The 144,179-nt window shown below is 34.0% G+C and overlaps 5 protein-coding genes across 11 annotated transcripts in view; 3 read left to right on the top strand and 2 right to left on the bottom strand.

Moving 5' to 3' along the window:
* Positions 1–8,463: 8,463 nt before the first annotated feature.
* On the bottom strand, positions 8,464–12,816 carry LOC109788026 (Core-2/I-branching beta-1,6-N-acetylglucosaminyltransferase family protein). The gene is made up of 4 exons (XM_020346656.3): positions 11,983–12,816; positions 11,670–11,745; positions 11,436–11,551; positions 8,464–9,487 (listed from the first exon to the last, which is right to left on the bottom strand). The coding sequence occupies exons 1-4, from the start codon at positions 12,572–12,574 to the stop codon at positions 8,973–8,975; spliced, it is 1,299 nt and encodes a 432-aa protein (XP_020202245.2). The 5' UTR covers positions 12,575–12,816; the 3' UTR covers positions 8,464–8,972.
* Positions 12,817–45,375: 32,559 nt separating this feature from the next.
* Positions 45,376–58,083, top strand: LOC109788031 (uncharacterized). Its single transcript, XM_020346666.3, has 3 exons — positions 45,376–46,064; positions 47,414–47,702; positions 57,789–58,083. The coding sequence occupies exons 1-3, from the start codon at positions 45,453–45,455 to the stop codon at positions 57,794–57,796; spliced, it is 909 nt and encodes a 302-aa protein (XP_020202255.1). The 5' UTR covers positions 45,376–45,452; the 3' UTR covers positions 57,797–58,083.
* Positions 58,084–66,766: 8,683 nt separating this feature from the next.
* LOC109788030 (exocyst complex component EXO70A1) lies at positions 66,767–80,220 on the bottom strand. Its single transcript, XM_020346664.3, has 11 exons — positions 79,897–80,220; positions 79,700–79,795; positions 78,560–78,765; positions 72,150–72,383; positions 71,887–72,025; positions 71,601–71,813; positions 70,975–71,180; positions 70,492–70,689; positions 70,302–70,401; positions 67,424–67,641; positions 66,767–67,119 (listed from the first exon to the last, which is right to left on the bottom strand). Exons 1-11 carry the CDS (start codon positions 80,053–80,055, stop codon positions 67,002–67,004), a joined length of 1,887 nt encoding a protein of 628 aa, XP_020202253.2. The 5' UTR covers positions 80,056–80,220; the 3' UTR covers positions 66,767–67,001.
* A 1,724-nt stretch (positions 80,221–81,944) lies between these two features.
* Positions 81,945–91,464, top strand: LOC109788024 (FAD/NAD(P)-binding oxidoreductase family protein). Of its 2 annotated transcripts, XM_020346652.3 has the most exons (16): positions 81,945–82,237; positions 83,301–83,426; positions 83,506–83,565; positions 83,966–84,079; positions 84,164–84,251; positions 85,037–85,182; positions 85,264–85,365; positions 87,722–87,793; positions 87,862–87,961; positions 88,211–88,293; positions 88,714–88,791; positions 88,880–88,978; positions 89,065–89,115; positions 89,204–89,260; positions 89,870–89,911; positions 91,165–91,464. In XM_020346652.3, exons 1-16 carry the CDS (start codon positions 82,061–82,063, stop codon positions 91,240–91,242), a joined length of 1,473 nt encoding a protein of 490 aa, XP_020202241.2. In that variant the 5' UTR covers positions 81,945–82,060; the 3' UTR covers positions 91,243–91,464. The 2 variants fall into 2 exon arrangements, with proteins under 2 accessions (XP_020202241.2, XP_020202242.2); XM_020346653.3 differs by lacking the exon at positions 89,204–89,260.
* A 6,852-nt stretch (positions 91,465–98,316) lies between these two features.
* The window catches only part of LOC109788027 (inositol hexakisphosphate and diphosphoinositol-pentakisphosphate kinase VIP1), a 47,839-nt gene continuing 1,976 nt past the window's right edge, over positions 98,317–144,179 (top strand). The window contains exons 1-26 of one of the 6 annotated variants that reach the window (XM_083067833.1): positions 98,317–98,690; positions 98,865–98,924; positions 99,906–99,952; positions 100,873–100,956; positions 101,941–102,004; positions 102,577–102,730; positions 103,985–104,055; positions 104,517–104,621; positions 104,742–104,834; positions 106,844–106,918; positions 107,489–107,574; positions 108,034–108,240; positions 108,321–108,420; positions 108,770–108,840; positions 120,049–120,130; positions 125,999–126,154; positions 126,302–126,344; positions 127,279–127,361; positions 127,519–127,581; positions 127,664–127,738; positions 133,939–134,064; positions 134,588–134,829; positions 135,310–135,383; positions 136,030–136,106; positions 138,085–138,156; positions 143,963–144,179. The exon at positions 143,963–144,179 is cut by the window's right edge and continues 1 nt beyond it. In XM_083067833.1, the coding sequence (XP_082923959.1) occupies positions 98,622–98,690; positions 98,865–98,924; positions 99,906–99,952; positions 100,873–100,956; positions 101,941–102,004; positions 102,577–102,730; positions 103,985–104,055; positions 104,517–104,621; positions 104,742–104,834; positions 106,844–106,918; positions 107,489–107,574; positions 108,034–108,240; positions 108,321–108,420; positions 108,770–108,840; positions 120,049–120,130; positions 125,999–126,154; positions 126,302–126,344; positions 127,279–127,361; positions 127,519–127,581; positions 127,664–127,738; positions 133,939–134,064; positions 134,588–134,829; positions 135,310–135,383; positions 136,030–136,106; positions 138,085–138,156; positions 143,963–144,179 (2,596 nt within the window). In that variant the 5' untranslated portion in view covers positions 98,317–98,621. Of the gene's footprint in view, positions 98,786–98,864; positions 98,925–99,905; positions 99,953–100,872; positions 100,957–101,940; positions 102,005–102,576; positions 102,731–103,984; positions 104,056–104,516; positions 104,622–104,741; positions 104,835–106,843; positions 106,919–107,488; positions 107,575–108,033; positions 108,241–108,320; positions 108,421–108,769; positions 108,841–120,048; positions 120,131–125,998; positions 126,155–126,301; positions 126,345–127,278; positions 127,362–127,518; positions 127,582–127,663; positions 127,739–133,938; positions 134,065–134,587; positions 134,830–135,309; positions 135,384–136,029; positions 136,107–138,084; positions 138,157–143,962 lie in introns of those variants that run through there. The other 5 variants (XM_083067834.1, XM_083067835.1, XM_083067836.1 and 2 more) reach the window with 5 other exon arrangements.

The following is a 144,179-nucleotide window of genomic DNA, read 5'->3' on the forward strand; positions in this document are numbered from 1 at the left end:
CACATTTTAAAAAAACAAGTTTAATATGATTTATTCACTTGTCTGTTTGTGATTAGAATATGTTTAATATTTTTATTATCGATTACGTTTAAAGAGTGATGAAAATGACGTCAATTTACGAGACACAAATTGATAATAAAATACGATGCTTAAATATGTTTTTAATTTCTCAAATTTAAAATAAATTTATTTTTAGTCTTTTAAATTTAAAATTATTGTTTTTAGTTCCAGTAATTTTTAAAATCTTATTTTAGTCCTTTATGTAGATTTTATGTAATAATATTTGATAAATTTCTTAACAAAATTTGAATATAAGAACTAAAATAAGATTTTTTAAAATTACAAGAACTAAAAATAACAATTTTAAATTTGAGGGACTATCTCAACCCGGTTGCAGCCCCTTTGACAAGTTCATAATCAAATCAGAAAATCATTCGAAAATCCATAAATATATTCGAATTAAAATCTTACACATGATTGTTTGTTATAAATTAATGCCTTCACCAAGTAGCACCGAACCCAAGTCAGTTTGTTTGCTCTTTTCTTTTGAGAGAAGAGGATAAAACAACCTAGATATAATATTAGTTATTTGTTACTGATAATGTTTCTTAATTAAATAAAATCAATATTTTATCTTAATAACTGTTACATGCATTTGTTTATATAACTTAAAAATAGTTTAATGGTTTTGACCTAGTGATTATATAGCATCTCCACTCTTCATATGTTGTAAGAACAATTAATTTAACAGAGAATTCACATTTAATTATCACATATGCGACAACTCATCAAATTAATAATACAATTGATAAGATTAGTCTCTAGATCAATGTACTTAAAAATATCTATTGTACGACCAAAAAATTAGTTTAATGATTCAATAAGTTCCGAGATACATATGGTAACACCAAAAAATAGTATTGACATCACTTTTAGCTATAGATTATCAAAAGTCTATAAATTTTTCATATATGATAATCAGTGACCAGTTGACATAATACAATCAATGCATAACTTATTTTCTCTTACTTGAATTAAATTAATGAAAGCTATCAAAATAAAATGTTGATTTTGATCATTAAATAAAAAATTATAATCCTATGTTTACATAAAGCCGACCCTAATTAGGCATCTCCTAGGAAACTCAAACACCCTTTTCCCCCTAGAAATATGGTCTTTCTCTTGAAGAAAGAAGGAGCTAGCAGAGAAAATGTGTATAGAAGAAACTTTTAGGGACTTCTGTCGTAGGAGAGATGACGCCTTCTGTTACATGTTTGCAATTAGCAGTAGTTGTCATCTATTCTCGGCTGAAGCCCCTCCACAGATTTCTCTACCATAATAATCCATGTCTGTATGAAGCTACAACCTCCTACTTTCTCAGTTATTACTTCCAAGGTACCAACCTCTTGCATTTTCCTTGTGTTTTTGTCTGTTGATGTTTTCCACACACTAAATTACAAGCAGGCCAGTTGGCTTAATTCATGTAACAAAAAAATGAAAATATGAACAGACATGCATGATCACATGCAAGTTGATTAATTTACCTAGTGCCATAATGGACCAGTCTAAAATTGTTCTAGTTTAATCAATGATTTCAATTTCAAATTCGAATTTTAAGTATGTTGTTGTGTTAAATATTTGCAAAAAGAGCTTTGTTTCCACTCGAATAAGACTATCTCCTGCTTGTAAAGATTATCTGTCTTTAAATTCATGAAACGCAAGTCCTACTCCACATCTATGGAAGCTTCTTTCTCTCTCCTTCATGTAGATAAAGGTCACACAGATCTATTTCCTAGTTCATGTTGATCTTCTCTCACTTTTTCTTTCACCATTTCAATAAGCGAAAGTTAGGATCTGCAGTGCATGTAATTGAACAAAGCTTCTCTCCATAAGGCTCAAGCTGTGTATAAATATTGTGATTAATTTTAGCCAATGGGAGGAGGAAATTTCTGATATATTGAATTAAAAGTAGTTAATTTTCTTTCTTCCGTATGTTTCGTGCATTCATTTTATATAAATAAAAAATAAAAAATAAATAAAATAAAAATATACCCCTTCTAAAGTTTAGATCTGGATAAGCATATATACTGAATTAATTAAGAATCTTCTGAGCTGTATGTTGCCTGTGGAGCAATGATCATTAGGGCTAGTTATATATCTTTATTATTATATTAATTTATATGTGTGAGTGTTTTTATATTATGAAGGTGGTGATTATTAATCAAGTAATATCTCTCCAGATATGAATGAAATGCTTGTGTCTCACGTGAATGCAAAACTAGTGGATAATGATCAATTTGATTAGATTCGTATAAGTGTTTGGTGATTTTGTTTTTGTTCATGTGTTAGGATACACACTTCAATTATCCTTGTTGTAGCGGGTCTGATCTTGGGTCTCGGTCTTCTCGTTCCTCTCCGAGCAGTCCGAAGTGAGGGGGTGCCTGCAAAGACACTCCAACGTTCAAGTAAGTGCTCGGCGTAATAAATGCGGTAGTTGAAAATCAATTACATACCTCGTTGGGGTCCTATTTATAGTGATTCTTATTGGGCCGCGATTAAGGACTGGGCACCAGGAAATTAGGGGGCTAATCCGGTGCATTACATAAATTAACATCTCCATAATTATCCTGGCGTAAATCCGTGACTTGGCCGAGCACACCGACACGTTCTGTTCAGATTATGAGTGGTCGGTGGGCTCGGGTATTCGACCTGGTCGTCCACGGATTCGGGTATTCGGCCTAGTCGGCCACGAACTCGGGTATTCGGCCTAGTCGGCCACGAACTCGGGTATTCATCCTAGTCGGCCACGAACTCGGGTATTCGGCCTAATCAGCCACGAACTCGGGTATTCGGCCTAGTCAGCCACCATACGGCATAGTTTTCATTTAGCTTCTAATTAATGAAGAGGTGCCATCATGAATAGTATGAACCAGACATGTTTTGAAATTGATATATTAAAGTTGGGATTGTACAGTGTGGTAGGTGAGAGAGAGGTACAAGGGAGGAAAAAAAGATTTTTATTCTTTTCTCTTTATCAAAAGATTTTTATTCTTAACATGTACATGCTTGCAATGAATGGTTTTATTTAAATCTCTTTTTCTAACACAATTAAGGTTTACACTTAATTTTGATATCATCAATTATTTGAATTTGATCCTCATTCAATTAAGTGTTATACTCAATTTTATATCGTAAAGTAGTAAAATAATCTAAAATAGAATTTGTTATGAGAGGGAGGGAGTAATAAAGGATTTGTAGTGAAGTCTATGACTCTGATTTGTATTGCATCTATGTTATGTCCGTTTGATCCCCTCTGGCCTCCATTATAGGTGCAGCTAAACAATGCTACCTGGAAAGTCAATGACATATATATGCGAAGTTTATGCTAACCTGTTATAACATTTAATTAGAACTCTATTATATATAACATTTAATTAGAAGTCTATGTGAACTTTTTTTTTTTTTTTTAACATGAAAGTTTAGAATAGAATAAGTTACGATATCCTATAAAATTAGAATCAATTATCAAGTTTTTTAAAGATTTTTAATGAGATTAAAGGATTGTTTATCCTATTTTAATGTAAATCTATATGAAAGGATATAAAACATATAAAAATTCTAATTTAAATTAGGTTTTAATTAATAAAAATAAAGAAACTTAATTAATTGTGTCATATTTGCATAACCTTGTGAAGTTTATGTTAAATCTTAATTTATGTTTTAATTTATCTTTAAAATATTTTAAGTCAATTAAAAAAAATAATAGGTTAGTCATTAGACCTATTGTAACTAGGCCAATTTAACCAGTTGATCTTATTCAATTTTTAAAACAATAATAGTGACCAAAAAGATAATCTGTGTATGAAATTAGATTTAGTTTCTAAATTCTCAATTAATTTATAAGATTCTAAGATTATACATCTAGTATAACCTGACATAGGAATATATATAAGATTTATACCGAGATTTAGAACACTAAAAAATAATAACATGAAGCATTCATGAATAGCTTGCGTCTTGACATTATTTACATCAGTTGATTTCACATAAGTGTGCATACATATACATTACTTCCTCTTGATCTCCCATCTAACACATATTAATCAAGTGGAGAATATGGAGATCCTATATTTCCTTAAATTGACAAAAAAAAAAAAAAAAAAAAAAACAAAAACATTATAAATATCAGGTCCATTGGGCTCTACACACTTGTCTATTTGAACTTCACTCTCAAACATAAATAAATATATTGGGCTTTTAGTTACACCTACATTAACTAATAATAAACCTCCCCTACTTTTTTTTTTCTTTATTCATTTCTAAATGCCCTTTTTCAAAAAGTATTTTTTTAAGAGAAAAATATATTTTTGGAAACTAATTTCCAAAAGAGTAAAAATATATTTTTAAAAAGTGTTTTATGGATGAGTAAAAATGTGTTTGTTTTTCTAAATATAAAATTATTTTTAAACAAATACTTTTAAAAAGTAATAAGTAATAAGTTCTTATTTTTAAAAAAAATATTTTTTTTAAGTTTAAATAAACAAACTCAATATTTTCTTCTAGAAAGTACTTTTTAGAACATTTTAAAAACTAAAAAGTATAATTTTAAAACAGTTATAATATATATATATCTATATATATATATATATATATATATATATATATATATATATATATATATCGTTTATAATCAATATTCATCATAAATCAATGAATCATACATTTAGAAATAACTTCAAAAAATTCGCAACATTATAACCAATGTATGCAATATCGAAGATATAGTGAAAAATTAGAATTTTAAAAAAGTTGAAGTTAAGAGTAAAAAAGAATTAAAAATAATAAAGATGGTATGAGGAGTGTGTTAACCACTAGAGAGAAAATATAAAATAATAATAATAATAATAATAATAATAATAATAATAATAATAAATAATAAACAAAAAGAAAGAAGTATGAATACTAGCTAAATAGGGATAGGGTAGCGGAAGGAAAATAATAGAAAAAGAAGAGGTGAACGAAGAAGATAATTTTTTAAAATAAAATTTATTTTAAAATGAAATAAATTTAAAAATTATTTAATTAAAAATATTTTTGAAAATAAAAAAAAAAACGGGACGTATTTATTAAAAATGAGGTGTATATAATATTTGCCAACACTTACATTGTTATTTTCAAAATCCAAATTAGACTACTTAATAAAATTAGATTCACATTAAAAAAATATATTAGGTTATATATCTAACCTATATTGTAATAAAACAAAAAACTCAAATAAGAAGAAAACTAAATAAAGAAAATTCTAACTAAAACTTGTAAACCTGTGAACTGTGCAGTGATGCATAAGTATACGCCGGTAGATGATCAAGAAGAAAATTTTTAGAGAAATAAGAAGAAAAAAATAATTAGATAGTAAGAATGTATTTGAATACCAATTAAAAATATTCTTAAATTTTTTTATTAAAATAAATAATATTTTTTTAAAAATTCTTAAAAATTCTTCTAAACTTATAAATTAACAAGCTCAAAATATATAATGGAACGATAATAAATGCATAAAATCTTTAGTTTTCTATAAGTGTGATTTCTGCCTTTCCATTCTTGAAAGTTGTTACTCACAAAATTTCTAAAAATATTAACATGTTGGTCCTTTTGTGAGTTGGTTTTCAAAACTATCCAAACCACACACGTAAAATGATATAAAGAAGAAACATATTAGAATTAGAAGTGGCAAAGTGAATTAACTAATCATGTCCCACTGTGACAAATTTGCCTCATTTTCATGATGGGTTGGCAGTTAATAGGCCAAAATAATGAAAAATAGAAAAAAAGACAAAGTAAATAAAATAAATGGAAAAAAAAAAAGTGGTGGGAATAGATGAGAGTATAAATGGGAGTAGGAATTCTCAAAAATGATGAAAATTGGATTAAAGTTAGAATCTTTCAAAACCAAAAAATAAAACAAAATAAAGATTGACTAAATGACTTTATGAAATTTTGCTACTTTCATGTGGTATGAATAATGTGGGAGACATCTTTACTTTATTTTTTATTTTTTCATAAAAAAAAAATATAAAATCAATATTAATAACTACTACATTTTACACGTATAAAACTAATATTAATATTTTATTATGCTGATACACCATAAGTAACCGCATGTTAAATACACTAAGTATATTCAACATTTTAAAAATACAATCATTCTCTAATTATTTTTTCTTCTTCTTTTTCTTTTACCATCATTTTAATATTCTTACTCAAATAAGTATTTTTCTTTGTGTTTTAGATTTTTGATTGAAATGCTTGCAACCTTTTTTTATATCTCTTTGCTATTGGATGTATTCTTCCATATTTTTTTTAATTTCATTGGGACACTTATAATAGGTGAAAATTATACTCCTCATTTTCTTTTAATTTGTTTTAATCTAATTTTTTTATTGGAGACCACACTTTTGATAGATATATAAATACTTTTGTAGTTAATCAGAGACATAATTTAATATATTTTTTTACCGATAATATACATGTTTTCCTATTTTTATTGTGTAAAAATGCTTTAAATTTGCAATGGATTTTTTTTTTCATTTCGTCCAATTGCCTTTCAAGGACTAGGTGATAAATTTTATGTACCGTACGAAAACTACAATTTAGGTTTTTTTTTATTCTTTGTATATAATTAAATTACGACCATCTAATCAAAATAATTTATTTATAAAAATATAAAGAGTTATACATTTTTCTTTTGCCAATTAAAAATAATTAGTATAACCTAACGGTGGTTACTTTTTGTATCACCTTTTTCTACCAAAATAGGACTGCCCTTTATTTTTTTTAATTATTATTCTAAAATTATCCCGATTTAAACAAGTTGAATATGTGTTCTTTTTTTAAAAAAAAATTAAAAAAAGTGTTTTTTCTTCCATAACCCCTATTTAAACAAGTTAATTATGTAGTTTTTACACTAAATTTTTAATTCCAGAAATAATTTGTTGCTCACTTTTGGAATTGAAATTCTAGAAGTAAATTTAACATATTATAGAATAAAATTTGCAGCAGTGACTTAAGCTTAGAGGGGTAGGCTTCGAATATTAAACTCGTCTTTAAGTTTGGAGAGGGATACAGAAAATAACTCGTCTTAGCTTTTCTGATTTGATGGATTTAGAAGGTTAAAAAGTAGTTTATATTTACAAAGATTTCTAGGGTGAACACTACATCTTCAACAAATATATTGCAAATTGAGCCGTTTAAAAGCTTGAAAATGGAAGACAATGCCACATTGACATTTGTACAATTGAAACAAATTGAATGTGTTTGGTTACCTGTTTAAAAGTATTGGAATGTCTGATTTTATTTTTCAAAGCTTAAAATGCAAAAGTAACAAGATTATTGTTTTGAAGTAAAAATAGGTTGAGTTGAATTCAACTTTTATCTAAACACACACATTATCCAACCAAGCCAACCCTGAGGTTAGTCCAAAGTTGATGAAAAATAAATAAATGTTTTATATTTTGCATGATATACTATTTCCCCCCCTTTTTCTTTTGTTTTTTAGTTCCATTTCTCTTTTCTTTTTCTTTGATTGGGTCGGAACTGGTTCCTGTGATTTTATCTTTATAATTACATGAGGTGCCATTAATCGTTTAAAGGTTGATGTATAGATTTTGTTTGGAAGGTATCTATTTCATGTTTGGCATTACATGAATTGTTTTTGCCTCGGATATTTTACTATAAAAGAAACTATTTTTAAGACCCACTGAGCCAGTACCCTCTTCTGTTGGGCCTTAAATTCATACAATAAATCATTAGAAAGTCCCCTCCCCACTTTCTTAATGGGGTAAGGTTTCTTCCCATCTCCATATGTAGTACTTTCTAAAATAGTTTTAATTCGTACTTCATGGTACCAATTTTCCCCAAACAGAGCATAAATGCACTTCACCATCTTATATTAGTCCTTCATTGCAATAAAGGTTTATGTGTGATTGAATGTAACAAGCCCCCACCATGCCTCCTATGATACCATTGGCCTAAGAATGAAAAAATATGCTACTTGTACAAGATGCATTTAGATTGGGAATTTTTCCCACTAACTTGGGCAAAATAATCCATAATAGACTAAATTTTTGAGTTGTGACTTTCTAGAACAGGTCAAAACTCAGAATTAATGGAGGGATAAATAAGACTTTACACAACATTACCATTGAATGAGGAATATTCAAGTCAGACACAGTCAAATAGTCATCTCTAACAAACCCATCCTCCACAATGACAAAGTCAAAACTCTAACTGCTATGACCATTGGCAAACGGGACTGTATATTATTGGTAGCTTGATAGACCCGTCAATGAAGGCTAAAATACCAAGTTAACGTGTTTTACAATTGTTGAAACCAATTTGAAAGCGATATGAAGAGTTGGGCCACTGCATTTATAGAACAAACCATTTGAAAATGATATCAGTAAGTTTGGTACCAAAGCATACGTGAAGATGCATTGACTAAAAGAAAGGAGAAGTTAGCCGTATAACAACATCAAAATGGAAAAGCAAATAAAAAATACATAAAAAGTTTTTCCATTCCATTTCACACGTTTTGTTCTTTTGTTCCCCACTCCAACCATGTCATCCACTTTATATCCATTTCTTTCTTGTTCCACGAATGGAGGGTAGAAAAGCTAGGGAAGCTTCAATGCTGGTCACACAAATTTGGCTGGTTGATGTCACAAGGGGGGAAGAGGTGACCAGGGACAACAGAGTCAACTGTCATATATACCATACTATTACAGTGTGCGATCCAACTCTCTATTGCTAGTCAATCACATTTCACCAGAATTGTCTCACTTTTTTTCTTCTCAATATCAGAGACTGTGTATATTTTCACTATTTCTTTTCCTACTGGAATGAAACTAATTTACTCATCCTTCTAACTAAACGTGCACATATAAACTAAAGCCAGTGGAAAAAATAACAACACCTCACACGCACTGTCTAGGCCGGAACTTTTCATTCGACAACAATGAGCTGATTAATTTTTCAAGCCTTTTGGAACCATTGCCAGGTCTCAGGACTGTAGTATCACCGATTTCAGAGCAAGGATCGGTGCCGTTCTTCCTGCTTCCTATGCACCAACCTCCCGGAACAGTCATTCCGGGGCCTCTGGATAATAGTTCCGCGTCGATTTTATCCAACACTGGATCTTCTCTGTGGAACTTTCTCGCAAAGGGAGCGTTGCTGCCAACCATGCTTCCCATGTCTTCAACGGTAAGGTAGTGAGGATGCTGCTTGGGAGGATTGTCCCAAGAAATGAAATGTAGATCACTGTTCACAGTCGTGTTCCGGAACTCTTGAGCATTGCAAATAACTGTGTGGAAGTATCCTTCAGGGGAAGATATGAAATTTGAATAGTACATGAGAACAGTGCGAGGTAGGTTGTCCCATCCCCATATGCAGTAATCAATGAAAGATTTTGACAGTGCCATCCAAGCGGAACCTAACAAGAGAGAAGTTTTAGGTAGTCATTTATGATAATATTCACTCTTAGGTACATACAAACCCCAAATTTCAATATATTTTCAATTTCTATGAAGTGTACTAGAAAGTAGAAACTAGAACTTATTTTTTTAAAAAGTACAAATCAATTAAGCTTAAACAATGCATGTTTTAAAAACAAGTGCAGTTTATTTCTGAATAAGAAGACTAATTAAACGCATTATTATAACGTTATATAGTCAAGCAGCACATAACTTGTCTAGTTCAAGGAGGAAAGCTGAGTCATGATGCATAACATTACCATACAAGATCAGTTCAAATACAACCCACCCGTCACATTCATGAAGGGAAGATGAGTCACAATGCATAACATTATCACACAAAATTAGTTCAACTAACAATCAACAAAAGACTCTCAAAGAACTACAATTGTATCTATGGTGCAATGTAGAACCAAAATGAATCGGCTGGATTTGGCTGTTGCTAGTGGATTTGATTCAATCTAGGACATTGAGAGGATCGTTGTACTACAACAGTTATACTCATGCCAATCACAGTTCAATATTTTATGCTAAGCAGAATATCATTATCCTACAGGATATACTCTCCCATCTAGTTCCCTTATTTTGGGAGAAACATGATGAGCGCTCCCAAAGGCCAGCATAAGCGGTATAATAGCATATGAACAAAAAAGCCATAACTAATAAACCCATCCAATATGTTGCTGCACTCAGTGCACTGTACCCATCTCACTGGCAGAAAACATCATCTTGCTATTAACAGAAAACCTAAAGTATCCTTCCAAAAAGTTGTCTTCTTCTATTAAAGTGGAAAAAATCTTCTTAAGTGAGAGCTTCCTTGAAGAGTATCTGTATCCACCATCAAATTTCAGTAGGTTAAGATCATGATGCACTCGAACACTAAAATAAATAATAAAAGGGTGGATACACCTTGCTCACTTTAGAGACAAGCTCGCCTTTGAGGATCCTTGTCCAAGATGAAAATTTAAATACCAAGAATATTAACACCTAGATGTCCTATGTTAAGTCAGCCAATGTAAGTCAGATGCTACATCCTTATTATTAGCCCAGATCCAAGAAATATTCCAAAGAGAGAAAAGCAGGTGATTGCCTCTTTTCAGAAAATCAGTGTTATTAGGAGATTCACTTTTACAATTACCTTGCACAGATTTTTACCCATAGAGACTAGATAAAGATCGTTTCCAGCTATGTCATGCATTAAATTAAGAATAAAAGGCATTACAATTGATATTGCCAGTTACTGAAATCACAAAACGCCCAGAAGCTGTCATTTATAAAAATGACATTTACCAATAATGTATCCATCCTGTTATTGCCACTCCTAATTGAAAGTTGAAACAAGAAAAACAATTATTTGATCTAGTCCAAAAGATAGAACATGGAAAAGTCTACAAAGGTTACCAAGACACCTAAATAAGCATATAAAATTATCTTATATTTCAAAAAGTGTTCAGTAATCTGACACAGATGAGTTGGACTAAACTTCTGAACCAATTTGTTTTAACTTCTAAACTTTTGATGCACGGAAATGCATCCAACAAATCACATAAAACAAGTTCCATTAACAAGTCCTGAGACATAACACAATCATCCCGCAGAAGGAGAACTGATTACTCACAAATCACAAGTGATGCTTTCTGCCATGCTTACAAACCCCAGAACATAACTGACACCACTACACAACATTTTTTTAACCTTCAAAACCTTAATTGCCTCGCAATTTCAAACAAAGCTTCCTTTTAATGTAAAAAGGTGCGACCAAGCTAGGGGTCATGCCTTCCCAAAATCAACAAAACCCCAGAGCCCGAGCAAACATGGAATATCTATCCACATAAAAAATAAACCATTTTTCCCATAAAAAGAAGGAAACTAAAAAGCAATATTAAGAGACAAGAAAAGGATCTTCACCGGTGAAAAGCTTGAAAGCCGTTGGTCTACTCCTCCTCTGCGTAACCCAAAACACATCCTGCTTCTTGTTCATATACAACCCCGGATCAACGATTATCGGCCTCGCACGCTGGTGACTGACAGAGCAAAAACCAATCACATAAATCCCCAAAACAAAACCAAAAAACCCCACACAACACAAACAATATCAACAAAAACAACATCATAAAAAAAAATTAAAATTAAACAACTCACTCTTTCCATCCAATGTCACTCGTATGATCAATGAAATTCAGATCCCGAGGCAAATACGAAAACGTGTGCAGCAGATCTAACCGTACCACAAAACAAAACAAAAAACACAAATAAGCAAAATTGACATAGTTGCATAGTGCATATACAAAAATTCGAGATCACTGAAGTTGAAACACCCATGTCTTGATTAAACTAAAAAACCAAGTAGGGGATGAATTGGAAAGCATTGATTAAACTGAAAAAGCTGGATGAGGCAAGGGAAAATTAAGAAAAAGTAAGTAAGTAAGAAAGCAAGTAAAGTAAGTAAAGTAACCATCTTGTGTGACAAGGGGGTAATCGGAGGCGCTGAGATTGATGAACCAGTCCCAATCACCGAGCTCCCTCAAGAGAATGGCGGCGGCGTGGAGGGTGTTGGCGACCATGGTGGGACCCCGGTAGGTGACGAGGTTGGCCTTCTTGATCACCCTAACGTTCCCGAACCTTCGGAAGATCGCGTTGCCCTCCACGAACCGCACCAGATCCGCGCGCTCCTCCGCCGAGGCCTCGCGGTCCAGGTGCACCACGTAGCGGTTCTCGGGGTGGTAGAGGGCGAGGAGGACGCGCCGTGCCGCCGCCCCGTCCCCGGCGGAGCCCGACACCAGGTAGGCGAGGCGCGGCGGCGGGGGGAGGGCCGGCACCGGGAGGGGGCGGAGGCGGGACTCGACGAAGACGGAGTAGGAGGCGGCCGTGAGGGAGCGGTAGAAGGGGAGGAGCGGGGTCCCCGCCGGCGAGGTTAGGGTGGCGACGAAGAGGAGGAAGAGGCTGAGGAGGGAGCCCACCGCCAGCGGGAACACCCACTTCCGCTCCCCGTGGTGGTGGTGCTGCTGGTGCCTCAGGTGCATGTAGTAGTTCTTCAGTTTCTTCATTCTCAATTCAATGTCAGATTCAAATCCAAATGAAATTCAAATGAAATGAGATGCAGTGGATCTCCCACCACTTTGAAAGGTGGGAGAGGGTTTTGTTTTGTGTTTTAAGAGTAATGGAGAAGATGGTGTCTTTGTTTCTTTGCTTAGTTACTTCTTCTTTTTAAGTGTGTGAGATGGGGGAAGAATGAAGATGGATTAAAATACTAAACTACAATACCAATTCTTTATTCCTTCTCAACACACTTTTCTATCTATACAAATTATAGAATAAATACTACTATATATCTCATATTTTCCTTAGACCATCTTGTGGGATCAAATAAATAATCTTGATTTTTTACATGGGATGAATTTATTAATTTTTAATATCTAGTCGATATGTACTTATAATAATGTATTGAAAATATAGTTAATAATAAATATTAGTATTTGAATACATAAATTATGTATTTGGAATTTTTAAGATTAATAAATAGGAGTGGATTAATTTTGAAGATTTAGTCAATAATTTATTGAATAATAAAAATGCATTAAAAGTAACGGATTAGACAATAATATGTGGTTAATTATGGTATGTTAATTATTGTTATTATTATTTAGTATTTTGTAGTGGCTCCGCAACTGAAGGGAAAATTAGGTGTGAAGGGTTTGAATAAATTTTGGTGCTTTTTTGTTTATCTTTGTGTTGGTCTGAATGGAGAGAGAGAAAGGAAGGAGGATGGTGATGGGTGACTAATTAAGATTGGACTTAGACAACGTTTGGGTCATGAAATGGGTAAATTGGATGCTTTTATTTTTCCTATAATATGTTGTCTTTGTTTGTGTTGGGCAATGGCAAACGTAATCTTTGATTAGAGGAAAAAAAACACGAGTTAGGCAAGTTAATGTTACTGTTACGGCTTATGTGTCCAAATATAAGCATTTAAAAGTTTGTCCCAAATAGAAAATATTACTCGCTTTGAACACATAATGAGTTGCGCGTTTAACGGTTTGGTAGGTAGTAACAGTTTGAAGTAGAAACTGCAAATTACGCGTTTGTAGTTTGTACAGTAATGTTATCCTATCTTTCTATTTTCTAAGCTCTTGCTGAAAATAATTTATTTTATACTATTTGTAGGGCAAAACGTACGGTAGATCATCATATATCATATTTTGTATGGGTCAATCAACAATAGTGTTTATATGATTTATTATATAATTTATCTGTGAAGAATTAAAGAATATCATTATATATATAAGTAATTAAATTCAACAATTCATATTTATTTAATGATAAATTTTTTATTAATATATTAGTTTTATTTTTTTATGATAAATAATTATTTTGTTCAAATAAAAAAAAATTCTAAATCTCACTCAACTATTTCAATCTTCCTTTTCACTTCTCCATTACCATTGTCATCGCTCCCTTCTGGTTTGATTTTGACTCCAATAATCGGATGGACATGCTCATCATTGTTGTCAACACTCTTATATGTGTTTCTTTTTGTTCATAATCCTTTCATTTCCAATCTATTTATGATCGGCGAATCCCAAAAATTACCTCCGACGAAAGAAGTGCAGTTCATTGTTGACCCTCTTCTCTCGCCAACTACCCAAGCTAAACCCAAACTCATAGAAAATTTAATAACCACCATCAAAGTTGAAGTTAAACTTAAAGAGAAACCAACAATTATCAAAGAAGTAAAGAAGGTTGATGAAGACAAGATTTTGAATTGGTTTTTTTCAAGGACGAGACTAACATGGTTGTCGACCTTCCCCACCCAGCCACAAGACCACTCTCCCCACTCCACCACCTGGACTCTCTTAGCCTCATTCCCAACAACTTTGCCTTCCCCTTCTTCCTCTCCTACGCCACCCTCGCCCTCCTCCACCATGCTCATGTCTGTCACGACTTCGTTTCAAAGCTTGGTCTATCCTTTGATTATCACACCACCCAGTCCCTCATCATTGTGTACTCATGCAGGACCACCCTCCCACTCCACCTCCGACACCACCACACACCCTTTTCACAACTACACCTCCCTTGTCAAAATCCAACCAAATCAAACCCTTGAAGTCCTTACGATGATCAGAACATGGCCATCCTTGATAAAGGGATCTACGACAAGTGCATCGTCATGAAATGAAGGGCAAGCAGTGGTTGTTGGTGTAACGACCTGGTTGGTCACTACACACTGCTCATCAAACCAGCACCACACAGAAAGAACAAGTATATATATAAACATCTAGAATATATACACAAGGTCCAAATCTGGGGCTTGAACAAAACAGAGTACCAATACAGCCCAAAGTAGCCAAACTAGTGCCAAAACATCAAAACATCAAAAAGAATCAGCTCTATCTGCCAGCTGCAGACCTGCCTCAACTCACCAGCCTAACCCTGCTCTACTCCCATACAATGTATGATCATTGCAGTCCAAACACATGGAAACAACAAAGGGTAAGCTAGTGAAAAGAATCAACATACATATATGAAAATACATGAATAGTAAACAGCTACAGCTATCAGCACATCATCAGCATACAACTCATCAACTATACAGCATAAACAACAATAAACACACAATGCGTCGTCACGCATATCAGCTCAGAGATCTCGTACAACAGCTCAGCCTTACGGCCTACAACAGCTCAACCTTACGGCCTACAACAACTCAGCCTTACGGCCTACAACAGCTCAGCCTTACGGCCTACAACAGGTTACATCAGCATACAGCACAACACAGCACAGCTTAACAGCAATATCAACTTACAACACAGCTAACTAATACACAGCACAACATAGACAACTCACAGCACAACAATATTCATCAATAATCGCTCAGCTCAACATTAACCAACATCTATCAGCAATTTCAGCAAATGATCAACATAAGACAACAAAAAGGCAACAACATATACGCGCCCGGCGCACTCATAGTCGCGCCCGGCGTGGCATAACCAGAGAGCACCAGAGGCCCAGCGCGCCCGGCACAATTCCTATTGCGCCCGACGTGATGGGAGACAGAGACCTCAAAAGGTCTCATAAGCCCGACGTGTTAATCCTGCGCTCGGCGTAAGAAAGCAGAGACCTCCCCAGGGTCTCACGCCCGGTGCAATATAAGTTGCGCCCGGCACCACCTCTAGCAGAGACTCCCAAGGAGTCTCTACGCCCGGCGAGACAAAGTCACGCCCGGCGCCAAACTAGAACCACAAAACATAAGTCACCCACTGATATCGCGCCCAGCGTTGTCCCACCACGCCCGGCGTGGGCCATCCAGAGGCTCACACTCTCAAGCTCGCCCGGCGCATACACCATTGCGCCCGGCGTGCTTGCCCAAATGGAGTCCTCTGATGGTCATGCACCCGGCGCGAAGAACTGCACCCGGCGTGATACCCAGTAGCAACTCACCAAGTTCAAAAATCTTTCCCAAAACCTGCAAAAATCCACATTTTCAATACATGCAAACCAGCCAAAATGCCACATTTTCATCAAACATCTCAAAAATACCTTTTTTTTTACACATGCAACCACAAATCGTTAAAAACCCAAATTTCACCCGAAACCCCGAAAACACGAAAACTAATTTCATCAATCTCGGCTAGTAGTCATCAAATCGTCAAACAACAATGAGCTTCTAGAACTCATTTTCAGCCAAAAATCTGCAAAAACCTAGTTTCCCTTTCCTCGGTGCAAGGATCCGAGCTTCCGGGAAGGAGAAACGAACGGGGGAAAGAGAGACAGAGAAGAAGAGAAGCTCCACGCCCACAGCTAGCTCCAAACACCACTAATTAGCACCTTGAAATCCAGAAAAGAGAGTGAATTCAGCAAGGAGAGAGTAAGAGAGGGAAGAAGAGAGTTTGAGAGTTGAGAGGGAGGGAAGTGAGGAAAACAACTACGAGTCTGATCAAATCCAAATAGCTTCTAAAAAAGGACTTTTTTTTTAGTAATCTTAAATAAAATAAATTAATAAAAATAGTTAGCGTTCACTTGTGCACCGATGGTAATATGATAAACTTGTCCACCATAGTCGATGCCTATTTATAGTTCAAATTCAGAGGAATATTTATTATACTAATAAGAGGTTGTTAGATGGAAAATATTTGTTTTTTAAAACAAAATATCAAATTAAAATCAAATAAAAATTAATTTTAAAAAATTGAATTAATTACACTAACATCTCTAAAAGAATTGGAATTTTTTGAAAGTTTTTTTAGAAAAAATTCTAAGAGGTAAAAATGAAAAGGAAAAAAACTTTACAATAAAGTAAAACTAGTTTATGTATAAATTAAATATAAATTTTTAGAAAAATTATATCAAAAATATTTTATAAATTAGTTTGTACATAAAATAATTTTAATTAATAAAAAAAATTATTTTATTTTTCATTTTTTTCTCTCTTAGAATTACTTATAAAAAAATTATCAAAAACAACCCTATTGTAAGTCTAAAATGTCAATATAATAATTTCTTAAAATAACTTAAAAGTAACCAATGTAGAAATAGAAAAGACAAAAAAAATGTTATTTGAAATACCATGAATCCCCGAATAGAATGATAAATTATGAAAAGAAAGATGGGAGAAGCAATGAAAAAAAAGTTAAATTATGCTTTGAAACATCCCTCAGGTATGACATTTTAGTGGCTCCACTTTATGACACTTCACATAGTGACACTTCACATAATTTCTCGGTGGTCAGAACCCTCTATGGGTAGCCATTTCTAAGATGTTTGTCCGCTTTTAGGATCAACGACTGACCCCATAAACTAATACAAGACTTTTCAATGTGTTTTGTCCTCACTCGTACACTTTTTGAGAAACTTCCTAAAAGGTCATCCATCCCTAAATTACTCTAAGTCAAGCATGCTTAACTATGGAGTTCTTACATAATAAGCTATCGAAAAGTAAATACATCTTGTTGGTATAGGTAATACAAATTAATTTCTTTTAAGTCATCATCAATTATACAATCTCATACTTGTACAATATTTGGATCCCTCTCATTCTAGTGTGTATGGGCTGTTACAAGCCCATCAGCTTCTGCTTGGTTCTTCCTCAAACCACACCATATTGGGAGAGAGGACCTACTCTGATACCATTTATAACACCCCTTAGATTTGACATTTTAGCGGCTTCACTCCACGACACTTTATATGATGACACTTTATGAAATTCCTCGTTGGTCAGAACCCTTTACCGATTAAAACCCTCCATGGATAGCCCTTTTCTGAGATGTTCGTCCACTTTTTAGGATCAGAACCCTCCGTGGGTAGTTCTTTTTGAGATATTCGTCTGCTTTTTAGGATCAACAATTGATCCCATAAATCAACACAAGACTTTTCAACGTGCTTTGTCCTCACTCGCACTTTCTTAGAAACTTCTTAGAAGGTCACTCATCCCTAAATTACTCTTAGTCAAGCACGCTTAACTATGGAATTCTTACGGAATAAGCTACCGAAAAACAAATGCATCTTGTTGGTATAGGTAGTACAAATTAATTTCTTTAAGTCATCCTCAACTACACAATCTCATACTTGTACAATCTCTGGATCCTTCTCATTTCGGCGTGTCTGGACTGTTACAAGCCCACCAACTTTCGCTTGGTTCGTCCCGGAACCACACCATACTAGGAGAGAGGACCTGCTCTGATACCATTTGTAACAGCCCTCAGATTTGACATCTCGGCTCCACTCCACGACACTGTAGATATATTTAATATATAATTTTGGTGTCTTTATTTTAAATCAGAGATATTTAATCCTCTAAATATGAAATTTTGATCATTATGATAAATTGACATTTATTAATCATTAAAATTTAATATTTATTTATATTTAAATGATGCGATGTTTAATAATATGACATTTTAAAAAAAATTAAAAATAATATAAATAGAATTTATTAATAAAATAAATATCAATTACTTGATAAAATAAATACGATAAAAATATTTTGTAAGTTATTTTTTAATTTTTATCTCTACATATCACATAAATAAATATTATGTCACTTAAGTAATGATAAATTATCAAATAATATTAATATTTAACTATTAGTTAACATTAAATTAATGATAATATTAAAATTTTGTATTTTTAAAAATAGATGACTAAATATCTGTATTTTTAAATTAAGTGACCAAATTTACAAATTAAACAAAATAGATGGACAAAAAATAATTTAGAAAAAAAATTGATAACAAATTTAAAAATATATGTATCGTTCTAGGTAAGTCAAGACTTTTGCAGTACTTGCTAAGTTGCTAGGAAATAACTAGTGCTATGTATAATTGTTTGAAGAAAGTAACATAACCGATCTGTTAGAAAAATACTTTATGTGTGTCATGCATTTGTGGAGAAGGTTCAAGGTAATTAACTTCATTGTGGAATATTGTCCTTATTTTGCATGTAAAGTTGACTGTCTTTAATTCATAATAAACATTATTTAAAGCAATATTATCATTAATAAATAGATATAATGTAGTTTCAAATATTGTATTTAACAATTTATAACATTTGTGTTAAACTAGATATTTAAAGTGTGTTTGATTTTACGTAATGTATGCTTAAAAAGTAAAACTAATAAAAAAGTGTTTTGTTTAATTTTTTCCGGGTGTAAATTAAATTTTATCTCAAGTTTATCTTGAAACTTAATTTAAAATTAAAAAAAAATATTTTTACAAAATAAAATTCATTCAAAAGTTAGGAGATTTTAATCTAAATGGAAAATATATACTTAATCCCAATAAGTGACACTCGATTAAGAATCAAACTTTGACACTCGATTAAGAATCAAACTTTTTATAGCCAACTAAAATTGAAGTTATTTAGAAACTAAAACTTAAAAAAAAAACACAACAACGAACAAGAAGAATTAATTAGTAATAATAGGAATATATAAGAATTAAAACTTCTTTATAATCACAGACACTCGTCCTAAATAAGTGTCACTTACTAAAACATGTTATTATAGAAGAATGTTTATATTTATTATAATATAACATTCTAAATTTTTTATTTAGTCTTGCCACAAGTACTTTTCAGTCCATTGAACCACAAGATATTCTCGTTTGTAATATTATGATTGTGACTTATAATTTGTTAAACAAAATACAGTAACTTAGGTAATTATTAATTAACTTTTGACAATATTTTATCACAATTATTAGTTAAGTTGATATTTTTTAAAAAAATATTACAAGCTAATCTAAGAGTTTTCCAAGTAATCTAAGAGTTTTCCAAGTACAGAAATATTACAAGCTTCTAATATTTTTGGATTGGATATCCTCTGAAATAAAAGAGTTTGAAATTTTAAAATCTTAAATTCCAGATATCTAATTCGAATCCAAATTAGAATGAAATATGAAAACTAAACGCCACCATATCCATTTTTTTGTCTTGGACCTCAATTAATTATATGTAGTTTAGTTTAGTAGTTAAGTTAGAGTTAAAATACAGGATCTTCGTTGACACTAATTTAGACTTCATTTGCTTGCATTGTTTACTAACTATAGATCTGTTATATATATATATTATAAACTACTCTTAACTCTCTTTATTTTATTTCCCCTAAAATTTTTTAGATGTAATGTAAAATTGATAATTAAAGTTGACTAAAATACTTTCGTTCTGGCAAGTAATCTTATTTTGTTTTTACTTAATGAAATCATTTGATAAATTTATTAGACTCGTCCAAGATACTCTTATATAACGCTTTACGTTTACATATTGATGACATGTAACGTTACCTTAGATGCTTAACCCCATTTTATATAATATATTTTATCAGTCGTCATGTTAGTTAAACTCCTATTTATAAAATATATATTAGTTAAATTCGTTAAGCACAACTCTTATGAATAAAAAATATTATTTAAATTTCTTAAACACATTATGATTAATACAAATAGTTGAAGATTTGATTTGAGTTTACCTCTGTTAAGGTCCTTTTGAAACCAACTGGAAAATAATTACACACGTATAGGTAACTTTCAAAATTACAATTATGTGTGAGACCACTACTTTAACAATTATTTAAGTAAGAGAAATGATGATTATACAACGGTTTTTTTTATAACTGAGAGAAAATTTTAAAATTAATAAGAATATGATGGATATTAATAAATATACAAAAAAAAAAGTAATATAATATAAATTGGTATGTGAATTATTGTTTATCTCATCTCAATAGTAATGCCTCTACTCTTCAAATAAGTATTAAAATTACTTATTTGGAAAATAAAGTTTTAATAAATTATAGATAGTTTTATCCGATCGTAATTACTTGGTTAGTCCATGGATGTTAATTAAATGATCTCCCTATATATGTTCAGTAGCTAATTAAATGGTTAAAATATAATTGTTTACCGTTTAGATTTAGACTTTAAACATGTACATTAATCATTTAAGTCTTTGCTAACAATTCTGGTACATCATTCAAATTTTGACTAGTAGTATTAGAGTATCTCTTTATTTTACCACTTTCACATAAGAATAAAATAAAAAAGCTTTTCTCTTTAGTTAATTTAATTGGTTAAATTATGGGAAATGATACGAGAGTGCATGGGATCTTCTCACTTTTTCTGGGGTTGATTTAAGAGAAAATTAGGAAGGAATGAGCTGATAAAGAAGTGATAACTTTCACTATTTGGTTGGAGATGAAATAGATGGAAAGTTAATTTTGTGGATTCACTGAAATTAATATCCCTCTTTTGATGACATGTTTTTTATTTGATTCTTGGGTTTTACATTTATAATTTTCTGTATATACCCTTCTTGTATTTCTTCATCTTTCTTTTTTATTTGATTAATGATTAACACTCACTTCATTTATGTAACTACCCGGCTGGTCACTACACACAGCACAGCACACTATAATACTGTACAGAAACGAACAAGTATGTATATATAGGATCTAGAATATATATATATACAAGGTCTAAATTCGTCTAGAATCAAAGTGTACAAAATTTAATACATCCAGCAAATGCTAACTAACTAGCTAAATACATCAAATGAATGAAACTCCATCTGATAGCTGCAGACTCTCCTCAGCAAAACACCAACCTAACCCTGCCCTGCTCCCATACATAGTATGATCATCGCAGTCCAAACCACATGGAAACAACAAAGGGTAAGCTAGTGAAAAGAAATCAACATACATATGTAAAATATGAATGATAAACAGCTACAACTATCAGCACATCAACCAGCTTAACAATATCAGCTTAAAGTATCACAACATTCAGCAATAACAGCACCGGTATAGAGGCTATAACAGCACCACAATAGTGGCTAATAATAGCACCGACATAGCGGCTATAACAACACTATAATAGTGGCTAATAACAGCACCGACATAGCGGCTATAACAACACCACAATAGTGACTAATAACAGCACCGACATAGCAGCTATAACAGCACCACAATAATGGCTAATAACAGCACCGACATAGCGGCTATAACAGCACCGACATAGCGGCTATAACAATACCGACATAGCGGCTATAACAACACCGACATAGCGGCTATAACAACATACATCTCAGCATAGCACAACAATATTAGCATCCAGCACAGCAATATACATCAAATACAGCTTTACATCTTAATGCAGCATAAAACATCTCACAGCACAGCAAAATCATCACTCAGCTCAATAGTATTTGTCATTAATAACTTAAATTAGCATAAACGACATTCGACACAGCTCAGCTCATCGTCTAACAACAATTATTAGCAAATTTCAGCACATAAGACATCATCTTATCCGCACCCGGCGCACTCATGATCGCGCCCGACGTGGAACAGCCAGAGAACACCAGGGGTCATCGCGCCGGCGCAATTTCTATTGCGCCCGGCGTGATAGGAGGCAGAGACCTCACAAGGCCTCATAAGCGTGGCATACAAACCCGCGCTCGGCGCAAGGTAAGTAAAGACCTCCCCAGGGTCTCATGCTCGGCGCAATATAAATTGTGCCTGGCGCCACCTTTGGCAGAGACTCCCAAGGAGTCTCTACGCCTGGCGAGACAAGGTCACGCCCGGCGCCACATAAGAAACCAAAAAGAGTGGGTCACTGACTGATAGCGCGCCCAGCGTGGTCCAACCACGCCCGGCGTGAGCCATCTAGGGGCATCCATTTTCAAGCTCGCCCGACGCACACAACCCTACGCCTGGCGTGCTTGACCAATGGAGCCCTCTAATGGTCACGCGCCTGGTGCCATTAACTGTGCCCGACGTGCTCTCAATCAGTAACTCTTCAACTTCGAAAGTTTGCTCAAACACCTGCAAAAATCAACAGAAATTCCACATGCAAACGGTCCAAAGTACCACATTTTTAACCAACAGCTCAAAAATACCAGCTTTTTCAACATGCATCCATCAATCATAAAAAACCCCAAATTTTTCATCAAACCCCGGAAAACCCGAAAGCCCCAATTTCTTCAATCTTAGCAAAAATCATCAAACATCAAACAACCAATGAGTTTCTAGAACTCATTTACAGCCAAGATCAACAAAAACCTAGCTTCTCTTACCTTAGTGCGAACATTCGAGCTTCCGGGAAGGAGACAAGCTTGAACGGGGAAGAAAGATGAACGGAGAGATGAGAAGAGAAGGAAGAACTTCAGCCAACTACGAAAACCCCTATCCAACACCTAAAATGCAACAGCCACAACAAAGAAAGGAAATGGGCAAGTGAGGAGAAGTGAGAGTAGTGTGAGGGTATGTGAAGGAGGAAGAAAAGGGAAAAAGGGGTCTCACAATTTGAGGTGGATTGGAACAAATATTGACAAAAAAAAATTACAGAAAGAGTGACAAATATAGTATGTATGTAATGTAATAAAAATTGAAAGAGAAATAGGGAAGAAAAAAAAAGTAGAAATGAGCTACAAGTATTTTTTTTTTTTGGGTACACGATGAATCATATATGTATATATGAAAAAGTTAATTAATATTATTTAAAATGTGTAAAACATAAAAATATTGAAAAAAAAATTGCAAACATAAAAAAATATTTTCTGTAAGATATAAATTTTGTTCCCTTTTTGTCCAACCAAATAATCTAAAAAACTCATTTTATTTTCTACTCCTTTTCATTATCCAAACACAATGCCAATGTGTTGTGTCATTTTTTTTTTCATAGAACTTGTAAGATTTATTGTGAATATCTTCTTAGATATAAAAAAAATAGTAATATAAAGTGAAGAAATATTTTCAACGAGCAATATTTGATCTACAACTACAAGTCTTCTCTTTCTTGCCCACCCCAATAATCTTGATGCAACTTTACGTGAAAAGAACTTCATAACGTGGAAACGATTAAAACCAAACAGTTTAGTTGGACTTTCAGGTATATTAATATGGTGCGAATAAGAGGACCCAACTTATACTCATGTCAATTGTCATATTATATAGTACCAATTTTCTTAAGGAAACAAAGTTGTCTTCCTTGTTAATGTTGTCATTGTACACGTATAAATGTTGCTTCTAAAATTAATAAATGATGTTATTTAGCATGAAACCTAATTCATACGGTCACCTTCATTCGTAAAATAAGTCTTAACCACTTGTGTTTTCTTTTCTCCTTTTTCGTTTATGGTACTACCTTTTACCTAAATGCAATGCATTTTATTTTATTTCACGTTTGGTGAACTATAGCCTTGCCAACCTCGAATTGTAAGAACATGTGCTTTTATTTTTTTTATTTATTTATTTTTAGGTGAAGTGGAGCTTGTTAATTTTGTTGAATGATATATGATTTTTTTTAATTATATTATTGATACGAATATTTACTAACTTTCTCAATAATTAATTGTTGAGAAATTTGACTGATCACTTTCAATAAAATTTTCACTTCTAATTTTTTTTTATACATAAAACTTGAACCCTATATCATGGTTAAGAGAATTTAATCAAATACTACTTGAACCAAAAAGTTATTAGTTGAATGATATATAGTTGACCTTTCATTTTTAGTTACGTTTTTTTTTATATACAAAATTTGAATCCTATATCATGTTTTTGAGAGAATCTAATCTAGTATTACTTAAAACAACAAATTATCAATTGAATGATATATAGTTAATCTAATTTAATTTGATGTATTTCTTAGTGGTTTACATATTGTAACTATTTTATATTGAAAAGTTGAAGAAAAAAAATATATGGTCCCAATTGATCAAGATAGGAAAAAGTCTCCTATCACTTAGAAAATTTACGTTTATCTTATCTATAAAAAAATGGGTGAAAGTTCATAAATCTATAATATGTGAGATGCGAGATTTTGTTTTGTTCCAACCTCTTAAAATTAGTTCATAATGTAACCGGTGTTTAAAGTATGAGATTAAATTTTCAAAATATGCCTAAGAAATGTAAGAGTGCCAATTGCAATTAAATCTAACTAATTTATTCAAATATAAGAATCAAATTTAATGGACCGAATGAATTGTATCGATAATTAATAGTTATTGAATGTTGGATAGACTATTCATATTTTCTAAACTAATATCTGAATATATTATATCAATAATAGTCATAAGAGCCAAAGTCTATTTTAGATTCTTCAAGAAATGATTTATAAAAAAAATAAAAAAAATACAATTTTTACGTTCATAAAACACAAGTAAAAAAATAATAATATATTTTTAAATGAATAAATTCAATATTCATTCATGAAAGGTCATTAATAATAATAAACGATTTGAACCATGTTTTTCAAAATAAATCATAAATAAATTCAATATTTAATATATTCTTAATAAACTATAAACAAGGTTAATTTTAACTTATTTATTTTAATTCAACTCAAAATTTTAGTCATTTTAATTTAGAGATACATCTTTTTTAATTCTCAGAATTATTTATATAACACTTTATAAAAAATAATAGTATAACAATAAATTGAATGTAAAATATAGTATATTTTTTAAAATTTATTAACATTATATTATTAAATAAAAACATGTCATTTCTTTTATCAAATTATATATTTATTTTTGTTATAAATAATAATTTTTTAACATATTAATATATAAAACTCATATCAACAAATTGTTAGATTGAGTAATCCAAAATTTGATTTTTTAAATAAAGTAATAACATGACAATCAAATTCTTCAATTTGATTAACCATTAATAAGATAAAATAAATTACTGATACTAATAAGATAATTATAAAAGAATATATGAATGTGTTTATTGTTTGGTGTAGAATTAATTGAAAAAATGCAGTATCCTTTTAAATTTATAGTATGTATGGAATATATTGGGCAAAGGCAATAAATAAAGTAAAATGAGATAGCTTTGGCAGATAGATAAAATCCAGGTGTCATCCTGATCTTCCAAAATCCAAATGTTGCACCAAAAAACTTTAATGGCCTCTAAACGTGGACCCCATTAATTATAAAACCATCTTCCCACCCTATTTAACAAATTAATTAAATGCTGAAAAACGACCGCAGCAGTCTCTTGTTGAATCATTTTGGGGGAAGAACTTGTCAAATATTAATTTGGTGTGAGTCCTTCACAACACATTGACATTTGTTACAAAAATCTCAATTTCATTTTGCATAACACATCTTTAGATAGCTAGAGGGAAAATTTAAATATGATTTTTTTTATATATAGTTGATGTTTTTTTTTAATCAAAATTAAATATTTACTTTGGTAATGTGTGTAAATGTATATTAATGAAATATGTATTAAATACAAATGCATATTATCAAAGTAAATATTTAATTCTAATTGGAGATTAACACCAATTGCACTAAAATATTGTATCTAAGTTTTATCCCAAAAAATATCCATGTCAAAGAACAACATTGACCACAATTTTTTTAAATTATTGTAGTTTTTATCGTTAATTTTTTTTTTGTAACATTGTCTTTTTACAATGATATGATAAAGGTATTAATTTAACTTTGTATGTCTGATGTAACATTGTGAGTCTTAAGAGTGTTGTTGTTATTTAATTTATTATATGTTGCTGTGTGTTGTGTTGGAAAACTCTAGAATCTAAGAATTTCTTATGAGTTTTAATAGTTTAGAGGGTTTGTCTTAGCAAAGGTCTAACTTGACCCTGAGGGGAGTTAGTCTATGAGGTTTCTGTTTAGAATTAAGTTTCATAAGTTCAAGTCTTTAGAAACCTAGAAAGATAAGCTCTGAAACTATAAGTTCTCTTCATCTCTAACTCTCCTCTAATGAGGGTAATCCTTCCCCCCAAAGCCTCATTTGTGTTGTATTGTTGCTAATTTAGATCAGTAGGAACTTGAATTGTGTGGTTGTGGATTTGCACGGGTGTTTTAAAGTTGTTCAGGGTTCTTTTTCATTTCTTCCCCATTTCACTTCAGTTACGAGATAAGGAAAGCTAGGAATGGTCATTTTGTTGAATTCAAATGAGTTGCATGTGGATTTAATCTTCATTTAATTGTAATATGTTTCTTTGGTAGGGATCAAATGGGTAAAATCAAGTTGGTTGTTTGTGAAACATGTGTGGTGTGAGAATTTGGTATTTTTGATCAATTGGAGTTTCATGTTGAAATTATGTTGTAAATATATTGAATCATAGTGAATATATATGGAATATTGCATTACATATTGGTTTTATTGAATTTCAGGTGAAGGAGAGACTAATTCTTGTTTTGCATTAGTGTAGAACTCGCATCGCACTTGGTACGCCTTCATGTTGATGGGCATAGTTCCAACTAGAAATCTACGTCTCGATTCACGTCGGATACATGATTACTAGCACCAAGCATGAGGAGAGAGACTCGTCTCGGATTGGAATGTTGCTAGGCTGAGAACACTTGAAGGTCTCTGATTGGTGATGTTGGGCCTTTGATTGAGTGGCACCCAACATGGTCAAGCTACAACTCTTTGCTTAGATGATGCCAAGTGCTAGTATGGTGACACTAATCATGAGTTAGATAAAGGCTCTCTATGTAAAATTAGGTCTGTGTGGGACTTTGTCACATCAGGCACGAGGTCTTAGAGACTTCTACCTTATCCACGTCAAGCACGAGTCGTGTAACAGCAAGCATGGGTGAGGTAGAGAATTCCCTACCTCTATGGCATCAGATATTGGTAGCTTGATGAAAACTAGTTTTTTTAATTTCACAATTTATGAACATGAGTAGAGTAGATTAATCTAGTGCATGTTTTAAGTTGCTATGTGTTTTTTATTCTGTATTCATTGATATAGGATGGTATCTAAAGATGATTGATGGTTGAAAGTTGGAAGTTGAGGTGAGTGTATGTTGCGTAGTTGTGTAGCTGTGTTGAATATGTTTTATACAAGTTGTTGCTATGTTGTTGAGATGATGAATGATGAGAATGCTTTAGACATTCAGACATGGTGTTGAAAGTTATGTTGATCAACCTATGATTAAAGAAGAGGTTGTTTTAAAAGTTGCATATCCCATTGTGAAAATATTGTGTTGTGGTACTCCGAGAGCTAATTTGTTAGAAAACCCTTATTGGGAACTTAACTCTTGAAGAGGATAGTTGAGTCTTCTTTAGGACCTTAGTTGGTATCGTATGTAAGCAAGATCAATAGCATACATGTATAAAACAACCACAATATAGGGGTCAAGTCAAACTATATTGATTACAAGTGACTAGTTTGAGTAAAGTACGAAGTTGAAGACTTGGTTCCTAACTGAACATTAGAGGGGGGGGGGGGGGGGTAGTATTTGGAGGGTAATCGATGGCTTAATCTCATAGGAGACATAGTTAAGTTATCGCATGTCGTGATAGACCTATACCCTAACTGTTCTACCTTGACAAAAATACTAGACTTTTTAATTTAAGTGACGACATCTGAGAAACAAGCAGTGTAGTGAATTTATATCCAAATTTGTTGTTGATCTAACAAGCCCAAAAAGATTATCATGTGTTGTTGATTTGATAGTTCAAGCCACTTAAACTACTTATTTGTGTTGTAGGAGATCTGTTAGTTGAAATGCATGATGACACATATAATTGTCTTGTTGTGCATATGATGTGTTCATTAAATTGAGTTGTTCATATGTGGTGTTGACCTGTTATTGATGTTATGTTATCCAACTAACATTGTCTTGCATAGGTTGAGTTATTTATGATGATAGTGTTGAATGTATTGTGGTGTTGATGCTGTTTAAATATGAGATGTGATGATATATTTTGTTGCTCATATTTCTTTTGTTGTATATGTTGATTTCTTTAAACTCTAGCTTATCCTCATGTGTTTTCATGTGCTTGGATTTCGACGATCATACTTAGTATAAAAGCAATGTAAGGATAGGTATGAGGTGTTGTCAATAGAGGCCATCTCGCAGATGGTGAAGTGTTGTCTTTTAATACTATTACTATGTAGCTTTTGTATAGTTGTACTTGACTAACACCTAGGATTACATTTTCAATTATATGGATTATTGTATAGTTCTATACACATATATATGATTTGTTTCAATTTTTTGTAGATATGTATGTGTATATTAATTGTCGAGTATCCATTAACTACTTGATGTTATCCTTAGATGATGGTTTATTTTATTTTCGTTGTTAGTAGCTGTGTCGTTAAGTGTAGGAATCATTGGTGGGTCATTACATTTAATACCAAATTTATTTTGTTAAAATTACTTTAAATTAGGTCTCTCGATGTTTTATGTCTCTTTTATACTCTCACCTACTATGTCCATCATTGAGACACTATTTTTCTACTCTCACAAAATTGAAAACTTATATTATGTCAACACAAAACAAACAACCTTACAAAAAAAAAAAAAAAAGAACAATAAAGACTAAAAAAATTAAACAACTGCAAGTATAGAGACTAATTTTTTATTATCTTAAACTATAAGGATTAAAAAAGATTAAAAAAGATAAATATAAAGACTTAAAATGTCCATTTTAAACTATAGGGACTAAAAAGCAAAGTAAGTGGAGATATTTTAACCTAATAATAAAAATAATATTAAAAATTAAGAGATTAGTGATAGAAGTTGAAAACAAATTATTCTACAAATTAAATTATTTTTTAGAATAATAAATTTATGAAATAAATTATTAAAATATTCAATTTTAAAAATAGACTGAATATCTATAAATAAAAAATAATAAAAAATATTTTTATATTTTAAAAAATCATATAAATTAATAAATATAATCCGAATAAAACATCTAGAGTCATTAGACTTCCAATTAAAATATAACCAAGAGCACATTTGATAATCTAAAAACTAAAAAGTGTAGTAACTCAAGCCCATTTTCTGGTATATAATTGCTTTCTCATGCAGCCCAATGCCTAACCAAGAGCACAAGCCCACAAGCCCAAAATTAAACATGTACATTCAACAAGAAAGTCTATATTTGAAAGGAGATTGTCAATTGATCAAATAATATATAACTAAAAACTCACGCAATCATTTTTACTTCTCTATGACCAACCATTTTTACTTTCGATTTATTTTTTTTTAATGTAGAATGACATTAATAAGATTTTTTTTTTTTTTTTTTTTACATATTATTCGGACTCTCCATTATTAATAATAAGTTAATATCCTAGTGGATTTATGTAGACTTGATGCACTAAAAAATAGGAACTCTAAAAAGATATGAATATATGTAAGAAATTGAAAAAGATAGGAAAGTTAAGAATTTATTATTTGATTAATAAATTAGTTTTATTTTTTTAACTTTATACTTTATTTAAATACAAGTTAAAAATACTTTCGTGAGCTTCTTTATTAAAAACAAAAAACTGTTAAAAATATTTCTAAATTTTATTTAAACATATTTTTAAATTTTTTAATCATTTATATGCTCAATTTGATGTATAATGGTCCAATCTTATAAATTGTCTATCTTGTCTTTTAAATTATTAAATTTGTTTTCATTAGTTTGATAGCATTAATCTATTCGATTTATGAGAATTCAGTTTAGTGATTTTAATTTATATATAAAAGATGACAGCTTAGAATTAGGATATTAACAAGTTATTATTATAATATTTTAAAAATAAATGTAACTTGTTAATTAATTTACTTATTTTAAAAAATAGGTGACTGTAAATCAATAAATCTTATATATATATATATAAAGAGAGAGAGGAGAGTTATAATTACACCGGTGTAATTTTTACTAACTATTACACCACTCAATAATTTTATATTAAATGTGAATTTTGCAAATTCAACGTTAGATTGAAAGTTCATATCACTTTCTATGTTTATATCAAATTTTTTTAAAATTGAACAACAACTTGAAGGTAATAAAAGTGTTCATATTTTAGTATATTTTGAAATGAATATATTACGTCAATTTTGTTTTATAAAAATGGAGTATCAAATTATCTTGGATAAATATAAAATTTTGTATATATGATCTAACAATAAAGAACTTTCAATCTAATGGTTGAATTTACAAAATTTACATTTAATATAAAGTTATTGAGTGGTGTAATACTTAATAAAAGTTACGCCGATGTCGTTTGAACCTCTCTCTCTCTCTATATATATATATATATATATATATATATATATGAGGAGGTTTATAATAACACCGATGTAACTTTTACTAAGTATTACACTGCTCAATAACTTTATATTAAATATGAATTTTGTAAATCTAATCGTTAGATTGAAAGTTCATATCACTTTATATGTGTATATCAAATTCAACCGTTAAATTTATAAAATTCATATTTAATATAAATATTGAATAGCGTAATACTTAATAAAAATTACACTGGTATCGTTTGAACCCTCCTCATATATATATATATATATATATATATATATTAGGGTATGTGTACCTGTGTCATTCACACATACATGCATGTGTGTGTTTATTAAATATGTAACAAGTTAAAAGGGAAAACTTGATAAAGATATCAAGAGGTGTGGAAACAGAGACTTGTTGATGTTCATAAAAACTTTAGACTAATTAAGATCGACGTAGCTTGATTCTTAAACGTAAAAGGAACAAGAGTCAAGAAATGCTCTATTATAAAAACTAGATCTGTACTCTTTGTATAATAAAAATTGTTCTCTTTCATACATGAAGACTAAATTGATTAAACCATGTTATTCTATTGTTGTTTTTTCTTATTCTCTTCAATTTGTTGTTGCTTTCTATTTTTTCTGCATGATTACAGTTTTTGCATTCTGTGCGTTTTCGATTAGTACTAAGAAATTTTGTGATTGTTGGATTATTTTTGTGCAGGTTTGTTTTCGTAACTTTCTCAACATTTTTATTCTTTCCATTGTCTAGATCTCCATTATGTCACAGTGATAAGTTGTACATTATAGGATAACATAAAATAAGAACTAAACATAATAAAATAAATCCTAACATTACAAATAAAAATAATATCATCAATTTGACAATTTTCATGATTTAGTATTTCTTTTAATTTTATTATATAATGAGGATATCCTTTTAAATATATTTTTTCCTTTTTAACATCACAATTTTAAACTTTGTTTATTTTCCATATCTTTCTTAAAGCATATTCTCTTATACTTGTATCTATTATTCTTTTTATTTATTTATTTATTTTATTTTGAAACTAATCATAGATAAATGTACGTTTTATTCTTAAGTTACTTATGAATAAATATTTTTTTTAATACGGTGCAATCATAAAGTAACTTTTTATTTTTTATAAAAAAAAAGCAGACAATATAATCAGTAATAAATGAGACAAAATGACAAATATAGGTCGAAAACGGAACTAAACATATGTCATGCTATATTTTTCTTCATCAATGTATTTATAAAGCACGATATGTGTAAGCCTCAGAGTTACCAAATTAATAGTGTTTTTAATTTTCATTTCATTGACATCAGCAATTTAATCAAACTTAAAAAAAAAAAACTTTTAGTCGACGGATGAAGTTTTAATTTCATGGACCTACTTTCCATTTTCCTTATTCTTGCCCACAAATTTTATTCTTTTTTATAATTTTTTTTAATTTGATATTACGATTCCCTTTATCCAACATGACTTGCACTTCTAGAAATCCAAAAACTTAAAATTTAAACCTAATAAATATTCAAGATTTTCAATTTATTCGGTCTGTTTTCATGAAATCGAAACTTAAAAATATGGTAATCTCTTATAAGTCCTATCTTTATATAAAACTCAAATTTTATATATTATAAAAAGTGTAACTTTATTAGAACTTAAGCATATATGAGAAGAGTTCAACCCAAAAAAACTAGTCAATTAACTGAAAAAGTTTTCAGACTTAATTATAACACTTTGGTTAAGGGAAAGGGGTCTCATAATTCTGTTTAGGTCATAATTAGTATAAGAGGAGTGAACTCTTCTTTCTCATTCCTAAAAATTTTCTTCTTTTTCCCTTTCTTGCTATTGAGTAATTAAGAGAGTTTTTCCTAAAGCTATGTTACAAAACCAAGCTCGGATTTGTGTAGAGCTTCTTCTTCCTTTTTTCCCTCTTTGTTGATTTTGTTTCTCCTAAGTGGTAAGAGAAGCTTACGTTGTTCCTATGTGGTATGTATGTTGTTTGATACCTTTGAAATCTCGAATTTCGTGTTGTATTGTTAGATTTATTATTAGTTGAGTTGTGGGTCACAAAGGAGATTTGAAGTTTTGATATTCTCTAAGGTGAGTTGAGAAAAAAATGGATAATCTTGATGCCTTGGTTGAAAATGAGTTGAGAAATTTGATGTTGCATGAAGTTAATTCTAAGTTCCATGTGAGAAATTGAAGCTTTGGAGTTGAATGATTGTTAGGTTGTTTGGTCTTGATGCTAAGCATTACTTTCAAAGGTGAGCATTTGGGCTAATAGGGATTCTGATGCTGAGCATTGCTTACAATGTTGAGCATTTGACTGATAAAGAATTAGAGGCTGAGCATTGCTCTTGATGTTGAGTATCACTCTTGATGTTTAACATTGCTCTCAATGTTGAGCATTGGGACTGACAAAAAATTCGAGACTGAGCATTGGAGTTGATAGAGAATTTGGGGCTAAGCATTGCTTCTGAAGCTGAGAGACAAATCCTTTGTTGCTTTCCCCCATTCCTCTTGATAAAATTAACAATAAAAAAGGGGTTTTGAAGCTTTGAATCTTTGGCTCATGGTAAATTCTTGATGTATGGTTGCATGTTGCTTTGATTGTGAAATCTTGATGTATACGTATGTTGATACATGATGATGAATGCCTATGTTGTAAGTTGATAGATGGATTAAAGATGTTATGTTGTAAGTTGTATGTTGTATAGTTGTTATGTTGCAATTGAAGTTGTTAAGTTGAGGTTGATGTTGGTTCAGTTGTTAAGTTGTTTAGTTATTTAAAGTTGTAAAGCTGTATGTTGTATAAAGTGGTAAAGTTGTCGACATGTGGTTGAGATAAATATTTAAGTTGAGATACATAAATGTTAGAGGTGAATTAAGTTGTATTTTTTTAAGTTGCTTCCCTCTTGGGTTTATGTGATTTTGGTATGAAAGTAGTCAAACCATATCTTAGTTGAATGACTAACCGAGTAAAGTATAAAGTCGGGAGTTAAAATCCCTAACCTAGTATTGGAGAGTTGTGGTATTTGGAGGATAGTTGGTAGACTAATCCTATATGTAGCTTAGTTAAGTTAGCTATAATGTCATGGTAAACTCATGCCCAAACTGTTCTACCTTGACATAGTATCATATTTTCTTATTTAAGTCATAAAGCCTGAGAAATCAAACTAACTTGTCTATACTTGACTTTTTTTTATGAGACCTAACACTGTCCTATACCTAACCTTGTTGAGATAGGTCTAATGTTGTGATTCAATAAAGACAATTTACTTAAACTACCCACCTCAGTTGTATGAGATCTCCTTAGTTGACATACGTGACGATGTATTAGTTATTTATATATGTATGTTGAGATGTTGATTACGAATATGTTGAGCATGTTGTAAGTTGTGAATTGTCCAATTGTTGACCTATGATTTTGTTATTTTAGTTGTATTGTTGTATGTTGTTTCTTTCATAAGCTTACCCTCATGTGTTTCTTTATAGTTGGGATTGTGATGGCTATACTTGATATGTGAGTAGACAAGATTAAGCAATTAGTTGGCGAATTGATGGCTGTTTTGTATGACTTTTCCAATGAGTTATATTTTGGGAGTCCTCAACTGGCTGTATAAAGGACATTTTGTAGTCGTCTAGTGATGATGTATATAGTATATGTAATGGATTTTGTATGTTATGCATATTTCATACATTTTACTTTATGCATGTTTTTGCTTCCACTTAACGACTTTCACTCTATCGATATTGACTGATAGCCCTTTTTTTTTCTCTTTGATGGCTTCACTACCTATCAACATTCAATTTATACCTTAATCCAACCTATATGTAGCCCTTTCCATATCCTAACACTTAATGAAAGCATCAATTATTAAAACTTAAAGACGAACCCAACCCAAAAGACTAGTCCATTAAGTAAGAGAGTCTTAAAGTTTAAGTATTACATTGAGCTTAATATTCTACTAAATGTAGAACTTCTAACAAACTCATAAATTAAATATCTATATAATCGAGTAAAATAATAAAAGCAAGATTTTTTTAGAACTATAAAAGCATGAATTATGAAATGCATAAATACATTTTAATGACTATTATTTATTAGTCATTAATAATTTTATTAGATAATAAAATAAAAATAATTATTATATTGTCATTAAATAATTGTTGTTAATATATAGTAAATTTTAGTATAGTTGTAACGACCCGCCATGGTCTCTACACTTAGTGGAATCGCACTACTGCTAGTGAACTAAGAGAAATATTAAGCTGGATAACTTATACATACATGTACAAATAAAAAAAATAAATTATCTAAATTTTTGGTTATAAAATAAAACTCCATATATGTACAGTCATCCCAAAAATAATATTCCCTAGTGCCGGTCAAGTACAGACAAAACTGTTACCCAAAATGATAACTCCAACACGAGGATCAAAACTCTCCGTCTCGCAGCGGACACCTCAACTCCGAGCTAGCCCTGACCTGCTCCCATACCAAGTATGATCATCGCAGTTCCACCACATGGAAACAGAAGGGTAAGCTAGAATTCACAAATCAATCATACAAGTATAGAACTATAATCTATACTACACAACCATCCAACCATTAATCATATTCATAGAGTCTCACCATACACTCTATCCAATACTACTCATGCATAACATACAATGCACCAATCATGAAGTCAAACACCACACTTCATCATATTAATAATCATGCAATAAATGCATCTCATGACAGATATCAATGCATATCAATCATCTAATGCGTCGTCAGGCATACACCTAGGAGATCTCCACAACAATAGAGTTGTATAAGTGACGTTCCATCCTACCGAAACCACCCCAACCGTTTTCACGCCCAAAGCGCCCGCTCGGTCACAGCTAAACAGGATATAATCCTCCCTCGGGTTTACTCGGATGATGTCATTTACACACTTGGAAGTCCAGATCCACCGTCAGGTATAGCACAGCTGGGTACGGGCTTACCACGACCTTGGCATGCATTAACCAAGTCAATTGTGGAGTTCGCCCACCGACTATCCGCAAGGATCCACGCACCTTCCCGAGTACTTGGTTAAGGGAATAACCCTCGACCTCATACCCCGCTCCAACACTAGCTAAGGACTTAGAGGAGACTCACCCAACCCAGTGGCCTATCTGAGCACCACTCTCCCAAATCCAGTGGCCTCCCAGAGCACCACTCTCATATATCAGTGGCCTATCCAAGCACCACTCTCAAGAGACTCTATGTGAGCTCTTCCAGTTCGAAAACATTTTTCCTCTCCTCAAGTCCTAGGCTAGACTCATGCAATAAGGCATCACATGCAATAATGCATCATACATCATAATGGTCTGCCCACCATCATGATCAACAATCATACACATGTCATAAGACGTCACATGCAATAATGCATCATACATCATATATGGTCTACCCACCATTATGATCAACAGTCATACTCATATTCAAACATTCATACGTATCATCACAAAGCATACATATGAATCACACCGCACCATACATCATATATCACACATATATGATCTAACATTTTAACTTTTAACATATTTACGCTCGGCGTAGCCTGAGCTCGCCCAGCCTAATCCCAACCTGAGAGCCCTAAGCTCTTCCATGCCTGGCGCACTCAACCTGCGCCTAGCCTAATCCCAGTCAGAGAGTTCAGAAACTCTCATCCAAACCAACAAATCCAGCCCCATGCAAACACAAAACACAATACATAAGCTCCATACAACTCAAAATAAACTCAAATCTCACATGCATCCAACCTATGCATCAAAATCATCAAAATCCTCTCAAAACCCCAAAAGATGAGATTTTCTTCAATCATCTATGGATTCTCAACATTCACGCACCTATTGAGTTTCTAAACTCACATGCACCCTACACAACAAACATTCTAGCTTCCCTTACCTGAAGATTGGCTCAGATAGCTAAAGACTGAACAAAAGTAGAATTTCCCCTCGAGGCTCAACTCGGAACTTCAGTCCTCCCAAAACAAGCTTTCTAATCTGAATTTCAAGAAAAGACAGAAGGAGTTATTGATCTAGAGGAGAAAAGGAGTTAAACAGAGAAATTTGGGAGAGAAAGGAGCTCACTGACCCAGAGACCTTCTCTCTAAAACTTCTCTCTAAAAACTCCCATTTCCCTGAAGGCCCTCAACCCCTATTTATAGACTTTCGGATTGGCCCAGAACGGCCCTTACCGAGTTCGGAACGGCCCGTTCCGAACTCCCAAATCACGCACAAAAACTACGCCCAGAACGGCCCGTTCTGAAATCAGAACGGACCGTTCTGGGACTCATCCGGAACGTCCCGTTCTCCCTCCGGAACGTCCCGTTCTCCCTCCGGAACGGCCCGTTCTCCTTTCCAGAACAGCCCGTTCTCCTTCATTTTTGAAAGGCCAAATCAGTAGTTTGGAACGGCCCGTTCCAATTTGGGAACGGCCCGTTCTGGCTACTGAATTTTTTTTTTACTACGTTACAATACTCCCCAACAACAGGAATTTTCGTCCCCGAAAATAGGTCTACCTGAAAACAGGAATGGATACTGTTCCGTGAACTGACTCTCCACCTCGCAGGTAACCTCACAAGTAGCTGCATCCCAAACAATCCTCACCAAGCTGATGGACTTGCCACAAAGCTTCTTCAACTTGTGATCAACCACAGCTACCAATCTCTTCTCATAGGTCAAGTTCTCTCTAACTTGCACCTCATCCATCTCTACCACTTGACTCAGGTCTCTGGTGTAGCTCCTCAATTGTGAAACGTGAAACACATGCTCTCCCTCTTCAAATTCTAGAGGTCTCCTCCTCCTATCAGCATAGGACTTTTATCAACTCTGGGTAGCCCTCCACCTTTGCTGAATTTATCTCACCATCTCAGTAGTCTGAAGAACTAACTCTGGACCAACCACTACTGGCTCACCCTCTTGATACCAACATAATGGAGTCCTACACCTCCTGCCATATAAAGCCTCAAAAGGTGTCATGCCAATAATCAAGTGATAACTGTTATTATAAATAAACTTTACCAATGGTAACACCTCTTCCCAGCTACCCAGATGATCCAACACATAAGCTCTCAAGAGATCCTCCATTGACTGAATTGTCCTCTCCGACTGACCATCTATCTGTGGATGATAAACAGAGCTCAACCTCAACCTTGTTCCCAAAGCCTGATGCAGAGTCTGCCCACCGGGAAGTAAACCTTGGATCTCTGTTAGAGATAATACTGTAAGACACTCCATGCAACCGTACTATCTCTCTAATATACAACTGTGCAAGCCTCTCCAAGGACCACCTCTTGATAGGAAGAAAGTGCGCACACTTTGTCAACCTATCAACAATCACTCAGATAGAGTCACTGTTCCTAGCTATCCTAGGCAACCCAACCACAAAGTCCTTAATGACACTATCACACTTCCACTTGAGAATCTCCATCAGCACTAAGCTCAAAGCACTAAGCTCAAAAACAGCTGCCCTCTTAATACCAAGCAATCCCAAAATCCTCAACAATTCTAGATCTTGTAATTGCTTAGTTCCCACCTGTCTCAAGAACTCATTAGTTATGGTGATCATACCGCAACTAATGTGATCTTGGACAACCTCCACTTCTAGTCTCAAATCTCTAAACTACTCAATCAGCTCCAACTCCTTAATCAACATAGCTGACACATGAATGGATTTCCTACTCAATACATCCGCTACCACACTCGCCTTCCCAGGATGATACATCAACTTAAAATCAAAGTCCTTTAGGAATTCCATCCACCTTCTCTGCCTCATATTCAACTCCTTCTGATCACTAAATACCCTGAATCTCGTATCATACAGATAGTGCCTCCATGACTTCAAGGCAAACACCGCAGCTGCAACTCCCAAATCATGAGTAGGATAATTCCTCTCATGAGTCTTAAGTTGCCTCGAAGCATACGCTACTACTCTCCCTTCCTGCATCAACATACAGCCCAACCCTTGGTGAGAAGCATCACAACACACATCAAAATACTCACCAGTGTCAGGTAACACCAAAGCTGGAGAAGTAGTCAATCACCCCTTCAATTCCTGAAAACTCTGCTCACAAGCGTCCATCCAAACTAAAAGCTGATCTTTCCAAGTCAGTTAAGTCAAAGGCATTACTATTCGAGAGAAACTCTTCATGAATCTCTGATAGTTACCCATTAACCCAACAAAACTCCTAATCCCCGTAACAGTCCTCTGACGCTCCCACTGGATCACAGCCTCCACCTTGGCTGGATCTCCTGTAATCCCCTCTATCGATATCACATGCCCCAAATCTCACCTCAGAAAACTAAAACTCACACTTGGACAGCTTGGCATACAACTACCTCTCCCTCAACACTTCTAAAACCAACCTCAGATGCTCATGGTGATCCTCCAAAGATCTAGAATACACCAATATATCATCAATGAAGACCACCACAAATCTGTCCAAGAATGACCTGAAAATCCTGTTCATGTAATCCATGAACACTATTGGAACATTAGTGACACCGAAATACATCATTACGCACTCATAATGACCATACCTAGTCCTGAAAAATAGTCTTCGATATGTCACTCTCCTTTACCCTAATCTGATGGCATCTGAATCTTAAATCAATCATCAAAACATCGAAGCTCCCCTCAGCTAATCCATCAAATCATCAATTCTCAAAAGTGGATACTCATTCCTTATTGTCAACTTATTCAGTTGCCGATAATCACACAAACGGCCCCACCACCTTTCTCTACTAACAGTACCAGGGCACCCCAAGGAGAAACATTGGACCTCACTACTGTTTCTCCAACAAATCCTCAATCTGTTTCTTTAGCTTTACCAACTCAGCTTGAACCATCCTATAAAAAGCCACTGATACTGATCTTGCACCAATACCAGGTCAATGGTAAATACAACATCACGCATAGCTGACAATCCCGGCACATCATCTGGGAACACCTCAAGAAACTCACTGACAATCTCAATCCCAGTGATGGCCCTCATCGTCTCAATCATTCAAAACGACAAACAACATGAAGCACTCAACTCCATCTCTCATCAACTACTCAGCCTGACCCGCTGACAACAACACCTCATCCTCTAACTGAGGAAATACCAACTCTCTTCGAGCACAATCTATAAGGATGTGATAGGCAGATAACCAATCCATCCCTAAGATTATGTCAACATCTACCATGAACAACACAATCAGGTTCACTCAGAAACCTCCTACCAAACACCTCTATCGGGCATCTCACATACATCTCCGACGTCACCAAAGAAATTGAAGTCATAATAGATACATACAAATCAACGTGCCATGCAGACACCGACAATCCAATCTCTCCACACAATCAACAGAAATGAAAGAATGCGTGGCACCAGAATCGAACAAAAATAAAACATCCTCACCTGCTGCTTTCCCCTTCCTCTTCACCAAATCTGATGAAGTGGAAGTCTCTACACTTGACAATGCAAGCACTCTCCCCACAGCTGTAGGCCTGGATGGCCCCGGGACACTTCCAGATAAAGTCAGCGGTGTCTGACAATCTCTAGAGATGTGGCCTGGCCTACTACATCTGAAGCAAACATTCCCCGGATGAGGACAATCTCTAACCACATGTGCTCTTCCACATCTATAGCACCGCACCGACTGTGCTCCACCCTGAGGAGTAGCAGGACGAGGTCTCCTACTAACAGCTACTCTCTAAGACTGTACAGGTCTGTCATAGGGTCCCCTCTGCTGGCCTCCTCTCCTGAACTCTAGCAGCCTTACCACTGCTACCACCACCTTCCAATCTCTCAACAGTCTTTGCCTTCTCAACCAAGGCAGGAAACTCCACTATGGACATAGGGACTATGACTCTCTTCAGCTCATGCCTCAACCCCTCCGCAACTTCCTACATCTCCAAGCCTCAGATACGACCTGAGAGTAGAAACAAGTCAGATGCTCAAACCTCGTAGCATAATCTGGAACAGACATGCTCCCCTGTTGCAGTTTCATGAACTCAGCTTCCTTAGCATATCTAACGCTGTCCGAGAAATACTTCTCCAATAAAATTATCTTGAAGCAATCTCAATCTATAACCACACCTTTGTTCTCTATCATCTACCTGATGTCTCTCCACCAGTACACAATCTCGCCGCCAGCATGTATACTGTATAGGCCAACTTCCTCTCCTCAGAAAATCCCAAAACACTGAAAATCTTCTCATCTCACACAACCACAAATATATCACATCGGGATCTGAATCCCCCCTTGAACTGATGAGACTAACATCTCCTGAACTCTACTAAATCTCTCCCATCTTGAGAGACCACCGGTCTAGTTGCCTCAACCGCAACTCTACCCGCCTCCATCTGAGCAAAGTGAGCACTTTGTTATCGCATCACCATGGCCATCATCTCCATAGCCCTAGTGATATGATCAAACTGAGACCTCACCATACTAAAAGAATTCAAACATTCTTTTACTAACACTTCACCACTACAACTCACCAATACTAACAAATATCAGAGATATGACACAACAGAAACCTAGAAGGATCACTCCCTACAGAGTATCCTAAAAGACTTGACCGGCTCTAATACCATAAAAATAGTAATAATAAATTGATAAAAATAATAATTCTTTATTAATTATATTTTCATTACAATAGAATATTTATTTGCACAGTTTTTCTATATTTCATTATTTCACATAATTGTTTTTAATTGATTCTCACTCTCAAATTTCAATGTAATTTTCCTTTTTTCTTTTTATGAAATCAAAAGTAAAACTACATGCTCTCTTTCCTTGATGTTCCTTTAATTTCTTAATAATTTATGTTTTTCTCTTCTTCATAAAAGGCATGTTTTTTAATCTCATAAAAAATTAACAAAATATAATATATCTATATATATATATATATATAATTTTCTTAGAAAAATACTAGTAATACACTTCTTTTAATACATTTATCTTCATTGTCAGAATTTATTAAAAACTACATAATTAAAAGTAAGAATCATTAAATAAAATATAAAATTTATTAAATTTTTTATTTTTTAATAAATTTCAACAAAATAAAAAAAATGTGTTTACAAGAGCGTGCTACTAAGAATTTTCAATTTCTTTATAACCAAACAACAAAAACATGAGTTAGAAAAAAGTAATAAATAACTCACATGAAAATAATATTTTGATTTTTTTTTTCATTTTATTATAACTCATCCTTTTCTATATACAATATAATATTTATCTGTACAATTTGTCTAATTCCCATCATTTCATGTAATTAATTATTTCACTCTCAAATTTCAATGTAATCAAAACTAGATGCTCTCTCCTAAAAATATCTCTTAATAATTTCTAATTTTCTATGATACTCATGCTTTACATGTCATAAAAGCATAACTCATAAAAGTAGTTTTCTTATAATCAAATAATAAAAACGCGAGTTGCCTAAAATAATCAAACTCGTAAAATAAATAATTCCTTTTTTTTTTTTTCATTTAAACCCGTAACCTTTTCTCATTACAATATAATATTATTTGTACAATTTCTCTAAACCCCATTCCTTGGTCACCAATTAATTCTATACACAATCTTAAGTTTTCCTATAAATAATAAAACCTATTACTAAGCTAGCACCGCCAATAGAGTAAAAAAAAGGCACATCTTTCGCATGAGTCAAATTTTAAATATTACTTAATTCCTATTTAATTAAAAATGTATTAAAAATTGTATTAGTTAAGAAGAAAACACGATTCTAAAGTAAATTTGGATTTTAAAATACATGAAAAAAATGTATTAATTAAGAAGCAAACATAATACTAAGATAAATTAGGATGAGTATAATGTTTTTGAGCAAAACACTACGATTAAATGTCCTTCATAAGAAGATTGACGTGTCTTCTCTGCATCATGTTATAAGATTGTTTTGCCTACATTTTATGTTAGTTTTAAGAATCATTCAATCATTATTTTCTTAATTTGTCATGTTTAAGACTTTTTATTCAATTGATGTGTTTTTGTGATTTTAAGTGAAATTGTCTGTTCCCTCAAAAAAATAAAGTGAAATTGTCTGTTGAGTAAGCCAGAATAAGAGGGATTGAAGTATCATTACTCAAATTTTCGTAATGTGGTAGAGGTGATCCTAAAAGTTGATACTTGACAGGGAAGATCACAAGTATACAATTGTCATCAAAAAATGAAAATATCATATTCGATCACATGAATTATATTTTATCATTATCAATTTATCATGCTTCAAGAACATAAAGGAATATATTTTATTTGATTGAAAAAAAATAATAAAGAGGATTCAGATAAAGAGGTTATGAGAAAATAAAAAGAAAACAAAAATATTAAAACAAGAAAAATCAATATAAATAAAGGATTTTCACGTTTGAGATTCACTTGGTGATAATTAACCAATTAACCTTTATTATTAACATGTTCCAATTGATTCCAATTTAAAAGGTGAGTTTATCTAGATTAATATCTTCATTTCTTTTCAAGACATGAAGATATATCTAACTGAATTGAGTTATACTTTTATAATAGTTATGTTTAATTAAACTCATTACACTCTATTAATTCATTGATTTCTTGAAGGGTTAAACTTCCTTTTATAGTCTAAGCTCTTCCCCTAAGGTTCCAATGAATGGTCAAACTCTTGGCATGATTAAGTTCAATAAGAAAAAAAATCAAAAATGGGAAACAAACTTCACATTTAGTAATAAAGATTGCAAATCCATTAAAGACATCAAAGATCTATGCCAATTCTAAAACTAAAGTGAATATTCATCCATAGTCATGGAGTAAACAATAAAGGAAGAAGAAACATTCAAACTAGGATAGAAGAAGAATAGGAGAGGAAGAATAATCATACAATAAAGGAAAGAAGGAATATTCAAACTAAGATAGAAAAAGAATAGAAAATGAAATATAATCGTTAATCCACTGCCTAGAGTTGCCACCCCATTAGGATTTCTTTAGATCGAGGACTTAAAAAAAATCTAAAATGTCTAATTTAACCTAAGGACCTAAAATGAGCTCATGCCTATTACAATTAAAACACAAAAATAGGAATGTTGTATTATGCATCATGTGCGTGGCCAAAATAAAGGTCAATAATTGGAATTATTAACTTGGTGTGTTCTTATAAAAGTTGTAGATGATTTTTTTCTTTAAAACGTTGACACTAATTTTGCATTGTTTCCACTCTTATAACTTTAGATATGTCCAAGCTATTGAACCTATGTCAGACAATTTACACAAAATTTCAACGTCAAATTTAAGAACAATTTCCTTTGTGATCCACATTGAATTGAATATGAGTTTCTACATTAAAAAAAATGTAATTTTTTTCAAGTTTTTCATGACCACCAAGATCACCTCTTTCACATTACGAGAACTTGAGTTGTGAACATTTTGATTCGTCTTGTCGTAATTCACTCCACAAGCAACTTCACCTAAAATCACAAAACACAATTTAATGCTATAAAAGACCTAAAGAAGAAAAATTACGCAAATAATGACCAGAGAAATCTTAAAACTAACATAAAATTCATGCAAAATAATCTTAAAACATGATGCAAAAGGAGGACACATCAAATACTCTAAAAGATATTAAGTATAAAGTTAAATTAGAAGATATAAATATGTATAATTTTTTGTACAAAAAAGTAATTTAATTATATATTACAATAAAGGAAAACTAGGTAGAAATCTAATGTCAAAATTTCTTTTGTTCAAAAAGGAATGAAAAAGATAAAATAAAAAAGTTTATTTATATACAATAAAAAGGAAAAAGATAGAAATCAAAGGTCTTTTTCAAATTATTATTTTGTACCGATTAACATTGTAACTATTATATATTTTTAATATGTGTATCTATATATGTTCAAGATGTAAAATTTAATGATCCTGTTAACAAAAATGTTTGGATAAAAAAAATAACTATATAATATATAAAATTGAATTAATTTTCTGTTAAATATACACTTAATCATTACTCATCAATGAATGGTTTCCTTCCATGTTCACTGCAAATTTTAGTTAATTTATCTTATAATATAATAAGCACTAAATCTTGGTTGTGCACGCATAGAGAAGTGAACTTCTTGTAACAACTAACAACTTTAACATCGTTTTAGAATGACTTATTCAATACATAATTGGCTACCCTTACTCTAATTAGACATGGATGACTTTATTATGCATAATTTACATGTCATGCACACAAATTCTACATTCCAACTTCACCCTTTTTCTACTTTAATTAATATCCCCTTCTTCATTCTTACCTTCTTGCCTCCAATTCCTTGCATCACAATCTCCATTTTTTTGCTCATCAACAATAACCCTTTGAATGGAATTCTTCCAAAAAGCCAAAGTGGTACGCTTGAGAAGCCACCATGATAAATACATGTTGGCTGATGATGATCAAGAAAATGTTTTCCAAGACCGCAATGGGTGCAATAATAATGCTAAATGGACCGTGGAGATTCTGGAGAATTCCAATGTCATAAGGTTGAAGAGTTGTTATGGGAAATACTTAACAGCCTCCAACATGCCATTCATATTGAGAGGCACAGGCAAAAAAGTGTTGCAAACAATGCCTACTAGGTTGAATTCTTCTGTGGAATGGGAACCCATAAGAGAAGGGGTTCAAGTGAGGCTAAGGACACGTTATGGACAATACTTGCGTGGTAATGGAGGGTTTCCACCTTGGAGGAACACCATCACCCATGATGTCCCACACAGAACATCAAAAGCTAATTGGGTTTTATGGGATGTGGATATAGTGGAGCTTCGCCCACAAAAACAACCTCCCAAACCTAAATCAAGGCCTACACCTATTACCCCACCCAATCGTTCTATGAATCCAACCCCAAGAGATCTTTCACCCTGTTCTTCTCCATTAATTTCAGATATGGATTCCCTTGTCAAGATTGATCTTAGGTCCCCTACAACATCTGAGGTTCGTCACACAAATTATCGAAAAAAAAAGCAGAGAATCTTTACCATGAAATTCTTTTTTAAGACATCACATATGAGATTGAAAAATATGAAAATAGATTGAATTGTGTCACCTTTTATCTCATGTTTTCAATCATCTTAACTATAGAGATTTTAACAAGAAATTCTTGAGAAAATGGAAGATTCTCCTAAATTTTTAGTTTTGTGCATGACTTAATAGATGTATTGGAGTTTCTCATGGCATTAAGTTGGTGTATTGTTTCCAAGCAATACGATAATAGAAAGGGAAATACAAAATCATTTGTTCTTTGTATGTTTCCTCTACATAACTTTTTCATTGTTCCAAAAAAAAGAATCATATCATCATAATAAAAGGGTAATAATTAATGATGAATGTTTAATTTTAAAAGATAAATTAATTTGTAGTTATATGATGTTTTTCAATATAAAAAAGAGATAAAAAGACTTGTTATATTAAGTCATTTATATTAGTTAAATACATATAATAATTGTATGCAGTTACTTTTTAAACTATTTTTTTTTCTTTCATATATTTATTTTTATACTTTTAATATTTTCTTAATTAGTTTCTTGAAAAAGTTTACGGCTAAATTTGATTATTGTTTTGCACTATAATAAATTGCAATATATAAAAAAATTTGCTATAATTATTAATAAAACAAATTATGCAATAAGATAATATTCTTTTAAAAAAATAATTGCATATATTATAAATGATAATGACATATATTAATTTTGTACGAAATTTATTATCAATTCACCATTCATTGACCTTGCAATATAGTCATTTGTATCTTTTGCCACACAGCAACACCATGTATTCTTCATAAATATATATTCTTTATTATTAAAATAAATGCATGTTGGAGTGTTTCAATATATTATAAGCAATATTTTTATTCATTTAGTTCATATTATTTAGCTTTAATGTATTTGAAGTAATTTTCCTAACATTGTTATGTGGTTCAAATTTCAAAACTTTTCAATAAAAAATTCTTTAATAATAATTTCTCCTTACTTTCCTTGCAAGTCTCCATCAATACTACAAAAATTTCATCTTTAAGAATTTTTCAAAGTAAAGAAAACAATAGTAATGTTTTTCCTTCACATAAATACACAAATTAGCATATGAATATGTATCTTACTATATTTAGAAGTTAAAAAAAAAAAGCCAAGGATACATTAATGTTATACAAATACTAATGATTCAATTTTTTTGTTCACCGAGACTAAGTGAAATATACACTAATATTTCAAAGTCAAGGTATTGAAATTAAAAACACCTTTATTTCTATACAATAGTTATTTTGTTTTCCTTTTCATATGCAGCGTGATGATTTGTTTGAGTGTTTGTCACCAATAAAAGAAGGAAGAATTATATTTTATGACGTGGGTAATGAAAATGGTGAAATTGATGATTCAAAGAAAGAGGCATTCTTTACATTTAAAGGAAGTTGTGTGAATGAGTTAAAGGATAAATTGAAGGAAGAAACAGGACTTGATGATATTCTCGTGTGTTGTCGCAATCCCTTGAATGCAAAACTTTATCCTCTTCATTTACAACTACCTCCTAATAACACTGACATGCATGTTGTTGTGGTTCCTTCTTCATTCAAAGGTGAGTTTTTCTTTATCTACTTGTTTAATGATACCATTTGCTTGTTTTTAACAATCTTTATTTCTTATCAGTGATGGTCTTTTATCTTGAACACAATAGTGCAACCTTAAAATCTAGATAGGATGATATTGATTGGTCTTTTAGGTTATTAAGTTATTGGTACAAAGTATCTAATTTTTGTCAAAAATTATGTTTTGTCATCTTTAGTGGAGTTTCTCCTCCTGATTATATTTTTCATTTATAAGGTTAAAAACTGAGACCTTAAAGAATTTGAGTACAATTTTACTCAGATCAATCAAGTTATTAATTTGTCTTTAATAATTCTCACATAATAATTCATGCAAAATGTAATGACCCACCATAGTCATCACACTTACAACTCACAACTACTAGCAACGAAATTATCTTATACCGAAGGATTTATGCTTGAAATAAATGGATGTGCACACTATAACATGTGTGTGTGTATATATAAATAATTAAAAACAACTCTACAAATATATCTAGTACATGTACAATCATCTAGTATAAAAATAATATAAAATCCTAAGTGTCGATCAAATACAACTATACAAACCTTCCAAAGGTAGATGTCAGCTACACCGCCACCAGTGTGGCCCATAGTCGCTCCAAGAACCTGCTTTGACTAACATTGCCCTACTCCTATGAAAACCATGATTATCGTGGTTCACAGCATATGGAAAACATGCAACGTTAGGCTAGCTTTCAAAAACATACAAGCATAGGAAGGAACATTTATACCCAACTTCATCATGCTAACCAAGCAATCACACCATAGGGTTCAGATCCCACAACAATCGATATGTTTGAAAGCTAAAACACCTAATCAATCAAACATTCACCACAATCATTTAGTGCAACAATATGTTCATCCAATGCATATGAACATTAATCACAACTCAAACCATATCATATGCATATTCAATAACTAATGCATTATCACACATTCACCTATGGAGATATCCTAATACACTTAAACAGTCTAAGTGGCTTGATCTTATTGAATCAACTCGATCACATTCACACCTAATGTGCATGACTACTAGATCGACAACTAAAATGAGATATCAATCCCTACTTTTGATTTTGTGTGTATCGCCACTTACATTAAGAAAGTCCAATTCCATTGTCAAAACTAGTATGGTTGTGTATAGACGTATCACGACCTTGACATGTATTACCAAGTCACATATGGAGTTAGCCCACTAACTATCTACAAGGAACCATGCAACCTTTCTAGTAATCAATTAAGGGATGTAGCCATCGACTTCATACTTTACTCCATATTGACAAAGGACCTAGAGGAGACTCAACAAAATTCACTTCAAGAGTTTCACACCTACTCATGGAGGGTTTTCAACAATTGGCCTTTTAGAGCGCCGAAACAAGATTGTCTATATGGGATCTTCAACTTTCAAACAACAACCTCTCCTCTAATCCTAAGCCAATCAACATGCTATAATGCCTACAACATTCTCAACATCAATGCCTCAACATACATCATTTATATATATTACCTTAGGTCAATGTATATAGAGATCAAATCACACAAATCATTATTAACATACCAATGCTCGATGACTTATTCAATAATAGTATATACCAATGACTATTCACACTTCAAGCATGCAACTATATCATATTTCTCACATATAGCATATCAATGCTCACCATCATAATATATCTTATCACATCTACATATATCATCACAAGTCAATATATATAGACTCAACATTCATCATACATCATACATGCAATAGACTCAAATATTCTATTCATGTTCACTAATTCACCCCTCAAATAACATGTATAATCAACATAACCAGAGCTCGATGCAACTTACCTTGTGCCCGACGCCACTATGGTAGGGAGCTCTCTACCCCATCCACCCCTGGTGCCACTCAACCCACGATTGGCATGACTAAGATAGGGAACCCTTGGAACTTTACACCTAACGTGACAAAATCCGCGTCGAACCTCATATTAGGAAGATAACCTCTACTTGACTCATGCTCGACGTCACCTTACTAGTATCCAACGTCATCTATGCAAAGAGCCTTTGCCTTGATCATGCTTACAACCACCCAATTTGGGGGCTAGCATCACTAAGTCAGATACTTTCCAAGGCTCTCATGCTTGACACCATTCAAATGATGCTCAACATCATCCCAACTTGAGATGAGTCTCTCTCCTCATGATTGATGCCACCAATCCTTTGCTCGACATGGACGAGATAGAAAGCTCTAGCTTGAACTATGCTAAGTACCAAGAAAGCGCATCCAACATGATATCAAAAATTTGCAAATGTAGACTTTGAAAATCTCCTCAATCTAATTGAAATCTAGAAATATCCAACATGCAACACAAGATATCAACCACATATGTCAATTCTCAACCAATTACAACCAAAAAAGGCACATGCAACTTGAATTAAGATTGAGTCATTTGCCTCCCTCAACTTGTCTCATATGGACAAAACCTCAAATTCCATCATTCAACAATAACTCAACCAACACAATCATCATTTTGATAACAACTCATCAATATGCAACTCAATCCAAAACAACCAAACAAATTTCTAACTTCTCTTACCTTAGAATCAATCTGGAAAAGAGGAAGAGGAAGGAGAAAACTCTAAGCTTCTGAGCTCCATACTTAACTCTACACACCAAACTATGATTTTAGCAGGCCTTGTTGAGGTCGGTGTAGTCGGTGTTGGTCAAGAAGTCAAGTGGGAAGTGGAGAATGTGCACCGACTACACCGACCTCAACAAGGCCTGCCCAAAGGACGCTTATCCACTCCCTTGCATTGATCGGTTGGTCGACGGCGCGTCCAGGCACTCCATTTTTACCTTCCTCGACGCCTATTCCGGTTATAACCAGATAAAAATGCACCCGGCCGACGAGGAAAAGACGGCGTTCATCACCGAGAATGCCAACTTTTGTTACAAAGTCATGCCGTTTGGACTGAAAAACGCCGGCGCAACCTACCAAAGGCTGATGGATAAGGTGTTTCAGAGGCAGATAGGTCGCAACATTGAAATCTATGTCGACGACATGGTGGTGAAGTCGAACTCGGTGGCTGATCACCTAGCAGACCTGGCTGAAATCTTCGGAGAGCTACGCAAGCATAACATGAGGCTCAATCCCGAAAAGTGCACCTTCGGAGTCAAAGGAGGGAAATTTTTGGGATTCATGCTATCGGCTAGAGGGATAGAGGCCAACCGAGATAAGTGCCGAGTTGTCTTAGATATGCGAAGTCCGAGCAACCTCAAGGAAATGCAACGGCTCTCCGGAAGGTTAGTCGCATTGTCCCGATTCCTCCCCTGCTTAGCTGACAAGATCAGCCCGATGACCAAGCTTTTACGGAAGGCTTCGGCCTTCTCGTGGAATGAGACCTGTGAAGAAGCCTTCACGGCGCTGAAAGCAACTTTGGCGTCACCGCCGACCCTGAAGAGACCCGACCTATCATGCTCACTTCAAGTGTACTTAGCCGTCTCGGAGGAAGCGATCAGCTCGGTTCTGGTACAAGAAAAAGAGGGCAACCAAGTTCCGGTGTACTTTGTCAGTCGACTACTCCAGGGCCCCGAATCCCGATACCAGCTTATAGAGAAGGTAGCACTAGGTTTGGTCCATACTTCTCGAAGCCTAAGGCATTATTTCCAAAGCCACCGAATAGTTGTACATACCGACTGCCCGATCTCTAAGGTCTTGGGCAAGCCTGAACTTGTCGGTAGGATGATGGCCTGGTCAATGGAGCTCTCACAGTTCGACATCACTTTCAAGCCGAGAGGTCCGATCAAAGCACAATGCCTGGCGGACTTTATAAATGAACTCCACCTGCAAGGCCGCTTTGAGGAGCATTGGTGGACCCTCCACGTAGACGGTTCGTCCAACGGCCAGGGAAGCGGGGCAGGAGTAATCTTGGAGGGGCCGAAGGGGATAACTTTAGAACAATCATTACGTTTCCGGTTTAAAGCTTCGAATAATCAAGCCGAATACGAAGCTTTACTGGCCGGATTAAGGTTGGCCGAGGACATGGGTGCTTCAAGGATCAAATGTTGAACGGACTCCAAGGTGGTGGCCGAGCAAGTGGGTGGTAACTTTCAAGTTAAAGACCACAGCATGATGAAATACTACCATGCTTACCAAAAGTTGAAGGAAAACTTTCAGGAGGTGTCGGTCAAGCACATCCCGCGCGAAAACAACACCCGCGCCGACCAGTTGGCTAGATTAGCCGCAACCAAAAAACCAGGCCATCTAAGAACCATCATTCAACAAGAGATTGACTACCCTAGTGTCGAGGCAGAAATGGTGGCGAACGTCGACGCCGACCGCCCCGATCCCAACAACTCCCCAGACTGGCGGGTCAAAATTAAAACATTTCTGACTAACAGAGTCGCACCGGAGGACCCGACCAAGGCAAAACGATTGAGAACTCAAGCCACCAGGTATATTGTCATCGTCGGTCAGTTGTACAAGCGTGGCTTCTCTACCCCGTTACTTAAATGCCTAGCCCCCGACGAGGTCGATTATGTGTTGAGGGAAGTGCAAGTTCGCCACATGGGGGACCGACATACTCGGACCGTTCCCGGTTGCTAAGGGGCAGTGCAAGTTCCTCATCGTTGCCGTAGACCTATTCACCAAGTGGATTGAAGTCGAGCCCTTAGCATGTATCTCAGCTCATCAAGTTCAAAAATTTCGATGGAGGAATATCATCACCCGCTTCGGTATCCCGCATACCCTGGTAACCGACAACGGCCTTCAATTCACTGACCGAAAGCTCAACGAGTTCCTAACTAGCCTAGGCATACAACACAAGGTCACCTCGGTCGAGCACCCGTAAACGAACGGCCAGGCCGAATCCGCCAGCAAGGTCATCCTAATAGAATTGAAGAAGCGGCTGGGGGAAGCAAAGGGAGCTTGAGTCGAGCAGTTGCCCGAGGTACTTTGGGCCTACCGATGCACGCCCCAGTCGACCACACAAGAGGCCCCTTTCCGGCTAGTCTATGGATCTGACGCAATGATTCCGGTGGAAATTGGCGAGCCTTCTTTCCGCTGAACACACTTTGACGAGTCAAACAACGAGGCCCAACTCCGAGAAAGCCTAGACACCGTGGAAAGTATTCGAGACCGGGCACAAGTCGTGGCTGAGGCCACCAAGCAACGCTACAAAAGAAGATTCGACAGCAAGGTGAAGCCTAGAGAATTCCAAGAAGGAGATCTTGTTTGGAGAGCCACGGGCGAGGCAAGAAAGGATCTGAGTCAAGGGAAGCTAGCCCCAAATTGGGATGGCCCCTACCGCGTCCGACACAACCTAAGAAACGGAGCATACAAGCTGGAGTACTTATCAGGAGAACTGATTCCGAGAACTTGGAACTCCTCGCACTTTAAAGTGTATTACAGTTGATGTATTAGTGCACTCTTTTCCTTGACCGACTCTTTTTTCCCTAAGGAGGGTTTTGGGTCGGCAAGGTTTTTAATGAGGCACTTATTAATAAAAACGAATTTCGTCATACGGTTTTCTTTCTTTTTATTTAGGACATACATTGACCGATCACACCTAGGCCGAGCACTATAGGAGAACTCGACGCCGCCAACTAACCTTCAAACGACCACTATAATGGTGTCCTCAAGCCCTATAGGTTTCCTTCCCGAGTACCCATCTCGGCTAAGGATGTACCTAGGCCGAGCACTATAGGCGAACGCGACGTCGCCGACCAATCGACAACCGACTACTACAATGGTGAACTCGAGCCCTGCAGGTTTCCCTCCCAAGTACCCACCTCGGCTAAGGATGTACCTAGGCCGAGCACTATAGGCGAACGCGACGTCGCCGACCAATCGACAACCGACTACTATAATGGTGAACTCGAGCCTTGCAGGTTTCCCTTCCGAGCACCCACCTCGGCTAAGGATGTACCTAGGCCGAGCACTATAGGCGAACGCGACGTCGCCGACCAATCGTCGACCGACTACTACAAGGGTGAACTCGAGCCCTACAGGTTTCCCTCCCAAGTACTCTACTCGGTTAAGGACGCACCTAGGCCGAACACTATTCGTTAATGCATCAATGCCGAATAATAACCAGCCGACCGTTGCACACGTAAAATGTACTAATTAGAAGACTCTAATGCATGCCTCGTGTATAATTGTAATCAAAATCGAGCACTCTCGCAACGCACTCGTATATTCAAAACCGAGCACTCTCGCGGCACACAATCAAAACCCAATACCCTCAACGTAGCTCAACACGCTAACCGAGTTCTCTCACCATGTATATCAAATCGTTAAAGTTCAATTCTATCCGAGCACGCGCAATTCAGATACTAATTTCCTTACTCGGTCGAACATACAAGCCGGTAATTTCCACACCGAACACTCATGAACATGCAAAAAATCAAACGTCTTGTTTAGAATATGACCGAAAAAATGGTTACTTACAAAAAATAATTATCTACCGACGCCAACGGCCAAAACTACAAAAGGCACTAACGACCGTTACAAAAAAAATCCTAGTCTACTCCTGTCAAAGCCAACACCCTACATCGCAGCCGAGCCGTCCGGATTCCCGTCACCAACTACATCTATGATTGGATCATCCTCCTCGGTTTGTGGAGGTACCGGCGCTTGCATGGAGATGCCTCGGCGGGGGGCCTCTTCATCAGGACTAGCCCCCTTGGGGAACTCAGCATAACTTATGTACTTACCCCCGTAAAAGTCCCGACCGACATCGAAGTCAAAATCAGCCGGGATCTCACAGAAATAACGAGCTTGCCGAATCGCTTGCTGGAACCCCGCATCATGTTGGTCGAGGATCTTTTCAGTGGCTTCGGCCTTCAGCTTGGCATACGCCTCGGTCAGTCGAGCAATTTCACCAGCAGCACCGGCAGCCTCAACCTTCATTCTCTGTACCGACAACTTCAAATCATCGGCTTCCCTCCGGTGGGCGTCGGCCGCTTTCTTCAGTTCGTCGGCCGACTCCGTAGCCTTAGCATTAGCAGTCAAGGCTTCCTTCACCTTGGCCTCGGCCTCCTTTAACCCAGCGACGACGGTCGGGATAGCGAACGCCCCACAACCGGACTGTTCCAGCGTAATCTGCTTCTGACGCTTGGAGGAGGTGCCCGGTTGCTCGGTTTCCACACTCTGATCGGCCTGCCGTGGCCGAGAACTCCCCCCTCTTCCTCTGGTCGGCCACGGGAATTATTACAAGCGAGGGTTTATCCCTCGGAATCTTCAGCGCCGAACTCGCCGGCAGCACCTTCCCACTGGCCTTCGCATCTTTGGCTCGTTTAGCGAGCATAGCGGTCACATCGAGATCTCCTCCAGCCATCAGTCCTGCAACAAAAGAAGTCTTAACATCAATTCAAAACACTGCTACACTACCGAAGACTAGCAAACATACCTAGCAAGACTGTCTCGAAATGAAACGTTTTGAAAATGTCCAAAAGGCCTCGGACAGGCAAACCCTTCGGCAGTTTGTCCAGAAGCTCCACTATTTCTTTATCCTCGGCAGGAAGCTTAGACGAAGGCATCGCCTCAAAGCGCGTCGGTCGCCTCGTCCAGTAGAAGGGGAACAGGGGGTTGTCCTCTCGGTCATAGAAGCAATCCCTCAAGTCCGGACCCCAACGAATCTTAAAAAACCCACTCTTAAATCCCTTATAAGAGGAGGTGAATGCTCGGAGAAATCCACGCTTCGGGACCCGAGCTAACGACACCCATTTCACCGGCTTGCTCGGCCGACAAATATAGTAATAAAGGAAAGCAAGTGGTCGAGGTGTTAGGCCGAGGTAGAGGCATAGATTTCGGAATGCCTGCATGGCCGCCCAGGCATTAGGGTGTAACTGCGTCGGCGCCACATTGAGTGCACGAAGGACCCCTATCTGGAAATCATCAAAGGGCAACGTCATGCCGAGATCCTCGAACCAACACATGTAGGCGTAGAAGTAGTCGTCCTCATCGGATCCCGGCTCCAAGAACACGAAATCAGTGTTCGGCCCGTCGTCTTCACACGCCTCCGCCAGCAATGAGAAGTCGTCCTCCCCACTTCGGCTGAGCCCTCGGTCCGCCCACGCCCTTACCCCGACCGTCGTCAACCACTACCAAGTCATTCCCACTTGCCTCGGCGTGAACCACCTCGGCATGAAGACTCTGTTGTCCGACCCTTCCCAAACCCCTGTCATCCACCTCGGTGGCTTGTGCTAAGGCCACAGCCAAAGTCAACGGGGGCGACACTTTGACCACTTCGTCACCGTTGTCGTCCTGCTCGGCAAAATCGGAAGGAAAGACCACTTCACATTGCAGCGGAGGCAACCTCGATACTTCACTTGACCCCGACCCCTCTTGATCTGACGAAGTGCCCGATGCCTCCGAGGACGTGCAGGTCTTAGCCGAAGAGTAACCCCTATCCATTTATTATCAAGAATAAAAAATACAAAATTTACCTTTTGCTCGGATTGCTCGGTTAACTCTGGATTCGAGAGCGCTCGGCAAATTTACAGCAAGTAAATTCCCCAGCAGCCCCCCTATTTATAGGCAAGGTAAATCAGGGAGGTGAAAAGACGTCCCGGCTCCCCAGCCGTCTTATCTAGGCCATCCAACGGTCCAGATTTAGTAACCGTTGGCCCCGTAACCGCTAGGGCTAATGTGGCAGGCCATACTCGCAAAGGTCTCGGCATCGACTCCAACTACTCAGCACAACATTCAGACCTCGACCCATTGAACGTTCAGCCTGGGTCCCGGCCTAAAAGTATTCTCACTTTAGGTCGCGGCCTAAGACCCATATAGTTCTCGGCCTACACTCAATCACCTTAGGTCTCGGCCTAACACCCATCTAGGTATCAGCCTACGGTCAGTCACCCTAGACCCCAGCCTAAAGTACTCTCGCCTTAGGTCTCGGTCTAAGACCCATATAGGTCTCGGCCTACGCTCAATCACCTTAGGTCTCGGCCTAACACCCATCTAGGTATCAGCCTACGGTCAATCACCCTAGACCCCAGCCTAAAGTAATCTCGCCTTAGGTCTCGGTCTAAGACCCATCTAGTTCTCGGCCTACACTCAATCACCTTAGGTCTCGGCCTAACACCCATCTAGGTATCAGCCTACGGTCAATCACCTTAGACCCCAGCCTAAAGTACTCTCGCCTTAGGTCTCGGTCTAAGACCCATATAGGTCTCGGCCTACGCTCAATCACCTTAGGTCTCGGCCTACGATCAATAACCTTAGGCCCTGGCCTAAAGTATTCTCGCCTTAGGTCTCGGCCTAAAATTTGCTCACGTCAACCGTGTCACCACAAGTTCAACAAAGCCCATCGTCTTAGTGATCGGGACCATACACCCAGGTTCAACCGTTTTCGTCTCTACCATCCTCAACGCTGCGGGGGTTGTATACCAGATAGTAGCAGACCTGGCCGAATACAAGTCATCCGACCCGACTGACCTGATTACTTACTCCGAGACCACTGACCACTCATTACCCAAACCGAGTATGTCGGTGTGCTTGGTCACGTTGCGGATTTTACCAAGCCAATTAAGGAGATATTATTTAACGTAATGCGCCGGTTTAGTCCCCTAATTTTCCGGGGCCCAGTCCCTAATCACGGCCCAATAAGAATCGTTATAAATAGGACCCCAATGAGGTACGTAATTAACTTTTCAACTACCGCATTTATTACGCCGAGCACTTACTTGAGCGTCGGAGTGTCTTTGCAGGCACACCCCCCTCACTTCGGACTACCTGGATAGGAATGAGAAGACCGAGACCCAGGATCAGACCCGCTACAAGACAAATTGAAGTGTGTACTAATACAGGAACAGATAATAATTAAAAACTTACAATGTTATACGAAACAAATCAAGTAGAGAAAAATAAAAATAAATAATCTTTTAACAAGTGATAAATGAATAAGCCTCCTGCATGTTGTTTCTATTTTCTAAACTTGATATTTACCATATTTATATAACAACTTTTTGGAATTTATTATTTTTATTGTGAAATTTATTTTTCCTCTAACTCGTGATTTTTTTTCTCTGACAATATACTTGTTTGGCTAAAATCACCTACCAGTCCAATGATGCTAGGAGGTCACATTTATTAGCAAATGAATGTTCCAATAGTTGTGTGCATGCATACTTGCTGAATTGAACCTACAAATGCAAGTGAACCAACTAATCAGACATTCAAACCACGGGGCAACACGACCAACGAAGAAGAAATAATTTTTTATTTTTATTTTTTCTGAAAGTTGTTAGATTTGGCTATGTGAGATGTAGTCTTCTATATAATTCTTAATTAGGAAACTTGTTGCCTCTTGTAAGAACTAACTATTAACATAATTCAATACAAGGTTGTAATTTTTCTAGAGCTATACTTTTAACATCTTATTTACATTCCTATTATTTTAAAAGATGTGTGGTCCATAAAGTGCTTATTAATCTTTTCAACGAGATTTTTTTCACAAGGAAATGATGACAAAATGAAAAAAAAAATGACTAAATTTGTACTTTTGGTTCCCTTATAATATTAAATATTAAAATTTGATTCCCCAAATTTTAAATATATAATTTTAATCTTTAAATTTTGTAAAATTTGCAATTTTAGTCCAATAGTTAAATATTTATTTGTTAACCATTAAAATTGTAATGTTAACTATGAATGTTATTAAGTAAATAATGTAACAATTAATTTTTAATAAGTTTTAGACTAAATTTCACTTTGTCACCATTTTTATCCCACAAAAGTGTTAAAAATAGGCTAAAATTGAGTACAAAAAGTATAATTTAACCTAAATATCATTAAATATTAATTGTTAGGTCATTTACACAATATTATATCATGGTCATTATTATAATTTTTTTTTATGAGTAAAGAATGGTAGATAAGGGATGAAACCCCCAAGACTACAAAACAATGAGCCAATTCCATTTTGGAGATCCTCAAACCAATCACTACTGTCCACTTAGTGGTTAATCGAATTTTAGTAGTGCCTAATTTGACCCGGGACTTAACTTGCTAAACCAATCAATTTTCAGGTACCATGATTTTGTTTTCTATTAGTAAGTTAAAAGTGTATAAGAAAAAATATGTTCTCCTTACGTAACAAACAAACACACACACACAGACACAGACATAGACACAGACACAGATACAGACACAGACACACACACAGACACACATACAGACACGCACATACACACACACAAATTTTTGTGGTATATGTACCACGATTTTGTTTTCTATTAGTAAGTTAGAAGTGTATAAGAAAAAATATGTTCTCCTTACGTAAAATTCTTAAAAATAGTTGTTCTTAGATACAACTAAATCTTTTAACAATATTTTCTTAAACTTCTGGCTTTTTTTTCAACAATTTCAAAAAATTTGGATATATCAATTACATAAAATACATCTTTATTATGTATGTTTGTATGTGTTTTTAAACTTAAATTATTTAGTATGACTATGAATACAAAGAGAAACACTACAATTACTTATTTATTTATAAAAGTAATATTATGTTGGTCATTGAGTAATAAATTTTCTTTATATATGCAAAAAAAAAAAAAGTTTATAAGTATCTAACAAAATCTCAAATATTTGAAAAGTTTACAAACATATTATTGTATCATACTTATTGAATAGACATTTTTTTTATAAAGTACAAAACTACAAATTATTAAGAAATTACAACGAGCTATATATTACACTTTTTAGGAATTAATTATTATTTAACTTTAAATATATAGATGTAGTTTTTATTTTCAAAAACTAATTAACATTGATAAAATTTTAATTTTGTCTCTTCCTTAGACTTGCAAATTTTGAAAGATCTTAGATGTTATAACTCTGTTAGGATAAATTTAAAGAGTCTAAAAAAATCCAAAAAAAAATTATTTAAGATTTTTATAGAATAAGTTTGAATATTAAAATATTATTTTATGTTAATTTCTCTAATATAGGATGTTGACACTTGTAAAATTATCATTGACAACAATTATGAAATTTATTCCCTTAAACCTATAAATTATCAGTGAAAAATTTCAAGGTTAATTTGTTTCATTTTTTTTAGCTTTATTAATGATAATCTCTTTGCTTCATGGTAGATAGCTATTTTACATCTTAACAATTTTGTGTTTTCATTCCTCCTTCTCCTCCTCTCAAGAAGGATCACTTCCAATATATTGTTATGAATGTAATACTAAATTATGTAACATCTCGCTAAAATAGACTCCATTAAAAATAATAAAAATAATTATAGATAATTAATGAAATAAAATGTTTTGATAATAAGAGAGAGGAAAAGACCATAAGAAAATGATTAATTAAGTGGTCTAATAATATAGACTAATGGGCATAAGTACACATTGTCTCATTCTAGAAGAGAAAAAATAGAACAAAAGAAAAGGGGGGGGGATCATCAAATGAGTTTTGCATAATTCCTCCTCCCCATATATGTCAATGGCTTTGCATGATCTTTTTTTTTTCTTAATTGTTTAATTAAATGTTATTTGTGTTTCTTATGTTTGTAATGTGTCACATTAGGGTTTATGAGAGTGAAATATTTTTCACTATAAATGTATGATTAACCTTGCATGTTCCTTATGTCTTTCTCTTTTCTATCTATACGGAAAGAATATTGTATAACTTTTCATTCCTAAAGGAATGATTTTTGAATGTTAATTTTATTTATATAGATATAAATTTTGTACGATTTTTCAATCTCTATAGAAATTATGCTCATGTACTTATATGCTCATGTAGTTGTGAAATGTCTTATTTGACAAGGGAAGGGTAAAAATTTCTTCAATCCTCAAAGGATGATTAACATTAAAGAGAATTTCTTTTAAAAAACATAACATTCTCTTAATTTGATAATGAAGGGATATTTTTCTCCCTCGGTCCTCAAAGAGTAGTGTTAACTTCTAGTGAGGAAAAGTTGAATGGCAATACAAGAAGGCACTCATTGGGATTTTGAGCTCAAATTTGACCACCAAGACAAAAAAAAAACATGAGGTTTAAAAAGCTTTATATTATTTATGAAGTTTACCTTTTTGAATTTGCATTATTAATTGTTAAAGTTTATTTATCACATGCATCTATATGTGTTTTACTTGTTGTGTTTCCTTAGAGCATTCATTAAGATGAAAGTTTTATTAATTTATTTTTTAAATGTGATAGAGCATGCAAATTGAGGTGAGGCATGTAATATTTAATTCCACTAATTAGTTTAGGATATTTAGTTAGCAATTTCTTCTTAGGTGAACTTTAAAACTCTTGCATGAGGTTTAGAATATTTTGTTTAAGCTCCTTTTATGCTTTATATGATGTTTGTTTACCTTTTTGGATTGTTATGTTGTCTTCTTTCAATAAAAATAAATACAAAGTTTTGGGTTAAATTGTTTCCACAAATATATAAACATCTAAGTGCATGCCAATAATGAATTACTAGGGTGTTACACATTGTCACCCATGAACAACAGTGAAGATATCCTATAATGAGTGATTTATTCTACTTAATTAGATGGAACAACAACAATCTTAGTCACTTAAGTATTGTCGACATAAAATTTGATGGCTTGGTATCACCAGTTAGATATGGAACAATTTAGGTGTGAGCCTAATACGTTATTGGTTTACAAAAACTAAGCCTTCTATGAATGTAACTTATTATCTACCCCCAAGCTACTACGCACCCTTCCAACACTAGGTCTAGGTGCACCCAGGGTGATCACCCTCAACTTATGTGCCAAGTCAATATTCAAGTTCCTTAACCCAAACGTAACTATTCAACGTTAAGTATGAAGCGACTCATTTCATACAGTTTTTACAAGATTGTTTAAAGAACACAATGTTTATTAAGAAAACACGTCCTTATTTGGGACTATGAACCAATAGGCTCATGGAGATCCAATCAACTAGTATCTCTCACTAAACAACTCAATAAAACAATATAACTCAAAATTCTTTTTTAAACCACCTTAAAGGCTTTTCAAAAACAACATTGATGAAAGGGATCAAGCCCTCCCAACATCCACTCATAGTTATGTGAATTAGGTGCTCAACCTTTCTTGTGACACCCTCTATACTCACATCAAGTTCCACAATTCACACAAATTCATTTTAGAAAAAAGGTTTTCTATAGTCTATTTAATTCATTATACTATACGAGCTTCCTAATCATAATCATTCCTCCAATAATTTGCCTTGTGTTTTAATCCTTAGGGTTTCCCAGGAACCTATAGGCACATATAGATTCGCAACTATAGAGGCAACTCTAGAGATAAAAAACATGATTATAATCTACTAACAAATTTAGAATACTAGGTAACTCACAAACAATTACAAATTTATAATAGAGATAATATCACAAATTATAACACAATTATATCACAATTAGAAGGCAAAGAAACAACAAATTCATAGTACAATTACATTAATTTGGGTTTCCCTCATACACTTAAACACAAACAATGAGATTGGGGGCCAATCTTGCTATTGTAGATAACCCTCACCCATAGCAAGGTTTTCACTCCCCCGTACCTCGATGCCAAACTCCATACGTTGATCTTTGAGGTGGTCTCCAACAGCCTTTGATTCTCCCTCCCTAATAAAAAGCAACAAGATTAAAACCCTCAAAAGTAGAGCTTTTAGTGCGAAACATTTTTTCCCACTCCAAATATCATTTGGATGATCCAACCATTGAAATCAAAGAATAACATCTTGTAAACCCTCCATCCAAAATTCAGCCTGATCCAACAACGAATGAACCTTCAATTATAATTAGAAAATCACTGTCTGGTGAATATGCGAATTGAACAATTAATTTCTCTCTTATCTTCTCTCTTCTATTTTTTTTTGTTTTTCTCTTTCAATGATGAGTCACTCTCTCATCTTCAGGGCACAAGAATGTGTGTTAATGATGAGAGGCAACCCTAGACTGTTAATCTATAAATAGGGAACATTTGTGACACCCTCTACCCCGACATAATACACAATAATTATAAGATAAAATTTGAATGAATAAAAATTTTCTCAATTATAAAATAGGTAAAGGATTCACATTCACATACAATCATAGTTCACTTGTGGAAATTACAAAATAAATAAAGTTAAAGATTTTCCAAACAAGAAAGAAACTAAACTCCTAAACTAGTCCTAACTATGCCCCAATGTCACATATCTTATTAGAGCACTCCCAATTGAAGCCTAAGCCTCATCACCAACATCCTCATGCTGATGATCACCTGCAACACAATAAAAATACACATAGAGCAAACATGGGAGTGAGAAACATCTCACTCAGTTTCAGGTGTAAAAACAATAGTTAGGCAACACACACACAAGTCATAACGAGCACAACCATAGCTACACATTAATCAGATGCAAATTCAAATTATACATACAATAGTAACACATACACAGTCATTCATCATGCAATGTTGTCATGGACTCGACTCATAAATGCATGCATGTGGCGCCAATTACATATCACATATCACTGGTGTGCTGCCTAAACAACACACCTAAGGTAGTCTAGGAGTACATGTAGGGAGCTACCCATACACTCTCAACAAGAAGGATATACTGCTAGGGTCTGCCCAGGATAGCGAAGCTGTGCAAGTTACATCTCGTGCTCATAAATGAGTGAAATCGAGACATCCAAACCGCACTATCCCCTAGGACTCTCCCAAGCTGTTACACAAGGAGGGCCTTCCCTAACGGTGTACTCCATATCGTACCCTTCACATAGATGCACATGATGCATGTCACACACATTCACACTTCATGGACTCATCACTTTACTTGTCACAGTTACTCATATATCATGTCTCATTGTCACATATCATCATATTTCATATCTCATATTCACTTTCCACATTGTCTCATCATATTCACATAATCTCTACAGAGCACTCTAATTCCTATCAAAACATATTCAAACTCAAAATTAAATATACATTCATGCTCAGTAATCATCAAGAAACACAACAGAAAACTTAGAAAGTAAAACAGAAAACATTAGAAATTTGCCTGTTTCTCATAGGGTTCTCTCAAGAACCCACAGAGTACTCTAATTCATATCAAAACTTATTTATTTTCAAAATTAAACACATATTTACACTCAACATAACACAAGGAACGCAACAAAATATTCAGAAAATAAACAGGAAACTTTCATATTTTGTCTATTCCTAGAAGCATGCATCAGGCAAGGGATTGGGAGCCAATCCTGCTACCCAACAATTATTCTCACACCCTCGATAGAGGTTTCTCACTTCTCCCTTACCTGGATAAGCAGAAGATGAAGCTAGAGCAGAATCTGGTTGATCTCTTTCTCTTGGTTCTCTTTGGTCTTCAGAGAGTGTGTCAAGAAGCAGTGCTATGCTATTTATAGATATCAAAAGTGGCCAGAACGGCTCGTATCGGATCTAGAATGGTTTGTTCTGAATTCATTCGTCATGTGTTAAATTCGCATCTAGAATGGCCCGTACGTTCTTAAACCAGAACAACCCGTTCTGGAGTTGAGTTTTAACTCATAAGGCCATGTTTGGGACGGCCCGTTCCCAAAGTAGAACAGTTCGTTCTGGGTTCGAATTTTACTCATAACAGTCTATTTCGGAATGGCCCGTTCCAATCTAGGGTTTATAGGCCTTTTTAGTAGTTTGAAGCGGCCCGTTCTGAGCTACTAAATCACCCTTATTGGGCTTTAAGCCTTCATATAATTTGTGAAAATCGGGATGTTACATCATTGAACTCTAACCCTTACATAACTCGTTGATAAAAGTCTGTTAATCATTGTTAGTTACTTTTCTCATTAAAATTCAAATGATTATCTATTATAATTAAATTACAAAATATTTTTTTATCAATAACTCTTGTTACCAAAATGATCTCAATTAATTAAATTAGAACTCTTAAAGATATATACATAAGATAATATCCCTTCAGATAAAATAATTTCACAATCTTTATTTTTCTTATCTAAAAACATTTATCTATAAAATTTCTCTATTAATCAAAACCATGATATAAAATCAAAATATGTTAAAATAGATAAAAATATATTTATATCTCTAATATAAACCAAGATTTTCTTTAATTAATAAAAACACTCAATTATTTAAAAAGCCTTTAATGTAATCATAAAACCTATTTAATTAATTAAAATATTCTTTAAATAATTTTAGAAAATTAAGAATGCTACAATCATGTTACTTATATGTTGATTTTTCATATCAAGCTTACCATGTTGTTTTGTGATTACAATTATCATTTCTTTGACATGGGAGCAAATCAAGTATAGTTTGCAAGGAGCATCTTGGAGCTATTGTTGGCTATCTTGGGATGGTTAAAGCAAGATATTTGTAGTTTCTAGGCTTATGTTGTCTAATTTTAAGTCCAACTTAGGTTTATGTTTTTAGTTGTTGGTCATGTATATGTATTTGTATATTTTGGCACATGTAACTTGAGGGGATTTTCTTTGTTGTTTGATGACTATGAACTATTTTAGTGTTTTTGTTCTGGTTGATTGCTAAGATCTCGTGTATATACATGTCTTGTACTTGCATGATATTTTGAATTTGTGCAATGTGATAAACCTAGGATAAATGACTTGTTTTCTGTTGTGAATTTGCGATGAATGTTGTGTTGTCACATTGTTAAACCAGTGTATGATTTGTTAGATTGTTGTATCACAATATTTATAGGATGATTATATAGTTAAATGTAATTTTTTTAATTTAATTTAAAAACCAAAAACTAAAAAAGTTACTTTAATAATCTTATTATTTCTACAATTCATTATAATAAATTGATTTCGTTTTCAAAATTTTGATTGGTTATTTTAAAATTATTTCTCATTAATTAAATATGATTTTAATTTGTTCAAAAATTCATCATACTTTATATTTTTACTATGCTAAATATTTGACATGGAAACATCACCTTGTTTTCAAGATGCCTAATCGAATGTTATTCTAAAATAATATAAAAATTAAATTAAAAAATGAAGTTCTTTGTTATAATAATTTAAAAATAAAAATTGCTATTGTTTTTAATTTACATTCTATAATAATAATTTTTTTATCATATTTTATATTATCTTAAAATTAATTGTATGTTATTTCTACATATAAGAAGATTCACTTTATCATCTATTATTATCATGATCAATATTAATTTATTTAAAAAAATTATAATTACATTGATTTATAATTAAATGTAATAATATATTTTAAAATTTAAAAAATTGGAAATAAACAATTTTACATTTGTTAACTACTTCAACAAATAGTTTTACCAAATAAATATAATTTAATAAGCTTATGTAATAGCTTTCAACTATCAACTTTCAATTACTAGTCAACTTTTTGACTTCTAATTAGTTTTTCAATTTTTTAGTCACCTTTTCAACTTTTTTTTGTCAATCATAATCTTAAAAAATTAAATAAATATTGTTACTTTAGTTACAATATAACTATGTATATTTTATTACACTTGAAATAAAACATCTAAAACTAAAAATTTTGAGATATGATAAGAAGAAGATAGGTGGAATACATAAAAGTGCTCATTATAATTAACGAAGTATTTTAATAAATTATCCCAATTTAGAGAGGAGGAAAATTTGATCTATGCATATTCTTTATGTTTGTTGTTCTTGAATTTATATCTTCTATTCACATGAGTCAACTTTAGCCAAATATCATAATTTTATGAAAAAGTCATGTGCTACTAAATCATAATATCTTTAGTCAAATTTTCAACAAATTTTTTTCAAGTTTTACATTTTCTCTTACCATTTCTTACTCAACAATGTCTACATGAGTTATGTGAGATTAGCCTTTTTCCTCTTATCCAACTTTTCAAATTGACCTTGAATGATGATTTATGATGTTTTAACTTAAGAAAGATGATAAGATTGTAAAAGGTTAATCTCATTCACATCATTAGTAAATAAACAAAACAAAATCTTACGTGTGTATCGTAAATGAAGTCTAAAAAAGGAAAATTCATTGAGACCTCTCTTGGTGTAAATACCAAAAAAGAGATGAAAGATAAATAATTTATGTGATTAATGATATGATGTGACAAAAAAGAGAAATAGAAAATTCAACACTCTTTATTTACATTTCTCAATTTGGTGAAAGCCTAAAATGATAAGGGGAGAAAGAAATTTAAGTATAATGATATAACAACATGACAACATGTCTATATTATTCTCCAATTATTATTCATACCTAAGTATTCAAATCATAGTGGAAAGTGAGCTAATGCAACATTTTACCGCTTCTGGTCACCCCATATCTTGCTTTCAAAAAATTCACCCAACATTTGCTCGAGATGTTCAGGAGAGTATACAATGTACTTATGAGGATTTTTGCCATTCTCAATCATGGGCCTGAAAAATTAAATACGTGTTCATCAACATTAAAAAAATAAAATTTATATGATAGGATTAGGAAACCAAAAAGAATAAAATATAGGACAAAACTTTTATACAACTTCATTAGTTCATTTAGTATGGTTCTATAGTTAGAGTTGAATTTTTTACCTTGGTAATCTATGTTGATCTTTAATGCAAACCTTTATTATGTGGATTATTGAGATGAAACTTCAATGTTGATTAAAAAATCACACTAAAAACACATAAAAAAAATAGATCTAAGTTTTGTCCAAAAATATATAGCCTAATTAAAGCATACCCAAAACGTTTAAGGAAAGATCTATATGCAGGTAATAGAACTTCAGCAACGGCCAATCTAAGAGATTCACGCAATTCACTATCTGGAACAGTCCATTGAGATTGTCTTTGATGAAGCTCTTCGATTTGATCATTAAAAGTCTTGAATCTATCTTTAACAACTGTCCTTGAGACTCCACTATTACTATCCCCTCCTTGGATTGTGAGGCATTGTAAAATCTGTAGGATCATATAACATTATCTTTTAATGAAACCATTGTTATACAAACTCAGTGAATTTGAAAAAAAAAAATGATTTGGATTAACATCATCTTTACCCAACTATGACATAATAACTATAATATTTACATAAAACAAGTAGATTTTAATATAAGAATGATATATCACATGTTCATCGAGAAAAGCCTACAAATTGGTTACAAAGTTCCAATTTATTGAACTAGTAAAAATTATAGTTTATGACTTAACCAAAGTTGATTTGAGATGTAAACAAATACAAAAATATGTAAATAATAATTTAAAAATAAATTGGTAGATCAACATGAGTATCACTAGGTTCATGTGTGTTAAAATAAAACTTGATACTCAAACCAAAGGATATCTAATTTGAATAGGTTGGTTTGAATTCAATGCAAATAGTGGTAAAATTTGAAACTAAGTGTTAGAGTTAGTTTAAATTGCTTCAAGTTCATGTTATCCATTTTGAGGACAAGCCTCTCATGAGATTGATTTTTTAATAAAAATAAACTATCAAGAAGCAAATTTTAAATCTTTTTAACTTAGGCTACTAATGTGATGCTTTGAGGATGTGATTATAAGTACAAAACTTGATATTATACCATGGAACAAATAAGAAAAGGCATAAATCAAGCTTGATAAACATGCCTTCAAAAATAAGGATTGGTCACCAATGTGATACTACATCAATCTTGAAAACAAATTTTGAAACATGTTAAGGTGCTACAATGTCAAGCCTCCAAAAATTTGTATTATTTAGAAGGCAAAATATCATAAGCAATATGTTCAAAATTTAATTGTCAAGTGTTTAGAAGTAAAGATCTGTCCAAACCATCAAGTAGTAATGTAAAAAAAGCAACCAAAAGATTAAAAGACTGTTGCACAAGCATCATAGTAATTAGAAACATCTATAAGAGGGATCTTATAGAAACAATCTTTAGAAGTAGAATTCCCAACAAACTTTACAAGTTATCAAATGATTAATCACTAGAAATTCAACTCATCCCAACTATCAAATATTCAAATTCAAATTGCAACCGATGATTTACATAAAGAAAAATAAATCATAAAGTAAAAGATCTCAAAAGTAGCAAATAAGAAAAATAAACCAGTTAATACACAATTGCATGAAAGAGACAACCTATACAAATTTTAATAAATATTTGAATGAGTTTAAACTTGTGTCTAAGAATTATATGATTGTTTTGAAGTTATAGTACATATAAATACACTCTTACAAAAAAAAAAAAAAACCAATGCAAGAGAGAAAAATAATAAGTTAGACAAATTTTAGAATTTTTGCTTCTATAAAGAAAAAATATAGTTTTTGATGTGAGTCTTCCTTAGTAAAATTGTTTACCCTTGTGCCCACTGCATGTAATACCAAAAATGTTTGTAAACCTCCCTGTATCAATGTGCATCCATTCAATGAGTGATTAGAAAGAAAAAAAAGGAGTTTGTTTAGTGAAAAAAAATTAATAAAAAGAACCCATATGTGCATCCATTCATTGAGTGATTAGAAAAAACAAATAGGAGTTTGTTTAGTGAAACAAAAAATTAATAAAGGGAACCCATAACATCAATTAGAAGATTGGTGCTTATAAAGTAAATATATGACCCCAATTGTGTTAGATGTTAGTTTGTTCAACTATAGAGTTTCACCTTGAAGCCTAAAGAAACTTATTAAAGAATACTTGTTGAGGTTTGTGAAAGGTATTGAAGCCTTATGAGACTTGTGAGAGAGTACTTCGTGATAAAGCTTGTAAAATCTTATGGAAAGAATATTGGGGGTGTGAACACGCAGAGGTAGAAGTCCTGGTTGAAAAGCCTACCAAGGCTTGTGGAAAGAATATATAGGTTTGTGTACCTTCACATTTGAGAATATTATGTGTTGAAACTTATAAAGGCTTGGGAAATAATAATTTTTGTTGTAAGCAACCTATAAAGACTTGAGAATAATAATAATGAGAAAGTATATGGAGATTTTGGGAAAAGAATACATTATAATATGTTTATGCACTTTATAATAATTAGATAGATTATTAGACTTAAAATAACAAAATTTATGTCTTTAGGCAATTACAAATATGAATTATTAGTGTTTGTAGTATATGTTTCTTTAGGTAGTTATTTAGGTAGGTATGAATTTGTGTGATATTTTATATGAATAGGGTATAAAGAATGATTTGTCAATAAGTAGTTTGTGTGTTGGGTGTTAAAGAATATAATCTTTATTAAGGGAAAATCATATGTAGACAATATCTTGTACTATAAATTTGGCCTTAAAAACATAAACATCTTGTACAACAATCTATATATAATTTAATGTGCTAAGTTTTGAATTTCACTATTAGGCTAGGGAAACACATGCCCTTGACAAGAATTGATCTAAGAGTGAAAAGATTTGAAAAAAATAAAATAAAGATCCAATTATAAAGACCAATTAATGTCAAGACTAATAGGAATGCAATGAAGAAAATTAGCAAAAGCATTGAGGGAACGTAGTACACAATTGATAGTTTGGATGAAATATTATTTTTGTTGAAAGAACTCATAAAACTAAAAAACTTTATTGTTTTAGACACTAGCTAGATACAAATTCAATGGGCTTATTCTAGAGTTTAAAAAATTAATAGATAAACCTTTGCCCAAGAGATCCTTTTATATTGGTTTGCATGTTGTTGCACAATTCTTCTATGTATTTGCACCCAATCATCTCCTAACATGTCTTTTGCCTCTGACCTATAAATACAATATGCAAATTAGAATTGTAGCTAAATAGAATGTCAATCTCACATACTATATTTGGAGAAAAATAAATAATCAACCAACCTTCTCACAGATCTCACTATGTAATGGATATTGTTCATAAGAAATAATTGGGTCAAGGCTGGATCTTTATATTGTTTTGATTTTCCATCCAAGTTACTTTGGAGAGCCTGCATGATCCTTGTTGTAATAATTGCTAATTGTCCTTCTGGATCGTTGGGATCAAACTCATGAAAAAGTTGTTTGAGGGTTGATTGATAACTGCTCACATTTAGCATCCACAATAAGAAATTAAATTTTTTGAAGACAATAAGGTCCAAATCTAATGTATAAAAATTTAGAGTAACAAAATGATAAACTATGTGACTTTACTTTTAGAAACAATGTCATAGAAAACATTAAGAAAAAAAAACGGAATTATCCCCTTAAACCTTTTTAGGGGTGTTAATAAAATATTTTGAAAATATATATAACCAATTACATAAACACAATTGAAGAAAAATGATTTCTAAGCAAATTATAAATCAACATACTAGTATCACTCACTCATAAAGAAACTTCACATAATTGATAACATAGCTAGTTAAAGGGTGGACAGTTCCATCCATAACAGTAGTCTTAGTGGCATCCTTTTCGACAGCTTCCTCAAAGTCAACAAAGGTTTCTTGAGCTGTTTGAGCCAATCTTTTTGCCAAATTTATTGCAGCTTCCCGCATTTCAGTGCATGCTTTACTTTCAAAAAGTATCTCAATCTGTATCATATACCATCCCATTGAAAACGAGGAAATAAAACATAAATAACATACAAAAGAAAACAATTATAATTAACACTATAAAAAAATTCATTTAAATGCAAAAAAAGATTCGGTTTAATAAAATTTTTCAATTTAGAGAATTGATGATGAATTATTTCTTATCAATTAAAGAGATTTTTTTAACTTTTTAATTGGAATGAAATGATATCTTCCAAATAACAAAACTTCTAGTTGAATTGAGAAATCACAAATTCAAATTGATAACTTAAGCTTTCTAAATTATCTATTTCTAGTAAAAGTTATTTTAAGTAATTTATGTATTGTATCAAAATCTTGTAATAAGAGTTATTTTGATTTGGAACTAATTAATGTATATAATTATAATAAACAAGTCTTAAGATATAAACTTTATAATACCTCTGGTTGAAGTTCTCTCATGATCTCATACATGTCTAGAAGAACAAATAATTTCTCAGGAGACCTCTTACTTTTTGCAATAGCCTCTCCAAAACTAAGAAGCATAGCAACACTACTAGCCGTGACTTCAGCAAAACATTGAGTTTTCAAAGAGTCCACACCATCAAATATTTGATCACAAATTTTCTTCTCTCCAGAAATCAATAATTTAACCTATTCAATTAAAGTTAGATGGATACAAAATGCATAATAAGACATTTAAAAATAATTTTCATTTTCGTCTTACAGCAATCCTCATGTAATGAATCCAGTTCCCAATCTTTGCCTCCAAAACTTCCCACTGCATTTTTTGAACATCATCCTTACTTAGCCTTTCTACACCTAACTTCCTAAGACTTTGTTCCAAGATTGTAGCACGAGTGTCTCTATGGATTTGGAACATATATCATAAACCAAATTTGAAAAAAAAAATCAGATATATTTACAACTTTAGACACAATACATGCAACTATTTAGTCATTTGATTATAGGGAAAAAAAACATCACTACCTATAGATTCGAAAGAGTTGTTGTTGATGTCCAGCTTGAACCATTTGTTGTGCTAAATCATGTAGTAAAGGTACAACTCTGGGTGGAATAAGAGTTGGAAGTGCAAAAGTGACCGCTTCTGAACCTTTTTTTCCAGGAGGGTTTTTTCCACCACTTTCACTTTGCTTTCCAGAATTTGATGGCCTTAGAGAGTTTGGTAAGCACTCAAAAAGTCGATCGGGTTCCACAGGTTTACTGAAATTAAAAGCTAATTTCTTAACATTTTGACAATGATATAAGTTTTAGGTTTCAAAGTCCAATAACAAAGACCAAAAACATTTCAAGTATCTAAAATCATAAAAGCTTAAGAAAAATACCTGATGAAAAAAATGAATGCTTCTATTAATGCAAATATAGATATCCAAGAGTTTAAGAAAAACTTTAATGAGTAATAACTACATATTAAACTATAAACTAGAGTTAGGTATGTTTTCATCATCGAGTTTCGTGTGAAAAAATATCAATTTGTTTGTCTTTACTAGAGAAAATTAATATTCCTTTACCTTTAAGGTTTATTGGCCAATTAAATAACCAAGAATTTAACATATGATGGGAGTTATGCAAACAAATGTATTTAATTGATTCCATATCTTTTACTCCTACTTATCCTTATTTTCCTTCTTCAAATATCCTTTATTTGTTATTTAATTTTTTCAAAAATAAAAATATAATATATAATTTAGTTTTTCTTGAGAAAATGCTGGTAAAAAAGGATTTTAAAAGAGTAGAAGGAAGGCGTGCATGGTTTCTTCAAGGCATGTATAGGTATTGTAATTTAGGCTGAGTTCATCCCCACCAATGACAGACCTAGGTGAAACTTGGGTTTGATGATAAATGTCCTTTTGAATATAATAAAGACCTTTGATTATGTTTGCACTTCCAAACCTCAGGCCATAATAACAATGAATAAAGAGAATGGAGAATAAATAATGTAGAATAATTGATGACCTTTGATTACTTTTGCCTATTGTCACAAAAGGTAAAAGTAAATAAATTTGTAAATGAATAAAGAGAATGGAGAATAAATAATGAAAAACAAAATCAATCTTTTGTGAATGAAGAGTGACTATTGCAAGTAATAACATCATAAACAAATATTTTTCTTTATTAACAATAGTTAATGCTATAAACTTAGCCAACTTGGGAAGCTTATAATACATGTTTGTTTCTTCAATTTTTTAGACACAACATCCCTACTATAAGACCACAAGTTTTTCTAAATAAATTAATAAAAGGTTTTAATTAGCTAAAGGAGTGCATTTATTTTATTTGATTGTTTATGTATTTTAACCAATTATCTAATTAAGTGTATTGAGAGAAAAAATATGATTTAGGTTGTAATTTATTTGAGAATATTTTATTTTCTTATATAAAAGAAGAGGTAGGAGAAAATTTATAAATTAAGTTGGTGAGTGTACTAGGGTTACACTTGTTATTTTAACATTTACGCTCAACCCTCTATGTTATGAAGAAACTGAGGAGTTGCTAGGTTAACACTTACGACAACCCTCTATGTTATTTTAACACTTACGCTCACACTCAGTCCACAATTGATTATCAAGGTAAAAAGGGAGTGAGTAGTCTCACTTTGGGATGAGATATCTACAAGGTAGTGAATTGACCCCTAACCTTGTTGACTGTGCATGTATGTGGTGAGGGAAAAATCCCAATTTGTTGTGTGATCTGTAAATTAATGATTCATGTTCTTCTCATGGACTCTAGTTACTATGATTGATAGTTATGGGTGTTTAATTTAGTGTTAACTTAGGTGATCGTCAATCTTTAGGTGTCTATGGGTTCCTATGGGAATCCTAAGATAGAGTAAATTGAATTAGTAAGAAATGATTAATCTTGTATGAGAAAACATGTAATTAGTGATTTATTAATGTATGGGTAGGACTTTAGAAAGTGTTCGCTGATCTAAATTCTTATTTTGAGTTTATATATGTATTATGTGATTTTCATGTTTTCGTAATGGTGAAATTTATGATATGATGTTGGGCTTTGTGAAGGACTGTCGAGCATGGGAGTGGTGGAGAGCATAAGCTATTCTCAGTGTCACTTATGTTGGGCATGGGACGATCCACACTAGGTGTGGAAGCTCTAGGGGCTTCTTGGTATGTCTTCATCAGATGTAAGTGTAGTCACACTAAGTATGTTTCTTCTAGTGAGAAACATGTGTTCTTTGTCTAGATTACGCCATGTGTAGGGTGCCCTATGTTGGGCGTTACCCTACAAATGTTCAATTTTTGGATTTCTATATATTATGATGTTGTTTAGTATATGTAACAAATTGAATAATCTATGTCAAATAATTAATTATAGCATGTTAAATTATGGTGGAATTTGCATGTAATTTAATGGTGATTATAACCTTGTGTTTATCTTGGTGGTTGTTCATGGGATGTATCATGTGCTATGTGTGGACCATGTGATGGTTATGCGATGTGAAAGCCTAAGTAGAGGCTTAACCGAGATAAAAGTCTAGGTATGATCGCCTAGTCAGGATATGATTTATGTGTAACTTGTATAACATGAGCTTGGGAATGTGAATAACGTGAATATGCATCGAGTCTTGTGTGACATACATTATATGTATAACTTATTTTTGTGATAGATACGATACAAAATACGTTGCTTTCCCTTGTGTAAAAGCTTGGGGATAACCAAGTTTGGGGGCTTCAGTTACGCTCATTTGTGTACATGGGATGTAACTTGATCGACATCGTTATCCTAACGCACCCTGTGAGACCCTCAGTCTTTCCCCTCTCTCCCCCTCAACATTTCACTAGTAGCCTTCCTTCTTCCTCTCATTCTTTCTCTCCCACTCACTTGGACTTGTTCATTCTTTTATCTTGGTAGCTGTAGGAGCTGTGTAAAGGTGCGGGAATGAAGCTGAAGCGCGGACTCTTCCTCCTCCGTTCATCATTTTCTCCATTCGTTTTCTCCTTTCTCCTTCCCGGAAGCTTGGAACTTCTCCTCTGAGGTAAGGGAAGCTAGATTCTCGTTGTTTTTGGCTGTAACTGAGTCTAGAAACTCATTTGTTGTTGGATAATTGATAGTTTTTGGCTGAAATTGCTGAAGATGGGGTTTCGGGATTTTCCGGGGTTTGGTGAAAATTTGGTGATCTTTCCTTGTTTGTGGTTGCATGTTGAAAAAGTTGGTATTTTTGGGTTGTATGATGAAAATGTGATGTTTTGGACCGATTGCATGTGTCTGGGGTGTTGATTTTGCAGGTTTTGGGTGAAATTTTCGAACTGGGGAGGGTTCCTGTTTGAATTTGAGCCGGGCGCAGTTCTTCGCGCCGGGCGTGAGTTCAAAGGGGGAATCCCTGTGTGAAACGCGCCGGGTTCGGGGAGAACCACGCCGAGCGCAATAGACCCCTGAAAGTCTCTGGTTGAGAATTGCGCCGGGCGCTCTTTTAATGCGCCGAGCGCGCATTTGATTTTCAGAATTTGACTTTAGAGTCTTCATGAAAGTTGTAGCCTTGGATGTTAGCTTTCCAATGGCGCTGGAATCACTCAAAAAGGAGTTTTAGAACTCCAGATATGGCCGTTTTAGTGAAGAGGGGTTAAGCTGCCAGCATTACTTATAGATGTTGCGGTTTTTATCAGTTTTAACAAGGTAGATGAAGGAATTAGGACTTGGTGTCTTCAAGAGAGTTGTAGTAAATCTTCTTATCTTTCATATGAGATAGGGATGAGTGTGGTAGGAGTAGTATAACTCCTAATGTGCTATTTTCTGTGAAGGTTGCCATTTCACATTTAGTGATTTGGTTAGGTTGAAAGTTGTTCTAAGTACTTAGGTTGATTGGTGTTGTTTGGATGGGTAATTTTACAAGATAGATGAGTTATAAACAAGGTGGATGAGCTGTATTATGTGTAGAATATGTTGTATGTCGTGTATGCTATTAATGAGGTGACACCACGATGTAATAGATTTATATTGTCGTGCTGAGTTGGGCTGACATGGATAATTTTCATGTTGAATTAAGATATATTGTTGTACTATAGACTGTTGAGCTGAGTTGTGAGTAGTAAGCTGTGTTGTATACTACCTAGCTGTGCGGGATGCTGATATTGGTGTACTGCGCTGAGCGCGGCCCTTGTCGCGTTGGGCGTGAGACTCCTTGGGAGTCTCTACCTTGTGGGCGCCGGGCGCAATTGGTATTGCGCCAGGTGCGAGTGAGCCTTGAGCTCTCTGGCTGGGTTCTGCCAGGCGTGGGCGTGCTTGCGCTGGGCATGCTGGCCCCCTGGTGCTCTCTGGTTGCACTGCGCTGGGCGTAACCACGAGTGCGCCGGGCGCGGAGATGTGACTTCATTAATGGATGTTAGAGGTTATTTATGTTCAGTTCAAGTAAAAGCTGTTGATTATAATTTGATGACTTGTGGATAACGCTGCTTGTTGATGTTGAGTTGTGCCAGTTGTAAATTGTCGTAAGTTGATATGTTGAGCTATATCAGTTGTATACTGTTGTGAGATTGATTTGTTGTGTTGTACTGTGTGTTGATAATGGCTGTGTGGGCCAAAAGGCTAAGGTGTGTAGGCCGAATGGCTGTGTGGGCCAAAAGGCTGAGGTGTGTAGGCCGAATGGCTGTGTGGGCCAAAAGGCTGAGGTGTGTTGGCCGAATGGCTGTGTGGGCCAAAAGGCTGAGATGTGTAGGCCGAATGGCTGTGTGGGCCAAAAGGCTGAGGTGTGTAGGCCGAAAGGCTGAGGTATGGAAGGAGATCTCCGAGTTGATATGCGTGACGACGCATTGTGTGCTTATTTCTGATTATGCTGTAAAATCGATGAGTGGTATACTGATGATGTGAGATGTGGGCTGTTATTGCTGAATGTTGTGGTATATTGAGTTGATGTTGTTAAGCTGGTTGATGTGCGGATAACTATAGTTATATTTTTCTTATTATTTAATTACATATTTATATATGTATGTTATTTCCTTTCACTAGCTTACCCTTGTTGTTTCCATGTGGTTTGGACTGCGATGATCATACTATGTATGGGAGCAGAGCAGGGATAGGTTGGTGGCTAGTGGTGAGTTTGCAGCTGGCAGGCGGAGCTAATCCTTGATGATGCTTCTTGTTTCAGCTACTTGGTGTAGTAGTTTCGGATGTATTCTTGTACATTTTGAATCTAGTCAGACTTGAACATGTATATATGTATATTCTAGACACTATATGTATACACTAGTTATTTTCTGTCCGGTTTCATGTGTACGGTGTAGTGTGTAGTGACCAGTCGGGTCGTTACACACCCTGGTGTTTCATCTAGTGTATAGTGTTGTAATATTGTGAGACAATTCTCTAGGCAATTATACGTGTGCCTTTGAGCAATGGTTGAAACATTTTACTAGCACCAAATGCATATAGTATAGTGAAGCTTGTGAGCATTTGTTGATGTGAACATGATGTTATGTGTTGAATGAAGTTGAAGTATGATGGTTGTTTATGATGAATAGTGGAATACTTTATTATGTACTTGTGTATATACTGATCTATGTATCTGCTATATAAATGTGATATCTTGTTGTGTGTAGTTACTCAACCGTATCTTGAATCAATAGTCAGAGTGAAATATTTCTTACTTCAATTTTTCTTGTTGGTATTCTTGTGTATGTGTTGCAAGTAAGGATTATCATGTGGATGATGAGGCCAAAGACAAGGCTTAAGCCTTATGTGGGGTGTTATGCCTCGAAAGGATGTAACATTGGGACTTGTCCATGTCTCTCCTTTCTTATTATGTAAACTCTTTTATGATCATTATTTTCTTTATTTTGTCTAAGAAAATTTTCTTTTAAGTTGGAATTATTCTCTAGTTTCTAAAAAAAATTTGTCACATTTTCTTTCACAAAGCAAGAAGTTTGTGTGCAATTGAGAAAATAATGGTACATCCATATGTATTTTGTTTGAAGGTATTTTAAATATGTTCATTTTCATACATTTGTTCTTTGATAAATTTTCCATCAAACATTTTATAATTATTTTAAATGACTAAAAATAAAGGTGATTGAATTTTACTAGTGAGACCAATTAAGTTCCTTGAGCCAAATGAATAATTTAAATGGAGAAAAGTTGAGCCCATATGTATAAAAGTAAAAATAAATTTTGTTTATCTATGAATATTATTTAAAAATTTACTACAATTTCTACCGTGTAGATGAGAAAATTAAGGAAATAATTGTTAATCATGTGTCCAAAATCGTTAAAAAGTGGTAAAATTACTTATCAGCAATTATCTAACAAAAACATGGACATTATAGAGCATAATGTTAATAAGGAATGAAGAAAAAAAAAAGGGAAATATAATATAAACATATATACATGTATATTGAAAAGAAAAGTAGAAATTCAAATTTTAGAAGACTAACCTATAATTTGTTAAAAGATGTTTGAATTCGTCTTCTAGCTTTGAGATAGCTTTGGCAAGCAAGCTGTTGGCATGGTTGATGATACCTTCACTGCTTTTAAAACTCTTTTTGCTGTTAAAGAAACGAACATTTGCTCTTAACTGATCAATTGCTCCTAAATAACTTTCTAGATCCTCGTGTGGCCCTCGTAGTATTTTAGCCTCCGCCTAATAATTAAATTAGAATGAAAATCATATAAAATATAAACATTTATTACTAATTTAAATGAATTAAAAAACATCACATAATATATTAATATTGTACTCATATATGTAGCTAAAAAGTGCATATGATTTTAGTTATAGATGCAATTTGAAGAAAGCTAACATGTGAAAAATTATCTGAAGTTAAACACTAAACTTTATGAGAAAAAAACCAAATGTAGACACACACACACATTATCAAGAAATAACATTGCATTAAAACTAAAGTAAAAACAATGTAAAGATATTTAAAACATAAAGAAAAACTTTACAAAAGTCGTCATAGTTATTTGAATTTTCTCAACATATATTACATAAAAAAAAATATCTTCATAAACAATTTTACTCAATTGCTGAACAATAAAAAAGAAAATCCATAAAAAACAATGTAAAGATATTTGAAACATAAAAGAAAAACTTTACAAAAGTTGTTATAGTTATTTAAATTTTCTCAACATATTACATATATATATATATAAAATAAAATAATCTTCATTAACAATTTTACTCAATTGCTGAACAATAAACTTGTAAATAATTAGAAAGCCCATAAAAAAAATCTTTACAGAAGTTGTTATAGTTATTTGAATTTTCTCAACATATTACATATTAAAAAAATATCTTCATATACAACTTTACTCAATTGTTGAACAATAAACTTGTAAAAAAAAAAAAGTCCATAGGCTCTTATTTTCCTATTCAACAACTTGAAGACAACCAAATTTTGACATTTTCATATATACTAATACACCATAGCAACTTGAATCACAGTCACATATTTATATTTTAGATTGCGAGTTACCATTTTGTTATGAAACTAGAACATCAAATCAATAAACTTTGTAGCAGTTGTGGCAAGATGTTAATCAATTGAAAATAAAGAAAAAGTTAGACCTACCATTCGTGTTTGGTCGAATTGTGACAAAATTCCCTCTGCTGCTTTAAGAGTCCTATCAATATTATCATGTGCACTTCGAATTGAATGCGTTTTTATCTACCACACCACATCATTAATCAAAGATCGAAATAATTAACAAGAACAACAAGAACAAATTGAAACGCAAAGATCGACGAATACGCATTCAAGAAGCATACCTGAGTGGGACGCATGGCGGTTTCGAGCGCGGAGAGGCGGTGATCGAAGGAACCAAGAATGGAGACCATGTTATCGGTGATGGTCTGACTCTTGTGAAGTGACTCCTTCACGAACGCTGCTCTTTGTCGAAGAGCGTCCATGGCTTCTGGTATCTCCATTCAGATTGATTTTCTCTCTCTTTCGTGTTTCGTTGCTCAAAATATGGAAATGGAAGTGCATAATGCTTTCATTCAATGCAAAACTCATCCATTCCTTTTTTGTTGCTTCCATGTGTTAGTTCCTATTTTCATCGTGTTTCCTTATTCCTTGCCAAACGGTTCCAAGAAATAATTCAAGTTATATAGTATGGGCTAGTGTGGCTCGTGCATGTGTCATGGGACACTATTTCCCTAATTATAAATACCCTTGAATAAAATTTGGATTAAATTACTAAAAACAAGAAATCTTTTTTTTTTTTTTTTTTTTTTTGCAAATAGCTTTTGCAATCATCAAAACATGATAAAATTTAGAATTAAGAAATCAAATAAAGACTTCTCTTTTTTTTTTTTTCATTGTTTTTCTAAATTCATATTTTAAGAATCAACAAAGATAAAATTAAAATATCTATTTAAAAAAATTAAGGGAGTTATGTATATTTTTCCTAAAAGAGAAATAAGGTTGATTATATATATAATATAGCCTAATTACAATTTTCCATAAAATTTAAGAATTTACGTATCAAGAATGCTGTATTAAGAGGTGTGATTGTTAGGCATGATAAGCTTGTATCTTTGGACACTTGTTCAATCCAAACTCAATTTTGACAGAGAAAATCTGTTTTGACTAGATATGAATTTAGTTACAAGGTTTCATACACTTGAGAAATGGAGTTCAAGTGCAGGCTCAAGTATATAACTTTACGTTCTGTCCATCCTTTGCCCCCATACCACTCCCACTGTGTTTTAATATATATATAAATATATATATATATATATATATATAAATTAAAGTTAAGTTTTTCATTTTATAAATATTAAAAATATAAATTAATTATTTTAATTATTAAATAATTTAAATAATAATAATAATTAAATAACAAACTTAAAATTATGAGTTTAATTAATAATGTAATTTAATTTTTAAGTTTTCTGTTTATAATTTTTTTTCTTATTTATTATTTATATTGTAATATAATTATTAGCTTATTATTTTATTTATTTAAAATTATATAAGTAAATTATTTAAAAAAAATGTGTTGGCCGTGGATTTGGTAAATTTTTTTTTTTTTTTTTTATAAAGTATTAACCGTGAGCTTACCGAACCCAGCAAAATTCAATAGATACAAAAATGGTTTTTAAAATGTAAGGCAACCTTTTTAAAATTCGAACGTGAACAGCCACGCCATTTATGTTTTATTTGAAGAAGAAGAAAGATTTAAAGAGAATAAATTTATACTTATTATAAAGGAGATAGATATGTAATTACTTTTAGTTTTTATTTTTTAATAAATTATTATACCTTTTAAATATAAAATTTATAAAGGCACGAAGTATTTCCTTTTCTATTAATAATAATTAATTTGATAGGTGATACATAAGAAATAAAAAAATTTAAATATTTTAGAGTAAAACTTAAATAAAAAATAAAAAATAGATATTATATATAATTAGATTTTCATATATCATTTAGATAATTATATTCTTATTTTCATATATCATTTATTTTAATAGTAAGTTTATTTAAATTTATTTCATTCAATAATTTGTGTTAATTTTAACAATTTAATTATTGTTAAATTTAAAAATTTTAACATACAGATTAAATCTATAAATTTTTAAAAAAATTTAAAAATTATTTTATACAATAATTTAAAATAAAATAAAATATCAAATAATTTTTAAATTTTCTAAAATTTATATATTTAATCTATTTATTAAGAAGTTTAAACTAATAGTTGAATCTTTAAAATTTAATGTAAAACATGAATTATTGAATTTATTAGTAGCGTAAACAATCTCACCTCTATATATATATATATAAATTATTTGATAATCCTTAATTTCTACATTCTCTGCTAAATTACATGGGACGAAAACAGTCGTAAAAACCCCTATGGCCATACCTGGTGACTGTGAGCATAGCTTATGCGCACCTAAGTGATAAAGTGATAAATTTTCCGATGGGATGAGAGCTGAGAGCATGGCAGGTATTGCATATGCAACCCTGTGTCAGTCTCGCCACAACATGGCAAGACACTGCTCTGTCTTCCATCTTCGATTTTCCTCGCTAGTTCCGACCTTTAGCTACAAACGTACGAGGGAAAGGAGGTGCACTACCCATGCCATTTGCCAAGCTACAAAGGTACGTTGGAGTAGCTACCATTTTTCTTCTAAATCCTAAATCTTTTTATTCATCTTTTCCAATCTTATTTTCAGTGGGGAACGGTGGAGACTGTTCAAGTATGGGAATTGGGAAATGATGCATGGCCACTCATAGGTAGTACACACTTAAAGAGATACACAGTCATAACGGAGAATACTCTAGGTACCATAGGTGATATGACTAAAGAAAAAATTATTAGTGTTGACCAATATGAAGTAGAGTTATTTACGATAGTTGTTGCTTGGGGGTGTGATTTGTATATATCTATTTGGCAACTTCTCTTGATGCTAATTGGTTTTAAGATGAAATCTGATATGATATAAGAATTTATAGTCCATCTTTTTGGTTTGCCCATTCTGTAGACATATGTCATACATTTGTGGAGGGGGGTGTTAGGAAGTCCAACATCACCTCCCTTGGTTCTAGGAGTACGGCTTATATATTTGTTGAAAAATTACTTCATTCCAATTGGATTTAAGATGAAATTTAACAATAGCACCTCTTGAAGTTTTGTGAGATTGTAAATAACCCCTTTGCTTTTTTAATAGGGGGCACAGTATAATATTTTTCAAACAATTAATGAGGTTAATGTAATGTCTAAGAGATGTGGGTGTCATGTTTTTCGAACAATTAAGGAAAATTAGTATAGGGTAGAAAAAGCAGGGGGTTTATCTGTGAATATAATAATCTCGTGAATCCTCAGGAGGTGCCATTGTAATTTACTTTATAAAGTATAGAAGTATGAAAAATGATGCCTGGATAAAAGATTACCCATAGGCTAGTAGATACCTAGAGAGAGAAATAGACTGAAGAGATAATAGTGTAAGATATGATAAGTGATATGAATGACAAGAAGAAAGAAATAGAGAAAAATGATGAATGTTAATATGGTGTTTTATTGTTGAGGTGTCCAAATATAATTACGCTAGAAGTATCTAGGATACTGTACTAAGTTTTGTCTTTATTATAATCAACATTGCTTTCAAACACCAGTTGACGTGACTAAGACTCCAGTGTTAACATTGTATTCTTTGCTGTGAAGTCAAAGGAGGAGCTTTTGGTGGTTGTTGGGGGTGGAGCAGCAGGGGTGTATGGAGCAATTCATGCTAAGACTGTGGCACCCCATCTTAGTGTGGTGGTTATTGAGAAGGGAAAGCCTCTCTCCAAGGTTTGTGTCTTAATGCTATCATGCTATTCAATTTTGCCGTGTTCTAATTGTCTTTTGTTCTTCTCGATACTGCTGGCAGGTGAAAGTTTCTGGAGGAGGACGGTGCAATGTGACTAATGGACATTGTGTTGACAATATGGTAGTCCTCCTTTCCTTGTGACATTAAACATATCACTTTTTTTCTTTGCGGTACTGTTTTCTTTGTGGTATAGTCTGTTAAGTGTCAACTACCTTGCGATCTTGCACCGTAGTGTAGAGTAGCATGTCACTATTCCTAAGAGCATTGTTTCAATTTTTTTTACAAGAGAAATAGATTAACAGAAGTTAATCTCATGTTGGTATTCAACTGCAGGTGAGCAAACCATTCTATTGGTTTCTTTCCATTGTGGAATTAATAAATTTTAGTCCTATCAGTTTTATCCAGGTTGATTTTGGTCTTGGATATTTGTTCTTTTATGTCCTACTTGCATCTAATTACTTTATTAGATTTCTCTAATCAAAACGGTAACTTGAATGTTAGGAATATGATTAGTTTGTAGATTTTGGCAGAAAACTATCCCAGGGGTCACAAGGAACTGAGAGGATCTTTCTTTAATATGCATGGCCCAGTGGATACAATGTCCTGGTTTGCCTCTCATGGGGTGGAACTGAAGGTTGTCCTTTGAAAAGTTGCTTGTTACTTGTTTCTGTTTCAACTTTCAAATGTACATTTCTGATTTGTAATTAACTGCTCTTAGATTGAGGATGATGGTAGGGTATTTCCGATCAGCAATAGTTCTTCTTCTATAATTGATTGTCTCATGTCTGAAGTAAAGCAAAGGGGAGGTATGTTGACTTACTAAGTAATGCTTTTGGCTGTTTGCATAATGTGGATTCTGGTTGATGAAACCTCATGTGTTTAAAAAACTACCACGCTTTCTGTTATCTTATGCGCCCAGAAACTCCCCTTCTCTCACTGATAATGTGACTCTTTCTCTGAAGTTAAATCTTGTCTCCAGATAAAACATTTTTGTAGCTGGTGAATCATGCTTTTTGATCTTATTTTTCTTTGTGAATATGAATAATAGTTCAAGGTTCAATTTTTTCATGAGCCAAAATCTTATGTGGTTAATTTTTTATGCGTAAAATGATAGTCAGGGGATGGTACACCCATGACTATTGGGCAAGGAACCAATGGCATGCTAGAGTTCTCCAAACCAAGTACCACCGTTCATTTAGTGATTAACTGAAACTTAGTAGTGTTCATAGACTTTAAAATATTATATAGCTGCCACAGACTTTAAATCTAACAAATAAAAATTAATAGCTGCCACAGTTTCATACCACATGGGTATAACAGTTTCCATGGTCTTAAGCAAAAATATTATATATATGAAATGTTAGATTTAAAATTTTACTAAATCTATATTCTCTGTTCCATTTAATAATACAAAAGAAAAATCATTAATAAATTATTCCATATTCCTTGGTCCCTATCTATATGAAATTCATTAATAAATTGTTAGAAATCATAATTGTCCACTTCTGTCTCTCTTTTACGATCATTTGAATCTAGGATTTATATGATGTACATTCAATTTGTCAAAGCTGAACTGTGTATTCTCAAATAGTTTCTTTACAGACCAAAAAAACTGTATCAGCAGTATCTATTTTATCTAGCGGCAAATTCCTTCTTGAGGTTGAGCAGCTACCATCTCATCATGCTGCATGTGTTGAAGCTGATTATCTATTGATTGCTAGTGGTAGTAACCGTCAGGTTGTGGTGAATAATTGATTTTATTGAATTTAGGTGCATGAATCATGTCATATCTTTTAAATCAATTTCTTTCTGTCACAGGGTTATTCTCTTGCATCTCAGCTTGGTCATTCAATTGTAGATCCGGTGCCAAGCTTGTTCACATTCAAAATAGAAGATTTGCGTTTGCGGGAGTTGTCTGGGGTAAGTATCAATCTGTGAAGCTCTTTGCTGTATAATTTTAAAAAACTTTCAAGTTCTGGTTCTTTTTCCTTACCTTTGTTTTTTTCCCTTTTCATGGAAGTGTCACTTTGTATAGTATAGCTTTTCAGTAAAAGCATGTTTTTCTACTTTTTATTGTGTTAATGGGAGTTTCCATCATTTATTTATGAACTATTGGTTGAGAAAGGAGAAAATATTGAATGATGTATGGTGCTAATGCTACCTTCACGACATAATAATGAGAGGTTGCCAAGTTTTATTGACTGAGATATAAAGTCTGATACAATTCTGTAACATTTGTGAAGGATTATGCTTTTGGGTAGCTTGATCCATTGTATCCACTGAACTAAGCATAGTTTTAAAAACCGGACCGGTCATCGAACCGGTTAAGGTACTGGGTCAGTGAGTCAAAGGTTGAACCGGTGGGTCATTAGTTGAACTGCATGACTCGGTTTTTATTTATTTTTATTAAAAAATATTCATATTAAATATATTTTATACTTATAATTTTAATAAATTCATATCTTATTTTAAATTTCAATTTTTCTATCTTATTTAAAATTATTTTTATTTTTATTTTGTAAAAAAATACATAAAAAATTACATGTTAAACGGTATATTAATACAAATTAAAAATATAAATAATATGTACATATATAATATGCTTACAATTAATATCACAAAATAATATATGTAATATTTACATAAATATTATTTTATAAAATGTATAATTTAAAATTAATAATATATTATAAAAGTTATTTAAGTTGTATATATTGCAAACAAATATATTAGAACAAGTAGTCATTGTTATATTTAATAAGACTCCTTGCTTTTTCATTAAGAGATTCAATTTTTATTATTATTTTTTGTGATTTATGGTCTCTTAAAAAAATTTAGAAAAAAAAAGAAAAAAAATGGTTGAACCGGTTTGACCCACCGGTTCACCGGTTGAACCGGAAAATTGACCGGTTCAAATCCGGTTTGAAACGGGTCGACTGCATAACCGATCCAACTTAAGATTCGGACCGGCTGGACCACCGGTTCCCGGTCCGACCAGCCGGTTCGGTCCGGTTTTTAAATCACTGGAACTAAGTAGTGTGTACTGTGCAATAAATGGTTTACAATATAGGCTTGATTTTCACAACACTGAGGAGGACTATCCAGGGGTAAATAGTAAGTGAAGATTTTCAGTTAGTAAGGTCTTGCATCAGCAATTAGAGGGGAGAACTTATTCACCAGTACATGTGAGGACTATGTCATCATTTGCTCTTATATGTTTTCCACATTTATGTTCAGTGGTTAACGAGAAATAAAAAAATCGTGGGTGGCAGGACAGTACCAACTGGCACTCATCTTTCCCTCTCTCTTCATATCTCACTGCCACTATTCACTGTGGTTCTTCCACCCAATGCGCCACTGCTCCCACTTCAATCTCCCTATCACAGATATTGTGAAGGTAAAGTTGTTTGTTAATGATGGCTGAAGCCTCTGGCAGCAAGAGTTGTGGCATGTTGGCTCTTTCAGGAAGGCTGAAGAAGCTTGTGTTATCAGATGACATCTCCCATGTAGTGGTTTTCTGAGTGAAATCTGTTTTATAGAATATAGAGTAAGCTGTTTTTTTGCAAGAACTTTTGGAGGCTTTTGGAATTTACAGAATTGGCCATGATTTTTGTGGAAATAACTCTTCTGTGCAACATCAAGTGCTGGCATTTGCTTGAGAGAAAAACTCTGCCATTGGCACCTCTGCTGCTGGCATTCATGTTTTCCCCTTCTCCTTAGGAAGCCTTCTGGTAGGAGGCGTGTATTTGTTCAAACTGAAATTGGGTGTTTTGGGGATGGAATTAGTCAATTAGTTAGAAGTGACTGCTCATACTGTGAAGAAGAAATTACAGGTTTTGGGAAAGCCTTTTGTTGTGTAGATGGTTTGTGGAGATCTCCATTGTTACTGTAGTTTCCATCATGTATCGCCTAGTTTGGAAGCCATATGTGGAGGGTGTTGTGTTGGAAGGTCTCACATTGCTTGTGTCAATTTTTAGAGTGAGATCTGTGTATGTATTGGGCAACTTCACTTAATGTCAATTAGTTTTAAGATTAAGTCTATCAGATAGGATAACAGGAAATGTGTGGGGAGTTACATTCTGTTCATTTAGACAATGATGATTCTTCATTTGGTCATCCGTCATCATGATATCTATATCAAGTTGAGGATTCAGACTCATTGTTCATGACTAGTGATTATAGTATAGAGTTGTTTCTGATTAACTTGAGCTCTTTTTTTTTTCTTTTCTGTTTTTGTTTCTTTTCTACTCCGATATATCTTTTACTTGATTTTCAGGTTACATTCCCCAAAGTTAAAGTAAGGCTAAAATTGGATAGTGTTCAAAGGAATATACCTCATCTTACACAGGTATGTTTTGTTATTACCACAGATTAACTAGGTGAAAAACATAAAAACATAATATTTTGAAATTTTAGGTTGGTCCCATGTTAGTTACACACTGGGGGCTCAGTGGGCCAGTTATTCTTCGGTTATCTGCTTGGGGTGCTCGTCTTCTGTTTAGTTCAAGTTACAAAGGTAAAGGAAATTCTTTTTTCATACTCTATGTTTGGAAAATTGAAATCAATTACTTTCTTGTATGAAACTGGTTTTGAGATAACAGTTTAGGATTCTCACTTACAAACCATTTCATGTGTAACATCTTTTATCGTTTTAACTTTTGGTAGGGCTTATAAATCATTTTCACTCAAGTGAATCTTTTTTACTCTGGAGTGTTCCAACGTTTCAGTTTTTCCTTTTACAGATATTGTTATCATTTGGATGCAGGCAGACTTTTTGTGGATTTTGTCCCTGATCTACATGTGGAACGTTTGAAGTCAATTCTTTCTCATCACAAGCATCAATATGCGGTAATTTATGGTTCTAGTTCTTTCTGCAAAATTCCACTAACCTACATTACAGTATATTAAGTTGGAAGTGGAAGGTGACTATATCATTTAGTCAATAAGGTATTTTTCGTAGTTGGTTAATATTTGTAGCATAAATCCATTGACATTTTAGGGAACTCATGAGTTATGGAGAAGAAAATTTTGGTTTGGCTTACTAGTTGGAATGTCTAATATGAGTCTGCAAAATGGAATTGCAAGTACTCTATCTAATATCTTTTGTTGATTTAGTATAAAGTTGTATCAAATCATGCTATAAATTTCTCCTTTCCACAATTTTTTTCACTTGAGTTCAGAAACTAGCATTGATTCAATGATGTCATTCACTAAAAAATGGCAACCAACTGTGTTCAAAATTAAGTTGTTTTGTTTGTGCCTTTGCAGAAACAAAAAGTACTCAATTCCTGTCCACCCGAATTTGGCATAACAAAAAGATTTTGGAGCTATGTGTTGGAAAGACAGGTTTTATAGCTATTCCCAATTTTTTAAATATTATAGAATTGTTGCTAAAAAAATCCTTACAAACTAAATGAATAATATTCATATGTAGGGTTTAAGTGGAGATACCTTGTGGGCTTCCATTTCAAATAGTTCATTGATGTCCATTGGTTCTTTGTTAAAGGACTGCATATTTGAAGTTACAGGAAAGGTAAGATTTCCCATCCTTTCTTTAATATTAATATTGTCATGTATGATGTATCCTTGATTTAACATTTTTTTTTTATCCTTACGAAGGGTCAATTTAAGGATGAATTTGTTACTGCTGGTGGTGTTCCCTTATCAGAGGTTCTCTTTCTTTCTCACCTTTTTCCTTCTTCCCCCTACCCTTCCATCGATTAGAAATATAATTCAACTGATTTTTTTTTTTTTTAAGATTTCACTTAATACAATGGAAAGCAAAATTTGCTCACGTCTGTTCTTTGCTGGAGAGGTAGCTTAAATTTAAAACTTGTGTCTTTTGTTTGAATTTTTTAAGAACTATAATTCTATTAGTTTAATACATCATTTGGTCCCTGGACCTTTTAGGAATTGTAATCGGATCCGTTATCTGTTTTGTATTTTCGTAATTTGGTCCCTGGAATTAGAGGTCTGTTTACAATCTGTGAAATTTGATAGAATATTCTTTATATTTTCATATATACTTGGATAGTCACATTAGATTGTTATTTCATGTCGTCTTCCATGTGTGTTAGGTTTTAATCCCTACTGTTAAAATTTCCTACCATTGCATAATTCTTATGATTAGGTAGATTACAAGAATTTGTACGAGTAGGGATTAAAATCTGATACACATTAAATAGTAATTTGATGTGGTTGTCTAAGTTCATAGATATAAAATAAATATTTTGTCAAATTTCACGGATTATAAACATATTTTTAATATCAAGAACTAAATTACAAAAATATAAAAAGGTAAAGGACTTAATTACAATTTTTTTTAGTTTAAGGACCTAATTAAAATTTTTCAAAAAGTTCATAGACCAAATGATATATTAAACCTAATTCTATGGTATGTAATGTCATAATGTTTATTTTGCAGATACTGAATGTTGATGGGGTAACCGGTGGTTTCAATTTCCAGGTAAATACATGTGAATATAATAATGAAGGCTTAATTGACACATAATCTCCTTAGTTATTAATATATAATATTGTATATGTCATGCGTTGGATTGTTGAATACTTATCATGGAGAACATTTTTTTGGTTCGTAGTATATTCTTATTTGAAGTTTCACTTCAAGTTCAGCTGTCATTGAATATTCTTGTGCTTTTATGTTGCCCGGCATTTGATGTATTTATGTAAGATGGCATAAGCCCTATAATTTTTCCTCTGTAAAGTATTCGAAAGCATATACTATATAGTATATACTCTATACTATACAATATAAAATAGAAGCCCGTCAATGTAGGGTAGTTTGATAGACAGTCAAAGTAAATATCTCATTATATTGATAGTATTTTTTGTAGAATTATTTCTCTAATTGGTTTCTATAAAAATTCTATTTATTTGGGGGGTGGGGCTTTTGTTCATTATAATTTATTCTTATTCTTAAAGCTTCCCTAAAAATATGTTTGGCTTGTTTGTTTTTTAAGGAGAAGAAATGTCTAAAAGAAAAAGCTAGACAAACAGTACTATAAAAGTCTTCTATTTGAAGGTCAATTCATTGTTGGCTATTAAATGAAATTTTGTGTGCCTTCTTTTTTAGGAAAATAATGGACAGAAATAATAATAAAGTGATTTATGGTTAAAAAATATTTTTTTATTGTATTTAATCATAAATATGATATTATGCCTTATTATCTGTTTGGAACAAAAAGTGGAAGGGAAGAAAAAATTGAATTTTTATTCCAAAAAGTCAACTTTTCTCTCTTTTTTTTTTCCCTACTTTCTTTTAAATATTACAAAAGAAAATGAATCTTTATTCATTTTTTTTTCCTTCTGTCTAGACATGTCATTGGTATGTATATACAACATTAGAAATGTAGAAATGCTACAATTATATTGTCTGTCTCACTTTTCTTAACACACTTTTTCTTATTGGGTGAAATTAAATGGAAATGACTTTTGTTGGTCTTACATCTTATATAATGATTCTCTACTGATATTGTTCTTTTCAATAGATTTTAACCGATAATAGAATTGGAGAACATATATTAGAGAAGTGTGTTCTTAGCTCATCAAATGTAGAAATGTAGCATAATTTGAGGGTCCAGTTTTCCCTGGAACCACTGGCTTATCCACTTTTGCATAAAAGGAAAAGAACTTTATTACTGATTGATGGTACACTCAAGACTCAAGAGCTTCATCCATTTTTCTTTGTTCTGTGTGCAGAATGCTTGGTCGGGAGGATTTATTGCAGGAACCAATATTGGTGGATTATCACTTTGCTCTTATTCAGCTTCAAAGTAAACGCAATTTTTCAAAGTTGCATGCTTTTGTGCAAGCAACTTGGTTTTTTCTTTTTTGGGTGTCAACGAGGACAAGTAGTACATTTATCTCATTCTCTTTTGAATGTTCTTTTCCTTTTCTCAGCATAAACATAGTTTAGTGGCATGAGATTTTGATACCAAAGGTTGAAAAATGAGCTCTTTAAATAAAGTAACCTTAAAGAAAGGAGTATTGTTCCTTAAACAGCTATTTAGTGATTTTATCATTTACATAAATTTAAATTTATTTAACAGATTTCTTTTTCCACAAGGGGAAAACTAGAAACTAATTTGTTTTTTGACTTTGAAGAGAATAAACTAAGTTATCTATACAACCACCTAAGTGGGAAGAAAGTAAACGACTATATTATCAGTTTTGTAAAGAGGTCAACGAAAATTTTCAATGTTTGGTGCCTTAAAAGTTGAGGAAAGTATTCATGCAATTATGATGCATGTGGCGTATGAAATAGAATCGATTCCATTCTACCCATCTAATTAACTTTAGATATAATGACTATGATATATCTGCGACACACGCATACATAAAGCATTTTAAATTATATATAAAAAGGCATTTTAAATAATAGATGGGATTTTAATAATATACTTGTAACAATCTAAATCACATGCTTAGTTTTAATTATAAAAAAAATATGTACTTAGTTTACATTTAAAAAATGAATTGAAAAAAATACTTTACATCTTTTTATGACAAATTAACTTGCCGACTTATTTAAATAATTGTCTAGGGCCGACCACTTGGCATAGTTGGGAGTTTGGATAAATGCATATTAGGTTTTAATATTGCTGTTATTGACAAAAAAAAACAGTATATTCTTTGTAAATGAATAGAATGAAAGGTGAAAGTGTAAAAAAAAGTTCAGAATAGAAAATGATGAGAGTTAAGTTTGACTCAAAGCTTCTAGAAGGCTTAAATACAACTGAGTCAAAGGACAGTTGACTGTGACCATGAGATAATTTCATGAAATGTCAATTTTTTTAAAAAAATAAATATATTCTAATATCCGAACTTTAGCATTGGAGATTAGGTTAGTACGTAAAAGGTCTTTATGTTTAAATTTTGATTATAATTCTATTTCTATAGATAAAAAAAATTTCTAAAATCCTTGGCGTGTATGAAGCATTGGGCAAAGCTGCCCAAATGCCTCGGTCTAACATTGGACTTTGCCATTTTAGGTCTTGTTAGGGTTACCAAGAATAGTAAATTGTTTTTTTATTATAAATTTTTATAAAGAGATATAACTCATTTTCATTAAAGTAATTTTTAAAGGAGTAAATCAGTTCTCATTTCAAGATGAGTAAATAATAATCAAACAATATTATGATGTCTTTTAAAATATTAATGTTGGCACATAAATTTTTATTTAATATATTGATCAATGCATGAATTTTGTATATATAATTTATTCTTAAGCAAGTGGCATTATCTTTTATTTTACTTTGCTTTTTTATTAAAAAAATATTAAGTTTATCTACACCCTTTCAGTTTTGGAGTGGTGCTTTTTTTTAATTAAATAATTATAAAAAATAATGACTATTTTTTATAAAAAAAATTATAAATGCAAATAAAATGAATTTATTTTTATCATATTCTATTTCATACATATTACAATTTAAATTTAACCACTAGGATTAGCCTAGTAGTTGGGTGGGGCGGGATTAGGGATGGCAATACATGTACATTGGTGGGTACAAATCGTATACTGAATTGATGATGAGGTATTCACAATAATATTTTGAAGATCAAAATCAAATTCATAAAATTTCATCAAATTATATGATGAATTATTTTTTATCACGAGCAGATTTTTTCCATATCTCATAATTCATAAAATTAGTTTTGCTAAATTACTTTTTTCCATTTTATTTATGTTATTTAATTTAGTCCATTAATTTTTAAAATATTTTATTTGATTCTTAAATTTTTAAAAAATTTATTGTTATTTTTTCATTTTACCAAATTGACACTAATAATACATATATAAAAAAATGACATTCTATTATCAATAAAAAACGCTCTATTCTATGTACTTTTTAGTAAAGTGAACAGTATATATATCGTGTATATATATATCATACTAATATTTCTTATCATTAGAAATAGTAAGAATCAGTCAAAAAATAATTAAAATAGATAAAAAAAAAGATATTTTAAATTTATTTCATTTTTTATTATTTTAGTTTAATCTAAAATAATTTTAGGATAAATAAAAATATTTATTTAAATATTTCACATTGATAAAATTATTTTTCTTAATATTATTCATTTTTATCCTTTTATATTTACATTATTAAATTTGGTATCTTTATTTTTAAGATATTCAATTTGATCTTTAATTAAAAAAAAGTTTTATATTATCATTCCATCTTATTTCATTAATGTTATTAGTGTCAATTTAAATGAAATAATAAAATTTAACTTTTACTTTTGATTTAGAGAATAAGATTAAACATTTTAAAAATAGAGGAATTTAATCAAATAATGTAAATAAAAAGGAAAAAAAATAATTTAACTAGATAAATTTCGATCAATTCATCTCCATAAAAAAATATAGTACGTAGATGCATTTTAAGCTTTTAAAACATTAAATAATTTTATTTTATATTAAAAATTTCAAAAGAGCTTGTTAAAATATTATATTGTCTTCTTTTTCTTTTTACAGATTGTACATGATATGTAGCATTGTTTTCAAATATTTTAACAAGTGTTTTACAATTTTAAAAAAATCATATGCTCTTTCTTTTTTCTTTTTTCTTTTTTAACAAAAGTGATTTATTGGTAAAACACTTGTTGTTAGAAAACAATATTTTTTAAATAATGATTGAGAATAAAATAAAATAGTGCCGCATGTTTGATAGAGATAAAAAAATTGAAAATGTCTAATTTTATAAGAAATGGAAAAAATATTTTCTCATTTTTTACATGCTCAAATCTTAACACTCAAATACCATTAATTTCTATATTCAAATTTACTTACTATTTTATTTACGTGGATATTTCCTGCTTCGTTCTATTTTTTTTATTTGGAAAACGTATTAAGGTTAAGCTAATCATTTATCTAAAGCTAAAGTATTTAAAAGTATAATTTGTCTATTTTTCTTTAGGTTAAGGTTTTTATACTTGACTATTATAGATTTACATGTCTCAAAAATTTCGAGATTTAATAAAATAGTTACTTATTATTGAATATCATATATTTATGTGTAATCTTTATTATTAAAGACTAGTGGAGTCAAGATATTTCATGTCTCTGTTAGAGATAAAATAAAAATAAAAATTAAGTAATAAAAGTATATTGATTGAACTGGTGTTATAATTAGTCCATTAATTTTAAATTCTTGAATTTAATTAAAAATATTATTTTCTTTTTAATTTTTTAAAATAAAAGGGTATAATAGTCAATAAAATATGGAGATCAAGATGATTACTAAAAAGAATATCCCTTTATATATTAATATAGATAATATTCTGATTAAATTATCTAGGGTCAAACTAATTTTAACTTTCTTTAAATGTGATCGATTAATCATATACTGACGGATCTGAACAACGATATATATATATATATATATATATATATATATATATATATATATATATATATATATATATAATTTCTTTGTAATGAATCGAGTTTTATAAAAATAAAATGATACATTTATTTGTGGTTTCATATTTAAAGTATTGACTGAGATTAATCTCGATGTTTAATTAAAGAACATAAACACTAAATTACTTAAACTATTGACTTTCGGTTTATTATAACATAGTTAAAGCCTAAATTTTTAGAAAAAAAAAACTTAAATAATAAATAACAATACAATCAAACAACGTGAACTAATTTTTACAATAGGACATTAAGTAAAATGGAAGATGATTTGTTCGTCACAACGTTAAAAATAGTTAATCCAAGGTTCCAACGTTCTTAAAATTAAAAGAATTTTAGTATTCTTGAATCACATACTCTTATCTATAATATATATAAAAAATTATTTGTTTTAGTCTATATATTATTATTGACAATTTTAATTTTTAAAAAAATATTAATAAAGGTAAAAATTATTTTTTATATATAATTTTTTAAAATCTTGTAATAATTATTCATTATCTCCACTAACTTATATATAAAGACACGATATTTTTTACTCACCAGTAATATATAAAGATGATAACTTATTTTATTAACAAATTTTAGACTTTCTTATTCTTATAATTACTTTCAAATTATTGTCTCTTACTATTTTTTTATTTTATTTTTATTTAATATTTTCTTACCTCTCATATATTTCTAACAAATTATCTATTTCACAATTTATTTTTTATTTTTAAATAATAGAGGTTCCACTAATTTTATTAATGAGTTTGAGTTCCATTTAAATCACTCTTTTATATATATATATATATATATATATATAGATAGATAGATAGATAAATAGACAGATAGATAGAGAGATAGATATATGTATATATTTTTTAAAAAGACGAATTAATCCACTTTGTAAAATTAAATCGATTAATCAAACCAAATTTGTAAAGTGAATTGGTTTAATTTATTTTATTTTCAAAATGCATAAGTTTTTAAAATCTTAACCATATCAATTTTGGATCGGTTCAATTTTTTTTGTACATCCCTACCTACATTAGTCAAGTTTTATACTAATAAGTTTACAACATTTAATAAACAAAGTTAAATCCGCATGTAATTACAATTAAGATTGTTTCACTAATCAACGAAATTCAAATTGAAATTGAATCTTGAATATATAATTATATTAAATATTTATTAAAAAAAGTATTGCTCAAAATAATTCTATCTTGGATTTGAAAAAAATAAAATTCTTAAAAAATATCAAGGTCTAAAAATTTATAGATTTAATTCAGTTAATAAAAAAAATTAATTTAATAATAAGATCATTAAAATTTAATATATATCATGATCGTGAATTATTGAGTAGAATATATATTTCAATAATTACTATTTAGAATAACTTGATCTCATTTATTTTTATATATTTTTAAATAAAATATTTTTTTAAAGGTAATTGCAAAGAAATAAATAAAAAAAAAGTAAATCCTAAAACAAAGTACTAAAAATTTGACATGATATATGCATTTTTAAAATGAGATGAAAACAAAAGAGCAAATTGGTTGAAAGAAGTGGGAAACCTGAGACCTACCTAGTCAATGATCTCACCTGTGGGGACCTCTAATAACAGACACATAATATTTGGTGCTCAACATCACATTCCACTTGTCACTTATTATCCCAATAACCAATATTAGCCTCTCACATTATCCAAACCCATCACCCCTATAATATAATTACCAACCCAATCACATAGATAGCTAAATTTCCTAACAAGTATTAACCATTAACAAAGTTGGTAAGTATTGGGCATGACACACAGCTGAAAAATGAAACTCATAATTAATGTGCTTAGAAAATGTATTTAGCAATTGCATTGAAGGTTGTTATTTGGGATAGTGACGCAGAAAGCAGAAGCGTAAAAGTTGGGGATGCTTCGGAATCAGAAAATTCCAAAATCTAATTCAAGTTGTGAACCTTTTTCCACCCTCTCTTGGCTAGTCTATTTCCAGGAAAAGGTTTAGCACCCTCCTTTCCACTGCATATTCCAGCATCCCCAAATGTCCTTTCCCATAACTAACCACGCAAATCAACAACCATTTCATTTTCCTTTCCCACAATTGCTTCATCAACAATCTTTTGTCCCTGCAAACGTAACTCTAACACTTACTTGGAAATACTTTTAAACAACTTCTTCACCACTGTCCTTCAGTACTACAAAATAATCTTAAACTGCTTAATATTAAAATGTAAATTAAAATTTATTATTTTTTATATCTAATATAGCTAATTAGCTACTTGCATATTTTGTGTATATATATAATGATCACAATAAAATTATAACTTAATATCTTGTATATATTATTCTGCTGATAATAAGATGTGTCTAGAAGATAAAATATCACGATATATTAAATAATTTTTTTTGCAAGGTTTTTACTAATAGAATATCTATATTTTTAAGTCACAATGCTTCAATAACGTATTTGTTATTATATCATATAGGATAAAAAAATTGAAAAAAAAAAAAGAAAATTAATAATTATTATTTAGGTGATATTCTTTTGCTGAAAGTCAGCATCTAATATTTCAATACTAATATGCATTTAAACCATCAAAGTCAACTATTTAACTTAATAGTTGTGTTGAGATAAATAGACGAAAACTTATTGTCGTTTTTTACTTAGTGAAGTTAAATATTTCATATCTTTATATTTTATTTAAAAATTTTAAAATAAAATAAAAATAAAAATTATGTAATAAAGATAGTTGAAAATCTTAGTATTTGAATAATTAGAAGTAATTAACTTATTTGAATGGTTAAAATTAATTTCTAATATTGTTTTAATAGACACTTTATGCTTTTTAATATTTATGTTTTTAAAAAATAATAAAATAGATAATTATTAAAAGAGAATGATAATTGTTAAATAGATTAATTTTTAAAAATTTTAAATTAATAAAAATATAATACTCTATCTATCAAATGTATATAAAAAAGAAGTTATATATCAGTAAATATTTTTTTATCAATAAAAAATATAGATATTTATCTAAAAAACTAATCTATCAGATAAATAATCTTCATAAATACTTAAAAAAATTTTAAAAAAATATCTAATGTTTGGGTTAATGAAAACCTATTAATAACACAACTTTCCCATCAAGGCCTTAAATTGTTATTGTGATTTTATTGTAGTCACTATACACACAACTTGGTTTTGACCACTCCAAAAATCATGATGTTGCCATAGAAATTGAATTCACCGACCATTTTAAAAAATTTGTTTATTTATTTATTTATTTTGCGTAATTTTTAATAATTTAATTAATTTATTAATTTATTAATTTTCTTAAGACATTCCTTGTCTAACGGAACTTGATTCGCTACAGTTAAATAAATGTGCCAGTGGCTGTTGCACAGTGGTCACAGAATGTTTTTTACCATTTTTTTTTTTTCATTTCATTTTTTTCTCTCTCTCTCTCTCTGTCTTCTTGACCCGTAGTTGTGCCTCGGTCGCTTTAAGACTCGGTTTTCCGCTGTCAGAAACTAATTTTTCATTTAATTTTCTCCGACTCTCACTCCTCTCCAACACTCCACACAACAGTTTCCGCCATTTTTTCTCGCTTCGCACGTGCGCATTCTCTCTCACGCGGAATGCGTGGGGATTCAGTTACGGCGACACCGTTTCCTTGCTGATTTCTTCTCCACTGGTTTTCCAGAGAAAGAGCCAAGGCTCAACCAATCGCAGAGATGGCGGTCGTCGAGAAGATCAAGATTGGCGTCTGCGTGATGGAAAAGAAGGTGAAATGTGACTCCGAGGTTCTCTCTTTCTTTACGCTCCGTCGTTTTCCCTTGCTTTCTTCTTTTTCCGTTTTCGCTTTTGCGTTTCGCTGATTCGCTGACGGAGCTTCGCGGTGAGTTCGAACTCGGAAGAATGCGCCTCGTTTCGTGCCTCTGTTTTTCGCTCCTCATTATTTGGATTGGATTTTGCAGGTTTTCTCGGCGCCTATGGGTCAGATTTTTGACAGGTTGCAAGCGTTTGGTGAATTCGAGGTAGGTGAATGCCTTCGTTTTTTTTTTTTTCCGGTGTTCTTGTTTTTCGCCGCGGATGTGGACTCTGGCTTGTTCATGAATCGACTGAAACAGTAGAGTTTGGGTTGTTCGATTTCTTTTGTATAATGCTGAATGAATGTTATTATACAGTTAGTTCATGCTTCTGTTATTATTTTTTTTTTTTGGCGTTTAAAGCTTTAGAGTTTTAATTTTCATACGCTCGCAGTATAAAAGAATTTATGCAGTCACCCGTTTAAAAGTCGTCAGAATCATCCTTGATATGATTTTTAAAATTTGACAAACTCACCGAGTATAGTAGTATGATTGGATGGCAATTCTAAATATATTTCTATAGTTTAATTTTTATGCATTGTTATCGTAAATTACACGGTCAGAAATGATACGTATGATTTTAAGATAAATATTCCGACAAACTAAACCTACATATATAAATTTGTGATTAGATAACAATTGATTCTTTTTCTATATATATTAGGTTACCTCTGTCACTATACACAAGATCCTCCGATCTTATACTCTTTTCATTTTTTGTTGTTTTTTTTTTAATAACACTCTCTTCTAATTGTGAGTTGTAATAGTTGTAATAATTATATTTTTTAAAATACTTTTATTTAATAAATAATTTTTTTAAACAAAAAATAATAAATATTTAAAATTAATTAGATAAAAGTTCTCTTTCTCTTATTAACATGGAAGAAGATAATAGACATATAGATATTTCAAACATTAATTAATTAAGTGAAAAATAATTAGAAAAGATTAAATTATTGAAAAATTAACACTTTTAACTAAATTAACTAATTTTGTTATAAAAAAAAGTAACTAATTTTGTTAATTTTTTTTAATGGTGTAATTTAGTTAAAAGGGTCTCATAATAGAGACATGGTAGTATTTTGTTTTGTACAAGAAAAGCAGAGTTCTAGTTTTCTTTCTTCGTTTAATATTTTGTATTATCTGTAGGTCATACATTTTGGGGACAAGGTGATCCTTGAAGAACCGATAGAGAGGTATTATAAGTCAATTCCATTAGCTGGAAACTTGTGTCAACTCTACATTTTGGAGAGCAATATTTGTGGTTGTCTCAAATAGGAAAGCTTCACGTTTGTATTCAAGTGCCTGCTTTTATTATAATGCATCGAACCTGACAGTGTATAGAATGAAAACTAGGTTAAATTTTTGTACTCCATTTGTCCCATGATAAGCGTCATATAAGAAGAAAAAATAACTCCAAAATAAGTTTGATTTTATCTTTTCAGTGTAGTATTAATTATTTCTTTTCTAGTTATACCCTTAATAATATTCTTTAAAAAGTTGTTATTATGTTGCATTGTTTATAACAAAAGATGATTGATGATAAGGTTAATTTTGTAAAATTATCACTCTCTTTCATTTATTTATTAATTTTTATTGATTTGTGTAAAACAACTTAGGACCATACTTATTATGGGATTCAGGAGTAATTATCACTGAAAACATATCAATTAAAAGTAAAATTTGAAAACAAGCTAAACACTTCCTTGGTTTTGCAGTTTTCACCAAGAGCAAATGGTGGAATGATTTTGTGTATGCGAAAAGTTTCATCATGTATCAGTAAAGCATTTAGTATATTGTATTGTATGTTAGTGATAACATTTGTTTTTACTGGAGTTTGAGATTGCTGAAGTGTTTAAACTTTGTTGTAGAAGTTCCTAAATCTTCCGATTCTGAAAGGAACTAAAAATTCTAAACTGTACCTTACAACTAGATTTTATAATTTGTAACTCACGCTTCTAAATTCACTGCTTAAAAGTTCCTTGATGATGTGACAACATAAATTGTATTTGTTCTCGGAACATTTCAGTTATAACTGAACTATTTATTTTTGTTGACCTTGTGAGTGTTTAGAGTCATGCTATCTCAAAACTGTTTAAATATCATGTTATTTCAGCTGGCCAGTATGTGATTGTTTGATTGCTTTCTATTCCTCGGGATATCCCCTTGAAAAGGCTGAGGCATATGCTGCTTTAAGGAAGTAAGCTTTTTTATTTACCAGCTTTATTTATATATGTTTTATTACTCATCAGTCTATATATAGTGTTAGACTCATTGGGATATTGCTTAAATTAACTGCCTATATTGCCATTTTATTAGTTTCTGTTTTTCAGACAATGGTGAGGCTCGCTTAAAATATGTGCACTCATAATAATTTAATAAAATTGACTAAGGTAGACATTCCAAGAAAATGAGAAAAAGATTGAGAAAGAAAACAGAGAGAAATCTGAGATGCAAGCTGAACTAGTATTCTATTAGTATAACCTTATCTCTGAACCGAGAAAATTACAATATATAGTTAGAGTGACTATAGCTAACAGCATTAAGTTTGAGTGTAGCATTTAATTGCAAAGCATGGGACTTGAGTCCTACATAGGAAGTATGAGATTTTTGTGTGGGGTTTATACGGGTTTGTACTATTCAACTGATACAACGCTTTTGTGGTGTGAATTTCTCAAGATTCTTATCAATAGTATTAGAGTTTTTACCATGTTTCTCAACTGCAATTGAGTAGCGTGGGTGGTGTGCTGGCATTGTACTGTTTTCCTGGGACTAGTAAGAGGGCTAGTGCACAACCAGCCTGATGTGAGTGCTGATGCGATGGACTATGGAGTGTGGTGGGATGCTAGGATTCAAATGCAAGGTATGGGACTTGAGTCTCACATTGGGAGTATGTGACTCTGGTGTAGGGTTTATAAGGCATTGGACTCTACAACTACAACAGTTAGCTTTTGTGGTGTGGTTCTTCTAAGTTTTTATCATTCAGTTAGTTTTATCTGGTTTTAACTGAGTGTACAATGTAACTGATGACAGAAGCACTAGACAAGCTGAAGATTATCTACTCTAATAAAGATAATCTCTCCTTTTTTAACATATTCCTTTGTTATTTTTGCTGTATTTTTACTTTGAATGTTTGGATGAGAAAGTTTAAAGATCTAAAAACTACTCATGCACTGTGGTGCAGACCTTTTCTAGTAAATGAACTGGAGCCTCAGCACCTTCTTCATGATCGAAGAAAAGTATACGAGGTACGTGGATGGAATCACTCTCTCTTTTTTTTTTCTTCTTAAGTTGTGCTATAAATTCTATTTAAAGTTCAAATATGATGAAGCCTTGCTTTTTTAGCTTTGAATGCTTTGCAATATGCTATCTGGTTGTATGTTGATAACTCTTCTCCGCATGCTGTAAATATTGAATTTTCTTTGGTCTAGCTTGGGTTTCAAATTAAGGCATGATCTGTTTGTCATTGTTTATTAGAAGTCTGATCTATATATGTTCCTTTTAGGCTTTAGCGTGAAGCCAAGCCAAGGACTTGAAACTCAAGTTTGAGTTTGTGTCAGTTCAAGTGTTGCTACTTTCTAAGGAAGGAATAAGGGAAAAAGTAAAAACGCAACTCATTAAAGTTATATTGGTCTTGGCTGATCTGTTTGTCATTTATGTCCTTCCCTTTTCCCCCAGGACATACATTTAAACATAGTGAAAGTCATATTTCCGTTATTCTTGTTAAATGTGATTGTATGACCAATTACAGTTAAAATGCTTTATGTTATTTCTTTTATGATGTATTTTTTTTTAATAATGTTCAATTTTGGGCTTCAAGCGTCTTGAAATGTTTGGAATCCCTGTTCCAAGATATGCCCTTGTAATTAGGGAAGTCCCGTACCAACAATTAGATTACTTTATTGAGGAAGAAGATTTTGTTGAGGTTCGTGGCATGCGGTTTTGGAAGCCATTTGTGGAGAAGCCTGTTGATGGTAAGCTTGTTTCTTGTGTGGGTGAAACTCTTTATTTTGCTAGGTTTCTTTCATTAGTTTTCCCCCCATCGAAACCACTGATATATGTAATGTACATTGCATTGGCTTGTTTTATCACAAGATTGATTTAGGGAGGTGTTCTTTTTGACCATTTTCTTTTATTAAGGAGGACAAACACCGACACATGATGGTGTGGAGACACAAAATACTCAGAAAATATAAATAAAAAATGTAAATATTACTACACATCCCAATACGGACATTGATATAGATGAAATATTTATAAATAAGTGACATTCAAATTTCAAGCGGATACAATGGGGAATAATAGCTTTCGCACACTGTAACTCACAAGGTGTGTGATGTAAATAATTGTTCATCATTGTGTTTTTCAGTATGCAAGTAGAAAAGGGATTGTATATTCAAATCCCAGCTTGTAACTCTTATAATTGGTTATTGCATCTGTATGTTGACATTTCTTGAAATAATTGAAGTCAACTACGTGCCGTCATTAAATATTTGGTAGAAATGAAATACATATTAGGTAATTGAATATGATATTGAAATAAAACCAGTCTCATTTTTTTCACTGCATGATATGCGTATATAATGTGTTTAAACCCAAGTGCAAGGTAATCAAATTGAGATTGAATGGCCAAACTAATTTTCAAATCGTGATTTGCCAATCTAATTTTTTTTAATCATGAATCATAATTTGTATCGAATTGTAAGGTTCGAAGATAATGAAAAATTACTTCAAATATATCATATAGATGATATAGTGTTAAATGTATAAATTTTAAACTATAAATAGATAAAAAAAACAACTTAACCAAAAGTCTTATAAAACAAAATTATTAGTTATGAGTTTGTGAAGCCTTTAATTTAGAAGAACGGAAACAAAACAATTAAATAGCTAAATAGAGTGCATGCATTGAATGAATGAGTAACAAATATAATAGCCGTAGAATCAAATATGATGAATTCAAGTGTTTTTTCAATTCCTTTCCATTTAACAATATAAGCTTTTACGACTTTTCAATTTTTTCATGAAAATTGGTAATATAAAATTAGAAAAATATGAAGAATAATGAATTCAATCGCTCGAGTCATATCGATAATACAAAATTGCATAGATTCATTCATGTATGTAAGATGGCCTAACTATGCAATTATTATTGGATTATGCACACACACAGTTTGAAATATATTTCTCAAATGTGGTAGTAACTGTTATTTTTGTGCCTTGTGAAGCTGATAACCACAGTATAATGATATATTATCCCAGTTCAGCAGGTGGAGGTATGAAGGAATTATTTAGAAAGGTGAGCTTTAGGCTGCAACTCACTCTCCATAGTTAGGCGGGTCATGGGTAAAATATTGTACTGTTAACATGATATGTGATCTAGAAGATATTCTTTTTCCAATGGAGTTCAAATTGTGACTACTGTTTTGGTTTGATTACCTGTCTAAATAACCAACACAAGGGTCAGGTTTTATTAGTTCTCGCCTTTGTAATAAACATCAACCAATTCTATTCTATTTAATTTTAAATGGGAGGGTTAAATTGGTTGGGATATTCATATGCTGTCTCCAATGATTATACTTTAGTACAATATTTAGAAAGCATATATGCTTTGTTGTAAATATATATCTGAAACATTTCTAGGCCTTCTCCTAACAACTTGAGCTTTTACATAGCTTGTTTTTAAACATGCTTTTTGATAACTTCTGGTTTTCCTTTCACTCTTTTTGTCTGATGCACAATTAATCAACTTGGTCTTAGGTTGGTAATAGGTCCAGTGAGTTCCACCCAGAAGTGAGAAGAGTGAGGCGTGAAGGATCCTATATTTATGAGGAATTTATGCCAACTGGAGGGACAGATGTTAAGGTTTGGTAGTTTTGAGATTTATGTTGCTTTCTTTTGTTTTTCTCTTAATGTATTTGGAATGTTTCTCCATATCTTTTACACATTAGAATGGTATCTTAGAATTTTGGTAAATGACTGTAGGTGTATACAGTAGGTCCTGAATACGCTCATGCTGAGGCAAGGAAGTCTCCTGTTGTTGATGGTGTTGTTATGAGAAATCCTGACGGGAAGGAAGTAAGCAGCACCTGTCTCTTCTTTGAGATATTCTCAGTTCTCATGATTTACATTTTGTTTGTCCTCGCCTATTCATTTAGCATTACAAGATGGCCATTCTGAGTTATCAGTCAATTATGTGTGTGTATGTGTTCTGGTTCCATCTTGTTGGGTTACTTCTTGGTTAGTGTATGGACAATAATCCATTTGGGTCAGTTCATCATTGTGTTTTAAATATGCTAATTGCATTAAGTCAATGAAACCATGCTTGTTATTTCTATTTATGATTACTGATTACCGACAGAATGCTTTAATATTGATATTATTATTATTTGTATAAAAGAAGAAATTCATTAAGACAAAGAAAAGATGATTACAAAATATAGGAGGACAAGCGATCCTCCTCACAAAATAAAAAATTAAATAAACAGAGAGACAAAGAAACATCAATGAAGAAAAGCTATTCAATCTCTCAAAATATCTGAGAGGAAGCCCTGAGAAAATAGCATGAGCATAAAGCACAAAAATATTCCTTTCTATCCTTCTTTCAAAACCAGTAAATGGACCACTATTATGTGGACCCCAGTCTGTCCACTTCTAAAAGGACAGAATGCTTAATTTATAATAGTTGCTATTTTCTATGTGGATCGCCACTATGATTCATTTGCTGCGTTGGTCGAGAACTTTTATATAAATTTGCATGTGAAATTTCAGTCATTGTCCTTATAAGGAGTGAGGGGTTTGGTACATTGGTTTAAGAGACAAATACTAAGAGAAGGCCATTGAAATTGTCATTATTATTTCAGATACTATTAGGACTAAAGATGGAATAATTCTAGATGGATTCCATCAAAACTTCCATAGCATGAAATTTCAGGTGCATTTGTTTGAAAAGTGGAGAACGGGAAGGTGGAAAATTGGTTAGGGAGTCTAAGTTGTGTGACTTGAGACCAAAGTGAAAACTAGATTGTCTATCTACCATCTAAAATTAGATCAGTGTATATGTATACATCTTAAGAAAGTGAATTAAGGATCTAACTCACCCTTACAAAATTGGCTTGTAAGGTGGGAATTGTTCTCCACTTATATACACCATTTTGCTCTTATCACTAGTCGATGTAGGATGTCTAACACATCCTCTTCACACCAAGGACTGAACAACTTAGTGTGAAGTTTGCAGGTTTGAACATTTACAGGTGCTCCAATAACTGTATCATGTATGATAGCAAGTGACTCGATGATCTATAGACACAACAATAATCACTAGGATAAACTCTTATACCATCTTAAGAAAGTGGATTATGGACCAAACTCAACCTTATAAAACCAGTTTGCTAGATAAGAATTATTATCTATTTGACTATTTATATACATTATTTTGACCTTATTACTAGTCGATGTGAGATCTTTAACAATATTAGTGACTAGTAAGTGTTAATTACAGCCATAATTATGCGACTATTGCTTCTCAGTTACAGCACTAACAGACCCAACTCATACTTTAATTGCCAAAATATTTCAAATGGAGTGGAATGGAAAGAATTTGATTTTCACTTATTGTTGCTTGGTGAAGGGTCTCAAATTACTCTTAACCAACTTTTATAATATAGGAGTGGTCAAACACTGTAGTGTACATATGTGTGGCTTAAGCATAAGTGAGTTGCAATCTCAATTGTCCCACATTTTTTGTTGTACCAAGAAAGTTTGATGTAACTATTATTCTAAATTATACCTCCTCAAACAAGCAGTCTAAACCTTCAGACATTTTCTAAAATCTTCCAGGCACCATCCATCTCTTTGTTCTTTTGATTCTTTCTGGTTGCCTAAAGTGTTTTTTTCTGTTTTGTTCGTAATTGTTACAAAATATTTGTTTCCTAATCATGCAAACATCTCATGGTTGTCTTAATTTTGAGAGGATTAATAGAAGGAACAAGCATGTACATGTACCATTGCAAAGCAGGCCAGAATTTATTGCTTGAAACAGTAATTTAAGTTTCATGTTGAAGCATGTTTATCATCTCATTTGGCAGGTTAGATATCCAGTGTTACTGAGTCCTGCTGAGAAGGAAATGGCAAGAGAGGTTTGCATTGCATTCAGGCAAGCGGTATGTTGTATAAATGTGGTAACTGCACGTTAATATAAGATCTTGGTTTTATTTTTTTAAGTGTGTCATTATCTTCTGAAACAGGGTGTCTGGCTCCTTGTTTGTACAGTTATATTTATTTTGTTGATTGTTGCCTTCTGAGTGAAGTTTGGTCTTTAGCTTAGAAATTATGTTCTAAATCTTTTTCCTGATTTAACCATCTTGACAAGTCCTATCATCGAATACCTCATAATGTTTTGGAAAACAAATCTTTGTATTATAGCAGTGGATTTAATTGGAAGTAGTGTAGCTCTAAATATTTTTTCCAAGGATATCCCAAGTATTCTATTTCTTCGCTTAGATATTATAAGTCTCGAGACTGTGAAGCTATGAGCTAACTATTATAGTAATTAGTAAGTAAAATGTGGCTGGGTCAATGAAGTTTTGCACAATGTTGTATGAATTTGAATTTAATGCATATGATTACACTCTTTTGAACACGGACTGAAATAAAATATTATCTGTCACTTAAAGAAAATAATTTGTCTGATCCTCTTCATGTCCTACTATAAATTTTTGTGTTGCTTGCAGGTTTGTGGATTTGATCTCTTGAGAAGTGAGGGACGTTCATATGTTTGTGATGTGAATGGGTGGAGCTTTGTTAAAAACTCATACAAGTAAATTTTGTAATTAGATTTTTTTTGCAGTGTGTTTTTTGATATCAGCAGCAGGGTTCAAAATACTTAAATAGTTATTCACGTTCTTTCTATAAACAGAAAATCATAGGTTCAGTTCTTCCCAATTTGATATATATTTGATTTGGAGATATTATAATTGTGCCCTTTTATCCTTAGCAAATATTTGAAAGGATAGATACTCCAATACATGAAAAAATTATAAATGCTACGCTGAGTGATTAGTGAGAATTTCTACATCCAACCAATTTTAATAGGATGTTGAATTCAGATCCCATCCAATAAATCCCCTATTTGCTAAAAGCAACATTTTTAGTAATTGCCATTGGGATTAATATGCATATATAGTTGATCACTGGAAAAGAAATTAGTACCCTTATATTGTTTTAGGCAAATACTGGTATGCTGAAAATCACGTTATTTTCCTTGTTGCTACCGAAGGTATTATGATGATTCTGCCTGTGTGCTGCGGAAGATGTTGTTAGACGCAAAAGCACCTCATCTTTCTTCAGCAATTCCACCAACTTTACCATGGAAAGTAAATGAACTGGTCCAACCTTCTGAGGCACTAACTCGTCAGGGTAGTGGAATTAATGGCACATTTGGACAATCTGAGGAACTGCGTTGTGTAATTGCTGTTATTCGTCAGTATGTTCTTTTCCCTGTTTTATTTTTATTTAATTTGTTAAATGTGAGATTGTTTCTTATATACTCTTGTCTTTTGGCAGTGGTGATAGAACTCCAAAACAGAAGGTGAAGCTAAAGGTTACTGAGGAAAAGCTGCTGAACTTAATGTTAAAATACAATGGTGGCCGACCCAGATCTGAGGTGCTACTATTTTTTAGTTCTTAGAATATGGATTATGAGTCTAACTCAATCCTACTATACTATTTATACATGCATTATTAGGTTTGGTACATATTTAAATGATGGGTAACCCTTTTTTAAATGGATCTAAGATAATTTTAATACCATCTTAAAATGTGAAATATGGGTTTAACTCAACTTTATAATAGCGGCTTGTATGATGAAGGTTGCCCCACATTTTATACATTATTTTGGCCTCATTACTAGTCGATGTGAAATCTCTAACAATACTCTTTTATTAATTTTCATTAAATTTTACTTGAGCTACTGAATTATTGAATTCTGAATCTTCTGTGATTGATGTTTACAGACAAAACTTAAAACTGCTGTTCAGCTGCAAGATCTGTTAGATGCCACACGAATGCTGGTGCCTCGCACTAGGTATGTCACCTGCATAGGCTTCTATACAGATCACATTTGAGCCTCATGCGGCTCATCTTCAATTTCACCCCAAGATTAATGAAATGTCAAACATTGTGTTCGATCTACTACATTCTTTTATTGTGTTTTACAAGTCTAGTACATTCTTAAAACCTTTTATCTTGAGATTTTCGTTGCTTTAAAGAAGAACATGGTTTGGCCAACTTTCTATTTTCACATGAATGTCATTATGCACACTTTTAACCAATGAAATTGCAAGAGAAAGAAAAAAACAAAAATCACATATTTTTTCCCTTTTGGGAGAAGAATTTTATTATAGAAGAGGAGAAATACAGATGTAGCGTACACAATATTCTCTTAAAAGGAGACATGAAGTGAAGAATATCAAATTGAAATGCACATCAAGAAAGCTAAGCTTGCTAACCATGCTACATGAGAGACAAAGAGAGTCTTTTGTGTAACAACCTAGCAGGTCCCTACACTTAAAAAGTCAGCAACTATAGCAACGGAAAACATAATTCTAACCTATTAGGATTACTATACAAGAAGATCTTGGATATACACACAACAATATATATATATATATATATGTGTGTGTGTGTGTGTGTGCGCGCGCGCGTGTGCACGCGTGTGTATAGGAAAAAATAATTAACTGAAAACATAAATGTTCCTCAGTGAAACTACAACATAAATCCTGTACATATGTACAATAATCCAACTGGAAACATAGATCCTAGTTGTCGGTCAAGCAACAACTACAAAATAGTTACATCGGGGTAGCTCAAACAACATTGCCATCCTCCAAAATGGCTCCCAAAAACTTGCTCATCCTCCAGTCTAATCCTGTTCTACTCTCATAACAACTATGATAATCGTTGTTTAACCACAAGGAAAATGCAAGAGTATGTTTGGATTTGAAAGAAACAACATCATATACAAGTATTAACCTAACTATACAACAACTTTAACAACTCAACATTTTGCAACAGCCCAAGGCTCAACTTCACAACATAGATCAACATGCTAACACAATTTTACAACATAACAACATCCCAACTTACAATACAACCATCCAATTTATAATCATATCAACTTAGCATGTGAATACCACAACTATTCAACACAACATATGATCAACACAAAAGTTCAAAACACAACTATTTAACAACACAACAACTTACGTAACATTACAACAAATCAACACATCAACTTCACAATAGTACGATGCGTTGTCACGCATTTCAACTAAGAGATCTCTTACAACACAAGTGAGCAGTCTAAGTGATTTAACCCAATCAAATCAACTTAATGTGATCTTTTTGGGCTTATTAGATCAACAATAAATTTGGATAAAAATTCACAGCACAACATGATTTCTCGAATTTTGCCACTTAAATTAGGAAAGTCTAGTATTCTCCTTACGGTTAGGATAAATTGGGTGTGAGCCTACCACTGTCTTAACATGCATAACTAATCTTATTATGGAATTAGCTCGCCGACTACCCTCCAAATATGTCTCTTTCAGTACTTAGTTAGGGATTTTGGCCCTCAACCTTGTATCTTACTTGATTAGCCACTTCATACACGTATGACTCGACCTTACCTTCCTATGGTTTTACATTTGGTCACTTTATAATCAGTATGACTCGACTTGGTCCCCATATTGTATCAACTAAGGACTTAGAAAAGATTCAACACTCCACTTCAAGAGTCAACTTCTTAAGAAGGATTTTCCAACAACTGGACTCACATAGCACCACAACACCATATTGTCACAATGAGATATTCATATTTTTAAACAACATATCTTCTATAATCTTAAGCAATCAACACAACTCAACTCCATGCTTTAGGCATTCTCAACTTAGCTACTTCAATACTACACAACATACAACTATACTACTTTCAACTTTAAACAATTTAATATCAACATACAACATTCTAAATTAACGTATAAGGAATTAGGATCATATAACAACATAAATCATATGAGTAATCCAAACTTATTACTCACGTTCGGTGTCATTCCCCTAACACTTGATAAGGAGCCTCTAGTCGTCCGCGCTTGATGCCAATCCACCTATGTCGGGCATGAATGAGGCAGAGAGTTCTTGTGTCAATCATGTCTAGCGTGGCTAAACCCCCGTCCGACCTCATTTAGGCAGAGAGAAAACCCATTGTCTAACTGAATCCCACTGAGTGGAATATGGAGGTACTTATGACAGAACGGGCCAATCTAGTATTTCACAATAAAGTGATAGGTGGAATTGCCATTAAACAACTTATTAGCAGATTAACAGATCACTTCAGAATGGCATATACATCACATATCTTAGATCAAGCAAAGACTCTAGGATTTCGTCAAGCTACAACTACATCCATTTCATTAGGAATTGATGACCTTTTAACAATACCTTCTCTGCCTAACTCATGCTCGGTGCCACACAACCTGTGCTTGGCGTCATTTAGGCAGAGAACTATTGTCTTGATCATTCCTGACACCACTCAACTAGGGTTCGACGTCCCCAAGTCAAAGAGCTTTTGAGGCATCCATGCCCAACACCCCTCAATCCGTGCTCAGCATGACCAAGTCAGAGAGTTCTCCTCCAACTCACATCGGATGCTACCAATCTTGTGCCCAACGTTAGTGAGACAGAGGGCCTCTAATCTGCATCATGCTCGACCCCATGAAGTTGTGTCTGGCATGATGATGATTCTTGCACTTGGAGATAGGAACTCCTTTAATGTTTATTTTTCCAAGTTGCTTAGATACTTGGTATAGTTAGATTCATTGCATCATAGGAAATAGTGGTATCTTAATTGTTCTCTTGTAAATGGTTTGGGCATTAATTATCTTTGTAATTCTCTTGTATATAAATAAATCCATTTTGCAAGTAGAATAATCACTTAACCATATTCAAAAAATGAGATCTTTGTCTTTCCTTTTGACAGATAGGATTTCTAAACATAGGAATTGAAAAGCTCTTTTGTAATGGTGATTTATTTGCTTTGCTTTGATTACTTTTGTTGCATTCTCAATGTTTCAAGAGTAGTTATTCTTGTTGTGATTTAGGAATTGTGTGTAAAGCTTCACCACTTATAACTCTTATTTATAATAAAAAAAAAGGATTTACATGATATGATATGATATTATATTATATGATATGATATGATATGATATGATATGATATGATATGATATGATATGATATGATATGACATGACATGACATGACATGATATTATATGATATGATATGACATGATATGATATGATATGACATGACATGACATGATATTATATTATATTATATGATATGATATGATATGATATGATATGACATGATATGACATGACATGACATGATATGATATGACATGACATGAGATGATATGATATGACATGATATGCCATGCCATGGCATGGCACATGCCATGGCATGGCATGGCATGGCATGACATGACATATCATATCATATCATATGATATTATATTATATTATATTATATGATATTATATTATATTATATTATATTATATTATATGATATGATATGATATGATTAGCTAAGATATGATTAACCCAATAAATCTCTACAATATCTTAACACTCCCCCTCAAGATGGAGCATATATATCATATGCACCAAGCTTGTAACAAATGTAATCAACTTGAGACCCTTTAGGCAATTTTGTGAACACATCTGCTAACTGGTCACTAGAGTGGACGAACTAAGTTGTGATTTCTTCTAAGAGCACTTTGTCTTTTACAAAATGACAAGTTTATTTTTATGTGCTTAGTCCGCTCGTGGAAGATCGAATTGGAGACAATGTGAAGAGAAACTTGATTATCACAGAAGAGTTGAGTTCCTTGAGTGTCTCCAATTTGGAGTTGCTTGAGAAGTTGTTGTAACCATGTAATTTCACTCGCAGCTATTGCCATAACACAATATTCTTCTTTCGCACCGAATCTAGCAACTGTATTTTGCTTCTTGCTTTTCCATGAAATCAAGTTACAACCAATCAGAACATAATAGCTAGAGGTAGACCTTCTATCAGATGGTGATCCTACCTAATCAGCATTAGAGTAAGAGAAAATTTTGGAATTGTTTTTGTCCTCATATAGGAGTCCACAACCCGATGCCTTCTTGATATATCTGAGGATCCTTATGACTGCAATCCAATGGTTATCACGAGGATCGTTGATAAATTGGCTTATCACACTTATTAGGAATGCAATGTCTGCCCTAGTGACAATTAGATAATTGAGTCTACCAACGAGTCAACGATATCTTTCCGGGTCATCCAATGGCTCCCTTTGACTCGGGAGAAGCTTGATGTTGGGGTCCATTGGAGTGTCACTAGTGTGGCAATCAACCATACTTGACACGATGAGAATGTCCAAAGCATATTTTCACTACCGGCAGCAGATTGAGCAACCTTGATCCCCAAAAAATATTTCAGAGGGCCAAGGTCTTTCATCTGAAACTGGCACTGAAGGTGAGATTTGAGACAACAAATACCATTAGAGTCATCACCAATAATGACAATGTCATCAACATATACCACTAAATAAGTGCAAAGACCATATGAGGAGTAAAGAAAGAAAATAGATTGGTTAGCCGCACATTGAGTCATACCAAACTCAATTAAGGCCAAGTTGAAGTGACTAAACTAGGCACGAGGAGATTGCTTCAGGCCATAAATAGAACGACGAAGGCAACATACAAGGTGAGATTCATCAGAAGTAGTAAAGCCAGGGGTCTGGTTCATATAAACCTCTTCGTGCAATTCACCATTTAAAAATGCATTTTTAATATCCAACTAGTGCAATGGTCAATGACGAATGGCTGTCATAGCAAGAAACAAACGAACAGAAGTCATCTTGGCTATAGGAGAGAAAGTATCCCCATAATCAAGGCCATAGATCTGAGTATAACTGTTGGCAACCAACCATGCTTTAAAGCATATAATATTGCCATCTGGTGCAACATTCACTATGTACACCTATCGACAACCAACTATAGACATGTCAGGAGGCAAAGGCACCAACTCCCATGTGCCACTAGTCTACGAAGTATCCATTTCATCCAACATTGCCTGTCTCCACCTAAAATCAACCATAGCTTCCCTTGTAGACCTAGGAATAGCAACAAAATCCAAAGAGGAAACAAAAGAAAAGTAAGGAGACAATCGATGACAAGAAAGAGTGCATGCATATAAAGGGTTAGGATTATGGGTAGATCAAATACCTTTGCGGATAGCAATAGGAAGCTCGAGTAAAGGAGGTTCGATTATAGGGAGTGTTGTCGGATGACCGTTTGGAGTAGGAGATGATGCTTGGAGGATGTGTATGTGTAACCACCTATAGATGTCGTGTCCTTCGCTGATAAACAAGTAATGGTAGTGGATCAATGATTACAATCGGAGTTGGAACATCAGGTTGAACATCCAGAGAAGGATGACTGTCAACATCCTCAGAGAAGAAAGGAGAAGACTCAGGTTAAAAAAAAAGGATTTACATGATATGATTAATATGAGAGAAAGAATTGAGAGAAGGAGAGATTGAAAAGATTGTATTATGATTAGAAAAATAAGAAGCTGATATCTGTTAGATATCAGTTACATATATATAGAGCTAACAAACCTAACCAACTCATCTAACCAACTTGATGAGTTGGCAATATTAACAGAAAACAGAAAATATACAATATTAATACAAGAATAATAAAAGTATTTATTATTCTAGTCTCTTCTCTAATACACCCCCCACAAGCTCAAGGGGGATGAAGCATGTCAGATGGATCAGCAACATTGAGCTTGGAACGCAGAGACAGAAAACGCTTGGGAGACAGTGCCTTGGTTAAGAGATCTGCATATTGATGCTGGGAAGGAATATGCGAGACAACAAGAGCTTTGCTGATGACTTTTTCGCGAACAAAGAAGATGTCAAGTTCCATATGCTTAGATCTGGAGTGAAGAACAGGATTGTGAGACAGTGCTACTGTGCTTTGATTATCACAGGCACTATAGGAGTGTTGAGACGAACTTTCAGTTCTTGTAGAAGGGACTGAATCCACAAGACTTCAGTAACAGCTTGAGCTAAAGCACGATATAAGGCCTTAGTACTTGACCTTGCAACAAGCAATTGTTTCTTGGACCACCAAGACACAAGATTAGGACCAAGGTAAATACAAGCTGCCGAGGTAGATCTTCTATCATTGGGATCAGCTGCCCAATTAGCATCAGTGAAGGCAGTAAGGTTGAAAGAGGGAGAGGACCGAGCAGGCGTGAACACTAGACCATGTTTAAGAGTGTCTTTGAGATACCTAAGTATCCTTTTAACCACCTTCCAGTGTTCCTCCATTGGAGAGCACATGAACTGACTTACCTTATTGACACTAAAGGCAATTTCAGGTCGTGTAATTGTGGCATATTGCAATGCACCAACTACAGACCTATACAAGGTAGGATCATCAAACGAAGTTCCTGTTTTAGCAAGTTGCTGACCTCCAATCATAGGAGTGGAGATTCCCTTAGAGTCTTCCATTTTAACCCTGGTAAGAAGATCAGAAATGTATTTGTGTTGAGATAACAGTAACCGGCCATCAGAAAGAGACTTGACTTCAATACCCAAGAAGTAGTCAAGCGTGCCAAGATCTTTAAGAGAAAAGATTTCATTGAGGTGATCAATGAATTTTTGCAATAAGGAGGAAGAATTGCCAGTGAGGATAATATCATCCACATAAATGAGCATGTAGACAGTGGCAGATGGAGTAGAAAAATAAACAAGCTAGGATCGCACTTGCTTTTGTGGAACCCAAGCTTTAGCAAAACAGAAGTTAATCTGTCAAACCAGGCACGAGGAGCCTGTTTGAGACCGTAAAGAGACTTGTGAAGTTTACAGACAAGATGTTTGCTACTAGGTTCAATGAAGCCAGGAGGCTGAGACATGTAAATGTCTTCCTCAAGCATTCCATTAAGGAATGCATTATTAATGTCAAGTTGGCGAAGTGGCCATTGAAAAGTCACAGCAAGGGAGAGCACAATCCGGATGGTGACAGGCTTAACAACAGGAGAAAAGGTTTCAGAGAAATCAACCCCAGGTTGCTGATGAAACCCTTGGCAACAAGTCGGGCTTTGTACTTGTTGATAGAGCCATCAGGATTCTCTTTAAGACGAAAAAACCATCTGCAGCCAATGGGTTTTCTACCAGAAGGTAATTCAACTAAAGTCCAGGTGTGATTGGCATGTAAAGCAGTGAGTTCAGCTTGCATGGCAGAAAGCCAATGAGGGTCAGTAAGAGCAGATTTGATAGTTTTGGGTTCAACATTAGACAGCAAGAGTGTAGGGTTAATTCTGGGTTGTATAATCCCATTTTTTGAGCGAGTGATCATGGGATGAGCATTACGAGGTGGGGCTGTAGGTGAATGTGAGGAGGATGAAGCAGTAGGTGAAGTAGTAGAACTGTTGACAGGCGTAGAAGAGGGAAGAAGATTGGACTCAGATGATCCAGAACTGGCGGTAATGGCAGGTGATATGAGGGTAGAGGAAGATGGATTGTGCGAACAGACAAGGGAGGGAAGTATAGAGACAGAGGTGGCAGGGATAGAAGCTTGGGTTGTTGTAACGAAGAGGTCATTATAAGGAAATCTTCCTTCATTGAAGATCACATCTTTGCTGATGTATATACGGCCAGATCTGCTTAAACATTTGTAACCCTTATGACTAGGAGAGTATCCCAAGAATACACACTCCTCGGACCTAGGTTGAATCTTGTGTTGATTGTAGGGTCTTAGTAATGGAAAACAAGAGCAACCGAAGATCTTTAGAAATGCATAGTCTGGATCCTTGTTATGAATTAGTTTGTAGGGTGATTGAAAACCAACAGAGGAGGAGGGAAGTCTGTTGATTAAGTAGGTAGCAGTTAAAAAGGCATGATCCCAAAAGTTTAGTGGTAAGGCCGAATGATGAAGCATTGCCAATCCGAGTTCAACTATGTGCCTGTGTCGTCGTTCAACAGTGCCGTTTTGATGATGTGTATAAGGACAAGTGAGTCTGTGAAGAATGCCTTCTTGTTGGAAGAATGGTATTAAGGTGCGAAATTCACCTCCACCATCTGTTTGAACAAACTTGAGAGGCGTTTGGAACTGTTTCTCAGCCAGGGCTTTAAAATTCTGAAAGTTGGAGGACACATATGATTTTCTACGAAGAAGATAAATCCACACGTATTTGGTGCAAGCGTCAACACACGTTAAGAAATACAAATAACCACAACTAGATTCTAAAGATGCAGGTCCCCAAACATCTAGAAAAACAAGTTCAAGGGGTTTGGAGTAAATCGTAGTGGAAGGTTGAGAAGGAAGCCTGTGAGACTTTGCAATACAGCATGAGTCACAAAAATCAGAAATTTTATTGACAGTAGGAAGGCGAATATTACAAGTTTGTAGGGCTTTAGTTAGGGAATCATGATGAGGATGCCCTAACCGTAAGTGCCACTGTTTATAGGTATTGGAAACAACATGATTACATTTTTCAGAAAGGAAAATACAAGGGTCAGATTTAGGAAAAGCTAAATTCTGCTTAATATCAATATTGAAAGATGTCTTCTTCGCCAGATGCGGATGAAAGTGATAGAGACCATCTTCACCAAGTTTCCCTTCAAGAAGAGTCTCGTTCAAATCCTGTGATTTGACAAAACAGGAATGAGGATAGAAAACGAAGTAGACATTGTTGTCTTTGGCAAATTTTGAAACACTTATAAGATTTTTGGTCAAAGTGGGAACAAGTAAAAGGTCTTTGAGAGACAAAATTGTGGAAGGATGCATGGGGGACCGAAACATATTAGAATCTATTGAGGCAATAGATGTACCTTGGCCATTGGCCATAGCAATGTGCTCTGCGCCAGTGAATTGAGCACTTTGCAAGAGATACTGAGGGTCCAGAGTGGCATGGTGGGAAGCACCAGAATCTGGGATCCATGCAGTGGCAGTGTTTAGAGTTGGGGCAGCATGTTGAGTAGGAGATGCAGATGCAGTACGCGGATGATGTGGTGGATTGGCAGTTGCTGCAGGATAGGTGAACCCAGGAGGTTGAAAACCAGAACCAGGAAAGGAGCCACCCAAGGAATAGGGGGACCACAAAGCTGGACTAGAATGTCCAAGCATATTAACAGTTCCATAGTAGGGAACAGCAGCAGGGCCAGGGTGCTGAGACACATACCCATGTTGAGAATTGGGACCATAGGTGGGGTAAGGGGTAAACAATGAATGAAAAGGCAACCGAAAACCACCCAAGGATAGGCTATTGGAAAGCTGATAACACGTGGAGGCTTCATGTCCGCGTTTGTGACAAATCTGGCATTGAACAGCAGACCCACGATTTCTTCCTCCACGAGATCCACGACCACGTCCTCCATGATTATTGAAGCCAGCTTGGGATTGAGGCGAAAAATTTTGAACAGTATTAGGCTGAGGGTTTGTCATCTGAGGCGGCTGGAAGGCCAAATTGACATTAGGGACACCAGTTGGAACAGAAGTGGCTTGAGCAAGATTGATGGATAGGGGTTCTTGGATAGCAGCAGCCTTTGCTTGGTCCAGTCTTGCTTCCTGAGCAAGAATCATGTTCTCAAGTTCGGCAGGGGAAAGATTATCATCACGGCAGACAAATGCGGTGACCGTGGAAATTAGAGAATCATATTCTGGTGGAAGACCACCAAGAATGCACTCAGCATGTTCACGAGGCGAAACAGGACTGCCAATGGAGGCAAGGGTCTCAACAATGATGCTGATGCGAAGGAGATAGTCGGAACACGATCTTGTTCCTTTCTTGATAGTGCGAAGCTCGATTCGTAATTGCGTGGCTTTGATTTTGGTGAGTGACTGAAAATGCTGAAATACCAAATCCCAAATCTTGTACGAATGACGGCACGAGACAACACGAGCCTGAATGGATTCAGAAAGTGTTGCAAGAAGCCAAGAAAACAACAGCGAGTCTTTGCAGTCCCAGGCAGTATATTCGGGATTGACAGCATTGGCATCACGATCCTCAGCAGTAAGGAACTTCAGGGGAATTTTTGGATTGACGACAAAGCGTTCAAGATCATGTGCGCGGATGACAGCGGTAACTTGTTGCTGCCAGGTCATAAAATTCCTTTCATCCAGTTTTCATGTGACGGATTGGGAGAAAGTGTGGGAAATAGAACTGTTGGACGTTGCGGAAGCGGAGGCCATTGGAGCAAGATTGAAAGAGAGTCACAGAAGAACGCGCAAGACCAGTGCGAGCAGAAGCAGAAGAGCACACGAACGAAGAACCAAAACACGAAGAACAGAATCGGCGGGCGAAGAGCGCGAAGAACAGAGTCGCACAGAAGGGGCGCAAGAAGCAAGCCACACGAAGAGTAAACAATCAGATGAAGAAGCAGGATCTCAGGCACGAAGAGCAGAATCGCGCAAAGAAGGGGCGCAAGAAGCAAGCCACACGAAGCAAACAACCAGATGAAAACCAGGATCTCACCGTGCTCACGATGATACCATATGAGAGAAAGAATTGAGAGAAGGAGAGATTGAAAAGATTGTATTATGATTAGAAAAATAAGAAGCTGATATCTGTTAGATATCAGTTACATATATATAGAGCTAACAAACCTAACCAACTCATCTAACCAACTTGATGAGTTGGCAATATTAACAGAAAACAGAAAATATACAATATTAATACAAGAATAATAAAAGTATTTATTATTCTAGTCTCTTCTCTAATAATTAACCCTAATAAATCTCCACAATATCTTAACAATTCTAAAAGCTGAAACTTTTGGGCTGATTTGGACTTTTGCTTTTGCATGGTTGAGCTTCTATGGCCTGGCCATAGAACAAAATAACAATCAAGCCTTGTCCCACCAAATTGGTCAGATTCATGGATCATAATTATTTATCTGTGGAAGATACCTTAATTTCCTCTTATTTGCATTATTTATTTCCTTCCAAATGAAATTTGCTTATTTTTTCCAAATAAAGTTTCCACAATCCTTTTTTTCCATGTTCACGGTAGAATATATCTTTCATTAGCTAAGTTCAAAAATTGACTCTTTTTTTGTTGCATGTATACTTTGCTATTTCTACAACCCAGTAGTAGTTGCTACCAGTTTTTTTAGTCAATATATGTGTATGCTAAGCCAGAGTTTTGAATTAGCTTTGTCTTTGTATTTATTTAGACCAGATCTAGAAAGTGACAGTGAGGCTGAAGATGTTGAGCATAGTGAAAAGCTTCGTCAAGTTAAAGCAGTTCTTGAGGAGGTTATTAATTCTTTTGACAGTGTTTTTTCTATGATACTCATGAGTATGTTTTGTATTATGAACCCACTATTAATTGAAATTTGAAAATTAAATTTCTTTTTATCATAGATTTTGTTATTTTTTATGACTTCTCTAATAACTTGTACCCTTTGAGTGGATATTTTGAAGACTTAAAGGAAATTTCAGTTTTACATTAGCTGTCATATAAGGATCTACTAGAAAAACTTTCATAAATTATTGGAGTATAGTTTTACTCATTACTTATATGTACAAAAGTAGTGCAGGATTTATAGAGAAGTTTCTGTTTTATTATTTTCTATTGTATTGTTAATCACATTTATTGTCTGATATAGCCCAACACCTTCTATTAGAAGTTGTTGGCTCTATATAAACACAACTTGTAGTCTCTATTCAGTGTAGAAAACATATTTTACATTTCAGAAATATTCTTTCTTTCTATTGGAGTATAGTTTTACTCTTTACTTATATATGTAGAATAGTAATGTAGATTATGTTTTATCTTTTTCTTCACTGTCACATTTATTGTCTTTATTATAGATCAACATAGATTGGCTCTATATAAATCTATCTTGTATTCCTTGTCCAGTTAGTGAAAATATATTTTGCTTATTGAAACATTCTCTCATCTTCTCTCTTCCGCTCTCTCTCTCTCTTTCTCTCACACAATTCTAATATGGTATCATAGAGCTACTCGATCCTCTTCCCCTTCTCTCTTCTCTGTTCTTCTTGACAATTTTGTCATGGCTAAATCAACTCCTCCAGCGGTTTCTTCTCCACCACCGCCGCCGCCTCCTCCACCCATCAATGCTACACCCCTCAATACTGTTCCCTCAAAGAACCCTCCCACTAATCCCCCTCTGTCTCTTACCTTTTCCCACACCATATCAAAAAAACTGGACACCAAGAATTATCTTCTTTGGTGCCAGCAAGTCAAATCGGTAATCAAAGGCCACAGACTCCATCATTTTCGTGTTAACCCACAAATTCCCCAGAAGTATCTTTCCATCACTGATCGTGATTTTGGTCAGATATCAGAGTCCTATCTTGCCTGGGAACAACAAGATCAACTATTGCTATCTTGGCTCCAATCTTCCATGTCTAAAGACATGCTTACTAGGGTTATAGGTTGCAAGACGTCCTTTCAATTATGGGACAAAATACATTCCTACTTCCTTCTCACATGAACGTCAAAGCTCGTCAACTTCGCAATGAACTACGCAGCACTAATCTTGACAATCAGACCATTTCCGACTATGTTCTCCGAATTCAAACCGTTGTTGATGCTCTAACCGCCATTGGTGATTCAGTTTCTGCAAAAGAGCATCTTGACATCATTCTTGAAGGCTTATTGGAAGAATATGAATCAACCGTATCACTCATCAGCAGTCGTTTTGACATGCTGTCCATAGACGAAGTTGAGACCTTGCTTCTTGGCCATGAATCTCGCCTTGACAAATTCAAAAAGAAAGTTGTTGCATCTATCAATGTCACTACCCCCAACCCTGATCCCTCTTTATTGCACCCACAAGCAAATCTTGCTCATCAAGAACCCGACCCCAATTTGCGCAATGTCGTGGAGGTCGCACAAATTTTCGGGGTGGTCATTTCCCTAATCGTGTTGGTCATGGACGAGGCAGATTTGCTGGATTTCAATGCCAGGTCTTCCATCGCTATGGACATGTTGCTTCTTCTTGCTACTATAGATTTGATGAGACTTTTATCCCAACCTCCCACTGAATGCACCCACGTTCCCCTCTACCAACCACAATGCAGATGCGAGTTCCTAGTACAACAGTCAAACTGTTCCAACCCAGTACTTCCCTTCACCCTCCCATCAACACGCTCACCCTCCCATCAACACGCTCACCCTCCACCCCACCAACATGGTATTCTTGGACCTAGACCACAACCCCCCTCACAAGTCCACTTTGCCTCCTCACATACACAACCTCAAGCCATGATTGCCTCATCTTCCTCCTCGGGTAACAATACTTGGTATCTGGACTCTGGGGCTTCAAACCATGTAACCAATGTCTCTCAAAATATTCAACAGTTTACTCTTTTTGAAGGACTGGATCAAATTCACGTTGGTAATGGACATGGTCTTCATATTAATTCCACAGGTGTTACTACTTTTCCCTCCTCGACAAATCCTAAATTTCATTTTTCTCTAAACAATCTGCTGTTTTTTCCTTCCATTACCAAAAACCTAATCAGTGTTAGTCAATTTTCCAAAGACAATTCTATCTTTTTTGAATTTCACCCTTCCGCTTGCTTGGTAAAATCACAGGATACTAAAAAAATCCTTCTCCAAGGCTCGGTTGGTCTGTATCAATTCCCTGCTTTGCTTCCCACCACCAGCAAACAACTTGTCCAGCGTTTTCAAACTGCTACATCTCCCTCTGTTAACATTGCCAGCAACAAAACTGTTTCTTTTGCCACTTGGCATTCTAGATTAGGTGATCCTAATGCTGATGTAATGAAACTTGTTTTCCGAAACTTCAACATTCAATCTATGAACAATATTGAATCAGATTTTTGTGCCTCTTGTTGTCTTGACAAATCTCATAGATTACCCTCAAATCTGTCCAAAACTGTTTACACCACACCTTTTGAATTAATTTTCAGTGATTTATGGGGACCTGCACCAGCCACGTCTACATGTGGCTATCAATATTATCTCACCTTTGTTGATGCTCACACATGCTTTACATGGATCCATCTTCTCAAAAACAAAGCCCAAACTCTTGCCATCTTTAAGCAATTTCATACTATGGTTAAGAATCAATACAACCAACCGATCAAAGCCTTACAAATGGATTAGGGTGGTGAGTATCGCCCCTTTACAGTGTATCTCAATGATGTTGGAATTCAACATCGTATCATATGCCCACACACACATCATCAAAATGGAGTTGTCGAACGAAAACATAGGCACATTGTTGAACTTGGCCTCACCTTGTTAGCCCAAGCTAATTTGCCTATGGAATTCTGGGATCATGCCTTCCTCACTAGCGTTTATCTAATTAATCGTCTTCCATCTTCCTCTATTCAAAATGTGGTTCCATATTACAAACTTTTCCACCAAAATCCAGATTATCACTTTCTCAAAGTCTTTGGCTGCTCTTGTTTTCCACATCTTAGACCTTACAACAAAAACAAACTTCAATTTTGATCACAAGAATGTGTATTTCTGGGGTACTCAACTTCACACTAAGGCTACAAGTGCCTTGCTACTGATGGTCGTCTCTATGTTTCTAAAGATGTTATATTTAATGAAACTAAATTTCCCTACAAGGATCTCTTCTCTCCGACCACTAGCCATGCTTCTCAAAGCTTGATCCAGGTTCCTCTTACTGTGACCCACACTCAAACCTCTGCACCCTACTCCTCACCAATGCCCTTACATGAATCCAACTCAATCCCCACTCATCAAATGTCACCCACTATGGAAGCCGAGCCTTACACCCCAGCAACCTCACCAAATATGTCCTCTGAATTCTCTCAAGCCGTTACCATGGGTACCTCTCCACCCAATTTATCCGTCCCCACCTCACCTGTCCCTGAATCCGATACACTACCATTCATTCATCCCTCCAATGTTCACCCTATGACAACAAGAGCAAAAGATGGCATTGTCAAACCACGTCTTCAACCCACACTTCTATTAACCCATGCTGAACCCAAAACAGTCAAACAAGCCTTATCCAATTCAACCTGGTCTGTTGCAATGTAGACAGAATACAACGCCCTTCTTAGTAATGGGACATGGTCTCTTGTTCATCTACCCCCACATAGAACTGCCATAGGCTGTAAATGGGTCTTTCGTGTTAAAGAAAATCCTGATGACACTATCCAAAAGTACAAAGCCCGTCTTGTGGCAAAGGGGTTCAATCAACAATTTGGATTTGACTATAATGAAACCTTCGCACCTGTCATCAAACCTGTCATTGTTCGCCTTATCCTCACTCTTGCCTTAACCCATCATTGGCCTCTTCAACAACTAGACGTCAAGAATGCATTTTTAAATGGAACCCTTGATGAGGAAGTGTATATGATTAAACCCCCAGGATTTGAAACCTCTGATAAAAACCTAGTTCGTAAACTTCACAAAGCCATCTATGGGCTCAAACAAGCACCCCGTGCTTGGTTTGAGAAGTTAAAATCGACTTTACTGCAGTTTAACTTTCAAGCAAGCAAGTGTGATCCATCCTTGTTTGTATACTCACATGCCAACAATGTCATCTACATCTTGGTATATGTAGATGACATTATCATCATCAGCAACAATTCAACACTTCTTCATACACTTGCTTCTCAACTTCACTCAACCTTTTCCCTTAAAGATCTTGGTGATCTTGATTACTTTCTAGGCATTGAAGTAAAAGCGCAGTCTGATGGCTCCCTCATCCTAACTCAAAGCAAATATATCTGGGATCTCTTAAACAACACAGATATGGAAGCCTCAAAACCTATTTCTTCTCCAATGGTTAGTGGCTGCAAACTTTCAAAAGTTGGCACTGAAGATTTTCTAGATGCGTCTCTCTACTATTCAGTAGTTGGTGCTTTACAATATGCTACCATAACAAGACCCGAAATTAGCTTCTCAGTAAACAAAGTCTGTCAATTTATGTCTCATCCTCTTGCACATCATTGGTCAGCTGTTAAACGTATTTTCCGCAATCTAAAGGGCACTACCTCTTGGGGTCTCCATCTGCAACCAGCTCCATCCAACTCCCCTTTATCCATTCACGCCTATTGTGATGCAACTGGGCGTCTGATCCTGATGATAGGAGATCTACATCAGTAGCCTCTATCTTTCTTGGACCAAATCTTGTGTCCTGGTGGTCCAAAAAAGCAATCTGTTGTTGCTCATTCCAGCACTGAAGCAGAATATAGAAGCCTTGCTCTTGCCACAGTTGAAGTTACTTGGATACAAACCTTGCTCTCTGAACTTAAAGTCCGTCATTCACCTCCAATCATTTTCTGTGACAACTTGAGCACAATGGCCCTAGCTCACAACCCTGTTCTTCATGCACGCACCAAGCACATAGAATTAGATCTGTTCTTTGTTCGAGAAAAAGTAGCTGCCAAGCATCTTCAAATTGTGCATGTTCCAGCCATAGATCAATGTGTTGATGTTCTCACAAAAGCACTATCTCCTGCGCGGTTCTGTGTTCTTCGATCCAAGCTTCAAGTAGTTGAGTCTCCTCATCCTACTTGAGCTTGCGGGGGGCTATTGGAGTATAGTTTTACTCCTTACTTATATATGTAGAATAGTAATGTAGATTATGTTTCATCTTTTTCTTCAGTGTCACATTTATTGTCTTTATTATAGACCAACATAGATTGGCTCTATATAAATCTATCTTGTATTCATTGTGCAGTCAGTGAAAACATATTTTGCTTATTGAAACAATCTCTCATCTTCTCTCTTCCGCTCTCTCTCTCTCTTTCTCTCACACAATTTGGAGTTTGGGACACAGACTCTAATGAGGGAACAAAAAAAATTAATTCTTTTCTTTCTCATAATATTGAGCTATAAGGTTGAATGCATTGTCTTCCTACATGGGTAAAGCCTCTGACTTGTTGACTAAAGATTAGGCAAGAGTATGAAAAAGTGGAAACACTTTCCTACCTGGGTTGTCAATCATCAAAAATGAACTTAATGATGTTTCTCTGTTGTGCATAATACAGGATATTGTCTGTTAGCTGTGACATGACAAGCATATTGATACAGCATATACTCTTGGTGTCCTTTTAAAGCCTTTATAATTGCTATCTTTACATATTGTTAATCAAAGGCTTTAAGTGTTTCATTTCAATTCCTTTCTCCAACATTATCAGGGAGGACATTTCTCTGGCATATATAGGAAAGTTCAACTAAAGCCACTAAAGTGGGACAAAGTGACAAAAGGCAATGGTGAAGTTGAAGAACGACCTGTTCAAGCTCTTATGATTCTTAAATATGGTGGTGTTCTTACACATGCTGGCAGAAAGCAGGTTCTGATTAATAGACATAAGATACAAATATTTCTACTCAGTTTGAGGCTGAATATGATTATACTGCTGTTTTTGTTGAGAATAAATAAGAAACTTTCATTTAAAATCTTCTTTCCTAGTTGTATGAATTACCTTCTCTTTTTGCAGGCTGAAGAACTGGGGAGATATTTCCGGAATAAAATGTATCCAGGTAAAAATAGCTTTTCTTGAAGTATTGAAGTTGAGAGTTTGAAGAAAATTTATTGTATTCAGAAATATGAATTCTGTCTTATAAAAAGAATATTGTATCAACTATTCAGAGCTGTACAGAAAAAGCAACCAAACATTAACCATCTGTAACTGAGAGTTGGTTAGATAATATCTCAATAGAACAGCAGTATCAGTGATATAGGATCTGAACCTTGGCCATCCAATCCTTGCAAAGTTGCAATACCATACACTGCATTGCCACTAATGAGGAATTTTGCCTAGTCACTGGTATGTCAGTGCGTTAGAGGGTGTGAGCTGTTCCTTTCAACTCTGATCTGCCGACTTGTCTCATATTCATTCTAGAGATCAGCCCAGTCATTCAATCCAGTTTATTCTTTCTCTTTCTCGATCTATTCACTCCATGCAACCATTGCACATCATTTTCATCCTCAGTCTGGTGTTTTTTCACATCGAGTTACTGTGAGAAAAGTAGATCAAAAGGCATTAAGTGTTGTCTCTTGAAGGATTTATAGAAATTTTAGTTTTTGGTTGAAACAAATGACACTTAGATCCGTGTAGTTGATCTTAACTAGGGGGAAGTGGCTTGGTTTTGATTGTTGAACAGGCTGTGTGCATAGTCTATTATATCATTATAAAATACTATGTAAGGAGATGGACCTGATTGTCTATGTTGCCAACAGTGGGTCTCATAATCCCAGTGGTCTATATAATGCAGGTTGTGTTGTATTCAAATACATACTTGATACAGATACAATGAGTGCAAAGAAAAAAATGGGGGTATTTGTAATTGTTTGTGTTTTAATCCATCTAAGATATGTTTCATACAAGATCATGCATTGTCATTTCGTGTAATCAACTTGACAGTGGTCTGTACTATATATAAAGGTAAATCTCTGTGTGGTTTAAAATTGCAGGAGAAGGTACAGGGCTGCTTCGCCTCCATAGCACATACCGTCATGATCTCAAGATTTACAGCTCTGATGAGGGTCGTGTGCAGGTATGGCATAATCAAAAGAAGGCCAAGTGCTTTTGTTTATTGGTTGCTACATTTTTATATATATTGTACCTGTATGATATCTAGATATTGTTATTAAGCCTAATTTGTCCTTTGGCATCATATCTGAGCCATTTTTTTCATGACCCATGTTAAACAGATGTCTGCAGCTGCTTTTGCCAAAGGTCTTCTTGACCTAGAGGGGCAGCTAACTCCAATCCTGGTTTGTTTTCTTTCCGCTGAAGAAAATATTAGATATTTCTTTCATTGGATATGTTTGACTGATTTGGTTATTTTGTTTGAAGGTTTCCCTTGTTAGCAAGGACTCTTCCATGTTGGATGGGCTTGAAAATGCCAGTATTGAAATGGATGAAGCCAAGGTATTTAATCTCTTTGGTTATTTATATTGCCTTCTTTATTATAGGTGGTGAAAATGGATTGACGTTGGAAACAAAAAGAGATATATTGCTCAACATTTAAGAGATGGATAGATACTGGAAGCGATACTTGTTTTTCTTTTTGATTCTCTTAGCCTTTACAGCATTGAATCCCACAACCAACAGAATTCATTAATAAATTTGGACCGGGTTTATCATTTTTGTGGTCTTTAAGGGTCTGGATATTACTAGCTGGGAGTGGGAGCATGTAAATGGCACACACACCTTTCCTGGAGAGTAACCGTTTAGTCAAAATTGGTCAATTTTGTGCATGATATTTTTGCAAATTCATAAAATTAATTTTTTAGTCGATGTTGCGGAACTTGTTACCAGAATTTGCAATTTCATAGTGTTTTATTTGGTTAAATTATATGCACTATCAATCAGTGTAAAAAGTTATTTTAAGATAGTTATACTAAAAGTCAACAAACTCGCTATAAATGTGTTTTGATAGTGTGGGAAATCAAATAGTATTTTAGGAAACAATAAATTAGGAAATTTGTATATTTCCTTGTAATCTGTACAGATTTGAATAGTTAGGAACAATCCCATAAATCAAGGGATTCTAGAATAAAATAGAGTTATTATATTTCCTAAAATAGCATAGGTCTCTGTATATATCTTGTATGATCTCTTTGTATTATGATATAGAAAATCAGTTTTCATTTAACCTAATTTTCCAGATGGTATCAGGGCTTCCGACCTAGGAAGCTTTGTCTGCGCACTATAAACCCTAAATTGGCAGCCTGCATTGCTGCTGCATTTTTTCCCTAACCCTAAGACGGCAGCCTGCATTGCTGCTGCATTTTTTCTAACCCTAAGACGGCAGCCTGCATTGCTGCTGCATCTTTCCCTATACATCTGTTGCACTTTTTTTCCCCTGCTGTTTTCTCTGTGCCTTAATCGCACAACCTTTCCTTTTATTCTTCACCACTCAGGCACCTTGCTATAATGTCAGGGGAAAAGGAGGTTGTGAACCCAACCCCAGAAACAGGGAATACCCAATCCCAGCAACCTGGAGAACTGCAGAATATTCATTCTGCATATAGACTAAATGAAAGAAATTATTTGAAGTGGGCCCAACTTGTTCGTACAGTGTTAAGGGAAAAGGGAAGTTGAGTCACCTGACGGAGTATGGACCTAAACAGGAGGATCCCAAGTTTACTACATGGGATGAGGAAGATTCAATGATCATGGCGTGGCTGTGGAATTCAATGATTCCAGAAATTAGTGACACCTGCATGTTCCTTAACTCAGCAAAAGAGATTTGGGATGCAGTAGAACAAACCTACTCTAAAGCCAAAGATGCTGCTCAAGTATATGAAGTAAAGGTGAAAACTTTGGCAGCAAAACAAGGGAACAAGACTGTTACAAAATATGCCAATCAGCTGAAATCATTATGGATGGAGCTAGACCATTATAGAGTCATAAAAGCCAAATGTACTGAAGATGCAGCACTTCTCAAGGACTATATCGAGCAAGACAGAGTTTATGATTTCCTTGTTGGTTTGAATCCTGAATTTGATCAAGTAAGGATTCAAATATTGGGGAAGCAAAAGGTACCATGCTTCAATGAAGTGGTGGCTATTGTGAGAAGTGAAGAAAGTAGAAGGAGTCTCATGTTAGAGAGTCCAGCAGTAGAGAACTCAGCAATGGTGGCTGACCATAAAGGAGATCAGACTTTGGCCATGATAGCCAAACAGAAGAAGGGAGGATCAACAAATGTGGACAAGAAAGGTGATGGTCTATGGTGTACCTACTACAATAAGCCCTGTCATACTCGAGAGAAATGCTAGAAGTTGCACGGGAAGCCTTTAAATCGAGACCGAGAAGGGGGATATAGAGGAGGGTCCTCAAGGAAAGGAGGACAAGTTTATGTTGCTGCTGGAACAAATGAAGAAAAAAAACTAGAAGCTACTGCCCATCTTAACCAAGAGGAGATAGAGAGGATGAGAGCCCTCCTTAGTAAGCTGGAAAAACAAACAGGTGTGTGTTCTTTGGCATACTCAGGTAAGTTTCCACTTTCTTTTGGATTAAATGTCTCAGATACACCCTTTAACCACTATTGGATATTGGACTCTGGAGCCACAGACCACATGACACCATTAGCCAAACACTTCTCCACATATCCACCATGTCCTAGCAACAAGAAAATTGCCACAGCAGATGGAACCCTTATAACTGCAGCTGGTCAAGGAAATATACAAATCAATCCTTTAATAATCTTAAAAGATGTTCTCCATGTCCCAAAGCTTTCCACCAACCTAGTCTCTATACAAAAACTTATAAAGGATTTGTCATGTAATGTTGTTTTTTACAACGATCATTGTGTATTTCAGGACAAGGATTCGGGGAGGACGATTGGACATGCTAGAGAATGGAATGGCCTTTACTATCTTGAAAATCCAAGTCTGTCCAGTAAGAACAGAATCTCGCACTCCTTCATATCTAAATCTATGATGACCAAGAAAGAAAAAACATGCTTTATCATTGTCGGCTGGGACATCCTTCTTTTGGAGTTATCAAAATTATGTTTCCTTCTCTATTTACCAAGTTAGATGTTGAGAGTCTACATTGTGAGGTGTGTGAACTTGCTAAGCACAAGCGTGTTTCTTTTCCAATAAGTAATAAAATTAGCAATTTTCCCTTTTATCTTGTTCACACTGATGTATGGGGGCCTTCTAATATTCCAAATGTGTCTGGTGCTCGATGGTTCGTCACCTTTATAGATGATTGCACAAGGGTCACTTGGGTCTTCTTACTTAAACAAAAATCTGAAGTTAGTTCTGTCTTCCTAAACTTCCATTCCTTGATAAAAAATCAATTTGGTGTTAATATTAAGAGACTTAGGTCGGATAATGCTAAAGATTACTTCAATCATGTCCTTAATTCTTTTTGTCAAAAAGAAGGTATAATTCATGAGTCTTCTTGTGTCAAAACACCACAGCAGAATGGGGTCGCAGAGAGGAAAAATGGGCATTTATTAAATCAGACCCGAGCATTGTTGTTCCAAAATAGTGTCCCAAAAAATTTCTGGGGGGAAGCTGTTCTTACAGCAACACACCTTATCAACAGACTACCCTCTAGAGTCTTAGGATCAAAAAGCCCTATGGAAGTTTTGTCATCTTTCTATCCAAACCTGTCCACTACAAATAATCGTAAACCAAGAGTTTTTGGGTGCACCTCATATGTCCATATTCATAGTATAGACAGGGGGAAACTTGATCCTAGAGCCTTAAAGTGTGTCTTTGTTGGTTACTCATCCACTCAAAAAGGGTACAAATGTTATCACCTCCCATCCAAAAAATTCTTTGTGTCTAGGGATGTTTCCTTCAATGAACAAGAGGGCTATTTCAATCAACCTTATCTTCAGGGGGAGAGTTTCCGGGAAGACAAGGAAAGTAATTCTGGTTTTTCCACTCTTCCAGACTTGACAGACTTGACAATTGAACCTAAACCAAATCAAATTGAAGCTGTACCAAGTGAAACAAGTCAAGGAAGTGAAGCTGGTCAAGGAATTGGCCAAGAAAAGGAAGCTGGTCAAGAAAGTGAAATTAATTGTGAAGATGATCAAGGAGATGTTGAAGATAAGAGATTTGGTAAGAAGCTGGTGTACTCAAGGAAGACTAAGGCCATTCCAGGATCAAGCCATGTTCAAGAATCCAACTCGACTCCACAAAAAGAGGTAACAGTTTTTTCTCCAGCTGTGCAGGTTGAAATTGAAACCCAAAATGATCTTGACCTCCCAATTGCCATTAGAAAAGGGACAAGAAAATGCACCAAAGAGCCACTTTACCCTCTCTCAAATTACTTGTCTTTTAAAAATTTCTCTCCTGCCCATAAAACCTTCCTAGTAAACCTAAATAGTACTCTTGTACCTAATACCCTATCTAAGGCATTGTCTGATAGAAAATGGAGGCAAGCCATGGATGTAGAGATGGAAGCATTGGAGAAGAACAACACCTGGGAGTTAGTCACCTTACCAATAGGAAAGAAACCGGTTGGATGTAAGTGGGTCTATACAGTGAAATACAAGGCTGATGGATCAATTGAGAGATATAAGGCAAGATTGGTTGCCAAAGGGTTCACCCAAACCTATGGAGTTGATTATTTGGAGACCTTTGCTCCGGTTGCCAAAATGAACACAGTTAGGGTGATATTGTCTCTTGCTGCTAATTATGGTTGGAACTTGGAACAATTTGATGTTAAGAATGCTTTCCTACATGGAGACCTTGAAGAAGAAATTTATATGGAGATACCTTCGGGATATGGTAGAGATGTTGCTGCCAACACTGTTTGCAAGTTGAAAAAGGCATTATATGGGCTAAAGCAGTCCCCCCGTGCATGGTTTGGTAGGTTTACTAAAGTTATGACAGGCCTAGGTTACAAACAAAGCCAAGGGGACCACACTTTGTTCTTTAAACATTCCAAGTCAGGGGGAGTAACAATGTTATTGGTGTATGTGGATGACATAATATTAACTGGAGATGATAAAGAAGAGCAGCAATTGTTGAGCCAATGCTTGGGCAAGGAATTTGAGATCAAGACCTTGGGAAAACTAAAATATTTTTTGGGAATTGAAGTTGCCCACTCCAAGAAAGGGATATTTATATCCCAACAGAAATATATCACTGATTTGCTCAAGGAAACTGGCAAGGCAGCTTGCAAACCTGCTAGTACCCCATTAGAACCAAACCTAAAGCTTGGAAATGCAGAAGAAGATGTTGCTGTTGACAAAGAGATGTACCAACGATTAGTGGGCAGACTTATATATTTGTCTCATACCAGGCCAGATATTGCCTATGCAGTGAGTTTAATTAGCCAATTTATGCACAGTCCAAAGGAGACCCATTTACAAGTTGCCCACAGAATTTTACAGTACCTTAAAGGAACTCCAGGAAGAGGAATCCTATTCAAAAGAAATGGTAATGTGAAGCTTGAAGCCTATACAGATGCTGATTATGCAGGGTCAATCGTGGATAGGAGGTCAACTACAGGATATTGCACCTTTCTTGGAGGAAATCTTGTAACTTGGAGAAGCAAAAAACAGGGTGTAGTGGCTCGGTCCAGTGCTGAAGCGGAATTCAGAGCCATGGCACAAGGTATATGTGAGTTGCTATGGCTTAAAATCATCTTAGAAGACTTGAGGATAAAATCGGAAGGACCTATGAAGCTCTAATGTGATAATAAGTCAGCAATAAGCATAGCCCACAACCCAGTGCAGCATGATAGAACAAAGCATATTGAAGTAGACAGACACTTCATCAAAGAAAAGCTTGATAGTGGCTTGATATGCACTCCATATGTGTCCTCTCAAGACCAAATTGCAGACATTCTTACCAAGGGATTAGGCAGCCACAATTTTGAGAAAATTGTATCCAAGCTGGGAATGAAAACACCTATTCACCAGCTTGAGGGGGAGTGTGGGAAATCAAATAGTATTTTAGGAAATAATAAATTAGGAAATTTGTATATTTCCTTGTAATCTGTACAGATTTGAATAATTAGGAACAATCCCATAAATCAAGGGATTCTAGAATAAAATAGAGTTATTATATTTCCTAAAATAGCATTGGTCTCCTGTATATATCTTGTATGATCTCTTTGTATTATGATATAGAAAATCAGTTTTCACTTAACCTAATTTTCCAGAGATAGGATGTCATTAATATTAAATAGTTCGGAATGCTGAGAATAAATGATTATAATGATTATGCTAAAGAATTAGGGATAAATCCTGAAACTTATTAAAGATCAAGAAGCAGAGAAAATTAGAAATAGGAATTATGCAAGGGCTATGTTATGTATGGGAGGGAATCTGATGAAAACATTTAGTATTATGAGACTATAAGCTCCACAATTCTGTAAAAATGACAATAATTGAAAGAAATTTTCTTTTCATTCTAAGCCAAGCTTCTAGAATTTATTGATTGACATATATAACACTGGATAAAAACTTTAGATCTTTACCTCAAGTAGTTTACTGATAAAGGCATAAAGTAATCAGAGAAATGGCCAATCTGCAAGCCACAAAATGACAGGTCCAAGTTTCTAATAACTGATGTCTGGTGCTTCTGCACTTCATGGTTCATACGTTTTAGGTAAGCTAATGCCAATATACCTTTTATCTTACTTTTTTGTAGGCTCGGTTGAATGAAATTATTACCTCTAATGCGAAAACAGTTGATTGCAATGGATCACCTGAATATCCTGGGACAGTTGATGGAGCTGGATTGCCATCCAATGCATCAGAATTGCTTTCCAATTTGGTAATGCTTTGTAAAAGTAGCTTTCAAGCATAGTTCATTAAACCACTTTGACATTGATATTCATAGGTCTATGCACGTCGTTTATATACAAGTAGAGTTTGAGTAAAAAAGGAAATAATAAATCCTAATTGATCCTATAATTAGGGTAACTACGAAGACCTAAATGATTGTCCTAATTTCGGTAATTAGGAAAGCCTAAACATTGATCTAAATATGGTAATTAGGATAGCCTAAATCATTGTCCAAATTACAAAATTAGGAAAGCTAATTATTACAATAACCCATGGAAACAAATCACTACTAATGTGGTTAGTGAATAAAGGTACATTTAAGATACAGCCAAATTTTTTCTCATTAGTTCTCACTTCTCACCATTAGTTACTGCTTCCTAAGTGCCTCTTCTATCGATAGAATGTTAAACTATTCTTGTGAAAAAGCAAGTATAGCCTGTGTATCCAAATATCTAATTAGTAATAATTTTTTATTTAATTTCTCAATTTTCTTATGCTCATATTGTCAACAGGTAAAGTTGACTAAGAAGGTTACCGAACAAGTAAGACTACTTGCAAAGGATGAAAATGAGAAACTTACAGAAAGAAACTTGTATGATATTATTCCTCCTTATGACCAAGCAAAAGCACTTGGTAAGACAAATATTGACGTTGACCGAATAGCTGCTGGATTACCTTGCGGTAGTGAAGGATTTCTATTAATGTATGCTCGATGGAAAAAGCTTGAAACAGACTTGTATAATGAACGCAAGGAGTAAGCATTTTCCATTGTTGGGTTTAATCTTGTTGCTTTGTTTTTGCCTTACCTTATTTCTGATATTATAAATTTCACATTGTTAGACTTAGAGAATGCTGGTAAATGAGAGAAAAGTTAGTTACATACATGGCTAAAATCACACTGAAATTTTTTAAACTATTTATTTCTTATTTGATATATGAAATTCTTAAAGATATACTTCTAGTATTAAATTATCTCATCTAAATCATTTTTTTTCTCTGTCCATAATAATGTAGTACGTTTTAATGTTGTATCTTGTAGCATATTAAATAAGTGAGGAAAAAAAAAACTTCTACATAGAATTTATGACTTTAATTTTGTTAATTAAAATATTTTTAAATGCTTATAAGTTCAATTTTTAAATAACATTTTCCAATTACAATTTCATGAACTCTTGTGCATTACACGTGTTGCCAATGGGATTTATTTTTCTGGTTGTGTGTATTGGATTAGCAGACACGCTGACAATGCTTTTACTTGCACAGACGCTTTGATATCACCCAAATTCCTGATGTTTATGATTCGTGCAAGTAAGTCATCTCTTTTATCTTATGTTATTATAATTAAGTAGCCCATTTCCAACACTACTATATTTATACAACATTGCAGTTGTGGAGACAGATCATGATTCTATGTTGGAACTCTATCATTATGTGATGTAAATTAAATAGAAGACTTTTTTTCATGGCTATCAATTTCTGGGAACTTGTTCATGTAGATTTCAATGGGAAAATATGTAATTCAAGAGTCTTTTGTTTCCCAATGGCTATAATAGTACTAGCATTAAAACTTTTACTTTCCCCACTACTCTTCTTGGACGTTTGTATCAAAGAACTAAAAGTTCAACTTGTTTAATTAAATGTGCAAAAGTTTTGTAAATACATAAGCAATATGAATCAAGGTATATGATCCATTCAATTTTATGATGTCACTTTTTAATTATTGAAGTTAAATCTTTAGTGTCACTACGATGACAAGGAGTCAACAACTAAGTGTGTTTGGTTTAACGGTGGTCCACTTTCCAAAGTAGTTGAACGTGAAAGCAAGAATTTGCTAGATTCATGTTTAATGTGGGTTTGAACGAAAAAACAAACATGCTCTAATGCCCTGGAGTTTAATTTAAATTATGTAATTTTTATTATTTTCTGGTGGTAAGTTAATGTTGACTTATTGCAGATATGATCTCTTGCACAACGCACATCTTAATCTTGAAGGACTTGATGAGCTTTTCAAAGTTGCCCAGGTATGTAGAAGTATGTCAAGGAAACTTCCCAACTCAAAAATGATTATTAGATTTGAAGAAAGACAAGAGAGAATGAAATCGGGATCACAAATTGATATGTGCTGATAATCAAATTAGAATCAAATATTATAATTGATATGCACTGGTCTCCAACACTCCCCTTCAATTTGGGTGGTAGATGCCAATCATACCCAAATTGGATATGATGTTTTCATGTGTTCCTTGAAAGAGCCGTTGTTTGGATATTTGTTGTTTGCCTGCATGATGGAACATGGTCAACACTTATAATATCATGGTCAATTTTCTCTAATAAAGTATCGGTCAATCTGCACATGCTTTGTCCTATCATGTTGGATTGGGTTCTTTGCTATGCTTATAGCAGCTTTGTTGGCACATAATTTCCTCATAGTGTAGACGATAGGAATTTTGATTTCATCCATCACCTGCTTAAGCCAAATTCCTTCACAAATACCTTGAACCATAGCTCTGAATTAAGCTTCTGCACTACTCTTTGCCACCACAAATTGTTTCTTGCTCCCCCAAGTCACCATGTTTACCCACATAGAGGAGCAATAGCATGTAGTTGATTTTCTGTCAGAAGAACATCCTGCCAATCCAAGTTTGTATAAACTTCAATGCCTCTATTTGAGTTCTTAAAGTAGAGCCCTCGGCATGGTGTACCTTTGAGGTATTGGGGAATTTTGTTCAATACAACGGAAGGTTTTAACCGGTGAAGGATTCTTACCAATAAGGAGTTAAGTGAAGTATTACTATTTGAAGTGTTGTGGAGACCCGCTGCTAAAACCTCAAATATGAAGAGGGTTACAACCTTGACCAAGGAACCAAAGTTCAATAGAGGCAGACCAAGACAAATAATTTCTGCCATTAATTTTTTCTGTAGTTGTAGTAGGAGTGCTACAGACAGAAAGAACAGGACCAGGACTAGTCATTTTGTTGTTACATAGGATGACCGAAGCCCAAGAGAGAGAAGATGGACGTACTCCAAATATAATGAAAGTGGGAGGTGAGGCTTGATATGGAACTAGGAGACGCTGACGAGCAGACTGGCACTGGCGTGACAACTTTCCAGGGATCAAAAATCGGCGCTTGAACTGCACACACCTGACTGGGCAACGCAAAAGGGTGACGTGTGTGAGAGCGTGAAGAGGTTTCTGACCTTGAAACCTCCTAGGTTGAGCCGCACTTGTAGAGGTGGACTAGATCTGGTAGTTGCCGGAGAAAAGATAAGGGCCAGTGGCCAGCAACTGTAGATGCCACTGGACAGTGACAGGCAAAGTATGATTGACACACTCTAATACCAACTTGATATTAAGAGTATGAATAAACTGCTCGAGTATTCAACTCACTCAGCAGATCATTATATAAAACAATAATCGGAGCAGGTTTACATAGGGAGAGAAAATACTATATCCTAGAACCTATATACAATCAACAAACAGATTTATAAAAGCTGTACAACAGATAACAAAACAGCTTTTCTTACATTAACAAATCATCCTGAGGCGATGTCTTTGAATAAGATAGTTTCTCTGGTGAAGTGGCAATCTTTCTTTATGTGTTTGGTGCTCTTAGCAATATGGAGGGCTGCTAGATTGTCACAAGTATCATCTGTGCAACTTCCTCAAACCTCAGTTCTTTGTGCAACTGTTTGAGCTAGATTAGTTCACAAGTGGCTAGGGCCATGGCTCAATATTTGCTTCTTCCCTTGATTTTGCAACAACATTCTGTTTCTTGCTTTTTCAGGAAATCAGATTGTCAGCAATAAGAATGCAGTAGCCAAAATTCCCATCTGAACAGTGTTGGTTTAAACATTCAGAAAGGAACTATATAATTAAATAACTAGTATTTATTGCTTAAAATATTCCTTGTAGAAATAAAATCCCTACGTGTACTACTTTCCCCCTTGTATATTTACTGATGTGTTCAATCTTATCACTTTCCTAATTGCTTGGCCAATTTATTTGCAGATGCTTGCAGATGGTGTAATTCCAAATGAATATGGGATTAATCCAAAGCAGAAGCTGAAGATTGGCTCAAAGGTAAACTCCTTTTGTAAGGAGACTCTAATTTTCATTTTACATTACAAATCTTTAAACAGTTATCTTAGTCTTCCCTTGTACATATTTTATTCGGTATGGCCACTGCAAAATCTGCAACCAACCACCCAAGATAAGGGAATCAAAACCATATCTTCATTGATATCCACTGAATCCTTCTTACCCAATTTGATATGAATACCATGTTGAATCTCAAAAGGCTACAATGAAGTTTTTTTTAAAAAACTTCATCATCTCCAGATGCTAATTGTAAATGGTACACCTCCAGAGATCTCTCTCATACCCCTAAACACCCATGATTCACTTTATGTATTATTGATATTCTTTGTGAATAATGAATTTTAGATTGTTCCACTATGAATTTCAGGATCAGATTATCTGAGCCCTTGCTCTCTGTTTTTGGCAACATGAAGCCTTAAGTGTTTTCTGTAGCATTGTGTTTTATGCTTTCTGTTTTGAGGAAGAAAAGAAAGAAAGCAGAAGTTATAATGTTTATAAATCTTGTGGCATTGATTTAATTTGAATTTTTGAAATATGTTGTACAAACCGCAAAAGCAAACAGGGGTTGAATGAATAGCAAGGGAAACTGCTCTTAGCTCTCTTTTTTCCTTTTCTGTTTTGTGGGCTTTTATGGGCTGCTCCTCATCTATTTTGGGCCACGTATCTTTCTGTTTTTCTTTTCTGTTACATGCGTATCTTTCTGTTATTTTTCCCTTCTCCCTTCTTGTATATATGTCGCGTTCTGCAATCAATAATAACAAGATGGGATATTGAGTATTCTCTTGCAGTTATTTCATCTTCCTTCTTTCACATATTTTGTTATGGTATCAGAACTCTTCCATTGAAGAGCTCTGTTGTGCCCTCTGATCTTGTTTTTCTTCTCGGATCACCATGGAATATGAACAAGTACCTGGTGTGCACAACTATCTTTACCTACATCCTAGTGGAAATCCGGCTACATCTCTTGTATCCCCTGTTCTCGATTCAACAAATTATCATTCATGGAGTAGATCATTCATTATAGCGCTTAGTGCGAAAAACAAAGTCGAGTTCATTGATGGTGGTGCTCCACCTCCTCTCAAGACAGATCCCCTTTACTCGGCGTGGTGTCGCTGCAACAACATGGTTGTGTCGTGGCTGGTGCATTCGGTTTCTCCTTCAATTCGTCAAAGCTTTCTCTTGATGGATCAGGCTTATGACATTTGGAAAGATCTCAAAACACGTTATTCACAAGGTGATCTTTTGCGCGTCTCTGATTTGCAACTTGAAGCTTCTTCTCTCAAACAAGGTGATTTTTCCGTGACGGAATATTTCACGAAGCTTCATATCATATGGGATGAATTAGAAATTTTCAGACCTAATCCTGCTTGTTCCTGCACTATCAAATGTGCCTGTTCTATTCTCACCATTATTGCTCAACGCAAACTCGAAGATCAAGCTATGCAATTTCTTCGTGGATTGAATGATCAATATAATAATGTGAAATCCCATGTTCTTCTAATGGACCCACTACCACCCATCTCTAAGATATTCTCTTATGTGGTACAGCAGGAACGCCAACTTCTGGGTCAGAACTTCATTGCTAATGTTCATCTTGATCAAACCTCCTCTGTTAATGCTATTACCTCACCCACCTGCACTCATTGCAACCGAATCAGACACACTGAAGCAGTGTATTTTCGTAAACATGGTTTTCCCTCTACCACTAATCGAAACAATAAAGGCTCCTCTAATCGGCCCCGACGTATTTGCACTCATTGTGGAAAAAATGGTCATACCATTGAAGTTTGCTATCAGAAGCATGGTTTCCCCCTGGATCTCAGCCTTTATCAAATAAAACTGCAAGTGTCAATCACACAGTGACTGGTGATTGCAAAGTCACTGAGGGTACTCAATCCCTTGAATCCCAAGATGTTCGTTTCACCCCTCAGCAGTATCAAGCTTTGCTTGCTTTAATTCAACAATCCACTACTAGAAACCTGTTTCTCCTTGTGTCAACCAAATCGGATCTATCTCTTCTTCTTACACAAAACCTTCCTCTTCCTCAAGTACTCATTTTCTTAATGTTTGTTCTGTTATCTCTACTCCTTCTTTCTCTTGGATTTTGGATTCTGGTGCTACAGATCATGTTTCTTCTTCTCTTTCACATTTTTCTTCTTTTTCACATTTTTCTTCTTTTTCACCTATTAATCCTATTGATGTTAAGCTTCCTACTGGGCAACATGTGTTGGCCACCCATTCCAGTATTGTTAAGTTTACTAACTCTTTCTATCTCGTTGATGTTTTATATATTCCAGATTTTACTTATAACCTGACTTCTATCTCCAAATTAGTTTCCTCTCTGCCGTGTCAACTCATTTTTGGTCATCATTCTTGCATCATCCAGGAAACGAATACCATGAAGAAGATTGGTATAGTTGATGTAAATGGAGGACTCTACAGTTTCACTGCCAGCAACATTCATAATCCCTCTACCAATTCTATTATTGTTCACCCCAAGTGTAGCATCCAACCCATCGACTTGTGGCATTTTCGCATGGGTCATTTATCCCATGAACGTTTACAATTAATGAAACAATCTTTCCCTTTTCTGTTTGTTGATAAATCTTTTTCATGTAACACTTGTCATCATGCCAAACAAAAGAAATTCCCGTTTTCTTTGAGCCATTCATATGCATCGCAACCTTTTGATCTCTCTTACACATGGATATATGGGGGCCTTGTTCTGTTACTTCTACGCATGGACATAAATACTTTTTAACCATTGTCGACGATCACACTCGTTTTACTTGGCTGTTTCTTATGCAAAATAAATCAGAAACTCAACAACACATCATGAACTTCATTACTAAGGTTATAACTCAATTTGATAAGCATGTTAAAGTGATACGCACCGATAATGGTTTAGAATTCTCCATGACACAATATTTTTCCTCTAAGGGAATCATTCGTCAAACAACTTGTGTTGAAACCCCTCAACAAAATGGCATCGTTGAGAGAAAACACCAACATCTTTTAAACATGACTCGATCTCTCCTTTTTCAAGTCAATTTACCTTCTATTTTTGGTGTTTTGCTCTTATGCATGCAACTTTTCTTATCAACTGCATTCCTACCCCTTTTCTGCATAATATATCCCCTTTTGAAAAACTTTATGGCCACCCAAGCGATATTTCCATACTTCGTGTGTTTGGATGTTTATGCTACAGCAGTACCATTACCTCTCATAGAACCAAGCTAGATCCCCGTGCTCATCCTTGCATCTTCCTTGGTTTTAAACCCCACACTAAGGGTTATCTCCTTTTAAACCTTCACAGTCACGGTCTTATAGTTTCACGCAATGTTATTTTTCATGAAGATCATTTTCCTTTTTTCACTAACCCTCATTCTCCTTCTTTTTCTTATCCTGTACCCATTCATTCCACTTATGATGATTATCCCACCTTCCCTTCTTCCACCATTGTTGAGTCCTCTGACCCGCCCACTCCTGAACAACATTCTTCTCCTCCAACTCTTTGACGCTCTACACGTCCACGCAGACCGCCAACCTATCTTAAGGACTTTCATGGTGCATTTACATCAACTGGTACTAATTCTTCCACAGGTATTCGTCATCCTCTTCACTCTTTTCTTTCTTATGATCGTCTTTCTCCTTCTTTTCATCACTATGTTTTATCCATTTCTTCTGTTACCGAGCCAAAGAATTTTGTTGAAGCTTCCAAAAGTGATTCTTGGCTTAAAGCAATGCATGAGGAGATTTCTGCATTAGAAGCGAATAATACTTGGGTTCTTACTACTTTGCCTCCTCACAAGACAGCAATTGGATGTCGTTGGGTCTATAAAGTTAAACACAAGGTTGATGGTTCCATAGATCGATACAAGGCACGCCTTGTTGCAAAGGGGTAATACCCAAATGGAAGGTCTCGATTTCTTCGACACTTTTTCCCCTGTTGCTAAATTAACCACTGTTCGACTTCTCCTTTCTTTGGTAGCTATTCATAGATGACACTTGAAGCATCTTGATGTTAACAATGCTTTTTTACATGGTGATCTAAATGAAGAAGTCTACATGCAATTACCTCCAAGGCTTACACCATCTTTTCAGTGCTCTCTTTATGGCCTTAAACAAGCCAGTAGACAATGGTATGCTCATCTCTCGTCATTCCTCATTCAACATGAATATGTTCAATCCCCTTCTGATCACTCATTGTTTCTTAAGTGTTATTCTGCCACAACTACTGTTATTCTGATATATGTTGATGATATAGTTCTAGCTGGCAATGACTTAACTGAAATTCATCATATTACTTCTCTTCTTCATTATACTTTTCAAATCAAGGACCTTGGTAATTTAAAGTATTTTCTTGGTCTGGAGGTAGCTCGCAATCACATAGGGATTCATCTATGTCAGAGAAAGTACACTCTTGATCTCATTTCAGATACTGGTATGCTTGCTTCAAATCCTGTTTCAACACCCATGGATTACTCCATGCATCTCTATGCTTCATTTGGCACTCCCCTCACTGATACTTCTACTTATTGTCGTCTTGTGGGCCAATTAATATATCTCACCAACACTAGACTCGACATCACCTATGTTGTCCAGCAACTCAATCAGTATGTTTCCAATCCAACAACAGCTCATCGCCAAGCTTTATTTCGTACTCTCCGATACTTGAAAGGAACTCCTGGCTCAAGGATTTTTCTCTCTGTCAACAACTCAGTTCAGTTGAAAGCTTTTAGTGATTCAGATTAGGTCAGTTGCCTCGATACTCGTCGTTCCATAACTGGTTTTGTTGTCTACCTTGGAGATTCTCTCATTTCTTGGAAATCAAAGAAACAAATCACTGTCTCTCATAGCTCTTTTGAAGCTGAGCATCGTGCCTTGGCCACGACCACTTGTGAACTTCAATGGCTATCCTATCTTTTGAAGGATTTTCATATTGATCCTATTAGCCCAAGTTTCTTGTATTGTGATAATCAGTCTGCCTTGCAAATTGCTTCCAATCAAGTCTTCCACGAATGCACGAAGCACATTGAGATTGACTGCCATATTGTGCGTGACAAAGTTTCTACTGGTCTGCTTAAGCTTCTTCCCATGTCTTCTTCTCTGCAACTAGCTGATATACTTATGAAGCCTCTTTCACCATGTATGTTTCGCAGTCACTGTTCCAAGCTGGGAATGATTAACATACATTCCCAGCTTGAGGGGGGCTCTTAGCTCTCTTTTTCCTTTTCTGTTTTGTGGGCTTTTATGGGCTGCTCCTCATCTATTTTGGGCCACGTATCTTTCTGTTTTTCTTTTCTGCTACATGCGTATCTTTCTTTTATTTTTCTCTTCTCCCTTCTTGTATATATGTCGCGTTCTGCAATCAATAATAACAAGATGGGATATTGAGTATTCTCTTGCAGTTATTTCATCTTCCTTCTTTCACATATTTTGTTAACGGCTTTTTACTTCTTTTGGTAATTAGAAAAACACCTCAAAAAGTTCATGTTCTGCTTGTATGAGGGTTATCACCGTACCGTGTTGCCACACCTTGATTACAAAAATTAATAGCCCTATCAATTTCTTTAGTCATATTATATCAACATTGATTATCTAAATGTTGTTACCATCTTCCAAACCAAAGAGAAATAAGAAACCTTTTATAACTCCTTTAGCTCCATGCAGTTTATATTGCTTCATGATCATTTGAACGCAGTACTTGAATTAAATACATTGTTTCTACATATGTACTTAAAACTATAGCCACCTGATTAATTTGTTTTTCACTGTTTCAATTCAGATTGCTCGTCGGTTATTGGGAAAACTTTTGATTGATCTGAGAAACACTCGAGAGGAAGCCATTAGTGTTGCTGAGCTAAAGAATAACCAAGCCCAGTCATTATCTGTAAAAATTGAGAAGGAAGATGCAGAAGCCAAGTCAAAATTATTCCATAAGAACGATGAAATAGATCAAGATGATGATGATGATAAAGAGACCAAATATCGTTTAGATCCAA

Source organism: Cajanus cajan, chromosome 2 (genome assembly GCF_000230855.2).
Source record: "Cajanus cajan strain Asha chromosome 2, NIPB_CcT2T_4, whole genome shotgun sequence".
NCBI lineage: Eukaryota > Viridiplantae > Streptophyta > Magnoliopsida > Fabales > Fabaceae > Cajanus > Cajanus cajan.

Excerpts from the sequence above, each read along its gene's own strand:
- LOC109788030 (XM_020346664.3), bottom strand. The coding sequence starts at position 80,055 with ATGGAGATACCAGAAGCCATGGACGCTCTTCGACAAAGAGCAGCGTTC. Across the intron at positions 78,766-79,699 it reads AATTCGACCAAACACGAATG|GCGGAGGCTAAAATACTACG; the intron begins GTAGGTCTAACT and ends TTTAATTATTAG. Across the intron at positions 67,120-67,423 it reads TCTTTCCTTAAACGTTTTGG|GCCCATGATTGAGAATGGCA; the intron begins GTATGCTTTAAT and ends TTAATTTTTCAG.
- LOC109788024 (XM_020346652.3), top strand. The coding sequence starts at position 82,061 with ATGAGAGCTGAGAGCATGGCAGGTATTGCATATGCAACCCTGTGTCAG. Across the intron at positions 88,294-88,713 it reads ATCACAAGCATCAATATGCG|AAACAAAAAGTACTCAATTC; the intron begins GTAATTTATGGT and ends GTGCCTTTGCAG. Across the intron at positions 88,792-88,879 it reads GCTATGTGTTGGAAAGACAG|GGTTTAAGTGGAGATACCTT; the intron begins GTTTTATAGCTA and ends ATTCATATGTAG.
- LOC109788031 (XM_020346666.3), top strand. The coding sequence starts at position 45,453 with ATGGAATTCTTCCAAAAAGCCAAAGTGGTACGCTTGAGAAGCCACCAT. Across the intron at positions 46,065-47,413 it reads GGTCCCCTACAACATCTGAG|CGTGATGATTTGTTTGAGTG; the intron begins GTTCGTCACACA and ends TTTCATATGCAG.
- LOC109788026 (XM_020346656.3), bottom strand. The coding sequence starts at position 12,574 with ATGAAGAAACTGAAGAACTACTACATGCACCTGAGGCACCAGCAGCAC. Across the intron at positions 11,746-11,982 it reads CCCCCTTGTCACACAAGATG|ATCTGCTGCACACGTTTTCG; the intron begins GTTACTTTACTT and ends TGGTACGGTTAG. Across the intron at positions 9,488-11,435 it reads GGCTTTCAAGCTTTTCACCG|GTTCCGCTTGGATGGCACTG; the intron begins GTGAAGATCCTT and ends CTCTCTTGTTAG.